The sequence below is a fragment of the Oncorhynchus gorbuscha genome, linkage group LG13 (assembly GCF_021184085.1).
Source record: "Oncorhynchus gorbuscha isolate QuinsamMale2020 ecotype Even-year linkage group LG13, OgorEven_v1.0, whole genome shotgun sequence".
Classification (NCBI taxonomy): domain Eukaryota; kingdom Metazoa; phylum Chordata; class Actinopteri; order Salmoniformes; family Salmonidae; genus Oncorhynchus; species Oncorhynchus gorbuscha.
The window spans coordinates 35,296,134-35,440,312 of NC_060185.1; the positions used below are offsets into that span (position 1 = coordinate 35,296,134).

Genomic DNA, 144,179 nt, shown 5'->3' on the forward strand with positions numbered 1-144,179 from the left:
TTTGTGCATAGGGTCGTTGTCCTGTTGGAAGGTGAACCTTCACCCTAGTCTGAGGTACTGAGCGCTCCGGAGCAGGTTTTCATCAATGATCTCTACTTTTCTCCATTTATCTTTCCCTCGATCCCCACAGCATGATGCTGCCATTACCATGTTTCACCGTAGGGATTGTCTCAGGTTTCCTCCAGATGTGACGCTTGGCATTAAGTTCAAAGAGTTCAATCTTGGTTTCATCAGACCAGAGAATCTTGAGAATCAGAATCAGAGTTCTTTAGGGGCCTTTTGGAAAACTTCAAGCGGGCTGTCATGTGCCTTTTTCTGGGGAGTGGCCTCCTTCTGGTCACTCTACCAAAAAGGCCTGATTGGTGGAGTGCTGCAGAGATGGTTGTCTTTCTGGAAGGTTCTACCATCTCCACAAAGGAAATTTGGCACTCTGTCAGAGTGATAATTCCTTCGACCTCATGGCTTGGTTTTTGCTCTAACATGCACTGTCAACTTTGGGACCTTATATAGACAGGTGTGCCATTCCAAATCATGTGCAATCAGTTGAATTTAGCACAGGTGGGGCCTCCCGAGTGGCGCAGTGGTTAAGGGTGCTATACTGCAGCGCCAGCTGTGCCATCAGAGACTCTGGGTTCGTGCCCAGGCTCTGTCTTAACCGGCCGCGACCGGGAGGTCCGTGGGGCGATGCACAATTGGCCTAGTGTCGTGTGGGTTAGGGAGGGCTTGGCAGGTAAGGATGTCCTTGTCTCATCGCGCACCAGCGACTCCTGTGGCGGGCCGGGCGCAGTGCGTGCTAACCAAGGTTGCCAGGTGCACGGTGTTTCCTCCAACACATTGGTGCAGCTGGCTTCCGGGTTGGATGCGCGCTGTGTAAAGAAGCAGTGCGGCTTGGTTGGGTTGTGTATCGGAGGACGCATGACTTTCAACCTTCGTCTCTCCCGAGCCCGTAGGGGAGTTGTAGCGATGAGACAAGATAGTAGCTACTAAAACAATTGGATACCACGAAATTGGGGAGAAAAAGGGGTAAAATTCAACAAAAAAAGACTCCAATCAAGTTGTAGAAACATTTAAAGGATGATCAATGGAAACAGGATGCACCTGAGCTAAATTTTGAGGCTCAAAGGGTCTTACGTAAAATAAGGTCTTTCATTTTTTCAAATACATTTTCAAAAAAATCTAAAAACCTGTTTTTGCTTTGTCATTAAACGGGTACTGTGTGTAGATTGATGAGGGATTATTTTTTATTTAAATACATTTAAACAAATCAAATATATATTTTATATTTGAGATTCTTCAAAGTAGCCACCCTTTGCCTTGATGACAGCTTTTCGCACTCTTGGAATTTTCACAACCAGCTTCATGAGGTAGTCACCTGGGATGCATTTCAATTAACAGGTGTGCCTTGTTAAAAAGTTAATTTGTGGAATTCTTTTCCTTCTTAATGCATTTCAGACAATCAGTTGTGTGGTGACAAGGTAGGGGTGGTATACAGAAGATAGCCCTATTTGGTAAAATACCAAGTCAATATTATGGCAAGAACACCTCAAATAAGCAGAGAGAAATGACAGTCCATCATTACTTTAAGACATGAAGGTCAGTCAATGCAGATCATTTCAAGAACCTTTCAAGTTTCTTCAAGTGCAGTCGCAAAAACAATCAAGCGCTATGATGAAACTGGCTCTCATGAGGACCGCCACAGGAAAGGAAGACCTCAGAGTTATCTCTACTGCAGAGAATAAGTTCATTAGAGTTACCAGCCTCAAAAATTGCAGCCCAAATTAATGCTTCAGAGTTCAAGTAACAGACACATCTCAACATCAACTGTTCAGAAGAGACTGTGTGAATCAGGCCTTCATGGTCGAATTGCTGCAAATAAACCACTACTAAAGGACACCAATAAGAAGAAGAGACCTGCTTGGGCCAAGAAACACGAGCAATGGACATTAGAGAGGTGGAAATTTATCCTTTGGTCTGATGAGTCCAAATTTGAGGTTTTTGGTTCCAACTGCCATGGCTTTATGAGATGCAGAGTAGGTGAATGGATGATCTCAGCATGTGTAGTTCCCACCGTGAAGCATGGAGGAGGACGTGTGATGGTGCTTTGCTGGTGACACTCATGATTTATTTAGAATTCAAGGCACACTTAACCAGCATGGCTACCACAGCATTCTGCCATCCCAACTCATTTGCACTTAGTGGGCCTATCATTTGTTTTTCAACAGGACAATGACCCAACACACCTCCAGGCTGTGTAAGGGCTATTTGACCAAAAAGGAGAGTGATTGAGAGCTGCATCAGATGACCTGGCCTCCACGATCACCCGACCCTCAACCCAATTGAGATGGTTTGGGATGAGTTGGACCGCAGAGTGAAGGAAAAGCAGCCAACAAGTGCTCAGCATGTCAGAACTCCTTCAAGACTGTTGGAAAAGCATTCCTCATGAAGCTGGTTGAGAGAATGCCAAGAGTGTGCAAAACTGTTATCTAGGCAAAGGGTGGATACTTTAAAGGATCTAAAATCTAAAATATATTTAGATTTGTTTAACTTTTTTTTTACTACATGATTCCATATGTGTTATATCATAGTTTTGATGTCTTCACTATTATTCTACAATGTAGAAAATAGTTTAAAAAAAATAAAAAACTTGAATGAGTAGGTGTGTCCAAACTTTTGACTATATATATATACACACACACACACGACCGATTGGGTGAGAACCCAAACTTTCTACGGTACAGTAGAGCACATTATCCTGCACACTCACACAGTACACATATATACACACACATTATTTCATAGATGTGTCACTTCTTTTTGGCTATCATTCAATGGACCTTGTGTGTGAATTGTAAACGCCTGTACCTCAAAACAGAAGAGATGGGGAAGTGTATTTGGTCAGATCTCTTGGGTAGAGTACAGGCATAAGGTACAAGGTCTGTTGGCCACAAAGTGTGTATTTATATGTGTGTGTGTTTGTATGTGACTGACATCCTCGCGCTCCCGGCTTCGCTACATGATGTCTTATGTATCTCCCTGTGTGTGTACATACATCCTGCTCACCCTCTCGAATACTCAAGGACATCTTATCCATCTCTGCCATTATACAATCTCTGCCATTATCTCTCTCCCTCCCTCCCTTCCTTCCTACGTCTCCTTCTTTCCCTCTCCTTGCCCTCTACTCTCTTTACAATCTGTGGGCGTGGGTGTACTACTCTTGAGGAAGTCAGACCTCAGCAGGCGGTAGAAGAGCACTATATTCATGGCGGTCATAATGGCTAGCCCTACACTCCCCGCTGTGTAGCTGAACAGGGGGATGTTGTCCCGGTTCAGGACCAGCCAGCGGGTCATCCAGGCCAGGGTGTTGATCCGGAACACCACATAGGTACCTGGAATAATATGTTGTTCGTTATTATCAGCACTAAGAACAGAGATCCTATTAAATGACACATGTATTTCTATATGTAATTCTATGGGGCTAACATTTGTATAATCTACTTACTACAGTGCTTTATGACAGTTGAAAGGTCATGTAACCAAACCACTTAATGGCAACACCTCATGATGTGAAGTTATAGATAATAAATGTCTAGCACAAGCTAGCTGTTCATAAAAAATATCCTTTCATCATTGAAACCTTATGAACGTGACAGTACCTAGGTTGACCATGCTGTTGATGCGGTAAAGGTTGCCCTCTGCTAGGTTGGCCATGCGTAAGATCTGCCGCAGGTGGAGGAACACAGAGTTGATCTCAACCAGGAGGGCCACCACAGCAAAGCCCACGTAGCGACCGGTCAGGACGGTGATGCCGAAACAGCTGATCACCTAGGAGGAAGAGAGACCGAGAGAGAGGGAGAATGAGAGAAACTTAGACACCGAGTGGCAGTGATTTAGTCAAATTCCTAAACCTAGAGTTTGATTTAAGTCCTAAGTCCCTAGCTTTCGAGTCCAGGTCTGAGTCAACTCACATGTCCTAACATAACAAACAAACAACCTACTCATCTACCCAGAAGTCACATGGTTAACCATCATCTCATGAGGTAGTGGTGGGATGACTGGGATCTCATGACTTTAGGTCATGTCCACCATATTAGCCACGGTGCAAAACGCACCACATCCTGTGACCACCTGACTCAAAGCACTACAGACTTTTTTTGTATTTATGATAAACATTGTATTATTTCCAGGAAAATGTCATGCAGTTAGATTATCATAACAAGCCTTTGTTTGTTTTTCCTTTATTTGCTTGTCAGATACATGCCTTTGAATGTGAAACACTGACTCTTTATTTAATTACATTGAGGAAGGTCATCATGCTTATGAAACATCTGCAAGGTCATGGTTATGAAATGAAAGTCTGAGGCTACAGCATATCAGACAGTCTTTGGTAACAGGGTGATGTAGTAGCGTACTAGAACCAATAGGTGGCACCCAATGCCAGTCTACAATAGAGTCACTATAGAATGTGTACATACTGCTCTGATATACAATAACTTCAGGGAAATCTTTTGAATAATCTTTTATTAGACTGCAGCAGCCTTTACAACATCTGTATTGTTTTGTGTGTCAGAGTTCGATCAGTAAATCTCACATCCATCTTAGTTACTGTAGCAGACTGGAGAGATTTATGTTTCCCCCAAAATATCCCATTGAGAACAGCAATGCCCGAGCAGTCCAATGACCCTGACCCTGTCCACACTGTTACTAACCCGAACCTTTCTCCTGTCTCAATTCAAACCACTGAATTACTCAGTCTGTCTCCCAAATGGCACCCTATTCCCAACATAGTGCACTGTGTGTGTGCACAAAAGTAGCAAACAACATAGGGAATAGGGTGCCATTTGAAACGCAGCTTTAATTCTGGGAGGCTGTAGACCATGTTACATAGCAGTTACTGGCACACCAATTTAGCGATGTAAAGCACAAAGTATCTTGTTAGGACACTCAAACGTCGTCAATGGCTCAGTTGTGCGACTGAGCTTAACAATTAGGCAGGACCCAATGGAAGGGCTTTCAGTGTGTGTATGTGTGTGGTGTGTGCGTGGCCCCAGGGGTGAGGCTGGAGTCAACAGACGAGGTGCCCTCCATAAACTGACAAATGGTCATGGGATAAACAGCAGCACACACACTGAGGTCTAGTCTAAAGGTCAGCACACACACTGGCGAGTGGCTACCCCCTAAAGAGGAATAAAAAGACAGAAAGAGACGCTCACATGTAGAAACTCAGGTCCAAGCATGTCTGAATAATAACACCTATTTAGCCAGACTACCAACAGGCCAGCACTGACGTGAGACACAGCATTATGTCCTATCTCCTGCTGCAGGCTGTGTGTATGTGTGTGTATATATAGAGGCCCTAATCCCATGCTGCTCTTAGCCAATAAGGTGTGTGTGACTCTTTCCCCAGGGAGAGAGAAGTCCCAGGTAAACACCCCGGTCTCTCATACATACACACTCACACTAAACTTCAACCGGTCTTATCGTTCTTCCAGGTCACACATTTCCTCCGGGATAGTCAAAACAGGAACTATGGAGATCAAATAAAAACGGTATAAAATGCTCTGATAAGAGACCTCATGGCCAGGATTCTGTTTACATGATTATCTATCACCTTGTAGCTCTCTCTGTGACGTCTTGTATGAGTGCTGTATGATCTCTCAACATTGATCCTTGGCACTCACTGTGTAGGCTGGTTCTCACTTCAGCTGAACATCAAGACAGACACGTATTAACTGTATGTATTAAGAATAACTGCTTGGTCAATTAGAACAAACATTTTTGAATCACCTATTTTAGAAATACTGTTTGATATTCCGACTCTATTTTGGTTAGTTATCTGTGATACTTCAAATAGTAGAATTTGACCATGGATTATTGGTTGAAATAAAAATCCTGCATACATAATGATTCCCGATGACCCTGGGACAATAGACTTAGCAGACTCGTTGGAGATCCTACTATGTGTGTTTATGTCTGCTTGTATGGTCATGGCTTCCTCTATGATGTTTGAGGAGCGTCATTTGTGAGAGGTATCTTCACTAGAGACACTGATTGTAGTTTCCTCCCTGTCCTTGTGAAGGGAGGGGGTAATCAGAGCCATGTATATAATGACTGATTGTAATCATTGATAGAAGTGGGTGAGGAGGCACTCACTTAATAACCCCTTACACAAGCTTTACACTACAAAACCTTGATTCCCTACTATGATCCAGCGAAGCAGTCAGGCCATAATCAGGAAATGATAACCTCAAATCGCCACTGAGAGAGACAGGGGGACATCACTTGGGCCAAGCTCAGGCACGTGGCTCTTTTTGTGGGGTATGATTAGGACCAGACGCCATAGCCTAGGTCCTGGCTGGGTCCTGTCAGTGAAACAAATTAAATCAAGCCATGAAAGGGGATGAACCCCAAAACCTTGCCCGACAGTGAGCCCCCCTGAATGGGATTGAAGCTACTGTAATCCTCTCTCCCCTGTATCAGACAGACAGATAAGACAGCCCTGGACCATTAGAATGATTCAGCATTAGCAAGCTATCCCCTGCTAAGCCAGGGTCAGGCTTGGCAGCGAGCTGCTGGTAGCCTATTAACAGTGCCACAGACAGAGACACATAGTGGATATACACAGGGCCAAGGGGATGAGACTGTTGGCAGGGGACCCAGTCTGTGACAGCATGGATGGGAAAGTGGGCACGGTGAGGTTAGCCTTGCTCTTACACTATGTGCTGCTGTGTCATGTTCAGTAAGGTACAACGTAGCAAAACGTTTTGAAATGGAAAGCAAGAATCAGCAGTAGAACCCTAGTTTCAAAGCATTTTCTCTCGTTTTGTGTATATTGAACTGGTTGGGGGTAAAGGAGAAAGGGTGAAAACAGATTGTGTTTGCGTGTGTTTCCTTAACCACAGTGAAGAATGGCAGGTAAGGGTAAGATAGATCAAAGATGGCCGATAGACCCAAGGTGGCACACAGCACTGGCAGAGCGACAATGGTGGAGGATAAAAACAAAAAGTGGCCAAGATACTCAATTTCTAGGAATAACAGATAATTGACTTGGGTGTTGATAAGCATTTAGATGCAACTTCATCCTACTAAGATTTGTAGAGTCATGGCCAAGGCAGCAGAAAAAACTAAAATGTCAGCCAGGTGGGAATGGAACGGAGTCAGTCCATCTGTAGAGCATTGACCTCTCTCTGAGCCCCGAGAGGTTAACGCACCTCAAACCAAACCTGTTTCCCTGGTTACAGATGATGACATGAAAAAGGCCTCCAGAGTGAATATTGGTAGCCTGAGCAGCCTGTTTTGCAGGTGATGAAATGAAGACAATACACACACACCACCTAGAAGGCGGAGACAGAACAGGGATTGTGAGACTGATAAACAGCTTCTATCGCCAAGCCATCAGACTGTTAATCAGTCATCACTAGCCGGCCTCCGCCCAGTACCCTGCCCTGAACTTTAGACACTGTTACTAGCCGGCTATGACCCGGTTACTCAACCCTGCACCTCTCACCACTGCTTTTAATCAGGGCAAGGTGTCTGGCAACATGACTGAATACAAACAGTGCAGCTATTCCCTCCGCAAGGCTATTAAACAAGCTAAGCGTCAGTACAGAGACAAAGTGGAATCTCAATTCAATGGCTCAGACACAAGAGGCATGTGGCAGGGTCTACAGTCAATCACGGACTACAAGATGAAATCCAGCCCAGTCACGGACCAGGATGTCTTGCTCCCAGGCAGACTAAATAACTTTTTTGCCCGCTTTGAGGACAATACAGTGCCACTGACACGGCCTGCAACGGAAACATGCGGTCTCTCCTTCACTGCAGCCGAGGTGAGTAAGACATTTAAACGTGTTAACCCTCGCAAGGCTGCAGGCCCAGACGGCATCCCCAGCCGCGCCCTCAGAGCATGTGCAGACCAGCTGGCCGGTGTGTTTACGGACATATTCAATCAATCCCTATACCAGTCTGCTGTTCCCACATGCTTCAAGAGGGCCACCATTGTTCCTGTTCCCAAGAAAGCTAAGGTAACTGAGCTCACTCACTTCCGTCATCATGAAGTGCTTTGAGAGACTAGTCAAGGACCATATCTCCTCCACCCTACCTGACACCCTAGACCCACTCCAATTTGCTTACCGCCCAAATAGGTCCACAGACGATGCAATCTCAACCACACTGCACACTGCCCTAACCCACCTGGACAAGAGGAATACCTATGTGAGAATGCTGTTCATCGACTACAGCTCGGCATTCAACACCATAGTACCCTCCAAGCTCGTCATCAAGCTCGAGACCCTGGGTCTCGACCCCGCCCTGTGCAACTGGGTACTGGACTTCCTGACGGGCCGCCCCCAGGTGGTGAGGGTAGGCAACAACATCTCCTCCCCGCTGATCCTCAACACGGGGGCCCCACAAGGGTGCGTTCTGAGCCCTCTCCTGTACTCCCTGTTCACCCACGACTGCGTGGCCACGCACGCCTCCAACTCAATCATCAAGTTTGCGGACGACACAACAGTGGTAGGCTTGATTACCAACAACGACGAGACGGCCTACAGGGAGGAGGTGAGGGCCCTCGGAGTGTGGTGTCAGGTAAATAACCTCACACTCAACGTCAACAAAACTAAGGAGATGATTGTGGACTTCAGGAAACAGCAGAGGGAACACCCCCCTATCCACATCGATGGAACAGTAGTGGAGAGGGTAGCTAGTTTTAAGTTCCTCGGCATACACATCACAGACAAACTGAATTGGTCCACTCACACTGACAGCGTCGTGAAGAAGGCGCAGCAGCGCCTATTCAACCTCAGGAGGCTGAAGAAATTCGGCTTGTCACCAAAAGCACTCACAAACTTCTACAGATGCACAATCGAGAGCATCCTGGCGGGCTGTATCACCGCCTGGTACGGCAACTGCTCCGCCCTCAACCGTAAGGCTCTCCAGAGGGTAGTGAGGACTGCACAACGCATCACCGGGGGCAAACTACCTGCCCTCCAGGACACCTACACCACCCGTTGTTACAGGAAGGCCATAAAGATCATCAAGGACATCAACCACCCGAACCACTGCCTGTTCACCCCGCTATCATCCAGAAGGCGAGGTCAGTACAGGTGCATCAAAGCTGGGACCGAGAGACTGAAAAACAGCTTCTATCTCAAGGCCATCAGACTGTTAAACAGCCACCACTAACATTGAGTGGCTGCTGCCAACACACTGTCATTGACACTGACCCAACTCCAGCCATTTTAATAATGGGAATTGATGGGAAATGATGTAAATATATCACTAGCCACTTTAAACAATGCTACCTTATATAATGTTACTTACCCTACATTATTCATCTCATATGCATATGTATATACTGTACTCTACATCATCGACTGCATCCTTATGTAACACATGTATCACTAGCCACTTTAACTATGCCACTTTGTTTACTTTGTCTACACACTCGTCTCATATGTATATACTGTACTCGATACCATCTACTGTATGCTGCTCTGTACCATCACTCATTCATATATCCTTATGTACATGTTCCTTATCCCCTTACACTGTGTATAAGACAGTAGTTTTGGAATTGTTAGTTAGATTACTTGTTGGTTATCACTGCATTGTCGGAACTAGAAGCACAAGCATTTCGCTACACTCGCATTAACATCTGCTAACCATGTGTATGTGACAAATACAATTTGATTTGATTTGATTGGATTTGATTTAGAGACTGCTGGCCTATGTACAGTTGAAGTCGGAAGTTTACATACACTTAGGTTGGAGCCATTAAAACTTGTTTTTCAACCACTCCACAAATTTCTTGTTAACAAACTATAGTTTTGGCAAGTCAGTTAGGACATCTACTTTGTGCATGCCACAAGTCATTTTTCCAATAATTGTTTACAGACAGATTATTTCACTTATAATTAACTGTATCACAATTCCAGTGGGTCAGAAGTTTACATACATGAGGTTCACTGTGCCTTTAAACAGCTTGGAAAAATCCAGAAAATGATGTCATGACTTTAGAAGCTTCTGATAGGCTGATTGACATCATTTGAGTCAATTGGAGGTGAACCTGTGGTTGTATTTCAAGGCCTACCTTCAAACTCAGTGCCTATTTGTTTGACATCATGGGAAAATCAAAAGAAATCAGCTAAGACCTCAGAAAAAAATGGTAGACCTCCACAAGTCTGGGTCATCCTTGGGAGCAATTTCCAAATGACTGAAGGTACCACGTTCATCTGTACAAACAATAGTACGCAAGTATAAACACCATGGGACCACGCAGCAGCCATACCACTCAGGAAGGAGACGCGTTCTGTCTCCTGGAGATGAATGTACTTTGGTGCGAAAAGTGCAAATCAATCCCAGAACAACAGCAAAGGACCTGATGAAGATGCTGGAGGAAAGAGGTACGAAAGTATCTATATCCACAGTAAAACTAGTCCGATATCGATATAATCTGAAAGGCCGCTCGGCAAGGAAGAAGCCACTGCTCCAAAATCTTCATAAAAAGCCAGACTACGGTTTGCAACTGTTGTCTGGTTTGCAACTACGGTTTGCAACTGTAGTAACCAAAAAAAGTGTTAAATCAAATATATATTTTATATTTGAGATTCTTCAAAGTAGCTGATGACAGCTTTGCACCCTCCTCTTTTTCTATTGTGTTATTGACTGTATGTTTGTTTATTCCATGTGTAACTCTTGTGTTGTTGTTTGTGTTGCTCTGCTTTACCTTATCTTGGCCAGGTTGCAGGTGTAATTGAGAACTTGTTCTCAACTGGCATACCTGGTTAAATAAAATAAAGAATATATACAGTGTGTGCAAACATCATAAGGAGGTAAGGCAATAAACAGGCTATAGTAGCAAAATAATTACAATTTAGCAAGTTAACACTGGAGTGATACATGTGCAGATGATGATGTGCAAGTAGAAATACTGGTGTGCAAAAAAAGTAAATAAAAACAATATGGGGATGAGGTAGGTAGTTGGATGGGCTATTTACAGATGGGCTGTGTACAGCTGCAGCAATCGGTAATCGGCTCAAATAGTTAGTGAGGGAGATGTCTCCAACTTCAGTGATTTTTGCAATTCATTCCAGTCATTGGCAGCAGAGAGCTGGAAGGAAAGGCAGCCAGAGCAGGTGTTGGCTTTGGGGATGACCAGTGAGATATACCTGCTGGAGCGCGTGCTATGGGTGTTGTTATGGTGACCAGTGAGCTGAGATAAGGCGGAGCTTTACCTAGCAAAGACTTATGTAGCGAGGGCCAGCCAACGAGAGCATACAGGTCGCAGTGGTGGGTGGTACAGTGGGGCAAAAAAGTATTTAGTCAGCCACCAATTGTGCAAGTTCTCCCACTTAAAAAGATGAGAGGCCTGTAATTTTCATCATAGGTACACTTCAACTATGACAGACAAAATTAGGAGAAAAAATCCAGAAAATCACATTGTAGGATTTTTTAAATGAATTTATTTGCAAATTATGGTGGAAAATAAATATTCGGTCACCTACAAACAAGCAAGATTTCTGGCTCTCGCAGACCGGTAACTTCTTCTTTAAGAGGCTCCTCTGTCCTCCACTCGTTACCTGTATCAATGGCACCTGTTTGAAATTGTTATCAGTATAAAAGACACCAGTCCACAACCTCAAACAGTCACACTCCAAATTCCACTATGGCCAAGACCAAAGAGCTGTCAAAGGACACCAGAAACAAAATTGTAGACCTGTACCAGGCTTGGAAGATGAAATCTGCAATAGGTAAGCAGCTTGGCTTGAAGAAATCAACTGTGGGAGCAATTATTAGGAAATGGAAGACATACAAGACCACTGATAATCTCCCTCGATCTGGGGCTCCACACAAGATCTCACCCCGTGGGGTCAAAATGATCACAAGAACGGTGAGCAAAAATCCCAGAACCACACGGGGGGACCTAGTGAATGACCTGCAGAGAGCTGGGACCAAAGTAACAAAGCCTACCATCAGTAACACACTACGCCGCCAGGGACTCAAATCCTGCAGTGCCAGACGTGTCCCCCTGCTTAAACCAGTACATGTCCAGGCCCGTCTGAAGTTTGCTAGAGAGCATTTGGATGATCCAGAAGAAGATTGGGAGAATGTCATATGGTCAGATGAAACCAAAATATAACTTTTTGGTAAAAACTCAACTCGTTGTGTTTGGAGGACAAAGAATGCTGAGTTGCATCCAAAGAACACCATACCTATTGTGAAGCATGGGGGTGGAAACATCATGCTTTGGGGCTGTTTTTCTGCAAAGGGACCAGGACGACTGATCCGTGTAAAGGAAAGAATGAATGGGGCCATGTATCGTGAGATTTTGAGTGAAATCCTCCTTCCATCAGCAAGGGCATTGAAGATGAAACGTGGCTGGGTCTATCAGCATGACAATGATCCCAAACACACCGCCTGGGCAACGGAGGAGTGGCTTCGTAAGAAGCATTTCAAGGTCCTGGAGTGGCCTAGCCAGTCTCCAGATCTCAACCCCATAGAAAATCTTTGGAGGGAGTTGAAAGTCCGTGTTGCCCAACAACAGCCCCAAAAGGAGATCTGCATGGAGGAATGGGCCAAAATACCAGCAACAGTGTGTGGAAACCTTGTGAAGACTTACAGAAAACGTTTGACCTCGGTCATTGCCAACAAAGGGTATATAACAAAGTATTGAGATAAACTTTTGTGATTGATCAAAACCTTATTTTCCACCATAATTTGAAAATAAATTCATTAAAAAATCCTACAATGCGATTTTCTGGATTTTGTTCTCTCATTTTGTCTGTCATAGTTGAAGTGTACCTATGATGAAAATTACAGGCCTCTCATCTTTTTAAGTGGGAGAACTTGCACAATTGGTGGCTGACTAAATACTTTTTTGCCCCACTGTATATGGGGCTTTGGTGACAAAACGGATGGCACTGTGATAGACTCCATCCAGTTTGCTGAGTAGAGTGTTGGAGGCTATTTTGTAAAATTGTCGAGGATCGGTAGGATGGTCAGTTTTACCAGGGTATGTCTGCCAGCATGAGTGAAGAATCCTTTGTTGCGAAATAGCAAGCCGATTCCAGATTTAATTTTGGATCGTAGATTTATAATATGATTCTGGAAGGAGACTTTACAGTATAGCCAGACACCCAGGTATTTGTAGTTGTCCACATATTCTAAGTCAGAACCGTCCAGAGTAGTGATGCTAGTCGGGCGGGTGGGTGCAGGCAGCGATCCGTTGAAAAGCATGCATTTAGTTTTACTAGTGTTTAAGAGCAGTTGGAGGCCACAGAAGGAGTGTTGTATGGCATTGAAGCTCGTTTGGAGGTTTGTTAACACAGTATCCAAAGAAGGGCCAGATGTATACAGAATGGTGTCTTCTGTGTAGAGGTGGATCAAGGAATCACCCGCAGCAAGAGTGACATCGTTGACATATACAGAGAAAAGAGTCGGACCAAGAATTGAACCCTGTGGTACCCCCAAAGAGACTGCCAGAGGCCCGGACCCTTGAATGAGTAGGTGTCCAAACTTTTGACTGGTACTGTATAACAGTCCAAAGTTTGTGTTGGGGTGTGTATATATGACAAATACCCTCCCACGCCAAATGTTGTGTGTCTCATCTCAGTGCAGGGTCAAAGGTGAAGGTAAACAGCATTTGTGATGGCCAGTCCTCAATGCAGCGCAGTATATGTAATGTAAACATGGGGCCAGGGACCAGGCACATTCCTCACAGGGCCTAAATATAACAGGAAGGCATAAACACCACTCAGACCCTGACTCCCTGTACAATATACTATCACGCCATGTACACACACTTCACACACTCAAGCATGCCAAACACAAGATGGAGTGTTAGGTGTTTGATGCTTTTGTGTACAAAGCTAATGATTCGTCTTCTGATTAGAGTGTTGGTTGCCTAGTATAGTGGCCTCTAACTGTGAAGAACATAGCAACAGCAGGAGTTCTATGTCATTCTAGTCATGATTCTAAGAATCAAAATGGTAACAGGCTTTTACTGTAAAGTTGGGTTGCACAACCAGTCTGGTAGGCACACACACATAGCCCAATAACCACCACTGCATTCAACACACATTACAACACTCAACAGCCCCCACCAAAAAAACAGGCCTGTTCTCCCTATCGGCTGGTCCCAGGGTGTAGTTTACTGACTAATAACACCACGTTCCATAGCGACCATCACACTCAAACAGAGTTACTCCGATAGCAACGGGTCAATACTGGACTGGAGTAGACAGATGGAGGTTTTCCGTTTTTTTCAGTGGGGGATATTGGAAGGGAAGGGAAAATGAGCTAGGGAAGTCTATGGTAAGGAAGTAAATGGGAAAGCCTATGGAAACCACTCTGTCTTGTGTAAAGCAGGGCCAGGGTGTGGTTCAGGAGAGGAAGTTTTATGTACAGTATGTAAGTGTAGGGTGGTCTACATGTAAAAAATATGTGTATGAACCATCATGTTCACACAAACCCCCCACCCCCACACACTTGCATGAACACAATCACACATCCACGTTACAGAAAACCACCCCACATCCGCAGTAATAGATACTGTGATGACCCTTCTAGTGCTGATCAGGGTTAATGCCACGGTCAATGAATGACCATAGATTAAAAAATAAAAAACATTGTGTATGCTGTGCATCCATGGTTAGTAATGGTAAACTACAAAAAAAGTTGTGTTTTCATCATGAAATGTGTTTCGAAAGGTCGCTGTGACATTCATACTCGTCACTAGTCCTCACTAGTGGTCGCCAGATGATAGGTGTGGAAGTGTTAATTGGTTTTGGTGACTCACCTCACCTAACTTTCTCCTAGATGTTGATTAGTATAGAAGCTACTTCAAAAATGATGTATCTACACTACTCAGTGACCACTTGGCTGTATATGTACACTACAGACTACTGTCAGTGTAACAATACATTTATCCTATGAATACTTATGCTTTACGTTTTGAGCAAATTCAAATGTTTCCATAACTACCCAGCATAAATTGTGTGTTTTCCGAACAACTGTAACTGAGCTAAATATAGGAATTTCCCTATACACATGTTGGAATCTGGGATTGTCTTTTGAGTACATCCCAAGACTACACACATCCATAGTTGCTGGAAAACCGTAGACATAAATGCTTTGGAATTCACAGCTATCCTTCTGGCTGGCAGCCAAGTCTCTCTCTCTCTCCCGCTCCCTCTAAATAAAATACAATTTAATTGGTCACATATACATGTTTAGCAGATGTTGTTATGGGTGTAGCAAAATGCTTGTGTTTCTAGCCCCGACTGTGTAGTAATATCTAACAAGAAATATCTAACAATTTCACAACATATACCCAATACACACAAATCTAAGTAAAGGAATGGAATTAAGAATATATAAATATATGGACGAGCAATGTCAGAGCGGCATAGACTAAGATACAGTAGAATAGTATAGAATTTAGTATATACATATGAGATGAGTAATGCAAGCTATGTAACATTATTAAAGTGACTAGTGTTCCATTTATTAAAGTGGCCAGTGATTTCAAGTCTATGTATATAGGCAGCAGCCTCTATGTGCTAGTGATGGCTATTTAACAGTCTGATGGCCTTGAGACTGAAAAACAGCTTCTCTCTCGGTCCCAGCTTTGATGCACCTGTACTGACCTCGCCTTCTGGATGATAGTGAACAGGCAGTGGCTCGGGTGGTTGTTGTCCTTGATGATCTTTTTGGCCTTCCTATGACATCGGGTGCTGTAGATGACCTGGAGGGCATGTAGTTTGTCCCCGATGATGCGTGGGCAGACCACACCCACCATCTGGAGTGCCCTGCTTCCTCCTATAGCGTCACCTTGACTACAGTATGAAGTCAGTAAAGGCCAACTCCCTCATTCTGTTCTCCCTGGGCCTGCCTCTCCAGTTTCTGAACGTAGCGGATTCCTTGAAGAACCACATTCCTGGTTGCCATGCCAACATCTCACAACAGTCACTCTGTTTAAGCACATCTGGATTTCCTGCCCAACCTCTTAGCAACATAATAATGTTTATGACAATGTGGGTTCTCCTGACAATGTGGACACTTCATAACAATGTAGAGACGTTATGACTTCGCAGAGATTCTTATTGTCAGGCCCTAGGCACAATAATTATGTTTCTGTCCAATACCAGTGTACAACAAAATGTTTAAAAGTTTACTGTTGAGGTATTTATTTATTTTTATTTTATTTAACTAGGCAAGTAATTCAAGAACAAATTCTTATTTTCAATGACAGCCTAGGAAAAGTGGGTTAACTGCCTTGTTCAGGGGCAGAACGACAGATTTTTACCTCGTCAGCTTGGGGATTTGATCTTGCAACCTTTCGGTTACTAGTCCAAAGCTCTAACCACAAGGCTACCTGCCAATAAGATTTACTAGCACTTTTGAGAATGGTTTCTAGTTAAGAGGCTGGTTCAATCTATGTGTGGATATTGGATGAGAGGGGCCTTAGACTGGTATCATTGGATGAGTAGTTTACTATATGGAACGACACTGAGGAATGGAAACAATAAACATTTTACAAAAGAAGGGAACACTGGACTTAGATGAAAACATGCACATGCATATAACTAACTACAGATCCCTATCGGTCTGTTGCAATGAGAAGGGGCAGAGGCTGTCTTGAGTGAGTGGATTTGGGGTTGATCGAGTGCTGTTTTGACTGTTTCGGTGTATGGGATATGGGGGCGGAGATCTGGGTTGAGCGTGTGTGAGAGGGGGTTCATGTGGAGACCAGATTTCTTCTGTCTGGAGGGGTTTCCCTCCTCCAAAGAGATGTGGCCGCAAAACACACCACAACTCTCCCGTCAAAAATCTATCGACACATTCTCTGCCTCACCCCACTTTCCCTTTCCTCTCCTTCACACTCAATCTCTCACTCAATCACAATATTCTGGTGTTCTCACTTTGGTAATTGTAAGTTCTAATAACATCCATGCAGTGATAGGGCTAAAACACATGAGGTTATAGCTCATAGCTCTAGGTTTAGGCGATATGTTGAAAGAACTGAAACTTGCGCAAAAATAAATAGCAAGCGATACTCCTTCTGCCTCCTCAACCCACAGAGAAGAACCCTGGCCAAAACAGGAATGTTTGTGGAGCACATGAAGATCTCTGGAATATTTCTTTGGCAAATACATTCAGCAGCCTGCTATACAAATGAAATTGCTCCTGCTGACATTGCTTCTTGGAGTCCAGGGACATTTTAGTGGTTTGTGAAAAGCAAACCACAATTTCACAAACCACATATTACAGAAAATTATGTTCATGAATTTACTTCCAAAGCAAATTCGAAATTATAACTCAACATGCTTTTATTTTGCTTTTAGAGTACACTTAAGAGAGAGTAGGGATGAGAATGTTCAATAACTTTGGAATGAAGAAGCAGAACGCATGGCATGTACTACAGCTTTGGCGGCTGCTGTACTAAGGCTATATTATGTGGTGAGTCAGTGGAATCTGACAGAACGAGGGGACATGGACAAAGACTGGTCTGTAGGAGCGGGAATATCAGGGTCTTTTGAGAAGAAGCCGGGGGGAGAGAAAGCGAGAGGACAGGAGATGAAAGGAGGAGAGGAGGAGAAGAGAAGATGGCAGGCAGTAGGTGTATACAGTGTATTTGGAAAGTATTCAGACCTCTTTCCTTTTTCCACTCTGTTACATTACAGCCTTATTCAAAAACGTATTAAATAAAACACATTCTCATTAATCTACACACAATACCCAGTAATGGCAAAGAGAAAAAACAGGTTTTTAGTCATTTTTGTAAATATATTAAACCTAAAACCCAGAAAAATCTGAATTACATAATTATTCAGAACCATTGCTATTAGACTCAAAATTGAGCTCAGGTGCATCCTGTTTCCATTGATCATCCTTGAGATGTTTCTCCAAATTGATTGGCTATGATTTGGAAAGACACACACCTGTCTACATAAAGTCCCACAGTTGACAGTGTACGTCAGAGCAAAAACCAAGCCATGAGGTTAAGGAGACGTTTATCTAAAGTTCCATGCATAACACTTGTATTTTCATCAACATTTATGATGAGTATGTCTGTAAATTGATGTGGCTCGCTGCAAAATCACCAGATGTTTTGGAAGCAAAACATTACTGAATGTAACGCGCCAATGTAAACTGAGATTTTGGGATATAAATATGAACTTTATCGAACAAAACATACATGTATTGTGTAACATGAAGTCCTATGAGTGTCATCTGATGAAGATCATCAAAGGTTAGTGATTCATTTTATCTCTATTTCTGCTTTTTGTGACTCCTTTCTTTGGCCGGAAAAATGACTGTGTTTTTCTGTGACTAGGTACTGACCTAACAATCATTTGGTGTGCTTTTGTCGTAAAGCCTTTTTGAAATCGGACACTGTGGGTGGGATTAACTTCTTGGATATAGGGGGCGCTCTTTTAATTTATGGATAAAAAAACGTTCCCGTTTTAAACAAAGTATTTTGTCACGAAAAGATAGTCGACTATGCATATAATTGACAGCTTTGGAAAGAAAACACTGACGTTTCCAAATCTGCAAAGATATTATCTGTGAGTGCCACAGAACTGATGCTACAGGCGAAACCAAGATGAAATTTCAAACAGGAAATGCCCCAGATTTTGAATGCGCTTTGTTCCAATGTCTCCTTATATGGCTGTGAATGCGCAAGGAATGAGCCTACACTTTCCGTCGTTTCCCCAAGGTGTTTGCAGCATTGTGACGTATTTGTAGGCACATCATTGGAAGATTGACCATAAGAGACTACATTTACCAGGTGAAGATTGATTCTAAACAACCGTTTGCCATGTTTCTGGTGATATTATGGAGTTAATTTGGAAAAACGTTTGGCGTTGTAATGACTGAATTTTCGGGGTTTTTTCTTAGCCGTGATGAACAAAACGGAGCGATTTCTCCTACACAAATAATATTTTTGGAAAAACTGAACATTTGCTATCTAACTGAGAGTCTCCTTATTGAAAACATCCAAAGTTCTTCAAAGGTCAATTATTTTATTTGAATGCTTTTCTTGTTTTTGTGAAAATGTTGCTTGCTGAATGCTATGCTTAATGCTATGCTAGCTATCAATACTCTTACACAAATTCTTGTGTAGCTATGGATGAAAAGCATATTTTGAAAATCTGAGATGACAGTGTTGTTAACAAAAGGCTAAGCTTGTGAGACAATATATTTATTTCATTTCATTTGCGATTTTCATGAATAGTTAACGTTGCGTTATGGTAATGAGCTTGAGGCTATAATTACGCTCCCGGATACGGGATTGCTCGACGCAACAGGTTAACAACAAGTAAAATGGTGTAAAACACTTGTATGTTTGAGGAATTTTAATGATGAGATTTCTGTTGATTGAATTTGGTGCCCTGCACTTTCACTGGCTGTTGTCATATTGATCCCGTTAGCGGGATCTAAGCCATAATATGTTTTAAATTAATTGTCGGAAGGGTACCTGGGGAAGGGTACCAAAGAATTTTTGCAGCAATGAAGGTCCCCATGAACACAGTGGCCTACATCATACTTAAATGGAAGAAGTTCGAAACCACCAAGACCCCTCCTAGAGCTGGCCGCCCGGCCAAACTGAGCAATCGGGAGAGAAGGGCCTTGGTCAAGGAGGTGACCAAGAACCTGATGCTCACTCTGACAGAGCTCCAGAGTTCCTCTGTGGAGATTGGAGAATCTTCCAGAAGGACAATCATCTCTGCAGCACTCCACCAATTAGGCCTTTATGGTAGAGTGGCCAGACGGAAGACATTCCTCAGTAAAAGGAACATTACAGCCCGCTTGGAGTTTGCCAAAAGGCTCCTAAAGGACTCTCAGACCATGGGAAAGAAGATTCTCTGGTCTGATGAAACCAATATTGAAGTCTTTGAACCGAATGCCAAGTGTCACATATGGAGGAAACTAGACACCATCCCTACGGTGAAGCATGGTGGTGGCAGCATCATGCTGTGGGGATATCTTTCAGCAGCAGGAACTGCGAGACTAGTCAGGATTGAGGGAAAGATGAACAGAGCAAAGTACAGAGAGATCCTTGATGAAAACCTACTCTAGAGCGCTCAGGACCTCAGATCTTAAGCACACAGCCAAGACAACACAGGAGTGGCTTCGGGACAAGTCTCTGTATGTCCTTGAGTGGCCCAGCCAGAGCCTGGACTTGATCGATCATCTCTGGAGAGACCTGAAAATAGCTGTGCAGCGACGCTCCCCCCTCCAATCTGACAGAGCATGAGAGGATCTGCAGAGAAGAATGGGAGAAACTCCCCAAATGCAGGTGCCAAGCTTGTAATGTCATACCCAAGAAGACTCGAGGCTGTAAACTTTGTCAAAGGTGCTGCAACAAAGTACTGAGTAAAGGGTCTGAAAACGTATGTAATATTTTATTTTTAATACATTTGCAAACATTTCGAAAAACCCGTTTTTGCTTTATCATTGTGGAGTATTGTAGATTTAATAAATTTTAGAATAAGGCTGTAACATTTTTTTTTTGGAAAAGGTCAAGGGGTCTAAATACTTTCCAAATGCCCTGTAGATACAGATGTATTATGTAGGGGAATCGATGATAGTGTATCTCAAAGATGGAACACAGCAGTCAAAATAACTGTTAGAGAGTAGCACACGACACTCGCTTCCCTACCAGCACTGAGCACTACTAATAAGCAAACTCAATAATACGTAACGAGACAGGGATGAAAGCAATTTGTGTTGGAGGGAAACAGCAAACACTGTTGAAACCTTCAAAAACATCTCAGTCAGAGAGCGGTTGAACGAAGAGCGCAGCTATAGCGACTGCAATTAGAAAAGCAACTAGAGTCAAATGACATCTCCCCTGCTGACCTAAACATCTTAGATGAACTGCATTAGGCTCAATTCCATTTTCTAAATGCTTTTTTCATTAACTTCTGAAGCAGTGCTCTAGTATCTACTCACCCTTGTTCATAGCAACCTCAATATTTCCAACTTTCATAGCCAACTGGCCTACATACAAGGAGGAGAGGGGAGCTTTTTACGGTAAATGTTTCCTTGTTTTTCCATGAACCCAGTCAAGGGCCCAAAATGTTTTGTTTTTTTCACCTTTATTTAACCAGGTAGGCCAGTTGAGAACAAGTTCTCATTTACAACTGCGACCTGGCCAAGATAAAGCAAAGCAGTGTGACACAAACAACAACACAGAGTTACACATGGAATAAACAAACATACAGTCAATAATACAATAGAGATAGTCTATATACAGTGTGTGCAAATGAGGTAGGATAAGTTGGGTGAGGCAATAAATAGGCCAAAGTGGTGAAATTATTAGAGTATGGCAAATTAAACACTGGGGTGATAGATGTGCAGAAGATGAGTGCAAGTAGAGGTACTGGGGTACAAAGGAGCAAAATAAATAACAATATGGTGATGAGGTAGTTGGATGGGCTATTTACAGATTGGCTATGTACAGGAGCAGTGATCTGTGAGCTGCTCTGACAGCTGGTGCTTAAAGATAGTGAGGGAAATATGAGTCTCCAGCTTCAGGGATTTTTGCAGTTCGTTCCAGTCATTGGCAGCAGAGAACTGGAAGGAAAGGCGGCCGAAGGAGGAATTGGCTATGGGGGGTACCAGTGAGATATACCTGCTGGAGCGCGTGCTGCGGGTGGGCGCTGCTATAGTGACTAGTGAGCTGAGATAAGGCAGGGCTTTACCTAGCAAAGACTTATAGATGACCTGGAGCCAGTGGGTTTGGCAATGGATATGAAGCGATGGCCAGCCAACGAGAGCATACAGGTCGCAGTGGTGGGTAGTATATGGGGCTTTGGTGATAAAACGGATGACACTGATGGACTGCATCCACTCCAATGAGTAGAGTGTTGGAGGCTATTTTGTAAATTACGTCGCAGAAGTCAAGGATCGGTAGGATAGTCAGTTTTACTAGCGTATGTTTGGCAGCATGAGTGAAGGAGGCTTTGTGTCACGGCCGTCGAATGGAGAGAACCAAGGTGTAGCGTGGTGAGCGTACATTTTCCTTTTTATGAAAAATGTCACCGACAAAACCAATAAACAATACAAAACGACCGTGAAGCTCACAGGGCTATGATGCCTCAAACAAAGTTAACTTCCCACAAAGAAAGGAGGAAAAGGGCTACCTGAGTTTGGTGCCCAATCAGAGACAACGATAGACAGCTGTCCCTGATTGAGAACCATACCCGGCCAAAACATAGAATGCCCACCCCACATCACACCCTGACCTAACCAAATATAGAAATAAAACAGCTCTCTAAGGTCAGGGCGTGACACTTTGTTGCGAAATAGGAAGCCGATTGTAGATTTAATTTTGGATTGGAGATGCTTAATGTGAGTCTGGAAGGAGACTTTATAGTCTAACCAGACACCTTAAGTATTTGTAGTTGTCCACATATTCTAAGTCAGAACCGTCCAGAGTAGTGATGCTGGACAGGCGGGCAGGTGCAGGCAGGGATCGGTTGAAGAGCATGCATTTAGTTTTACTGGCATTTAAGAGCAGTTGGAGGCCACGGAAGGAGAGTTGTATGGCATTGAAGCTCGTCTGGAGGTTAGTTAGCACAGTGTCCAAAGAAGACCTGGTGAACCAGGTGAGACAGTCATTAAATGACACATTTTGAGAAACCAAGGTTGTTGAGTCTGCCGATAAGAATGTGGTGATTGACAGAGTCGAAGGCCTTGGCCAGGTCGATGAATACAGCTGCACAGTATTGTCTCTTATCGATGGCGGTTATGATATCGTTTAGGACCTTGAGCGTGGCTGAGGTGCACCCATGACCAGCTCGGAAACCAGATTGCATAGCGGAGAAGGTACGGTGGGATTCGAAATGGTTGGTGATCTGTTTGTTAACTTGGCTTTCGAATACCTTAGAAAGGCTGGGTAGGATAGATATAGGTCTGTAGAAGTTTGGGTCTAGAGTGTCTCCCCCTTTGAAGAGGGGGATGACCGCGGCAGCTTTCCAATCTTTGGGGATCTCAGACGATACGAAGGAGAGGTTGAACAAGCTAGTAATAGGGGTTGCAACAATTTCGGCGGATAACTTTAGGAAGAGAGGGTCCAGATTGTCTAGCCCTGCTGACTTGTAGGGGTCCAGATTTTTCAGCTCTTTCAGAACATCAGCTATCTAGATTTGGGTGAAGGAGAAATGTGGGAAGATTGGGCAAGTTGCAGTGAGGGGTGCCGGGCGGTTGACCAGGGTAGCCAGGTGGAAAGCATGGCCAGCCGTAGAAAAATGCTTATTGAAATTCTCAATTATGTTACTGAAACTACAGCAGAAAACCCCTTGAAACAAAAAGCACCCCTGACAACTTCTGCAAATGCAAATATGTTGTTTGTCAGAATGTCTGTTTCCAGACCCTTATATCATCTGTTATGAATCTTCCATATGCTCTTTCATACATATGACAGTACCTCCTCAGTCAGATCTGAGTGAGGCAGTTTTGTGTTCATAAGGGCACCCTATTACTGGCACAGACGGCAGGACTTCCTGTTTCTCAAAGGAATGGAGGGGTCAGGGGTTGTTTGGGGGCTATACGAGGAGTCTCTGTGTTGCTCTGTGTCAAACTGCCAGTGGAGTACCCATATGTCATTGTAAGAAGACTCACACCTTTCTTACCCAGTGAGCTCCACTTAAGTAGAAAAAAGTACAACGTTTCTATGGAACATTTGACTGCTTATTCCCCCACAGTTACTAAGACTAGGCCATGTTCACTAGACATGAAATGGAAGAAAATGGCCTTCCAGCTGAACTTATCCAATAAGAAACCCTAGTTTATGTTTTACATTGCCCAACCATTCTGCTATGATGCTGTATGCCCTGATGAAAATGAGCCTGGTCGACGACTACTGGAACAACTACCAAAGCCTTGCCTTATGCTAACTCTTTAGCATCAGTCCTTAGCTTGAGTCTTCGGTGTTGTTAAGTCTGCATTTCAGAGAAACCTATCTACAGCATTACAAAGTGAATGACTAACCAAAATGACTTTCAGAGGATGAGGGGGTACGCCAAATAAAGGCTGTTTTCCCCCAGACCGTAGAAATTGTCAACAAGGCATTACCCAAGACCAATGAAATGCTCCATTGATATCTCAGACTCAGAAAAAGAGTTTCTCTCCCTTTACTTCTCACAAAAAACACATAACAATGTTCTTATTTATCATTACTGCCAGGCCCTGAACCCATCAGTAAACCACAGGGGGAGAGGAAGAGAGAGGAGAGATAGAATAAAGAAAGACTGATAGAGACACAGGAAGAGAGCAGGAGACAGAAAGGGACCACAACACAGACAAAAAGGATGATGTGAGAGAAGGAGAGGAAAAGTGGAAGACGTTCCTCCCAGGCCACAGTCATGGACTGTGTATCTGCCAACACTCATCCAGACCTCCTCCTTCTGTCCTGAATAGAGCTTCCAGGAAAGAAGGGAGCGAAGAACAATAACAACAAAACCTCAGAATGGGGGACTGACTGGCTGGCTGCTGGCCCTGGAAGAGGAGAGGATGAGAACCATAGGGTGACTTCAGGGGAGAATGAAGTCCATGGAGGGACTGAGCCAAAATACACTGGGCCACTATCCTTCCAGGGCCAGAGGCACGTGGAGCTACCTAACAAGCTGAGCTGAATCCAGTCAGCCAGTCATTTAGTTGAGATATGGAGCTGCCTGGCAGACTGAGTCCAGTCAGTCAGTCTGTCAGTCTAGATATGCAGGGCTTTCCCTGGACAGTGTTGATACATTGACGAGGAACAGCCAGCTGTGAGTCATACCAACACGAGAGGCTGAGTGTGAATACTGTACTACTCACCAGCATGTGTGCGAGCGATATAGAGAAACACACACTTAGAGGCTCACACATATAAATAGGCATGTGCCCACATATACTGGCTCAACTTCAGACGCCTATACACAAACATTAGTTATATAAGTATAATAAGTCTATTAGACAAGCAGACATGGACAGACTTGACAAAATTCTACAAATTCAAATCTACACAAGTCCTCTTCTAACCACACATCTAAAAATGTACATCAACATCACAAACCGGTCCTCAAAATAAAAAGGTCTTCAAAAGCTCAGTATTGCCATGAAAATGGGTCAGGCAGAAGTACTTTGGCGTATGCCAAGGTCAGTTTAGCATTTTAACCCCCAATGGTTAAAGTTAGGATGGGGGAGGGAAAACTGATCCTAGATCTGTTGCCAACAGGCAACTTCATACCCTGATGCACTGCCTCAAGCAGCATTCTACAAAGACGAGAAACCCATTCTCAAGGGAAAGAGAACAACACTATGAGGTCTTTCTCAAGAACATTGGTGAACAATGAACATTTTTCTCAAAAGGACAATGATGAACAATGACTTTACCAGGTGCTCTCATTTGAGGCCTATTACGTAGTACTGGAGCTGTCTAGTGAGTTGGTAGTTCCTAGCTAGTGTAACCGATGGGGTTAAAACTCAGACTTTTTAAGGGACAGTAGAGCACATTAGCCTGCTAAGCTTAAGTCTAGGCATTCACTTAGGTTGCCAATGCAACTAATCAGGTCTCTGGCAAATGTACTCATTGTAAAAGCGTTTTTACCCAAAGACCTCTGTTACACTACCATGCCTGGGGGTTAACTTCCTCAAGGGGGATGTTAGGCAGGTTAGGAGCCTGATGAGGAAGGCTGGCTGGAAAAGGTTAACAGTAAGGTCTTCATTTTCTTGTTCTTTATTTTTTTTTGGGGGGGGGGATTATGTGTGTATTGTTATTGTATTGCTAGATCTTACTGCATTGTTATAGCTAGAGACATCGCAGGTGCAGCAAAACTGTGCAAGCGACCAATAAAATAGGATTTGAGCTCTGCTCTATGCTAACAGGGGCCAACGACTGTGGGGGTTTTGTGTGTAAAATGTGTGTGCACTGTGTGATGCTTTCACTGCTTCAGTATTCTCTGGTGGGTGTTTTAGCTAGATAATGAGGTTGAGACAGAGATTCTAGGCTATGTTTCACCTAACCGCTGATACAGGGTCAGATATTAAGGTTATGGTGAGTGAGGTCAGGTAACCTGATCCTAGATCTGTTGTACATAACGGGTACCTCAAACCTTGTAGATGCTACAAGGGCCACTTACCACTGTGTGATGGAATAGGAGCTCCCATGACAGGATCATCTTCTGGTTGAGCACCATATCAAGGAAGTCATAGATGAAGTAGCCTGTTGAACAAAACATGGAAAAGGCATATTCTAGCTTAGAACCAAAACAAAGCAATGGAGATTGATAGAACAAAGGCTTTTTCAGTGGAGGAGCGTTTGGCATATCAAGTATATTTAGTGGGGACCCCTCTTGCCAGTCGCTTCCATGACGACACCAAGGATGGTAACCAAGATGTCAGTTAAAGAGTGCTATTTAGATCAGTCCCCCGCTATGGGCATAACCATGGAGACGGCTTTTCAGAATGGTGGAAAAATAATGAAGCGTTAAAGATAGTCGGGTGTGTGTGTGTGTGTCGCGGAGGGGTCCTCCTCTAGGGCAGACTATAATTAACCCTAGTCTGTGTTCCTACTACATATTCTATTTGACATTCAACACCAAACGGCTTCTGTAAATATTGTGATAAGACGTGTACCTTTAGAGCACTCTCAGCTGCTATATGACAAACACATGCTGAACAAACAACGGATGTTTACTTTACCAAATTGTCCAAATTGAATCCCAAAAATAATTCTTACTGTGCATTGGGAATTGATTTTGACTGAATAGGATCCATATTAGATTTTAAAAGTGTCATCCATTCATCTCTTATCATTCCTAGACAGGTATAAAGAAAAGCCATTTTACAACCAGCGAAGACCGTCAACCTAGGTCAAGCTCTCACGTTATTGAACCATGGTGGCATGTGACCAACTGTTCGCCCGTTGGCCTTCCAACAGGCTCTCTTATCATTATGACACTGACTGTGTTCCAAAAGGAATCATTGGTTCGGTCTCTCTCTGTCCCTCTCTCCCTCTCTGTGTGTCTCTCTGTCCCTCTCTCCCTCTCTGTGTGTCTCTCTGTCCCTCTCTCCCTCTCTGTGTGTCTCTCTGTCCCTCTCTGTGTGTCTCTCTGTCCCTCTCTCCCTCTCTGTGTTTCTCTCTGTCCCTCTCTCCCTCTCTGTGTGTCTCTCTGTCCCTCTCTCCCTCTCTGTGTGTCTCTCTGTCCCTCTCTCCCTCTCTGTGTGTCTCTCTGTCCCTCTCTCCCTCTCTGTGTGTCTCTCTGTCCCTCTCTCCCTCTCTGTGTGTCTCTCTGTCCCTCTCTCCCTCTCTGTGTGTCTCTCTGTCCCTCTCTCCCTCTGTGTGTCTCTCTGTCCCTCTCTCCCTCTCTGTGTGTCTCTCTGTCCCTCTCTCCCTCTCTGTGTGTCTCTCTGTCCCTCTCTCCCTCTCTGTGTGTCTCTCTGTCCCTCTCTGTGTGTCTCTCTGTCCCTCTCTCCCTCTGTGTGTCTCTCTGTCCCTCTCTCCCTCTCTGTGTGTCTCTCTGTCCCTCTCTCCCTCTGTGTGTCTCTCTGTCCCTCTCTCCCTCTCTGTGTGTCTCTCTGTCCCTCTCTCCCTCTCTGTGTGTCTCTCTGTCCCTCTCTCCCTCTCTGTGTGTCTCTCTGTCCCTCTCTCCTCTCTGTGTGTCTCTCTGTCCCTCTCTCCCTCTGTGTGTCTCTCTGTCCCTCTCTCCCTCTCTGTGTGTCTCTCTGTCCCTCTCTCCCTCTCTGTGTGTCTCTCTGTCCCCCTCCCTCTCTGTGTGTCTCTCTGTCCCTCTCTGTGTGTCTCTCTGTCCCTCTCTCCCTCTCTGTGTGTCTCTCTGTCCCTCTCTCCCTCTCTGTGTGTCTCTCTGTCCCTCTCTCCCTCTCTGTGTGTCTCTCTGTCCCTCTCTCCCTCTGTGTGTCTCTCTGTCCCTCTCTCCCTCTCTGTGTGTCTCTCTGTCCCTCTCTCCCTCTCTGTGTGTCTCTCTGTCCCTCTCTCCCTCCCTGTGTGTCTCTCTGTCCCTCTCTCCCTCTCTGTGTGTCTCTCTGTCCCCATCTCACCCCCTGCCCCTGTTCTTCTGTCCTACTTTCTCTCACACCTTTCTGTACCACCACACGTGGCTGAAAATGGAAACATTTTTTTGTAGTGTTTAAATTCAACAGCAGCATGTTATATCAAACGGCTGGTGACGAGCCAAGCTCTCCCGTTCTGTGGGTTTTGGGCAGTGACTGCCCAACGACATGGTGATCAAACACAACTTGTCTATACACTGGCTTACAGTCAAACACTGGATGTTTGGTTGAGATGAGTCTACATCAGAAAATCTTTGTGACAGATTACAGTTCCTCAAAACAAAAATATTCTTAAAACTGTGGCCAAGCTGCCATGTCAAAATTGCCTATAGTGAAAATACTTTGTCTTTCTAGCTTTGCATTGTGGCCCGATAGTGACGACCATACTATAGGCTCAGTGTCACTGTCACGCCACATTGTTGTAGGCAGGGCTCAGAGGAAGCACCATCCACCATCCCTCCTCACCCGGACTCCCTTCTCTGTTACTTCTCTGTTATAGATGGCATTTGACCCGGGCAGACTGCTGCAGCATATATCAACAGCCTTCTTCTCAGGCGCTACGGCCCATTCTAGGGTCACGCAACCTACAGGGGTAGGCCCGGAGCAGTGCCTGGGACGAAGCATCATAATGCTCCCCATTGATTCTAGAATTCCGGCAACACTAATAACACTGACAGGCAGCATTCAAGGGTGGGTGGATTCTCTGGGAGAACGCTAACAATCCTTGGAATTCGAAGAGAGCCCTTGTTAACCAGGCACAGATCCAATAAATGAACAGCTTATAGAGTGTAAATTAGCTCAATACACGAGTCAATTAGAGAACATTAAGTCAAAATAGAGACATTTTTATTTAAAGGGGCTGTACGGCTGGGGTTTACTTTAGAATGTATGCACACATGACTGTAAGTCGCTTTGGATAAAAGCGTCTGCTAAATGGCATATATTATATTATATTATATTAAGCTCAGTGTGGTGGCAGGTAGCCTGGTTGTTAGAGCGTTGGACTAGTAACCGAGAGGTTGCAAGATCGAATCCCTGAGCTGACAAGGTGAAAATCTGTCATTCTGCCCCTGAACAAGGCAGTTAACCCACTGTTCCTAGGCTGTCATTGAAAATAAGAATTTGTTCTTAACTGACTTGGCTAGTTAAATACAGATTTTGTCCATCTAGCAGAGACTCCTAACCAAGTGAAAGCTATGCTCTGCTGTTTGACTTGTGCTCCAGGCTTAATACTCCTTCTACAGGCCAATTTTAGCTGTCAGACACATGAAGAGTGTTGGGGAGAGGTCTTTGGAGGGGTATAGGCTGACACACATACACTATTGCTCTAAGTTATATGAGAGATAGACAAGGTCAGGTGGCATATCCTACCAACGGGACATTCAATTCTGTAATATCTTATGTTTCACCGAGTCGTGGATGTTCGACAACACGGCTAATATAGAGTTGGCGGGATTTTCCATGCACCGGCAGAACAGAGAAGCTACGTCTGGTAAGATGAGGGGTGGGGGTGTGTGTCTTTTTGTCAATAACAGCTGATGCGCGATATCTAATATTAAAGAAGTCTCAAGGTATTACTCGCCTGAGGTAGAGTACCTTATGATAAGCTGTAGACCACACTATCTACCAAGAGAATTCTCATCTATATTATTCGTAGCCATCTATTTACCGCCCCAGACTGATGCTGTCACTAAGACCGCACTCAACCAACTCTAGGCCATAAGCAAACAAGAAAATGCTCATCCAGAAGTGGTCAACAGGTCAACATTCACAAAGCCGTGGAGCCAGACGGATTACCAGGACGTGCACTCAGAGCATGTGCAGACCAACTGGCAAGTGTCTTCACTGACATTTGCAAGCAGACCACCATAGTCCATTCGCCCAAGGAAGCAAAGGTAACCTGCCTAAATGATTACTGCCCCGTAGCACTCACATTCGTAGCCATGAAGTGCTTTGAAAGGCTGGTCATGGCTCACATCAACAGCATCCTACCGGATACCCTAGACCCACGCCAATTTGAATACCTCCCCAACAGATCCACAGATGTCGCGATCTCAAACGCACTCCACACTGCCTTTTCCCACCTGGACAAAAGGTACACCTATGTGAGAATGCCTACAACACCATAGTGCTCACGAAGCTCATCACTAAGCTCAGGACCCTGGGACTAAACACCTCCCTCTGCAACTGGATCCTAGACTTCCTGACGGGCTGCCCCCAGGTGGTAAGGGTAGGCAACAACACATCTGCCACGCTGATCATCAACACTGGGGCCCCTCAGGAGTAGGTACTTAGTCCCCTCCTGTACTCCCTGTTCATCCACGACTGCGTGACCAAACACGACTCCAACATCATCATTAAGTTTGCTGATGACACAACAGTGGTAGGCCTGATCACCAACAACAATGAGACACTCTATAGGGAGAAGGTCAGAGAACTGTCAGTGTGGTGCCAGGACAACAACCTCTCCCTCAATGTGAGCAAGACAAAGGAGCTGATCGTGGACTACAGGAAAAAGCCATTAACACCCCAATTAAACATTGACAGAGCTGTAGTGGAGCGAGAGTTTCAAGTTCATTGGGCACGACAAAACCTTTTCCCCCCTCAGGAGACTGAAATTATTTGACTTGGGTCCCCAGATCCTCAAAAAGTTCTACAGCTGCACAATTAAGAGCATCATGACCGGTTGCATCACTGGTATGGCAACTGCTCAGCATCTGACCGTAAGTCGCTACAGATGGTAGTGCGTACGGCCCAGTACATCCCTGAGGCCAAGTTCCTGCCATCCAGGACCTACATAATAGGTGGTGTCAGAGGAAAGCCCATAAAATTGCCAGAGACTCCAGTCACCCAAGGCATAGACTGTTCTCTCTTCTACCACACGGCAAGCAGTATCGGTGCGCCAAGTCTAGGACCAAAAGGCTCCTTAACAGCTTCTACCCCCAAGCCATAAGACTGCTGAATGAACAATTAATCAAATGGCTACCGGACTATTTACATTGACCCCCCATTTGTTTTGTACACTGCTGGTACTTGCTGTTTATTATCTATACATTTTCACTTCACCCCTACCAGCATGTACTAATTACCACAACTATTCTGTACCCCGCACACTGACTCGGTACCGGTACCCCCCTGTATATAGCCTTGTTATTGTTATTTTATTGTGTTACTTTTTATTATTTTTTACTTTAGCTTATTTGGTAAATATTTTCTTAACTCTCCTTGAACTGCACTGTTGGTTAAGGGCTTGTAAGTAAGCATTTCATGGTAAGGACTACACTTGTTGTATTCGGCGCATGTGAACATAAGATTCAACAACTGAGACATAAACTGAACAATTTCCACAGACATGTGACTAACAGAAATTGAATAATGTGTCCCTGAAAAAAGGGGGGGTCAAAAACAAAAGTAAGTTAGTATCTGGTGTGGCCATCAGCTGAATTAAGTACTGCAGTACATCTCCTCATGGACTGCACCAGATTTGCCAGTTCTTGCTGTGAGATGTTACCCCACTCTTCCACCAAGGCACCTGCAAGTTCCCGGACATTTCTGGGGGGAATGGCCCAAGCCCTCACCCTCCGATCCAACAGGTCCCAGATGTGCTCAATGAGATTGAGATCCAAGCTCTTCGCTGGCCATGGCAGAACACTGACATTCCTCTCTTGCAGGAAATCACACACAGAACGAGCAGTATGGCTGGTGGCATTGTCATGCTGGTGGGTCATGTCAGGATGAGCCTGCAGGAGGGGTACCACATGTGGGAGGAAGTCGTCTTCCCTGTAACGCACATGGTTGAGATTGCCTGCAATGACAACAAGTTCAGTCCGATGATGCTATGACACACCGCCCTAGACCATGATGGACCCTCCACCTCCAAATCAATCCCACTCCAGACTACAGGCCTCGGTGTAACGCTCATTCCTTTGACGATAAACGCGAATCCGACCATCACCCCTGGTGAGACAAAACCGCAACTCATCAGTGAATAGCACTTTTTGCTAGTCCTGTCTGGTCCAGTGACGATGGTTTTGTGCCCATAGGCGACGTTGTTGCCAGTGATGTCTGGTGAGGTCCTGCCTTACAAAAGGCCTACAAGCCCTCAGTCCATCCTCTCTCAGCCTATTGCGGACAGTCAGAACACTGATGGAGGGATTGTGCATTCCTGGTATAACTCGGGCAGTTAATGATGCCATCGTGTACCTGTCCCGCAGGTGTGATGTTCGAATGTACCGATCATGTGTAGGTGTTGTTACACATAGTCTGCCACTGCGAGGATGATCAGCTGCCTGTCCTGTCTCCCTGTAGCACTATCTTAGGCGTCTCACCGTACGGACATTGCAATTTATTGCCCTGGCCACATCTGCAGTCCTCATGCCTCCTTTGCAGCATGCCTAAGGAAAGTTCACGCAGATGAGCACCATGGGCATCTTTCTTTTGGTGTTTTTCAGTAGAGTCAGTAGAAAGGCTTCTTTAATGTCCTAAGTTTTCATAACTGTGACCTTAATTGCCTACCGTCTGTAAGCTGTTACTGTCTCAACAACTGTTCCACAGGCGCATGTTCATAAATTTTTTATGTTTCATTGAACAAGCATGGGAAACAGTGTTTAAACCCTTTACAATGAAGATCTGTGAAGTTTTTGGGATTTTTACGAATGGTCTTTGAAAGACAGGGTCCCGAAAAAGGGACATTTCTTTTTTTGCTGAGTTTACATATGAGATGAGTAATGTAGGATATGTAAATATTATTAAAGTGGCGTTATTTAAAGTGATTAGTGATACCTTTATAAAGTCAATTTCTTAAAGTGTCCAGAGATTTGTTGGCAGCAGCCACTCTATGTTAGTGATGGCGGTTTAACAGTCTGATGGCCTTGAGACTGAAAAACGGATTCTATCTCTCTGTACTAGCTTTGATGCACCTGTACGGACCTCGCCTTCTGGATGATAGTGGGGTGAACAGGCAGTGGCTCGGGTGGTTGTTGTCCTTGATAATCTTTTTTTGCCTTCCTGTGACATCGGGTGCTGCCGGTGTCCTGGACCGCAGGTATTTTGTCCCCGGTGATGTGTTGTGTAGACCGCACTACCCTCTGGAGAGCTTTGCGGTTGAGGGTGGTGCAGTTGCTGTACCAGGCGGTGACAGGATGCTCTCAAATTGTGCATCTGTAAAAGTTTGAGAGTGTTTTAGGTGACAAGCCAACTTTCTTCAGCCTCCCGAGGTTGAAGAGGCATGGTTGCTCCTTCCTCACCACACTGTCTGTGTGGGTTGACCATTTCAGTGTGTCCGTGATGTGTATGCCGAGGAACTTAAAAAACGTTCTACCTTCTCCACTACTGTCCCGTCGATGTGGATGGGGAGGTGCTCCCTTTGCTGTTTCCTGAAGTCCACGATCATTTCCTTTGTTTTGTTAACGTTGAGTGAGAGGTTGTTTTCCTGACACCACACTCCGAGGGCCCTCACCTTCTCCCTGTAGGCCTTCTTGTCATTGTTGGTAATCAAGTCTACCACTGTAGCATTGTCTGCAAACTTGATAATTGAGGTGGAAGCATGCATGGCCACGCAGTCATGGGTGAACAGGGAGTACAGCAGACTGGAATAGGTACGACGATCCCCGCACCAGAGTCGCCGCCAAAGTTATCGGATTCGCCAGCGAAGCTGGGTCTACGTCCCGCACCTGAGCCGCCACCAAGGCTAGATGCCCACCCGGATCCTCCCCTATAGAGTCAGGTTTTGCGGCCGGAGTCCGCACCTTTGGGGGGGGGGGGTACTGTCACGCCCTGACTTTAGAGATCCTTTATTCTCTATTTTGGTTAGGTCGGGGTGTGACTAGGGTGGGCATTCTAGTTTCTTTATTTCTAGGTTGGCTTGGTATGGTTCCCAATCAGAGGCAGCTGTCTATCGTTGTCTCTGATTGGGGAACATATTTAGGCAGCCTTTTCCCGCCTGTTTGTTGTGGGATCTTGTCTATGTATGCCTGCGAGCACTACATTAGCTTCACATTTCGTTTTGCACTTTATTGTTTTCTGTGTGTTTCACTTCTAATAAAAGATGATGGAACCATACCCGCTGCCTAATTTTCCTAATGGAAACCCTGAGATATATTCACACACACACACACACACACACACACACACACACACACACACACACACACACACACACACACACACACACACACACACACACACACACACACACACACACACACACACACACACACACACACACACACACACACACCAATTTAACATTTTACTGAGTTACAATTCATATAAAGGAAATTGGTCAATTGACATTTTTAATTAGGCCCTAATCTATAGATTTCCCATGACAACGGAGGCAGTTTATGATAGAAATTAACATTAAATTCTCTGGCAACAGCTCTGGTCAACATTCCTGCAGTCAGCATGCCAATTGTATGCTCCCTCAAAACTTGAGACATCTGTGGCATTGTGTTGTGTGACAAAACTACACATTTTTATGTGACCTTATAATTGTCCCCAGCACAAGGTGCACCTGTGTAATGATCATGCTGTTTAATCAGCATTTTGATATGCCACCCGTCAGGTGGATGGATTATATTGGCAAAGGAGAAATGCTCACTAATAGGGATGTTAACAAACTTGTGCACAAAATTTGAGAAAGAAGCTTTTTGGGCATATGGAAAAAAATAATTCAGCTAATTAAACATAGGACCAACACTTTACATGTTACGTTTATATTTTTATCAGTAACACTGACTCAATGATGAAGATAGGCTACTCACCGGTGATGGCCGATGTGCTCATGCCAATATCTCAAATTAATACATTTTGAAAAGCAGTGCTGTTCGCTCAGAATCGCTCAAAAGCTGAGAAACAAATGTGTTAGCATCGACAGACAGATTAGTCTTCTCTTATCAGCAGTAGGCATTTTCTTTCCAAACGGTAGACCTTACGTTTTTCTCGTGTTTGTATTTTGAAATTTGCAAAAGGCAAAATGACAGCCACAGCCAACCACAGAAATATAATCCATAGATGGCAGTTCCCATTCAAGTCTGGAATGGCAGCCATTGCTAGGGTACCCATGAGTCAAAGTGCCAGAGTTAGAGGTTCCAAAATCCTTCTATGGGTTATATCTATTTATTATGATTCCCCATTAGCTGCTGCCTTACTCTTCCTGGGGTCCAGACACATCACACAACTAAACAAAAAAATAGAATAAAAGTACATCATATAACATCATTACATCACAAAATGTATAATACCACCATATAACAATATTGAAATGTGCGTGTTTATAAAGTGTGTGTGCTAGCGTGTGTATGCGTGCGTGTCTCTTCACAGACCGCATTGGCCACAACGGAACAAACTATATTTGGCGAGTGTATTGGCCAAATTGCAACCTTCCCAAATGTAAGTGCTTGAGATAAAACTTAATCCACTGCTATTTTTTTTAGAAGGCATTGATCTTCCGTAGCTAAATTATGCTCTCTGGCGTAGTATTTGGAATAATTGTACTTATGTCTGTTTAGACTGGTGTTATTTTGGGGTAAATTATTTTTCTATCCTGATTTCTGCTAAATTATTTTGATTGATCAGGGGTGCTGCAGTACTTCCAGCACCGTTACTTCCTGCTGCTATGTGTGGACAGCTCACACACCGCTTCCCTTTCCCTCTGCCCATCCACACACTCACTCACCAATTGATACAGAAACCAACGTGTGCGAGAACACAGAATGGGTTCCTATCAAATCTTCGGCCATCTGTGGGTGTACGAAAAAGCTGCAGGGGAAAAACAGACACATTAATTTGAGAGAATAACCAGAAAGCAATTCAAATGTATATATTATTCAAAGCAATGAAATCGTTTTTTGTATTATTGGGAGAGAAAGTTGGAGAGAATGAGCATAGTGAAAAGGTGTAGGCTAGATAAAATTGATTCTGAAGCATTCTATATGACCATAGGTTAATTGATTTAACACTTCACAATTCAGTCCAGAATAAAACATAGTCCACATTATGTTATCTTACCCTACAAAAATCAAAATGTTTACCTTTAAATTGTAAAAATGTATTATAAACCCTATTATCAGTTACTACCCTGTAATGTATAAGCTAATTGAAAACAATTGATCTTTGCACATCAAGGCAGTGGAAAACGACTCACCACAGTACAGCCCATATCCCAGTTATCAGACTGTGGGTGAAAGATGTGCAGATATTTCTCCATTTCCAGGCGTTTCTGTAAGCAGTCTCGGGAATAGGGAGTTTACTGACACCACAGTTGACAAGTTTAAAAAATCCAATAGAGCCACCCGCAGTCAAAAGCACTGAATTCAACTCCATGGCGACGACAAACTCCTTTCTGTGTCCTACTCCACTTGAAGATTTCAACGTTAGAAAATTCGCGCTCTGTAGTTGTTCAAGATTGACGCGCTCACTCTCTCTGCTCTCGATTGATATTTACACTGTCAAAGCAAACATACTGACTTTACTTTGGAGTTCCGTGTTATTCAGCCTAAAGCGATAAATGTTCTTGCGACTCCTGATGTCAGTCGACTCAAATGTAGGCAATTTGATCGTTCTGTCTCATAAATGGAAGGTGAGGCGTGGACGTCAATGATGATCTATTCTATTCTATGATTTCAGGTTGACCATTTTTATTGTAGTACCAGCCAAAGGAGAAGACAGAATTGCTTTCTCGGACGCATGTGCTGAGCGTGCGAATTGGTGTACAAGTTGTGAAATGCTCCTATTATAAAATTATCCTTGCTTGTGTAACTTGTGCTATGGAGTTACCAAACACAGACAAACCCCGCCCTACTATAAGGGGGCGCAGCTAGAATAATTAAAACTATACGTCATGAATGTATCACCCCGCTTCCGTTCATTCATAAAGGGTTATGGGAATAGTAGTTTCATGAAATTTACCAGATAACATAGACGCTCGTAGTTTTTTTCTGTGGGCCAGGACACGACCAGTTTATTTGACACGCCAAATAGTGTTATTTGACACGTCAAATAGTGTTATTTAACTTGTGTCTTTTATGACACACAAAGACCCAAACGGCGTTCCATACGATGCAGATAAAGTTGTCTCGCGCACCTACAGGGCTGGTCATAAAATAAATCTAGCTAGCTCATGGACGCAAACAATGTTCTTCCACAAAAACACAGCAAAATGACATAATCTGTTTCAGTAGCTATAGCTAGGTGTAATCATCTAAAATAACCCTAATTTATAAAACAGTTCTTATTTGATTAATGGTGGTCGGACCATCTATGTGAAGCTTGGACATTGTGGTTAACCTTCAAAATAAAGTCTGTAATTGACAGTGAAGCAAATTAATACAAATATAATTATGCCATAATTGAATAGATCACGCTAAACGAGGTTGAAATGTTGTTATATAAAATCAACAAAAGACAATAATTTGTTTATTTGACAAAAATCTGTTGAAATTACACTGGATGTATTAGACTTTAGAATTGCATTGGGGGCATACTTATTTAAAAAATATATATTTGATTTATTTCACCTTTATTTAACCAGGTAGGCTAGTTGAGAACAAGTTCTTATTTACAACTGCGACCTGGCCAAGATAAAGCAAAGCAGTACAACACATTCAACAACACAGAGTTACACATGGAAAAAACAAACATACAGTCAATAATACAGTAGAAAAAGTATATATACAGTTTGTGCAAATGAGGTAGGATAAGGGAGGTAAGGCAATAAATAGGCCATGGTGGAGAAGTAATTACAATATAGCAATTAAACACTGGAATGGTTGATGTGCAGAAGATGAATGTGCAAGTAGAGATACTGGGATGAAAAGGAGCAAGATAAATAAATAAATACAGTATGGGGATGAGGTAGTTGGATGGGCTATTTACAGATGGGCTATGTAATCTGTGAGGTGGTGCTTAAAGATAGTGAGGGAGATATGAGTCTGCAGCTTCAGTGATTTTTGCAGTTTGTTTCAGTCATTGGCAGCAGAGAACTGGAAGGAAAGGCAGCCAAATGAAGAATTGGCTTTGGGAACGACCAGTGAGATATACCTGCTGGAGCAGGTGATAGACTGCATCCAATTTGTTGAGTAGAGTGTTGGAGGATATTTTGTAAATGACATTGCCAAAGTCGAGGATCGGTAAGATGGGCAGTTTTACAAGAGTATGTTTGGCAGCAATGATAGAAGGATGCTTTGTTTCAAAATAGGAAGCCAATTCTAGATTCATTTTGGATTGGAGATGTCAGACACCTAGGTATTTGTAGTTGTCCACATATTCTAAGAGTAGTGATGATGGATGGGCGGGCAGGTGCAGGCAGCGATCGGTTGAATAGCATGCATTTAGTTTTACTTGCATTTAAGAGCAGTTGGAGGCCACGGAAGGAGAGTTGTATAGCACTGAAGCTCATCTGGAGGTTAGTTTTAACACAGTGTCCAAAGAAGGGCCAGAAGTATACAGAATGGTGTCATCTGCATAGAGGTGTATCAGAGAATCACCAGCAGCAAGAGCGACATCATCGATGTATACAGAGAAGAGAGTCGGCCCGAGAATTGAACCCTGTGGCACCCCCATAGAGACTGCCAGAGGTCCGGAAAACAGGCCCTCCGATTTGACACACTGAACTCTATCAGAGAAGTAGTTGGTGAACCAGGCAAGGCAATCATTTGAGAAACCAAGGCTGTTGAGTCTGCCGATAAGAATGTGATGATTGACAGAGTTGAAAGCCTTGGCCAGGTCGATGAATACAGCTGCACAGTAATGTCTCATATCAATGGCGGTTATGATATTGTTTAGGACCTTGAGCGTGGCCGAGGTGCACCCATGACCAGCTCTGAAACCAGATTGCATAGCAGAGAAGGTACGGTGGAATTCGAAATGGTCGGTAATCTGTTTGTTAACATGGCTTTCAAAGACCTTAGAAAGGCAGGGTAGGATAGATATAGGTCTATAGCAGTTTGGATCTAGAATGTCTCCCCCTTTGAATAGGGGGATGACCGCGGCAGCTTTCCAATCTTTGGGGATCTCAGACGATACGAAAGAGGTTGAACAGGCTAGTAATAGGGGTTGCAACCATTTTGGCAGATCATTTTAGAAAGAGAGGGTCCAGATTGTCTAGCTGATTTGTAGGGGTCCAGATTTTGCAGCTCTTTGAGAACATTAGCTATCTGTATTTGGGTGAAGGAGAAATGGGGAGGCTTGGGCAAGTTGCTGTGGTGGTGCAGTGCTGTTGATCGGGGTAGGGGTAGCCAGGTGGAAAGCATGGCCAGCCGTAGAAATATTCTTCTTGAAATTCTCAATTATCACGGATTTATCGGTGGTGACAGTGTTTCCTAGCCTCAGTGCAGTGGGCAGCTGGGAGGAGGTGCTCTTATTCTCCATGGACTTTACATGAGTTTGTGATACAGGATGCAAATTTCTGTTTGAAAAGCTAGCCTTTGCTTTCCTAACTGCCTGTGTATATTGGTTCCTAACTTCCCTGAAAAGTTGCATATCACAGGGGCTATTTGATGCTAATGCAGAACACCACAGGAAGTTTTTGTGCTGGTCAAGAGCAGTCAGATCTGGAGAAAACCAAGGGCTATATCTGTTCCTGGTTGATTTTTTTTTTGAATGGGGCACGCATATTTAAGATGGTGAGTAAGGCACTTTTAATGAATAACCAGGCATCCTCTACTGACGGGATGACGTCAATATCCTTCCAGGATACCCGGGCCAGGTCGATAAGAAAGGCCTACTCGCTGAAGTGTTTTAGGGAGCATTTGACAGTGATGAGGGGTGGTCGTTTGACCGCAGACCCATTACGGATGCAGGCAATGAGGCAGTGATCGCTGAGATCTTGGTTGAAAACAGCAGAGGTGTATTTGGAGGGCAAGTTGTTTAGGATGATATCTGTGAGGGTGCCCGTGTTTACGGATTTGGAGTTGTACCTGGTGGGTTCATTGATAATTTGTGTGAGATTGACGGCATCAAGCTTAGATTGTAGGATGGCCTAGGGTGTTAAGTATGTCCCAGTTTAGGTCACCTAGCAGCACAAGCTCTGAAGATAGATGGGGCAATCAATTCACATATGGTATCCAGGGCACAGCTGGGGACAGAGGGTGGTCTATAGCAAGCTGCAACGGTGAGAGACTTGTTTCTGGAAAGGTGGATTTTTAAAAGTAGAAGCTCAAATTGTATGGGTATAGACCTGGATAGTAAGACAGAACTCTGCAGCCTATCTCTGCAGTAGATTGCAACACTGCCCCCTTTGGCAGTTCTATCTTGTCGGAAGATGTAGTTAGGGTTGTAAATTTCAGGGTTTTTGGTGGTCTTCCTAAGCCAGGATTCAGACACAGTGTCAGGTGTGTGCGTACTGGTAACGAAGTCAGGTGCAGGAGAGCAGAGATTTGTGAACAGGCACACACTTTATTGAGGCAAAAGTGCAAAACGCGCAAAACAGTCACAAGAATAATGTTTAACAATAAACATCTTTGTGAAATATCACGGATAAAACAAACCAGTCTGGCGCGTCAACAACAAACACGTAACAAAAACAATCTTACACAAAGACATGATGGGGAACAAAGGAATAAATACATGTAGATTGATTGGGGAATGAAAACCAGGTGTGCAGGGAACAAGACAAAACAAAAGGATACATGAAAAATAGAGCGGCGATGGCTAGAAAGCCAGTGACGTCGACCGCCGAACACTGCCCGAACAAGGAGAGGAGCCTACTTCGATGGCTAGAAAGCCAGTGACGTCGACCGCCGAACACTGCCCGAACAAGGAGAGGAGCTGACTACGGTGGCTAGAAAGCCAGTGACGTCGACCGCCGAACACTGCCCGAACAAGGAGAGGAGCCTACTTCGATGGCTAGAAAGCCAGTGACGTCGACCGCCGAACACTGCCCGAACAAGGAGAGGAGCCTACTTCGATGGCTAGAAAGCCAGTGACGTCGACCGCCGAACACTGCCCGAACAAGGAGAGGAGCCTACTTCGATGGCTAGAAAGCCAGTGACGTCGACCGCCGAACACTGCCCGAACAAGGAGAGGAGCTGACTACGGTGGCTAGAAAGCCAGTGACGTCGACCGCCGAACACTGCCCGAACAAGGAGAGGAGCCTACTTCGATGGCTAGAAAGCCAGTGACGTCGACCGCCGAACACTGCCCGAACAAGGAGAGGAGCCTACTTCGATGGCTAGAAAGCCAGTGACGTCGACCGCCGAACACTGCCCGAACAAGGAGAGGAAGCTGACTACGGTGGCTAGAAAGCCAGTGACGTCGACCGCCGAACACTGCCCGAACAAGGAGAGGAGCCTACCGATGGCTAGAAGCCAGTGACGTCGACCGCCGAACACTGCCCGAACAAGGAGAGGAGCCTACTTCGATGGCTAGAAAGCCAGTGACGTCGACCGCCGAACACTGCCCGAACAAGGAGAGGAGCCTACTTCGATGGCTAGAAAGCCAGTGACGTCGACCGCCGAACACTGCCCGAACAAGGAGAGGAGCTGATTACGGTGGCTAGAAAGCCAGTGACGTCGACCGCCGAACACTGCCCGAACAAGGAGAGGAGCTGACTACGGTGGCTAGAAAGCCAGTGATGTCGACCGCCGAACACTGCCCGAACAAGGAGAGGAGCTGACTACGGTGGCTAGAAAGCCAGTGACGTCGACCGCCGAACACTGCCCGAACAAGGAGAGGAGCTGACTACGGTGGCTAGAAAGCCAGTGATGTCGACCGCCGAACACTGCCCGAACAAGGAGAGGAGCCTGACTACGATGGCTAGAAAGCCAGTGACGTCGACCGCCGAACACTGCCCGAACAAGGAGAGGAGCTGACTACGGTGGCTAGAAAGCCAGTGACGTCGACCGCCGAACACTGCCCGAACAAGGAGAGGAGCCTAATTCGATGGCTAGAAAGCCAGTGACGTCGACCGCCGAACACTGCCCGAACAAGGAGAGGAGCTGACTACGGTGGCTAGAAAGCCAGTGACGTCGACCGCCGAACACTGCCCGAACAAGGAGAGGAGCCTACTTCGATGGCTAGAAAGCCAGTGACGTCGACCGCCGAACACTGCCCGAACAAGGAGAGGAGCTGACTACGGTGGCTAGAAAGCCAGTGACGTCGACCGCCGAACACTGCCCGAACAAGGAGAGGAGCTGACTACGGTGGCTAGAAAGCCAGTGACGTCGACCGCCGAACACTGCCCGAACAAGGAGAGGAGCTGACTACGGTGGCTAGAAAGCCAGTGACGTCGACCGCCGAACACTGCCCGAACAAGGAGAGGAGCTGACTACGGTGGCTAGAAAGCCAGTGACGTCGACCGCCGAACACTGCCCGAACAAGGAGAGGAGCTGACTACGGTGGCTAGAAAGCCAGTGACGTTGACCGCCGAACACTGCCCGAACAAGGAGAGGAGCCTACTTCGATGGCTAGAAAGCCAGTGACGTCGACCGCCGAACACTGCCCGAACAAGGAGAGGAGCCTACTTCGATGGCTAGAAAGCCAGTGACGTCGACCGCCGAACACTGCCCGAACAAGGAGAGGAGCCGACTACGGTGGAAGTCGTGACACACGGCTAGGACATCCAGGTTGGCAGAGTGTGCTAAAGCAGTGAATAAAACAAACTTAGGGAGGAGGATTCTAATGTTAACATGCATGAAACCATATTGAGCATATTGAGCAGTGCTAGAGGCTCGCCAGTGAAATTAGACAATAATCACGAACCAGGACAGTAATGGACAAGGCATATTGATATTAGGGAGAGGCATGCGTAGCCGAGTTACAGTGGGGCAAAAAAAGTATTTAGTCAGCCACCAATTGTGCAAGTTCTCCCACTTAAAAAGATGAGGCCTGTAAATTTTCATCATAGGTACACTTCAACTATGACAGACAAAATGAGAAAAAAATCCAGAAAATCACATTGTAGGATTTTTTATTCATTTATTTGCAAATTATGGTGGAAAATAAGTATTTGGTCACCTACAAACAAGCAAGATTTCTGGCTCTCACAGACCTGTAACTTCTTCTTTAAGAGGCTCCTCTGTCCTCCACTCGTTACCTGTATCAATGGCACCTGTTTGAACTTGTTATCAGTATAAAAGACACCAGTCCACAACCTCAAACAGTCACACTCTAAACTCCACTATGGCCAAAACCAAAGAGCTGTCAAAGGACACCAGAAACAAAATTGTAGACCTGCACCAGAATGGGAAGACTGAATCTGCAATAGGTAAGCAGCTTGGTTTGAAGAAATCAACTGTGGGAGCAATTATTAGGAAATGGAAGACATACAAGACCACTGATAATCTCCCTCGATCTGGGGCTCCACGCAAGATCTCACCCTGTGGGGTCAAAATGATCACCTAGTGAATGACCTGCAGAGAGCTGGGACCAAAGTAACAAAGCCTACCATCAGTAACACACTGCGCCGCCAGGGACTCAAATCCTGCAGTGCCAGACGTGTCCCCCTGCTTAAGCCAGTACATGTTCAGGCCCGTCTGAAGTTTGCTAGAGAGCATTTGGATGATCCAGAAGAAGATTGGGAGAATGTCATATGGTCAGATGAAACCAAAATATAACTTTTTGGTAAAAACTCAACTCATCGTGTTTGGAGGACAAAGAATGCTGAGTTACATCCAAAGAACACCATACCCCTACTGTGAAGCATGGGGGTGGAAACATCATGCTTTGGGCTGTTTTTCTGCAAAGGGACCAGGAAGACTGATCCGTGTAAAGGAAAGAATGAATGGGGCCATGTATCGTTAGATTTTGAGTGAAAACCCCTTCCATCAGCAAGGGCGTTGAAGATGAAACGTGGCTGGGTCTTTCAGCATGACAATGATCCCAAACACACCGCCCGGGAAACGAAGGAGTGGCTTCGTAAGAAGCATTTCAAGGTCCTGGAGTGGCCTAGCCAGTCTCCACATCTCAACCCCATAGAAAATCTTTGGAGGGAGTTGAAAGTCTGTGTTGCCCAGCAACAGCCCCAAAACATCACTGCTCTAGAAGAGATCTGCATGGAGGAATGGGCCAAAATACCAGCAACAGTGTGTGAAAACCTTGTGAAGACTTACAGAAAACGTTTGACCTCTGTCATTGCCAACAAAGGGTATATAACAAAGTATTGAGATAAACTTTTGTTATTGACCAAATACTTATTTTCCACCATAATTTGCAAATAAATTCATTAAAAATCCTACAATGTGATTTTCTGGAATTTTCTTCCTCATTTTGTCTGTCATAGTTTGTCTGTCAAAGTGTACCTATGATGGAAATTACAGGCCTCTCATCTTTTTAAGTGGGAGAACTTGCACAATTGGTGGCTGACTAAATACTTTTTTGCCCCACTGTATCATGGGGGTCCAGTGAGTGGTTGGGCTGGTTGGAGACACGATGATTCAGACAGCTAGCAAGCTAGCAGAAGGACGTCGCAATGGAGGAAAGTTTGTTTTTGCCTCCACGTGCGGTGACGTCAATAGACCAGTCATGATGGATTAGTAGGTTTTCCGAGTAGCAGAGGGGTCCAAGTCCAATTGGCAAAATAGGTATAGGGGTCCAAGTATTTGGCCGATGGTTCTATTCAGCTAACAGTCCAATATGCTCTAGACAGCCAGCGGGCCGCATCTAGCAGCTAGCGGGCCGCGGCTAGCAGGCTAGCAGATGGGCATTCAGGAGAAGTCACGGCATAGGGGCCAGTTGAGTACCCCCTCGAGCTGGTTACGTCTGTGAGTTGCCTCTGCCTTGAGTCTCCGAACGTAGGGGAGACAAATACACCTACAACGTGTGAGGTTCTGCACTGCGGCAGTCTCTGAACGTAGGGGAGACAAACACACCTACAATGTGTGAGGTCCTGCACCGCAGCAGCGTAGCCTAGTGGTTAGCGCATTGGACTAGTACCTGAAAGGTTGCAAGTTCAAATCCCCGAGCTGACAAGGCACAAATCTGTCGTTCTGAACAAGGCAGTTGGCCTAGGCTGTCTTTGAAAATAAGAATTTGTTCTTAACTGACTTGCCTAGTTAAATAAAGGTAAAATAATAATCAGAGAAATAGTTGGTTTCACTGTACAGCCTTACCTATGGATTGTGATTCAATGACACAAGGTATCAGTCTACTGAGTGACACCCAGAGAAACATTAGTGTCATAGCTCTTATTGCGGGACTCTGAAACAACTGAATTGAGTCACATTTATTGTCAACCCATGTGTATTGAATACCATTCAGAGGAAAAACAATACTGCGTGGATGTTTTGGAGTCTGATAACTGAGGAGGACATTGGGAAAAATATCTTGGATATTGAGTAGACTGATACCCCATTTAATTGATCCCCAATCCTTAGGTAAAGCTGTACAGTGCAATATAAACGTCAATACACATAGTCACAGTCCCGCGATAAGAGCTACAACACTAATATTTCGTAAACTCTTCACAGTTGTGTTCTGTGGGTGTCATCAAGTAGACTGATAACCCATTTCATTGCTTCACATTCCAACCTTGTTTAACATTATCTAGTCTAAACATGGCATAATTCCACCAATTGTAACCTTCTGCATCACTTTCAAAGAGGTACTTTTATTTTGAAGGCAAACTGCAAATTCCACTATTGTGCCTAATCCTTATTGTGGCTAGCTTCACAACACACAACCTGGTCCGGTCAAGGCGTCCTAGCCAGATGAAGCTAGCTGGCTGCTTATAATGTTATCTTTGGGCATTAGGCCTTGCTCGCAGTCGGCGTTCCAATTAAGTGTTTGATGGCGTTGAGGTCAGGGCTCTGTGCAGGCCAGTCAAGTTCTTCCACACCGATCTCGACAAACCATTTCTTTATGGACCTCTCTTTGTACACGGGGGCATTGTCATGCTGAAACAGGAAAGGTCCTTCCCCAAACTGTTGCCACAAAGTAGGAAGCACCGAACCATCTAGAATGTCATTCAATGCTGAAGCATAAGATTTCCCTTCACTGGAAATAGCACAAGCATTTCGCTACACTCACATTAACATCTGCTAACCATGTGTATGTGACAAATAAATTTGATTTGATTTTGAAATAAGAGGCCTTGCCTGAACCATGGAAAACAGCCCCAGACCATTATTCCTCCAAACTTTAAAGTAGGCACTATGCATTAGGGCAGGTAGCGCTCTCTTGGCATCAGCCAAACCCAGATTCGTCCACTGGACTGCCAGATGGTGAAGCATGATTCATCACTCCAGAGAACGCATTTCCACTGCTCCAGAGTCCAATGGTGGCAAGCTTTACACCACTCCAGCTGACACTTGGCATTGTGCATGGTGATCTTAAGGTTTGCGTGTGGATGGAAACCCATTTCATGAAGCACCCAACGAACAGTTATTGTGATGATGTTGCTTTCAGAGGCAATTTGGAACTCAGTATTGATGACTATTGCAACCGAGGACTGACAAGTTTTCGGGCTGAGCCTTTGTTGTCCCTAGATGTTTCCACTTCACAATAACAACATTTACAGATTACGGGGCCAGCTCTAGCAGGGCAGAAATTTGACTGAAAAATTCCAACAACTGACTTGTTGGAAAAGTGGTATCCTATGATGGTGCAGCGTTGAAAGTCACTGAGCTCTGCCAATGTATGTCTATAAATATTGCATGGCTGGGTGCTCGATGTTATATACCAGTCGGTAACCGGTGTGTCTGAAATAGCCGAATCCATTAATTTGAAGGGGTGTCCACATACACTATATAAACAAAAGTATCTGTGTCTGTAAACATTGAGGGGATTTTATTCATGTTTCCGATTAACCGGTTTAGCATTGATTGCATTTGTTTTGGAACAGGGCTGCCTCCCGGGCATGAACCGGTTGCCCCGTTTTAAAGTCGGTTCAAAACAAAAGTGATGTAGGTTAAGCACTTGGAGTAATGAGTAGGATTATTGTTTGTGCACATATGCAAAAGCGATTGCTTTTGAGAAACACGCTTTATCTGCCTTCCCAATGGAAACTAGTTTAAACATTCGAACATATGTTATTTGGAAAATAGTTGTTGTAAGCTATGTTTAGGAATTATGCATTACGCTGCCTTGAGGCGCAGGCAGCGTAACCAAGCGGGCAGAATAGGCTCCCTCACTCTCTTTGCCCGTACGTACCACGGGCCATGTCCCAGTGCACCTAATCGAACTCCCTTACCGTGGGTATGGAAATTGAAGAGTTCCCTAGTTCCGCCACTATCACATTTCTGCTTCGTCACTCTCACTGAGTGTTTTGTTTGCCCAAGTGATGATTGTATGGGTTATTTCAGTTATTTATTTGGTCGCAAACAGATAAGATAAGATAAGACGAGTTCAGCTTGGTTTGGTTCTTTTGCTGCTGCTGTCGGTAGAAAAGGTCGCGGAAGTCCTGGGTCCAATCTGCACAGTGACAGACTGCAGCATCATCGTGATACCGCGTGACAGTGGCTTGGGATACACGCGCGAACGACTCTTTGGTTGAAAAATAAGGCGACCGGCGGTTTTGTACAGAGATACGGTTCAAGGTTGCTTTTCTCGGGGACCAGTGCATTTTCTGGCAGGAAAACAGGTGAGCAAAGTTGGTTATTTAGCAAATTAATGGGCTGTTCTAGGAAACTATGGTCATAATTTTGACAGCAACCATATAGCCATCGGTTGGAAAACACAGAAACCATCGGAGAGAATAGTTCCCCATTTGACAGCATTTGCTTAAAAACCTCTTAAGGATCGGAGGATCACCTAAAATGACATACACAAATCTAACTGCCTGTAGCTCAGGACCTAAAGCAAGGATATGCATATTCTTGGTACCATTTGAAAGGAAAACTTTGACGTTTGTGGAAATGTGAAATTAATATAGGAGAATATAACACATTAGATCTGGTAAGAGATAATACAAAGAATAAAACATGCGTTTTCTATTTTTGAAATGTAAGGGAAAGGCCATTATATGATTTAGGAGTCAAGGCGCAATTTAGATTTTGGCCACTAGATGGCAGCATGGCATGCGCTCAGTTTTAGACTGATCCAATGAACCATTGCATTACTGTTCAAAATGTTGTATCAAGTCTGCCCAAATGTGCCTTATTGGTTTATTGAAACAGTTAAGTACATAACTGTGCACTCTCCTCAAACAATAGCACGGTATTCTTTCACTGTAATAGGTACCGTAAATAGGACAGTGCAGAAAGCTTGAATTTTTGCTAATCTTTCTGCCCATATCAGATATGTTTATGTCCTGGGAAATGTTCTTGTTACTTACAACGTCATGCTAATCACATTAGCGCATGTTAGCTTGGAAACCGATCCTATAGAGGTAAAACACCATCCCCTTTGCATTATCTTCTTTTTGGGAAAAAACTACAGAGATAAACTTCCTTTTACATTTTCCCTGCGCAATATGATTTTCTTCCTTGCAGATATGAGTCAAGGCCAGGGTCAAGCTCCTACAGGGCAGGACCAAGATCAGGTCACTGGGATGGTGTGTCTGGAGTCTGAGCTGCAAGATGGACAGTGAGATCTTATCACACACTCATCACACAATCAGATAGCTTATTTATATTATAGTATTTCTGCTGCAAATGTAAGATACTAAGTATATTATTCCATAGTAGGCCTAAAGGTAGAGTATTACACACTGACATGCAAGTATTCAAATAACAGTATTACATTCATGTAATTACCCATAATTGGATGTTAGAGGCAATATGTAAAATACAGTAACACAACTTTATTTGATCCTTTCCATATTCTTCTTATATTTGTCAGCTATCTAAATGTGACTATCTGTTCTTGTCTATAGGATGAAGGAGGTGGAGGTGGATGAGCAGAAGATTCTATTGGTCCGTACCCAGGGCTTGTACAGTGCTGTAGGGAGCAAATGTTCCCACTATGGCGCTCCTCTAATCAAAGGTATTATCTACACACACATGCATGCACAGAACACCCGTCCACATGCACGCACACTCACCGGAGGGTAAGCAAGTCATTGCATGTTCCTGGCTGGGCCATGAGTTAACAGTTATTATTTATTCTAAACCATTGTGTTGAAAATTGGGTCAACCCATACAGGCTTGTTTGTTTTGGTAGTCTATTCATTCATGTAGAGTGTATTTACATAGAGAACACTGTATTCAAAACTCTGTCATGAAAATGTCAGGCTTGTTGACAGTTCTATTGATGCAAGTGCACAATAATGGCATTTGTCACGGTGTGTCATTCACCATGCTCTCTGGATGCTGGCTATGCCCTTTTCATACGTCTCACATTACAATCTGATTGGGTGCAAAAAACGGCAGTGCCGCAATCATTAGTCATAATCAGGGGTCAAAGTAGGTCGGTACGGTCCGGTGTCCTGGTAAGTATATTGTGGGGGTAATAAACACAGTTATTAGTCACATTGGAGAGTGGAGAGAATATTGTGACTACTGTAGTGTTTTGAACAATGAAAATGTCATGCTCTCTCACGTCACAGGAGCCTTAGTCGGTGACAGAGTGAGATGTCCCTTTCATGGTGCATGCTTCAACATCAAGACTGGAGATATTGAGGAGTATCCTGGCCTGGACTGTTTGCCTAGTTATAAGGTATTAACTTGCTTCATATTAATAATGCAGTTCAATTACTGGGGAACAATAACTGTGAATCAATGGATACTTTGTCTTGAATGTGTTGACTCTGTCACCTACACTAACTCATCTTTATTTTCTAAGGTCAAAGTTGAAGATGGTAAAGTCTATGTGTCAGTAAACAAAAAGGTCAGCAAGAATGCATGGTTTTCTCAACATAGTCTCTCTTTCCTAAATGTACATGTAGCTTACTGAGTACATTTGGTGCGTAGATGGACCTTAGGACTAAAGTATCCATGATCTCCTCAGTCTCTGAAGGTGTACAAGCGGGTGAAGGATATGAGCTGCAGAGTGTCAGGGGTCAGGCACACCATCCTGCTGATAGGAGGAGGTGAGGATTGGGCCTGACATGTCAGGAAAAAGGGGGAGGCTTCTTCAGGGAGTGGAGAACTCAAAACTAAATGATGTGTGTGTGTGCAGGACCTGCCTCTTTGCTGTGTGCCGAGACTCTGCGACAGAACCGCTACGAAGGTCGAATCGTCATGGTGACCAGGGACACCCTGCCACCCATCGACAAGCCCAAGCTCAGTAAGGTAAGGGTGAATGGTCATGGTGACCAGGGACACCCTGCCACCCATTGACAAGCCCAAGCTCAGTAAGGTAAGGGTGAATGGTCATGGTGACCAGGGACACCCTGCCACCCATTGACAAGCCCAAGCTCAGTAAGGTAAGGGTGAATGGTCATGGTGACCAGGGACACCCTGCCACCCATTGACAAGCCCAAGCTCAGTAAGGTAAGGGTGAATGGTCATGGTGACCAGGGACACCCTGCCACCCATTGACAAGCCCAAGCTCAGTAAGGTAAGGGTGAATGGTCATGGTGACCAGGGACACCCTGCCACCCATTGACAAGCCCAAGCTCAGTAAGGTAAGGGTGAATGGTCATGGTGACCAGGGACACCCTGCCACCCATTGACAAGCCCAAGCTCAGTAAGGTAAGGGTGAATGGTCATGGTGACCAGGGACACCCTGCCACCCATTGACAAGCCCAAGCTCAGTAAGGTAAGGGTGAATGGTCATGGTGACCAGGGACACCCTGCCACCCATTGACAAGCCCAAGCTCAGTAAGGTAAGGGTGAATGGTCATGGTGACCAGGGACACCCTGCCACCCATTGACAAGCCCAAGCTCAGTAAGGTAAGGGTGAATGGTCATGGGTCAATTGAAAGCTGGCATGACCACCGCTGTTCTAGAACACTTCCGAAAAGAGCATCTTTTGAGCCCACAAGGTGTGTGAAGTTATTTTAGTATCCACAAAGTTTGTAATGCCCCTTCTCATCCTCTCTCGCTACTCCTCCACAGGCAATGCATTTGGAGAGTGCTAGCCTCCTCCTTCGGCCAACTGACTTCTTCCAGCAGTATGACATAGAGCTGTGGACGCAAAAGGAGGTGAGACCATGGGGAGGAATAATGTGGCAATAATTAACCTGTTGACATAGCCTACTGGAGTATCTTTTTATGAGTTGTTAGCTCACACAATGTATTGAAGCCAGATAGATAATGTAGCATACTGTCTTTGGTCAGTAGCACCATGTGATCTAGCTTGTGATCAAAGCCCTGGCGTAATCTAAATGTGTGTGTGTGTGTGTGTGTGTGTGTGTGTGTGTGTGTGTGTGTGTGTGTGTGTGTGTGTGTGTGTGTGTGTGTGTGTGTGTGTGTGTGTGTGTGTGTGTGTGTGTGTGTGTGTGTGTGTGTGTGTGTGTGTGTGTGTGTGTGTGTATTTGCATTTGCCTGGGTTGTTTGTAGGCAGTATCTGTGAACCCAGTGGAGAAGACAGTGAAGCTGAATGATGGCTCCTTGCATTACTATGACCAGCTGCTCATATCAACAGGCTGCAGGTCCGTGGCCTGTTACTGTTACCCCTCCCTTATCGAACACCGTTTGGGTCCTTGTGTGTCAAAAAGATCCATGTTAAATTATACTATTTGATGTGTCGATTAACAAAATTCTATTATAGAATATTGTATGCGCTGACTTTGCTTGTGTAGGCCAAGCACCACCACTACAGTCAGTAGCACTGTCAAAGCTGTAAAAAAAGGTCTACAAATAAGCACACAAACCTGCCCCTATTGATGTGTTTACAATACCGCATTGGTAATAAGCCATAATTTGTTTGACTGAATGGGAAAGCAGTGTGAACACTGCTTCTATACTCCGCTTCCATTATTTTGATCACACGGAATGGGATATGTTCAGAGTAGCTTCAGAAAGTAATATTGACACATATACCGATGCGGTGAATGAGTTGATCTTTTTTTTTGACGCTAGGCCAATTGTGCGTCGCCCCACGGACCTCCCGGTCGCGGCCGGTTATGACAGAGCCTGGGCGCAAACCCAGGGACTCTGATGGCACAGCTGGCGCTGCAGTACAGCGCCCTTAACCACTGCGCCACACGGGAGGCCGTGAATGAGTTTATCAGGAAGTGCATAGGAGATGTTGTACCCACTGTGACTATTAAAACCTACCCCAACCAGAAACCGTGGATAGATGGGAGCATTCGTCAAAACTGAAAGCGCGAACCCTCGCATTTAACCAGGGCAAGAAAACTGGGAATATGGAAGAATACAAACCGTGTAGTTATTCCCTCCGCAAAGCAATCAAGCAGGCTAAACGTCAGTATAGTGACAAAGTTGAGTCCCAGTTCAACGGCTCAGACATGAGACTTACAGTGCCGTGCGAAAGTATTCACCCCCCTTGGCATTTTTCCTATTTTGTTGCCTTACAACCGAGAATTCAAATAGATTTTGGGGGATTTGTATCATTTGATTAACCTAACATGCATACCACTTTGAAGATGCAAAATAGTGAAATTTTGAGAGAAAACCTCCTTCTATCCGCAAGGGCATTGAAGATGAAACGTGGCTGGGTCTTTCAGCATGACAATGATCCCAAACCCGGGCAACGAAGGAGTGGCTTCGTAAGAAGCATTTCAAGGTCCTGGAGTGGCCTAGCCAGTCTCCAGATCTCAATCCCATAGAAAATCTTTGGAGGGAGTTGAAAGTCCGTGTTGCCCAGCAACAGCCCCAAAACATCACTGCTCTAAAGGAGATCTGCATGGAGGAATGGGCCAAAATACCAGCCAACAGTGTGTGAAAACCTTGTGAAGACTTACAGAAAACGTTTGACCTCTGTCATTGCCAACAAAGGGTATATAACAAAGTATTGAGATAAACTTTTGTTATTGACCAAATACTTATTTTCCACCATCATTTGCAAATAAATTAATAAAAAATCCTACAATGTGATTTTTCTGGGGTTTTTTTCTTCTCATTTGGTCTGTCATAGTTGAAGTGTACCTATGATGAAAATTACAGGCCTCTCTCATCTTTTTAAGTGGGAGAACTTGCACAATTGGTGGCTTACTAAATACTTTTTTGCCCCACTAATCCATTCCTTACTTAGATTTACCTGTATTTTGGGTATATGTTGTGAAACTGTTAGATATTACTTGTTAGATATTACTGCACTGTCGGAGCTAGAGGCACAAGCATTTCTCTACACCAGCAATAACATCTGCTAAACACGTGTATGTGACCAATAAAATTTGATTTGATTTATCGTCCCTAGAGTGAATAGAGTACTTGTCAGCACTAAGCAAGAGGAGGATATTTTTAGGTCCTTTTGTTGACTACAGTAATCAAATAAGGGCACATTTTAAAGAATCAGTCACACTGGTCCCCTACCTGTCTTGGTATATGCTACCTAGACAATGTCAGAGCCATAGCTATAGGCCTACAGCGTTTGTCACCACATTCTCCATGACAATCACATTCTCATTTGAATTGGTGACCATTTGAATACTAGATGTCAAACTCTACTGAATCTGTATGCCTATTTAATGATCTGTCCAATGCTAGCATACTAGCATGTTAGCTGTCGTTTTACCCACGTCTCCCTCTCTTTCTGCCTCCTTGTAGGGCGAGGCCTCTGAGCTGTCCTGGCTCTGAGTTGGAGGGAGTGAGGATACTGCAGAGCTACGAGGACGCCAAGGAGATCCACCAATCCTGTGTGGGAAAGAAGGCTGTGGTCGTTGGAGCCTCCTTCATAGGTTAACCATAAAGAGATCACTTCATACTGTTCACTGAGGAGAAGTCCTCAAATTTTTTAATTTAATTTATAAATTAAATGTATAAGTAGTTTATTAACTATAGGTTTGTGACTTGGTTGCTTACAGTAAGTTGAGGTTGTTGTATTTGATTTGTGTGCCTCAACCAAGTTTTCCCTCCTCCATTTTTACATCATAGGTATGGAGGTGGCATCCTACTTGGCAGACAAAGCTGCCAGTGTGGCGATGGTTGGCAACGGCTCATATCCCTTTGAGAGGTCCCTGGGCCCAGAGATTGGGAAGATGACAATGCAGGTCTGAGACAATGGTTATCATATGTAATGTACTCTACCTGATACAATACTCACCACTAGGCTGCAAACGTTTATGAATATGTAACTCCCAAGTTTTGGTAGTATAACTCAAACACGAGTGTGTGTTTCTCCTCTGTCGAAGATGTTGCAGGAGAGCAAAGTCAAGTTCTACATGAACGACGGAGTGGTGGAGATCAGAGGGGAGAATGGCAAGGTATAATAAATCAATATTCACCCAGCAGCAAACATCACCACAACTTACATCACTGTAATACACGTTATGGACATTCTCTCAAGACCGATAGAGATGATTAAGATTGAACATTGTTGTTCGTATAGGTGAAAGAGGTTGTTCTGAGAAGCGGTGCGGTCGTGGAAACGGATGTGGTGATAGCAGGGATCGGTAGGTAATCTGATACTTCTGCATATCCTTAAAGATCTATAAAGGATCCATTAGAGTTTCCATCAGCTCACACTTTCCCTGTTAAATCTCTCTACATGTTCTCTGTGGAACTTTCCCATCCTATTTCCACAATTGGTTTGAATTAACCAGACCTAGGTTCAAATAGTATTCGGTGTCCGGCAAGCTCAATCAAGCAGAGCTGAAATATTTTAATGAAAATAAATACTATTTGTGTCACGCCTTGGTCTTAGTATTTTGTGTTTTCTTTAATTATTTGTTCAGGCCAGGGTGTGACATGGGGTTATTGTATTGTCTTATTGGGGTTTTTGTAGGCATTGGGATTGTGGTTGATTAGTGGTGTGTCTAGTATAGGCTTGGCTGCCTGAGGCGGTTCTCAATCAGAGTCAGGTGATTCTTGTTGTCTCTGATGGGGAACCGTATTTAGGTAGCCTGGGTTTCACTTTGTATTTCGTGGGTGATTGTTCCTGTCTCTGTGTAGTGTTCACCAGATAGGCTGTAATTAGATTTCACGTTCCGTTTTGTTGTTTTGTATTTGTATCAGTTATTTCATGTACCGCGATTCATTCATTAAAGTCATGAGTAACCACCACGCTGCATTTCGGTCTGACTCTCTTTCTACAAATGAAGAACACCGTTACAATTTGAACCCAGGTCTGATAGATGGGGTTTCACAATGTTGGAGGTATTGATGTAACCATCATGTTTTCTCCTTAGGTGTCATCCCTAACTCTGACTTCCTGAAGGAAAGCCAGGTGGAGGTGGATTCTAGAAAGGCTGTCATCATTGATAAGGTAACCATGATGATGGTTATCATTAACAAGCTATAGTTATGTTGAGGTAATAACTATGGTACTAATGGTTTACACTCCCCAACACATTGCTGCTTCCCTACAGTTCATGAGGACCAACATTCCAAATGTTTTTGGAGCAGGAGACGTGACGTCCTTCCCTCTCACCATACGGAAAGACCAGAGGGTCAACATTGGACATTGGCAGTTGGCATCAGCTCACGGTAAAATCTCATTTTATTTGTCACATGTCTCGTAGAAAAAGGTGTAGACTAACAGTGAAATTCTTACTTACGGATCCTTTTCCAACAATGCAGAGTTAAAAATATATATGGCTATATATAGGGAGTAGAAAATAACATGGCTATATATAGGGAGTAGAAAGTATCATGGCTATATATAGGGAGTAGAAAATATCATGGCTATATAAAGGGAGAAGAATATAATATGTTTTTGGACCATAATAGATCTTTAGTGATGTGGACACAGAGTAACTTGAAGCTCTCGACACACTCCACTACAGCCCCGTCAATGTGAATGGGAGCGTGGTCAGCCCTCCATTTCCTGTAGTCCACAATCAGCTCCTTTGTCTTACTGACATTGAGGGAGAGGTTGTTGTCCTGGCACCACACTGCTAGGTCTGACCTCCTCCCTATAGGTTTTCTCATCGTCAACGGTGATCAGGCCTACCACTGTCGTGTCGTCAGCAAACTTAATATGGTGTACAGGAGGGGACTAAGCATGCAGAAGGAGACTAAGCACGCACCTATGAGGGGCCCCCGTATTGAGGGTTAGCGTGGCAGAAGTGTTGTTGCCGACCCTCACCACCAGGATCCAGTTGCAGAGGGAGATGTTCAGTCCCAGGGACCTTAGCTTAGTGATGAGTTTTGAGGGCACTATGGTGCTGAACTCTGAGCTGTAGTCAATGAACAGCACTCTCATGTAGGTGTTCTTTTTGTCCAAGTGTGGAGTGCAATAGAGATTGCGTCATCTGTGGATCTGGGGAGGTATGCGAATTGCAGTGGGTCCAGGGTGTCTGGGATGATGGTGATGATGTGAGCCATGACCAGCCTTTCAAAGCATTTCATGGCTACAAATGTGAATGTTATGGCGCTATAGTCATTTAGACAGGTTACCTTTGTGTTCTTGGGCACCGGAACTATGGTGGTCTGCTTGAAACATGTAGGTATTACAGACTGGGTCAGGGAGAGGTTGTGGCCTTGTGAATGTTAACCTGTTTAAAGGACTTACTCACATCAGCTACGGAGAGCATGATCACACAGTCATCCGGAACAGAAGGTGCTCTCACGCATGATTCAGTGTTGCTTGTCTCGAAGCGAGCAAACAAGGCATTTATCTCTTCTGGTAGGCTCGTGTCACTGGGCAGCTTGTGGCTGGGTTTCCCTTTGTAATCCATGACTGTTTACAAGCCCTGCTACATCCAATGAGCGTCAGAGCTGGTGTAGTAGGATTCGGTAGCAGGATTTCTTATATGCATCCGGGTTAATGTTCGGCACCTTGAAAGAGGCAGCTCTAGCCATTTACCTCAGGGCAGATGTTGCCTGTAATCCATGGCTTCTGGTTAGGATATGTACGTACGGTCACTGTGGGGACAATGTCATTGATGCACTTATTTATGAAGCCGGTGTGAAAAAAAAGACTGCTATGCCTGTATTCTTCATTCATGATCCTGAAACTTTTGTCCCTGCCTATCACGAACACACCTGATTCAGCACAAAAAAACAGAAGTCAACCACTATGGATATGGCAATGAGAGAATGTCAATTGGTTGGATGTTAGAAATAGAATTAACATTTTAACGTGTTTGCTTTTTCCTCAGGAAGGGTTGCAGCACTGAATATGTTACAGAAGCAGATTAAGATCGATTCTGTTCCTTTCTTCTGGACAGTGCTGCTAGGGAAGAGTGTCCGCTACACAGGTGATAATCCGAGATGAGATAGTGATGCCTCTAAACTCTTGGAAAAAGGGTTCCAAACGAGTTCCATGTAAAACCCTCAGGAAAATGTTCCACATGGAACCCAAAAGGATTCTACCTGGAACCAAAAATGGTTCTTCAAAGGGTTCTCCAATGGGGACAGCCGAAGAACCCTTTCAGGTTGTAGATAGCACCTTTGTTTCTCTTTCATTCTACACTCTTAGAAACCGTCACTGTTCAATTAACTAATAGTGCATTCGGGAAGTTTTCAGACCACTTGACTTTTTCCAAATTTTGTTACGTTACAGCCTTATTCTAAAATGGATTACATAATTTTTTGCCTCCTCAATATACACACAATACCTCATAATGATGAAGCAAAAACAGGTTTTTATAAATGTTTGCACATTTATAAAAAATAAAAATCATATTTGCACAAGTATTTGCCGGGCGCAGTGCGCGCTAACCAAGGTTGCCAGGTGCACGGTGTAGTCTCCGACACATTGGTGCGGCTGGCTTCCGGGTTGGATGCGTGTTGTGTTAAGAAGCAGTACGGCTGGCTGGGTTGTGTATCGGAGGACGCATGACTTTCAACCTTCGTCTCTCCCGAGCCCGTACGGGAGTTGTAACGATGAGACAAGATAGTAGCTACTACAACAATTGGATACCACGAAATTGGAGAGAAAAAAGGGGTAAAATAAAAAAGGATCTCTCTGTGCTGTGCTCTGTTCATCTTTCCCTTGATCCTGACATGTCTCCAATCTCTGCCGTTGAAAAACATCCCCACAGTATAATTCTCCTAACATGCATCACCATAGGGATGGTGTCAGGTTTCCTCCAGACGTTGGCCTGTATAACAAGTGTCACGAGTTCAATCTTGGTTTCATTAGACCAGAGAATCTTGTTCTCATGGTCTGAGAGACCTTGTGCCTTTTGGCAAACTCCAAGCGGGCTGTCATGTGCCTTTTACTGAGGAGTGGCTTCTGTCCGGCCACTCTACCATAAAGGCCTGATTGGTGGAGTGCTGCAGAGATGGTTGTACATCTGGAAGGTTCTCCCGTTTCCATAGAGGAACTCTGGATCTCTGTCAGAGTGACCATTGGGCTCTTGGTCACCTCCCAAACTTCTTCCATTTAAGAATGATGGAGGCCACTGTGTTCTTTGGGACCTTCATTGCTGCATTTTTTGGTACCCTTTCCCAGATCTGTGCCTTGACACAATCCTGTCTCGCAGCTCTACAGACAATTTATTCTACCTCATGGCTTGGTTTTAGCTCTGACATGCACTGTCAGCTGTGGGACCTTTTATTGACAAGTGTGTGCCTTTCCAAATAATTTCCAATCAATTGATTTTACTACAGGTGGACTCCAATCAAGTTGTAGAAACATCTAAAGTAAGAGCAATGGAAACAGGATGACCCTGAGCTTAATTTTGAGTCTCATAGCAAAGAGTCTGAATACTTATGTAAATAAGGTATCTGTTTTTTATTTTTAAGAAATTTGCAAAAAATGTATGACAATTTTCACATTGTCATTATGGGGTATTGTTTGTAGATTGATGAGGATTTTTTTATATAATACATTTTAGAATAAGGCTGTATCTTAACCAAATGTGGAAGAAGTCAAGGGGTCTGAATACTTTCCGAATGCACTGTATGTGTCTTATTTGTCTCTCATACCTATCGTTTCCAAGGCTATGGTGAAGGATACACAGAGATCATATTCAAGGGCAAAGTTGAGGAGAGGAAGTTCCTAGCTTTCTATATCAAGTAAGTGACAATGCATTGCTTTACCTTCCCTTTCTGTTTTGGTTGGTAGTTTTGTAAATGTCATATCTGTGCCTAAGATGCATCGTGTGTAGTTGGGCACAACATAGGAAAATGTTTTGCAGCGGAAATTAAAATGAACGTTCTTATTGGACAGGACAAGTTCTGTTTTAATATGTTTCCTGGGGACCCTCCTAGTGGCGCAGCGATCTAAAGCATTGCATCGCAGTGCAAGAGTTGTTACTACAGACCCTGGTTCATTCCCAGGCTATGCCACTTGGCCGGGAGTCCCATAGGATGGCGCACAATTGGCCCAGCGTCATCTGGGTTTGGCCGGGGGGCTTTACTTGACTCATCGCGCCCTAGCGACTCCTTTTTGCGGTTCAGGTGCCTGCAGGCTGACCCCGGTTGCCAGTTGAAAGGCGTTTCCTCCAACACATTGTTGCGGCTGGCTTCCGGGTTAAGCTGACGGGTGTTAAGGAATGCGGTTAGTCGAGTTATGTTTTGGAGGACACATGACTCCACCTTCGCATCTCCCGAGCCTGTTGGGGAGTTGCAGCGATGAGACAAGATTGAAAAAGGGGGGTTAAAATTGAAAAAGACCATTTAAATAAATAGAATTTTCTGTGAACACAACTCTGAAAGCATACATATGTGATAACCAGGGATGATCAGGTGGTGGCAGCAGCCAGTCTGATGTTTGACCCTGCTGTCGCTCGACTGGCAGAGATGATGTCAAACGGATTAGTCATAACCAAGGCACAGGCACGGTGAGTTACCATTTTATATGTACACAAGCAAGATAAATATATGAGAGAAAGAGGCAGTGTGTTCATGCCTTAGAATGGTGTTAATTAATCAAAATGTTGTATTTTCCACATAATCTTAGTTTACGTCTCTTTTGTAGATCTGATGACCTCAGTTGGTTGCAAATGTAAAACTCCTCTTCCTGCAACACTCCATGGTCAACGCCCGGTCCGACGGTACCTCCTTTAACCCTCAAATCAATGGATATTTAAAAAATGAACATTTTCTTACTCTTCTCTCTAATAAAAAGCCAAATGGTCTCAGGATTATGTTTGCTGATCGAAAACTACTGGGTGTTCTGTGTGATCTGTAGTGTTTTAAAAATCTTTTTAGGAATAAAAGGACTATTCTATGACATGTCTTTATTGCCTTTGAATGTCTTTACAGTTACAGTATTTGGAATAATGGTAGTCTATCACACCTTTTCTCAATAATACCATATGCTGTGGTTCAGGTGGTGAGAAATAAGAGTAGTAGCCTCCAGTATCCCAGAAGCCCCGGCCCGCCCTAATATTGAATGTGATGCGTTGCCTGTCAGGAATGGAGTGGGGGGAAGATAGAAAGGTGTTGAAAAAGCACTGGATTATGGAAGTGTAACAGCATATGAAACAGCAGCTCAGACATCTTTTAAAAAGATAGGTGTAATCCAGGCCCAGTTGTAAGTGAACATTTAAGAACACAATACTATGCCTTCTTGAATATATTCACAGATGGATCTAAGGACCCTAAAACAGGGAGGACAAGTGCAGCTTTTAGTGTTCCTGAGTTGGCAGTGACTAAAGAGCAACACATCATTTATCTGTTTACACAATGGAGTTGATGGCCACACTCTTGGCTGCAGAGTGGCTGGAGGAGAGTGTAGTCATCTGCTTTGACTCTGGTGTAGCACGGATTACCTTAAATGAATTTGTGTCTCAGAGCAGACAGGATGTATTATATGAGATTTTGTAAAGGGTGGCTAAAAACAGTGGTTAGAAGCAAAGGGAGGTCCTCAGGCCGATAGAGAAGGGAGGAAAATTGCATCACAAGGCTGAGACTGGTGGGGAAACATCCAACTGGGAGGTGTGATCATTGTCAGGGGGAGATGAATACAGTGGAACACTTTCTATTTCAGTGCCAGAAATATTGGAGGGAAAGGGAGCGATTGTTATTAGGTTTGAGGAGTAATGAGGTTGAAGACAAGATTAAGTGCAATGCTGGGGAAATCTTCAGGGGGATGTAGTATTTAATTATGTATTTCGTTTCCTTAAGGAGATGAAAATATTGGGCAGGATTTAGGCCTTCTCTGTCTCTGTTTCACACTCCAGTCCAGTTGGTGGCGGTAATCCACCTTAAAGTTGGTTGCCAACCGCCATCTAAAATCCCCAGAAGAAGGAGGCGAAGGCTCTGCTTTCTGCGGTAGCTAGCTAGTTGTTCATGATGATGGAGGAGGAAGAATTGGAATTTGCGGAAGATTTGGAAGCGATTTTGCACCTTACTCCTGAGGTGCAGTTGGCCATCGAGCAGGTAATCGTGTGCTAAGTGGGATAGTTTCTTATCTGCAATGAAAATAGTAATTTGTTTACAGGCATGAGCTAGATAGCTTACCTAATGTTAGCTGTGTTGTTATCCTAGTTAGCCTGCTAGCTACATTAGGCTTGTTAGCTGTTTTAGGGACCTTTGCGTACAGCTAGATAAGTTATTTTCAATACATGTAAACAGTCATATTGTCTCTGAAGTTTATTTCTAGCTAGGTAACGTTAACTGACTAGCTAGCTTTGTCTAACAGCATCCTCCCCGTTGGTAAAAAAAAACAGACAGGTTGCCACCCCGGCCTTACTGGTGGTACCTGTCATTGAAACTGACACTAGCACGGAACCCAAACCGGGTGCGCCATCGTGCATACATATATTTTGTACCCCCCACATCACGATACCCAGGTTAAAATATCAAAACAAACTCTGAACCAATTACATGTATTTGAGGACATGTCGAAAGCATTAAACATGTATGGCAATTTAGCTAGTTAGCTTGCACTTGCTAGCTCATTTGTCCTATTTAGCTAGCTTTCTGTTGCTAGCTAATTTGTCCTGTGATATAAACATTGAGTTGTTATTTTACCTGAAATGCACAAGGTCCTCTACTCCGCCAATTAATCAACACAAAACGGTCAACCGAATCGTTTCTAGTCATCTCTCCTCCTAGGCTTTTTCTTTGCTTGACTTTATATTGCCCTGAGGCACTGTGCAGTCACCCATAAGTGATGGTTGCGCTTTGGGTGCAGGTGGTGGGACTTCAACCACCGTTGAAGAGGCCGGATATGGAGCAGGCCCTGGGGAATCAACAAGGCAGGTTAGGGCAGATACCACCCATCCCAGTCGAAAGTGGTCGAGGCAAGATCGCCTGAATGCTGCTGGTGGGCAGGCGTGCTCTCATGAGAACTGAGTCCAGTTCCATGCCAATGAAGGCGATCCTCTGGGTGGTTGTCAGATGACTACTTGTTGTTTACAATAATGCCCAGCCCACTAATGTGGGTCAGGAGCATGCCTCTATCTGACAGGACCTGGGTCCTGGTCTGGGCACAAATCAGCCAATCATCCAGGCAATTGAGGATCAACAGTCTTCGGGATGTGAGAGGTGCCAGGTCAGCGTCCATGAACTTTGTGAAAGTGTGGGATGCCAAAGAGAGGCCGAAGGGAAGAACCATGAATTTGTAAGCCCTCCCTTCGATAGTGGATTGGAGGTACTGCCAATGAACTGGGTGAACAGGAACATTGATGTACGCATCCATCAGGTCAAGCGTCACAAGCCACTGGTCCCTGGACACGGCCTGCAACACGCGGCTGGGAACAGCATGTGGAACCTTTAATATTTTCAAGTACCCATTGAGGTTGCGGAGGTCTGTTGAAACCCTCCGTCTCTTTTTGGGACCACAAAACAAGTGGAGTAGAACCCACCTAGCTGTTCTGATGTCTCAATCATGCGGATGACACCCTTGTCCAGGAGTGAGAATCTCCAGCCGCATGGTTTTCTTCAGGGGGTCGGCCACTGTGATGACACGAAGGCCCCTGAAGGACGGATGCCGGAATTGGAGTCGGTTCCCCTCGAGCATTGAAGACAACACCCATGGGGACTCCACACACTCCTCCCACTTCGACTTTTGAGACTGGGAGAAGCGGCCAAGGGAGGATATGTCAAGGGACCTGCCGGGACCCACCTCTCCTCTGGCGCCCCGAGCACATCGGTCCCCCAGGCACGTCCCTATGGTGGTGACGGTTGACACCATCACACCTGTCACAAACGGAAGCCATATGCGCAGCCAAGCCAATAAGGAAGCTTGGAGGAATAGGAACCTGGTGAGGGACAGATGGCGAGTCATCACTCTCCACCAGTTGATGTCCAGTGCAGTGGCTACATGAGTGAGTAGGCTCCTCAGTGCCAGCATCATCCCCCAGGAACAGCCTATCACGGGCCAACAGGGAACAGCTGTTGTTGCCATCTAAGCTATCAACCTCCTGATGCAGGGCATGCGCCCTCCTTTCAAGGTGGTCCCAGCGATCTGACTCTGGGCCCAGTAGAGGGACTAACAGCTCGTTGCCGCACCACTCATGAGGGAGGGAGCTCATCCCCAGCCAGAGCCCCAGCCTGGCTGACCCATTTGCGCATGGCCTCCAATTGTGCCAGGTCCAGGCGTTCTAAGAACACCACACAAAACAGGCATCCAGTATGGCTCAAACCCAGGCAGTGCATACACAAGGTATGTGGATGCCAGCATCACAGCTGTCACAACGGGAAGCCATAAGCTCAGCCAAGCCAACAAGGCCACGGAGCAGGGGTCCGACTCCCTGTGAAAGATATGTCGTGACCCGGATGGAGGTATAGGAACCCAGGGAGGGATAAATTACCCGGTACCTCTGCAAATACGGGAAGACCCCTTTTAGGAAAAACAGGCAAACAGCAACCAGGTAATGGATTTGATTTATGTGTTTTACACCAACTGCAATATTACCTAGCCGGTTTAATATCCAAGCAGTAAACAAAAAACAGCACCATATGATGGTGTAACTCCACCAAGGAACTCCAAAGTAAGTGTCTCAATGTAGTGGCAGCCCACCACCATACCCTTGCAGTCTGCAGGAGAAAGAACAACAAAACGCTGTAGGGGAATTAGCAGAGAACCAGACAGCATGTTAAAGCAATTCACAACACACACAAAACAAACCAGTCTGCAAGTTGTGTAAGGTTAATACAGTTTGTGGCAGCAAGAGCCACCAATATATTAATGGATGCACACAGAGTCGTAGTGTAATGCTAAAGGAACACAAGCACGACAAACCACAGGCGGAAGATGCAGATCAACCGCGTGCAGCGAGTGGAGCACTCTAGAGGAGGGGCTGGCCATGTGGCCAGCTGCTCCAGGCTGCAAACTGCCAGTGAGTATATTTCCACGCAAGATATTACACTTACCAGTGATTTACCAAGTGAATTTCAAAAAGTTTGTACCTCAAACCATACGGACGTCCGGCGAGAAAATGAAAGAACGTGTCGCGGCAGTGGGGTCTATATATAGGGGCGGACCCCAGCCGTGACACAGGTGTACACGTGAGTTAATCTGTAAATCCTTACCTCGGATGTATCCCTCCACCGTGGAGTGATCCTATATAGTGAAACATAAGCAACAACATGTATCCCAGAGCGCTAAGAACCTTGGCGTGATCCTGGACAACAAACTGTCGTTCTCAACTAACATCAAGGCGGTGGCCCGTTCCTGTAGGTTCATGCTCTACAACATCCGCAGAGTACGACCCTGCCTCACACAGGAAGCGGCGCAGGTCCTAATCCAGGCACTTGTCATCTCCCGTCTGGATTACTGCAACTCGCTGTTGGCTGGGCTCCCTGCCTGTGCCATTAAACCCCTACAACTCATCCAGAACGCCGCAGCCCGTCTAGTGTTCAACCTTCCCAAGTTCTCTCACGTCACCCCGCTCCTCCGCTCTCTCCACTGGCTTCCAGTTGAAGCTCGCATCCGCTACAAGACCATGGTGCTTGCCTACGGAGCTGTGAGGGGAACGGCACCTCAGTACCTCCAGGCTCTGATCAGGCCCTACACCCAAATAAGGGCACTGCGTTCATCCACCTCTGGCCTGCTCGCCTCCCTACCACTGAGGAAGTACAGTTCCCGCTCAGCTCAGTCAAAACTGTTCGCTGCTCTGGCTCCCCAATGGTGGAACAAACTCCCTCACGACGCCAGGACAGCGGAGTCAATCACCACCTTCCGGAGACACCTGAAACCCCACCTCTTTAAGGAACACCTAGGATAGGATAAAGTAATCCTTCTCACCCCCCTTAAAATATTTAGATGCACTATTGTAAAGTGGTTGTTCCACTGGATGTCATAAGGTGAATGCACCAATTTGTAAGTCGCTCTGGATAAGAGCGTCTGCTAAATGACTTAAATGTAAAAAAAAAAATGTATTTAATGAGCCATATTTATATGCCTTAGGTTTTCCCCAGTCAAGACCCATTGGACAGAGCAGATTTTAATGCTGTGGAATACATCAATACATTGTTTCCTACTGAGCAGGTAAGACTGGAGTCCTTCACAGAAACTAAAGTCCCTTTATATTACACCAAGGCTCTAGTCTTGTAAATGTTAAAAAAATATATTATTTATTTTTATTTCACCTTTATTTAACCAGGTAGGCTAGTTGAACAAGTTCTCATTTGCAAATGCGACCTGGCCAGGATAAAGCAAAGCGGTTCAACACATACAATAACACAGAGTTACATATGGAATAAACAAACATACAATCAATAATACAGTAGAACAATCTATTTACAGCATGTGCAAATGAGGTAGGATAAGAGAAGGAAGGCAGTAAATAGGCCATGGTGGCAAAGTAATTTCAATATCGCAATTAAACCCTGGAATGGTAGGATGTGCAGAAGATGAATGTGCAAGTTGAGATACTGGGGTGCAAAGGAGCAAGATAAATTAATACAGTAAGCTATATAATTTCATACATATGTTCTTGTTACATGATGATACAAAGTTATAGTCTAGCAGCTGGCTGACACCACACTCAAATTCTTCCTGACTTCAGTCTGGAAAGGGACTCTGACACGGCTACTACCGAAAGTTACTTTTTCACAAACCCTAAACTTTTTCCTAACATGAACTTAATTCTCCTAATCTGCTGTGTTCATTCTGCTAACCTGCTGCCTAAATTATCCTAACCTGCTGCCTAAGTTATCCTAACCTGCTGCCTAAGTTATCCTAACCTGCTGCCTAAGTTATCCTAACCTGCTACAAAAAAGTAACTTACGGTCATAGTTGTATTGAAGTGGCGTGTTTACAGGGAATCTGGTCTGGAAAAGCTCCGTGATGTTGTAGGCATGATGCGTTGAATTACCGATTGAGGGGATTCATTTAACCTGCCCTCTGTTGAACCGGTCTATGGCCCCCGAGCACCCGACCCCTTCCAAACAACTCTTTTTTTATTTTATTGTCACATACACGGGACAGGTGCAGTTAAATGTGTTTTCAACCCCCCCAGGAGAAATCTCCCTGGGGAAAAAACGTTTGGGAGAACAAATCAAAGCTCAAATCAATTTTTGTGTGAATATGGAACTGACAAACTGACTCCTGTGAACAGACAAGTGTCAGAGTTCTCCCTCGCTGTTTTCCACGTTAGTCTCGTCAGCCAGGCTAAAAAAGGCCATACAAATGTAACAATCTGAACCTGCACGATCATAGTAAAAATGATGTCCTCAAGCTTCCAGTAAAGCGAGACACAACTTCCTCTTGAATTATGGTTGAACATAATTCTCTTTTAGCCTCCGGAAGATGCTAAAATCTCTTGAGTAGGTCGCTAGGTGTTGAAATAAAGATGCTTTAGTATTTTTAAGTCTATACTTTTTTTTTGCTTGCTCTCCTCACTTTTCAAAAAATGTATTTAAACGTTAAAAAAATGTGTATGGCCTAGCAAAAACAAAGGTCTTATTGACCTAGTAGAAGGTAATAGTCATGATGAAATGCCCACTAGATGGTGCTGACTGTGTACCTTTAACATTAGAAAAGGATCCATCATCCAAATCAGTCCATACAACTTGGTTTTGTGTGAAGAATGGATTTTAGTTAATACATTATCATGATACCCCTGTGTTTCCTCAGTCACTGGCTAATATAGATGATGTGGTCAACAAGATCCGTCTGAAGATTCGGTGAGTGACCTCACTTTATTATTATTATTATTATTATATTTTTCATGAGTTTAACCGAATGTTATTTATTTTGTGTGTTCAGGTGTCTGGATGACAACATCAGGACGGTGGTGAGAGGCCAGACCAATGTGGGCCAGGATGGCAGACAGGTGAGTGAGGGGAACGTCTGGGATTACTCTTCAGTGTGTTGGCTACCTGTTGTTCTTGGATCATTTTCCTGCAAAATACCCCTGACTCTGTGTAAATACTTAGGTTGTTGGTTGTTATTTATGAGTTAATTTAAGGATTACGGTGTGTGCATGTGTCAGCACGTGTGCATGTTTGGAAGGGTGCTCTATATATGTGTGTGTGTGTGTGTGTGTGTGTGTGTGTGTGTGTGTGTGTGTGTGTGTGTGTGTGTGTGTGTGTGTGTGTGTGTGTTTTGGTATGCTTGGTATGTAGCACTGGGCTCAGCAACAGAGTGCTTTGATAGATGAACAGCAGTAGCAGCCTACTGTGAGACCCAGTAGGGCCTTTTGGTGCAGAGAGAGACAGCCAGTCAGTCTACACTGGTGAGCCCCCACAGAGGGTTGACTTTGTGGCTACAAGACAGTAGCATGTTGCTGCTGCCTCAGTCTCACACTCTCTGTACACACCTGCTGTGTCTCACACACACACACTTCATCCATCCAACAGACTGGTGAACTGAGATGTTTTGCAGCCTTTTCCCCAGTGTTATTACTCCTAACCCAGACAAATGTGTTGGTGCTCCTCTTTCTGTTTCTCTGTCCTCACTAATGCCATGGAGAAGGACAGGATGAGTCAGAACCATCCCGTTCCCTACTGCTGTCCTACAGGGAATGATTCCCCTCCTTTATTCAGGCGTTAAATTTGGACCTGTGATTTGGTGTCTCGCCGTTTCTCATCTGAGAACATCAGAAAAAGCATTGATGTACTGTAATGCAGATCCTCGCTCTGTCAGGGAACTGTGATTTTGAGGGGAAAGTGACACCTGATGCGGGAGCTGTTTCAGTGTGTGTTGCGTGTTACCGCTGTGTCCTGCTCTGTTACAGCTGGATTATTGGAAATGTTCTGGACAGAATCCACTAACCCATGGGGTTGGTAAGCGCGAAAGCATGGCACTGTACTGTACCGTTGGGTTTCTGGTCTGGTGGTCTCGTAGCCGAGGGCCTCTGAACCATCCGCATCTCCCACAGAGCTGAGGGAAGATCCTTTCTGCAGATGGAAAGATGGAGAGGTGTTCATTGCAGCCAGAGATGGAGAGGGCGAGAACAGGAGAGGAGAAAATGACAGTTGTTGGGTTGGGTGCACACTTGCCTGGCACGCTAGTTTGGCAGTGTGTGTCCCAAGGTGCCAAATCCACCTACTTAATTGAGCGCTCCTAATGACAAAGGGCAAGCCAGTGAACAGAAAGTTGACAAAAGATGGATGTAAGAACGGAGGTGGAGAAGGGCTGGAAAGATTCCCCTTATATTTAGTCTGTAGCAGCGGCAGACTGGCAGTGATCATCAGAGCAGGGTGCGGATGGAGATTTAGATCTCCAGGGGAGGGGTAGATGAAATCAGAATGCCAGGGATATGCCAGGGATATTTGGAGCAGATGGGGGAATTTGGGTGCATATGAGAGTCTTAGGACAAGGAGGGGGCTCTTTGATGTTGTTGATTATGATGGCATGAATTACACACACACTGGAAAATCATTCCATTCAGTCTTCTTGAAGCAGTTCGGACTATTTTGTTGTCATTTGCCTGCTCTTTTACTAAGCAGCTGTCAAAAGCAGCTACAAGTGGTCTGGCCAGCCCATCGTCATGGTAACATGGACCAGAAGGCCAAACATGTCTCACTGGTTCACTGCAGTTTAAACTGTCTGAATCCCATTTAAGTCAACTCTAGTTGCTTCCATTACACCCCATTATTTTTAGACTTTACAATCGCACAGTAAACAATTTCTCAGACATACTATTGTTCTCCTGATTATGAAACTTTGCAGACAAAATAAAAAAGGAAACTGTTTCTTCCCTGAGGAAATGGATTCATTGTTCTCAACAAGCTTATTGTGGCTGCATTGAGTATGGAACAGTGAGTGGCAAAGGCTCGGTGTTGGAGGGAGGGTGGGGCGTTATAGGAGTGGGAGATAGGCTCATTAACAAACCAAACATTTGTTATCAATGACATGTAGCCCAGCCATCATGCCAGAAAATGTTAACTGCATTGAGCTTGCATAGCTCAGTCACCATAACCATTATCCATCTATACACTGTACATTTCCCATGTGCAGCTAGATGTCCCCACATGGTCAGGTCAGCTGTGGGGCTTTATGGTCGTCAATGAGGCAGCGGATGGGGATCCGGCCGGCGGGCATGTGGATGGGTTATGGTTATTGTGTGTGCATGCGGATGTCTTACGTGTGTTGCAGATGTCTTACTGTAGCTCCTGGCATCTGGGATGTACTTATTAGGAACACTGAGACGGAACCTCCTTGAGAAGCAAACATAACATTAAATATTTCATCTAGGGGAAGTTTACTGAAAGGGAAGTTTAATGCTTCAAGTTGGGTTCTCTGCTCTTTCATCTGCTTTGTCTCTGTTTTTCACACCATGTACTTTATTGTCCATTTACATGGGATTTCATTTTGTGACCTCAGGATACAAATACACAAACACAACACACTTCAACAATATATTACATGGAGTACAGAACTCTCGGTCACTCTCTTCCTCTGTCATTCATCTCTCTCTCTTTCCGTCTCTCATTCTCTGATGTCTCTGTTGATGTGTTGCTGTTTCTTTTCCCCCTAAACAATAGAAACGTATCCTTTAACACTGGGTTAATGTGAAGGTTACCATGTACTTTGGAGACGCTAGTAGTGGCCCACCCAACCACAGATATAGAATGACTAGAGTGGACATGCCCATACAAATCTATGCTCATTCTATTTCTATGGACCAAGCATCCAGCTCTTTATACTGGATTCTCAATGCCTTTGCCCTCTCCTGTAATATACCAGAACATATTTCTGTCCCTGTTATTATAGAGTAATTTGTGCAGAGAATAAGCTACTTATTGTGGCCTCGCCTGTTTGCTTTATGAACAAATGTGTATGTTCAGTATGATAAGAGCTTGGTACATATGAAGAATGCCTTGTATACTGTTTATTGAATGTTGAAAAAGGTCTTAATTTACTATGCACGACCTAGGCCTACCCAATAAACTACAGGGTCTATGGATAGGAGGAATGCGTGACTTGTCATTGTGGGGGACATCCACATCTCTTCATATCTGTCAGTGAAGAAACAACCCCTCTAACCGCCCCCTGCCTTCCCCTCCTCCATAAATCTCCAAATAGAGTCCACATGTGTGGCAGACAGTGCTCTATTTCTGCAGGGTTGAAATGTGGCCTCTCCCCCATCTGGGACTGGGTTGGAACAGAGGATGGATGGGGGCGTAGTAGAGATAGCGATCTCAGCCAGGCAGTCTAGTGCTGGACTGTGGTCTCCGGACACCCTTCCCAATGCTCAGACACTTGGGCGATTAGGCTAAACATAGGAAATTAATGTTAGGAGGAGAGAGGCTAGGCAAGCTGGCTTCTCAGGGTCTTTATCAAGGTCTTCAGACTATGGGCTCTACTCAGCGTGTGTGTCTGTTATGTGTGTGTGTTTTTGGTATTGGTTGTTTGGCCTCTATAGTATTGCCAGCCTAATCCTGGGAGTTGATAGGCTTGAAGTCATAAACAGCGCTGTGCTTCAAGCATTGTGAAGAGCTGCTAGCAAACGCAGGAAAGTGCTGTTTGAATGAATGCTTATGAACCTGCTGCTGCCTTCCACCACTCAGTCAGACTGCTCTATCAAATCAAAGACTTAATTCTAATTTAATAAACTCACAGAAAAATGAGCCTTAGTTTCCGGATTTGACCATATTAATGACCTATCATTTTGAAAACAAACCGTTTATTCTTTCAGTGAAATTCGGAACCATTGCTGTTAAATTTCACAACCTTCAATGTTATGTCATATGTAAAATTCTGGCAAATGAATTACCGTCTTCGTTAGGAAGAAATGGTCTTCACACAGTTCGCAACGAGCTACATAATCCAAACTGCTGCATATACCCTGACTCTGCTTGCACAGAACGCAAGAGAAGTGACACAATTTCCCTACTTAATATTGCCTTCTAACATGAATTTCTTTTCACCAAATATGCAGGTTTAAAAAAATGTATACTTGTGTATTGATTTTAAGAAGGGCATTGATGTTTATGGTTAGGTACACTGGTGCAACGACAGTGCTTTTTTTCGCGAATGCGCTTGTTAAATCACCACCCATTTGGCGAAGTAGGCTGTGCTTCGATGATAAATTAACAGGCACGCATTGATTATTTGCAACGTAGGACAAGCTAGTTAAACTAGTAATATCATCAACCATGTGTAGTTAACTAGTGATTATGTTAAGATTATTATTATTATTATATATTATAAGATTGATTGTTTTGTATAAGATACGTTTAATGCTAGGTAGCAACTTACCTTGGCTCCTTGCTGCACTCGCGTAACAGGTAGTCAGCCTGCCATGCAGTCTCCTCGTGGAGTGCAATGTAATCGGCCATAATCGGCGTCCAAAAATGCCGATTATGAAAACTTGAAATCGGCCCTGATTAATCGGTCGACCTCCAATGACATCCTCCCTCCCTCTGAGGTAATCAGATGTGAGAGGGTTGGATTGGTGAAAGCAGTTACTGTAGAGACCTTGCTTTCACTTAATCAATTGGGTATAGATCATTCAATGGTAAACTCATGGAAGTGAGGCAGAAAGGAGTCATTTTGTATTATTGTAATTATGTTGATGGTCCTGGCCAGTGACAACCCTCAACAGGTCATGACCAACCAAGCTTCTCAGCTTCCTGCCCCTGACTTTCCTAGCTTTTTCCTGGTAACAGACTACATGGTAATTATTTATCAGAGCCTGCCCTGCATGCCCGCTGGTTTAACTGAGGGGTCTACCAGTGTGTGTGTGTGTGTGTGTGTGTGTGTGTGTGTGTGTGTGTGTGTGTGTGTGTGTGTGTGTGTGTGTGTCCACATACAGAGTCTGCCTGTGACCTTGAGTCTGGCTCTGTGACCCTGTCATCATGCTAAGCCTCTAAGTAGAATAGATGCTGCTTCCTGCAGATACAAAAATGAATCCATTGCTGTCAACAAGCAGATTGTGTGTGAGGAAGAGAGAGCGTATGTGTGTGTGTTTTCCCTGTCCGTCCACTTTTGAAGAGCCTTGTAAAAGTGGTACATTCCTTAGGCAGCTGGTGCCAGCTGTTAGGATTGCATTTTTGTGAGAAGGAGAGGAGAGCCCCTCCCACCCACACACAGACAGACACACCCCACATTGGGCCAGTGTTAGGCCAGTTACCCCCAATTACTCTGGCATCAGATAGCAGTGCCAAAGCCCAGCTCAGACCATCAAAGCCCGGCTGCGTGGCGTAAAATAGATATATTAGATAGCAATTAGTTTACTTCTCTGTGAAAGAAGCTCCACTCTGTTCTCCACCCCAGTTGTTCCAAGAATTTGTGGTCAAACACTAGTCACTAGGACTACATTTTTAGAGGATTGCAAAAGACTGTACATCTTTTGACCAGAGTTGCACTTTATTTGACATTTAGCTTGTCACCCTTCTCTGAGCGATGTGATAACACATGTCATGAGCAGGTCTTCTGTCTAGCCAGTCAGTCAGTCTACAACATGGGTTTTTGGGGTTCAAATACATGGATATGGGGTTGTGAATGGGTAGTAGGATATCTCTCTGTGCAGCTGCTGGCAGGAGAGGGAGAACGCTCTTCTTACCGACTGGAATGTGAGCGCAAACTGTGGGAGAAGTTTCTCATCCCCACGCCGTTCCTTCTGGTTTCTCATCACGCTATTTTGCTTGGTTTTCCATTCCCCTGCTCGGGTGCCTATAAATACAACCTGACAGGGAAGAGAGGAGAATAGCATGACTCCAGAATTTCCCTGGTTCTTCCTACTAAACAAAGATGGGGTTGATTAGCCCATAATCTTGAAACCTAGAGCCAAATTCTTACGTGAACACTAGCCTCTGACCTGCTGTAAGGAGAGACTAAATAGCCTGGTCCCAGGTCTATTGTGCTGATTTGCCAACTCCTATGGCCATTGTCACGCCAAACAAATGTGGTACCAGGCTAAGGGACGATAGAGAAGTTGAAAATAATCCTTCTTTGCCTTAGTTGCTAGATGTCAGCTACATCCCACTGTGTCTGAAGAGATGTCTGCCAGAAAGTAAACTTGTTTAGAGAGTCCTGGTACCTAAATGACCTCTTTCAACCCTGTCTCTCTCTCCTTTGTCTCCCTCCCAGGCACTGGAGGAGGCTCAGGTAGCCATCGGCCAGCTCTTTGGTAAAATCAAAGACATTAAGGACAAGGCTGAGAAATCTGAGCAAATGGTGAGTAAACAAACAGAACACAGCCAGACTCTCCCACAGGAGCCATCTTGTTTACCTTGTCTAAAGCGTCAGGGTGTGTGTGTGTGTGTGTGTGTGTGTGTGTGTGTGTGTGTGTGTGTGTGTGTGTGTGTGTGTGTGTGTGTGTGTGTGTGTGTGTGTGTGTGTGTGTGTGTGTGTGTGTGTGTGATTGACTGAGGGTGCCCCCTGGGGACTCTGACATACAATGTAGTGTTATTATAAGTGGAGGTAAACCTCCTGCTGTGTGGGTTGGTTCTTCCTCTCCTTGTGGGGACCTAATTTAAAAAATATATATATTTTACCTTTATTTAACCAGGCAAGTTAGTTAAGAACAAATTCTTATTTTCAATGATGCCCTAGGAACAGTGGGTTTAACTGCCTGTTCAGGGGCAGAACGACAGATTTGTACCTTGTCAGCTCGGGGGTTTGAACTTGCAACCTTCTGGTTACAAGTCCAATGCGCTAACCACTAGGCTACCCTGCTGCACCAAATTCCCCACAAGGATAGTAAAACAAGGAAAATTATCCTCCATGGAGACATTTCACACATCCCCAGGAGGACAAAGGCTATTTTAAGCATAGGGGATAGGTTTACAATTGGGGTTAGAATTATGGTTAGGTTCTGGGTTAGGGAAAATGTGATTTTGAATGGAAATTAATTTTAGGCCCCACGAGGATAGAAGAACAAAGTGTGTGTGTGTGTATGGGGGGGGGGGGGTCACAGGAAGGCTGCTGGGCTGGGTGGGTAAAGAGGGAGAGGGAACAATGGAGAGGAACCCCTCCCTCAATGGGTATGTTGTAGCAATTATGTCTCAACTCAAACAGATGTCTCTGCTCCTTGCCCCCTCTCTCTCTGCTCCTCTACTTCTATCCCCTCCTCTTCCTCCCTCTCTCTCTGCTCCTTGCCCCCTCTCTCTGCTCCTCTACTTCTATCCCCTCCTCTTCCTCCCTCTCTCTCTGCTCCTCGCCCCCTCTCTCTCTGCTCCTCTACTTCTATCCCCTCCTCTTCCTCCCTCTCTCTCTGCTCCTCGCCCCCTCTCTCTCTGCTCCTCTACTTCTATCCCCTCCTCTTCCTCCCTCTCTCTCTGCTCCTTTACTTCTATCCCCTCATCTTCCTCCCTCTCTCCCCTCATCTTCCTCCCTCTCTCCCCTCATCTTCCTCCCCCTCTCTCTGCTCCCCACCCCCTCTTTCTGCTCCTTTACTTATATCCCCTCCTCTTCCTCCCTCTCTCTCTGCTCCTCGCCCCCTCTCTGCTCCTTTACTTCTATCCCCTCTTCCTTCCTCTCGCTGCTCCTCGCCCCCTCTCTCCATGCTCCTCGCCCCCTCTCTCCATGCTCCTCGCCCCCCCTCTCTCACTGCTCCTCGCCCCCCTCTCTCACTGCTCCTCGCCCCCTCTCTCGCTGCTCCTCGCCCCCTCTCTCGCTGCCCCTCGCCCCCCTCTCTCGCTGCCCCTCGCCCCCCTCTCTCGCTGCTCCTCGCACCCCCTCACGCTGCTCCTCGCACCCCCTCTCTCGCTGCTCCTCGCACCCCCTCTCTCGCTGCTCCTCGCACCCCTCTCTCGCTGCTCCTCGCCCCCTCTCTCGCTGCTCCTCGCCCCCCCTCTCTCGCTGCTCCTCGCCCCCTCTCTCTCGCTGCTCCTCGCCCCCTCTCTCTCGCTGCTCCTCGCCCCCTCTCTCTCGCTGTTCCTCGCCCCCCCTCTCTCGCTGCTCCTCGCTGCTCCTCGCCCCCCCCCCTCTCTCGCTGCTCCTCGCCCCCCCCCCTCTCTCGCTGCTCCTCGCCCCCCTCTCTCGCTGCTCCTCGCCCCCCTCTCTCTCGCTGCTCGCTGCCTCGCCCCCCTCTCTCGCTGCTCCTCGCCCCCCCTCTCTCGCTGCTCCTCTGCCCCTCCCCTCTCTCGCTGCTCCTCTGCCCCTCCCCTCTCTCGCTGCTCCTCTGCCCCTCCCCTCTCTCGCTGCTCCTCTGCCCCCCCCTCTCTCGCTGCTCCTCTGCCCCCTCTCTCTCGCTGCTCCTCTGCCCCCTGCCCCTCTCTCGCTGCTCCTCTGCCCCCTCTCTCTCGCTGCTCCTCGCCCCTCTCTCTCTCGCTGCTCCTCTGCCCCCCCTCTCTCGCTGCTCCTCGCCCCCTCTCTCGCTGCTCCTCGCCCCCTCCTCTCTCGCTGCTCCTCTGCCCCCCCCCTCTCTCGCTGCTCCTCTGCCCCCCCTCTCTCGCTGCTCCTCTGCCCCCCTCTCTCGCTGCTCCTCTGCCCCCCCCCCTCTCTCGCTGCTCCTCTGCCCCCCTCTCTCGCTGCTCCTCTGCCCCCCTCTCTCGCTGCTCCTCTGCCCCCCTCTCTCGCTGCTCCTCTGCCCCCCTCTCTCGCTGCTCCTCTGCCCCCCTCTCTCCTCTCTCGCTGCTCCTCTGCCCCCCCTCTCTCGCTGCTCCTCTGCCCCCCTCTCTCGCTGCTCCTCTGCCCCCCCTCTCTCGCTGCTCCTCTGCCCCCTCTCTCGCTGCTCCTCTGCCCCCCCCTCTCTCGCTGCTCCTCGCCCCCTCTCTCGCTGCTCCTCGCCCCCTCTCTCGCTGCTCCTCGCCCCCTCTCTCGCTGCTCCTCGCCCCTCCACTCTTCGCTCCTCACTCTCTTCTACTGCTTTCCCCTCCTCTCCCCTACCCACCCCTCCCTCTCTCGATCTCTTAGGTCAAGGAGATAACGCGGGACATCAAACAGCTGGACCATGCTAAGCGTCACCTGACCACCTCCATCACCACCCTCAACCACCTGCACATGCTGGCCGGGGGCGTGGACTCTCTAGAGTGGGTACTCACAGTGCCACCTATGGACGTGGAGGGGAGGGCCAACGGTGGGCTGCGACCCATAGTGAAAAGCACCGATCTAGAAATTACACAGGGATGAATCCTAAGTTAAATACGTGTGGGCGACTCAGACTTTTTCTTGTAATACATGCATTGATGTCAATGGAAGATTTGTGAAAATGTAGCTCTATGTGCATCTCAAGTTAGGAGTTGGCACATAAAAAGGAATACTAAAGATCATTGGAAACCATTGTGCACTGTTACTGCCTCAAGGCAAGGTGCTGGGTCTGTCTTAGTTTGGCACATATACCATTGACTACACGTTGAAGTGGCTGCTCGTATGTGCATCCACTAGCAAGAACTCCAAGCTAGAACTGTCAGTGATCTGTGTGTGTCCCAGGGCAATGACGAGGAAGAGGCAGTATGGAGAGGTGGCTAACCTGCTACAGGGTGTAGTCAACGTCCTGGAGCACTTCCACAAATACATGGGAATCCCTCAAATCAGACAGCTCTCAGAGAGGTAACCATACACGCACACGCATGTACGCACACACCCCTGCACATGCACACACACGGGCAACACATTCCCTTTCTGAACTGACAGCCAGCCCAGGCCAGGCCTGTTGAGCCCAGAGGAATTCTGTTGTGCTCATCAGAATCAGACCCTGTTTTATATTTACTGAGGAGAGGAGGCTGCAGGCTGCTGAAATACACAGGAAGGAGATGCACTGAATAGGAACTCCTTTATGCAGACATTTTCCACTGAGGGCTTGGGCTGTGCTTTCCACTGGATGGGTGTGTTTGAGAGAGTGTCCTTGTGTGTGCGTGCCAGAGAGGAAAAGTGTGATTGAGAGAGCGAGAGTGTTTCTTTGTGTATCTGCTCTTGTGTGTGTGATTGAAAGAGTAGGCCTTTGTCCTCTCTCTTCTTTCCCCTGTTCCCCGTAGGAACAGTTCTGGGGTGTGTTAAGCACTAGTCCAGACCCCATACCATCACTACAGAGTACGGTCTGTGTTCAGCCTTCAACCCAGCTAGTCCCTATGTCCCTCTCGCTGGGGGAGCTAGCTATGCTATCTGCTCTGTTTGCCTTGGAGTGGATGATAAAAACATGAATTTAGGAGAGTAAGGAAGTGTGTGTGTGTGTGTGTGTGTGTGTGTGTGTGTGTGTGTGTGTGTGTGTGTGTGTGTGTGTGTGTGTGTGTGTGTGTGTGTGTGTGTGTGAGAGGTGTCGTTGAATGTTTTTTTTTCTTCCACAAACTCATGTTTATCCAGAGTTGTGTGTCCAGTGTCCATCAAAGCCACCCACACTCTTACCACCACTGTTTTGTTATCTGGAAAAGGTTAAATGGAAAATACTGAGTCTTCAGAAGAAATTGACAAACATTTGGTGGGAAGACCAGACAGAGGGACAGCTGGAGCATTGGTCTGACTGATTGTCAGGGGCATCTGCAGGGCACTGCCCACCCTGTGGCATGGCATCCATCTTGTTTACTCTGGAAGGTTCTTCTTGTTGCTCTAAGATTGGACTCTGAATGCCCCACCAGATTCACTCTTCACATTAGGCCAGATGTTCTGGTTCCCACCATGGAACTATGTGCTGTACTGTGTAACCCAATAAACTCTTCTGGAATTTGTCTGTCCCATTGAGTAAACAAACCACTGGCCTGAAACCAGTCAGTCACAACTTACCAGTGGGTCACACCCAACCTAGCTACCATTTTGGAAACTGTTTCATGATGAAAATATCTATAGTTATGCTACACCAGCTCTAAACACCGCTCCAGCTTTCATGATGGCAGTGTTTTCTCAATGTTTCTCCACTGTTTGTGTCATCCACAGGGTAAAAGTGGCCCAAAGCGAGCTGGGGACTCAGATCCTGGCAGACTTTGAAGAGGCCTTCCCTGCTCAGGGGTCAAAGGTGAATTCCTTGTATGCTATATGTGCGTCATTAAAAAATTGTATGTGTGACTATACATTAAATAGATAATGTATGTGTTTACCCAAGGTATTTTGTGTACTCTATATCCCCAGAGAGCAGGGGGACCCAGTAATGTTCTGAGGGATGCCTGTCTTGTGGCCAACGTCTTGGACCCCCGCATCAAACAGGAGATCATCAAGAAGTTCATCAGACAGCACCTCTCTGAGTACATGGTGCTCTTCCAGGAGAACCAGGATGTAAGTTTCAGTTTAGTGTACTGCTAAGCATTAAAGTGGAACTGACACCATTTTAGCAAAATTAAATATTATTCAAGTCTGTTCATATACACTCCCAGGAATATGATATGATTCTGACAAGTAAGAATTTGAATATGATTGTTTACATAAATTCATAGAATTTTTGGGAGTTATGTATAGTAAGGCATTTGTGAAATTTCTATATCAGTATAGAGTGGCAAAGCGGCTGTGCGTTTGGACAATTAATAGACACTGCAGTAAATAAAATCTAATAAAAACATCGGCCCCTGTCCAGGACCGGAGTCTATGCAGACCGGTGCGCCATAGCCAATCAGAGCTACAGTAGGCCTATATGCAAATAAGCTATTTGCCACATGGGCCTGCCATCATATACATCGAACTGGACTGTGTGTTTACAGGCAGTAGCAACAGCGTGGCTTTAGATCATTAGAACGCCTTCGCCACTAAATACACTTGAATGGATTTCTACGAATGTGTAAATTACCACTTGGGAGTCCTCTTACATCTGGCAACTTCACAGTATTATTCATCAAACAACCACGAAAAGATAGCCTATCTCTACCTCAGTTGCCTATGCACATCAACAACAACAAGACCCAAAAACGAATACTAGACAGAGCAAGATGAGCTAAACAAGGGAACATTAGGTAAACCCTCTCAAACATTGTAGCTTGTTGGCCATCTGCTGTGCTTTGCAGATATGCATAATATGGTGCGACCCTAATCAAAAAGTATTTAATATTTAAAAATGTTTTGCACTGCATGGATCACCGCTGCTGTTGAATGCAGCATTGCTATATGGTGCACTCACAATGTATTGTACTGTAGTTGAGTAGCCAGCCGAGGCTACTCCTCAAATGTTGCTGAATTCACTGATGCCAGGCTGTAATTTCATAAAGTAGATGACTCAACTGTTATACTCGCTTGTGTGTCCTATTCGTTCCGTGGGCCTTGTATTTGACACGTGCGTTAGCCTTTTAGCCACGATATGACTGACTTGTGATAATTTCCCTGGCTAGTTTGATTATATTGACATTCCCAGCCTTAGTTCAGTTGTCCGTTTATGTTCTAAACATTTAGTTATTAAAACTGAAACGGTACGTCCCAAATGGGTAGAGGCAGCAAACAATGCACCAGGCCAGCTGTGATTTACAATCTGATAGCAATATTTTCTGGAGTACCAAGAAATGTATTGGTGAATTATATTGAACTGCATCCATTGATTCTGCCAACAATGTCTTAATGTACGTCATGGAATTAAAGTAAAATATAACCTATTTTTAAAACCTCTTATGAAGTTGGTTTTGAAGCATAAACTGGGTATTTTATATTTTTTTACTGATATGATGGTCTGTTTCACATCTGCGAAGTAGTTAAAACGCTGTCAGTTCGACTTTAAACTAAGGCGGCCATTTTGGGTCCATTACACGAGGGATCTTCGGTAGGTACAAATGGGGATAATGGACACAAAATATATATTTTAGTTTGTGGTCCAAACACAAACTAGTATTTCTTCCTTTGTAGATCATGTGAATCATAATTGAGATGTACATTGACTGATCTTAAATAATGCTAGTGTTGTGACAGTGCGTCTGTGGATCCTCCACCTGAAAGTGTGTTTGTCCACTGACCTGACTCAGGTAGCTTGGCTGGATAAGATTGACCGGCGCTACGCCTGGATTAAGCGTCAGCTGGTGGACTATGAGGAGAAGTACGGACGCATGTTCCCTGAAGAGTGGTGTATGACTGAACGCATCGCTGTGGAGTTCTGCCACATCACCAGGTACACACACACACACACCCTGTACTGGAAACTGTTGACAACTAGAGCCTCACTGTGATCACATTCTATCAACTGTTGTAATAGTTGTTCTCCTCTATCATCCAAACGCTATTCAGTATACATTTGATTTACCGTAATTGCTGGACTATAAGCCGCTACTTTATTCCCACTCTTTGAACCTTGCGGTTTATACAATGTTGCGGCTAATTTATGGATTTTTCCCGCTTTCACAAGATTCACGCCGCCAAAAAACTGAGCACCGTCACATAATCGGGCGCGCTCAAACTTCCCATCATTCTGATTACGGTAGTAATTTTGTCACCCTCATCATGGCAAAGACACGGAGAAATGCATATGATGCAGCTTTCAAGTTGAAGGCGATCGATCTGGCTATTGGAAAAGGAAAGAGAGCTGCTGCATGGGAGCTTGGCCTTAATGAGTCGATTATAAGACTTTGTAAACAGCAGCGTGAGGAACTGACTCCGTGCAAAAAGACAACAAACCTTTCAGAGGGAAGAAAAGCAGATGGCCCAAAGTATTTTCAGCCACTCGACATCAGTGTAAATCATGCATTTAAGGTGGCGCTCCGTGTTCAGTGGGAGGCTTGGATGACAAGTGGGGAGAAATCCTTCACTAAAACGAGCCGCAGGCGAAGAGCATCTTATGGTCAAGTCTGCCAGTGGGTCCTGACAGCGTGGAGCATTGTCAAAAAATCCACTATCATCAACGGGTTTCGAAAGGCTGGACTGCTGCGTGTTGAAGGGGCAGCATGAGCTCAGCGGGGTATTTGCCTCCGGATGAAAGTGACGAGAGCGACAATGAAAACAATCCAACATCGGATGAAGCAATTCTGAGGCTATTCAACTCCAACACCGAAGGAGATGACTTCAGTGGTTTCAGTGCACAGGAGGCGGAAGATAGTGAAACAAATGAACTTGGTCAATGTACCGGCAGGCACCTGCGGCTTATAGACATGTGCGGCGTATTTATGTACAAAATACATGTTTTTTAATAATTCAGTGGGTGCGGTTTATATTCAGGTGCGCTTAATAGTCCAGCAATTACGGTAGTCTTTGTTAGCCTACATGAGCACAGACCTGCTATCACAATCATTCATGCTGCTTTGAGATGTGTTGACAACCCTATGTGTCTGTGTGTCATCCAGGACAGAGCTGGCCAAAGTGATGCGGACACGGGCCAAAGAGATCGAGGTCAAGCTGCTTCTGTTTGCCATTCAGAGGACCACCAACTTCGAGGGGCTGCTCGCCAAGCGCTTCTCTGGGTGCACCCTCACCGACGGGCCCGGGGTTAGATACACACACTCACACTCACTCAATCAATCAATCATCATCATCTTCGGGCCATCATTGCTGACACTAGTGTTGTTTTCAGGTGAAGAAGCCGGAGACACCACTGGAGTCCACCAACCCTTTCCTGGAGGACGAGATTGGAGAGGATGGTTCAGAGATGGAGGAGGATCTGGATAGGGTAAGACATGTTTGAGATGACCCTGTCTGAACATCCACCTTGATAGGTATAGGCTGACCTACTGAGGTTATTTTCTGTGTCATGGTGACTCATTATGGGAATATCTCTAGAAGGATCTCGATAGGACCTTTTACGGGATGACTTTGGAAAGAAAATACTCATCCCCAAGAGAGAAATCATGAGTAGTAATTACATCCTACATTGTTGACCATTTTCCGCTCCCCAGCCCAAGAAGCACAAGGCTCCTGACAACCCCTTCCATGGCATTATTTCCAAGTGCTTCGAGTCTCACCTCTATGTCTACATCGAGTCTCAGGACAAGTGAGTTGTGTGTGATGTAGTGTGTGAGTGATGTAGAGATCTGGCGCATATTTGTGTGCCCAGAACTGTTCCTTTCTCCCTCATTAGCCCTGTCGTTCCCTCTTGTTTCTGTTTCTTCCGGTTTCTCTCTGCTGGGGCTGAAATGGTTCCTATGAGCTGCATGACCACAGACGCTGAGAAAGAGGGATTGAAAAGTGATGCTGCAGCAGATCGTTCTTCTCTTCCTCCCTCTCTCTACTCCTTTTTTTTCTCTCTCACTCTCTATTTCTCTCTCACTCTCTTTCCTCTACCTCACCTCCTTCCACCCTCCCCCTCAGAAATGTGGTCTCCCCAGAAACGAGGCACTTATCTGAGGCTTGTTCGTCTCGCGGCAAACCCTAGTATTGGATCTCTGGAGCATTTAGTGTTTGTCAGTCTGACTGGGACTTACATTATCTGGCTATGGCTTCCTTTCACAACAGACATGGCCAGACGATTCTACATTAGGCGTTTCCAAAGCAGCTTGTCTCAATGGAATACAACAGGAGAGAGAATAGTGACTTGATTGTTCATACAAAGTAGATTTTGTTTTTTGTCCGTGGCTTCATTTTACAGTAACAGTGGGGTAAAGTAATAGATCATAACAGCCGTTTAGACATTGATATCAAAGTACAGTGAAGACAGCCGCAATAGAGGGAGAATCTCCTACCCTGTCTGTCTCTTCCATTTTATCATCACTGAACTTTGTGTGGCAGGTTGGCGTTTGTCATGAGTCTTGCTCTGGGGGCAGCTCTGCAGAGTGGTCACTTGCTGGCACAGCCACAAAGCCATAAAATCTGATTTTAAACCTATCCCTAACTACACTGCTAACCCTAATGCTAAACCTTACATTTAGAACAAAAAGCTAATTTGAGTTTTTATAAATATTTATGATGAAGCCAATTTTGAATTTTCAGCTGGCCCAGCTAGTGTAAATCGCTCAGTTCTGCCTCCAGGGCAAGATTCATGGCAGTAAATGTCAACCTGCGTGTGTGTGCTGGTATCTGGGGCTCATCACTGAACTGTGTGTGTTATTGTAATTGTTGTCAGGAACCTGGGGGAGATGATTGACCGTTTTGTGTCAGACTTCCGGGCGCAGGGCCCCCCCAAGGCGGGCACGGAGGACGGTGGAGCGGTGCTGCCCAGCTGTGCTGACCTGTTTGTCTACTATAAGAAGTGCATGGTGCAGTGCTCTCAGCTCAGCACAGGGGAACCTATGATCGCCTTCACCACCATCTTCCAGAAGTACCTCAGAGAGTATGCCTGGAAGATACTGTCTGGAAACCTGCCCAAGTAATTTACTACAGCCTAGCCTAATGATGATCAGATTTATTTGTGTGATGTAGGTCTAGTAATGATTTTTTAAGTGCATTTTAATCAGGCTGCTCACATACTGTATTGGGCCCTAGAACCAGGATGGCAGGTTGCAGTACTTCCCAGTACGGGTTCTGGAAGACCACCGTGTACTCTGGTTTTCATTCAAACCATTTTTTGAATGATTTCTGGCTTTGCTAGGGAAAATATTCTAACACAAGTTGAACTATGACAACCAGTATAAACTGTGGCCTGCTAGGAGCTAGACTGGGACAAATGCTTCTGTCAAAGCAAGATTACAATTCTGAAAGATGATATACGCTATCATTTGCTTCAATTCCCTTTTGATGAAGGAATCTGACAAAGTTTGTTCATTCAGAAGAGTGATCCGTCATTCTCCGGGGTTTGTTTGATAGTTCATGTGTTTAGTCGTCACTGTGTTTGATCGTCTGGGTTTGCATGTCATGTGGTGCTGGAGATGTTTACATCGCGGTGAGGACTAATACCTCATGAGCGAAAACATCTTTGGCTCGCTGGCCACATTATAAGACCTATTATTTACTGTGGTTGATAGACATGCACACACACAGACCTCTTGTGTGGTGTGTGTGTGTATTGGTTTGTGGAGTTTTAAAGGGGGCCCTTTGGGGGTTGGAGCTGTGTTGGTTTTCCCAGAAATCTCGGCTGTGGCGTTTATTAATGAGAGGGAGGCGGTTTAGCCATGTTGCCATGGTAACCGTGCCCCTCTGTCTGTGTGTATGTCTCTGGCTGTCTCAATTATACAAAACTTTCTTTGAATTATAACCTGTAACTAGAGACAGGAGTTTCTGCTTGTCAGTTCACACTAGGTCCCAGAGTTTTCCCTTTAGAGCTCATGTGAGCAGACTTCTGTCCCTAATTCACAAGAGAACTATTGACTATTTTTCTCAATCTCTCTCTCACACTCTCTCTGTCTCTCAGGACTAGCAGTAACAGTGGAGGCCTGACCATCAAGAGTCTACTGCAGGAGAAGGAGGGTTCGGAGGCTGCTAAGTTCACTCTAGAGGAGCTGTGCCTCATCTGTAGCATTCTCAGTACTGCAGAGTACTGTCTGGCCACAACACAGCAGGTTAGAACACACACACACAAACACACTCAAACGGGCCTAGACTTAATGTTAAACTATTCTGTGTCTGTGTCAGTTGGAGGAGAAGCTGAAGGAGAAGGTGGATAAGAACCTGGTGGAGAGAATCAACCTGACTGGAGAGATGGACACATTCAGCAAGTACGTACCAAATCCTAGGAGCAATTTCTGCCAACTAAAACTGAACAATAGTTTGAGATAAAGTGGAATAATTGGATGTGAAGTCCCATGACGGTCAACTCTGTCTCTTTCTGTGTCTGTCAGTGTGATCTCCAACAGTATCCAGTTGCTTGTTCAGGACCTGGACGCTGCCTGTGACCCTGCTCTCACTGCAATGAGCAAGGTGGGACACCCACTGCATTCCTCTCCTCCTTACACTGTCATATTTTATTTTCACTTTCAACCATTCCCTCACTGTCCCTCTTGGTCTCCTTCCCTCTAGATGCCATGGCAGAGCGTAGAGCATGTAGGTGACCAGAGTCCCTATGTGACGTCAGTCATCATGCACATCAAACAGAACGTCCCCATCATCAGAGATAACCTGGCCTCCACACGAAAATACTTCACCCAGTTCTGCATCAAGTTCACCAAGTGAGTTACTTCCCTCTTCACTGTTCATCAATGTGTGTGAGGAAGACTTGGTACTCCCATTGACAAGATTCTATCTTGTCTTTTTTTTCAGCTCTTTCATTCCTAAATTCATCAATCACTTGTTCAGGTGTAAGACTATCAGCATGGTGGGGGCTGAACAGGTAAACATACTTACCCTTTTATGTCATTAGCCTTTACCTAAGTAGAATTATGCTTATGGTCTCCATAATGATAACTTTTTGACAATTGTTTGTTTGCTACCTGTAGCTGATAATTCAGCTAGTTTTATTGGTAACGTTGTTTCTTCTTCTGCTTTGTTCTTCAGCTCCTCCTGGACACCCACTCCCTGAAGACAGTGTTGTTGGATCTGCCCTCTATAGGCTCTCAGGTGGTCCGCAAGGCCCCAGCCAGCTACACCAAGATAGTCGTGAAGGGGATGACCCGCGCTGAGATGATCCTCAAGGTGAGCCCTGTGACACTAAAGCATAATTCATAGTCTACAGACGCCGAGACGCGTTAGTCCGACGTCCCATTGTGACAGATTCGCGGCTCTAAGACCACCAGCCGCGGGAGACATTTACATTTAAGTCATTTAGCAGACGCTCTTATCCAGAGTGACTTACAAATTAGACGCACAGCTCGAACGCGCACCTTCCCCAAAATTCCCAACCAACGCAGCTCCTCTATTTGAATGTGTTGACCGTTGGAGAAGTTGCATAAGCCGCACTGAGAATTGGAAAAGTATGAAAGCCAGTGGTCAAATGTTCTAGAACACTGCTGCGTGTATATGTACAATTTTCAGACACTGATAGGTGCATAACATGACCACGCAACAATGTTTCTCTTCAACCATGCTACAACGTTTCTGTGCAACCACGCAACAACGTTTCATTATAGCCACTTCTATCTAAGCCTAACCTTAACCCACGCTTCAAGGTTAATCCTAACCATGAACCTCTACCCTTTAAATACACTGGCTTGGTTAAACATGACTATAGCCACTTCATTCCTGTGTTCTGGCATTAAATAATAAGACTAAATACAGGCTATTGTCTAAGTTTTGTGCAGTTTGACCACTGAGCCAAGTATGAACATTGTCTGACTTTTATTTTATTTTTATTTTACCTGTATTTTACTAGACAAGTCAGTTAAGAACAAATTCTTATTTTCAGTGACTGCCTAGGAACAGTGGGTTAACTGCCTGTTCAGGGGCAGAACGACAGATTTTGTCGACCAGATTATCGATTTAAGTTATATTTTCATTGAATAACTGCATGTTTACAGGCTAATTCTTTCTTTTTAACCTGACTAAGGAAAGAGTTTTATGCCGACGGTCCCAGTAGAAGGCCACCTCACATTAGGTAGCTGAGGAATAGGAACTGAGCTGTACCCCTGGGTTTTAATGAGAGAGACAGGAGAGGAAGGTAGGCTTTAAAACACATATGCGGACGTGCACGCACACACACAGCGTGTCGATCAGCTGAAGCCAAGAGAGGTGTGAATGGTTAGGGAATGCAGGCATCCGCGTATACTCACACAAGCAAACACACACACACACACACACTTTTTGGGAATGCTCACACGCATCAGACACATGTATCCATGGCTTGTCTCTTCTACAGAGTAAATACAGTCTAATTGGTTGACCTTGCCCCAGGGTTAGCCAATAGAATGCAGAAAGACAATGGCACACACCGGTCTTCTCAGACAAACCCCACCCTGCCCTAGAGCCTATCCCCTCACCCTGCCCTAGTCCAGTTACATCTGCCCCCAAGGCTTGTGACCCGATCCCAGAGGAAATTTCGCTCACCCCCTTGTCACACACACACACACACGCTTAACTGCCTGCCTTAAAGGTATGCAGCCTCGATGTCTGTCTAATGGGTTGTTTTAATGGTCAGCCTTGGACCTGCTCTAATGGTCAGGCTGATCTGTTTTATTGGTCAGCCTGGGACCTGCTCTAATCATGCTACATCAGCCACCAGAGCCTAATCTATTCTATTCTGAGCACAACCAATAGGACTACTGAAGTTACAAGCAACGCCTCTTCTCCCTTTCTGTGTTTCTTGTCAAGATTATATATCAGATTATTTTATACAAATCAACTTCTAGTTACCAGATATTCAGTATGTGGCCCTTCTTTTCTGCTTGTACGATAAACATGCCAATCCACAAAGCAATAATTTGCCCTGAATTACACATCTTGCTTCACACATTGCATCTATCAGCCGTTACAGACAACGCTTCAAAATGTCCACCCGCTCGCCCATAGTGCTTTGCAACAACCTGAGACATTCACAACTGGTAAGTGGCCTCTCCTCAGTGTCGTCACCCGGGATGTGTATGGATGATTCCACGTGTGAAACGCACAAGGCTGTTAGTCCATAGAGGAATGCCTTGAATATGTTTACATACAGTAATGGGCGGCAGACGAAGGGGAATGTGTGGAAGGCCTTGAACAGTCATACAAGGTTTGTAGAGTTGTTCTCTTCAACCTTTTTCTTATTTCACCTTTATTTAACCAGGGAGGCCAGTTGAGAACAAGTTCTCATTTACAATTGCAAAGCAGTGTGACAAAAACAACACAGTTACACATAAACAAACATACAATCAATAACAAAATAGAAAAGAAAAATAGAAAAATCTATGTACAGTGTGTGCAAATGTAGAAGAGTAGGGAGGTAAGGCAATAAATAGGCCATAGAGGCAAAATAATATATCATCCACACTGGAGTGATAGATGTGCAGATGATGATGTGCAAGTAGAGATACTGGGGTGCAAAAGAGCAACAACAACAACAAATAACAATATGGGGATGAGGTCGTTGGGTGGGCTATTTACAGATGGACTATGTACAGCTGCAGCGATAGGTTAGCTGCTCAGTTGATATTTAAAGTTGGTGAGGGAAATAGTCTTCAACTTCAGTGATTTTTGCAATTCGTTCCAGTCACTGGCAGCAGAGAACTGGAAGGAAAGGTGGCCAAATGAGGTGTTGGCTTTGGGGGTGATCAGTGAGATATACCTGCTGGAACGTGTGCTACGGGTGGGTGTTGTTATCGTGACCAGTGAACTGATATAAGGCGGAGCTTTACCTAGCATAGACTTATAGATTACCTGGAGCCAGTGGGTCTGGCGACGAATATGTGGCAAGGGCCAGCCGACTAGAGCACACAGGTCGCAGTGGTGGGTGGTATAAGGTTCACATTCAGCATCTCCAATCCAAAATTAAATCTAGAATTGTCTTCCTATTTTGCAGCAAAGCCTCCTTCACTCATGCTGCCAAACATACCCTAGTAAAACTGACTATCCTCCCGATCCTTAACTTTGGTGACATCATTTACAAAATAGCCTCCAACACTCTACTCAGCAAATTGGATGTAGTCCATCACAGTGTCATCCGTTTTGGCACCAAAGCACCATATACTACCCACCACTGCAACCTGTATGCTCTTGTTGGCTGGCCCTCGCTACATATTTGTTGCCAAACCCAATGGCTCCTTATCTCAGCTCATTGGTCAGGTCGCAGTTGTAAATGAGAACTTGTTCTCAACTAGCCTACCTGGTTAAATAAAGATGCAATAAAAATGTAAAGAAATAAGAGTCATCACTGTGGGCCCATCACCTGAACATGTTGTAATACGGTATCGTCACGCCTAGAATGAAAACCTCCAGGCTTCTAACTGAAAATGTAATTTTTTCAAGTAAAAACAATTACAGGGGGCAGTTTGGAAAAAACGAATTCCGTCAGAATAGTTCTCTGTAATAACGGACATTCTGGAGTAATAATTACATAACCAACGTTCTCTACTAATACTAGTCCAGTGTGAATGGGGCTTTGGTCACGTGCATGCGATGTGTCACGTAAAGAGAGCAAGGGTGGAGGGAATAGGGAATGTTTTTCCTAAGGATTTCGGTAAAATAACTTTTCAGTCAGAAATGGCTGTAATTATGTTGCAGCTTCAGCAACACGGGCAGCGTGATGAACACTGTTGATGTTGTGTGGTGGTTACTGCAGCAGAGAGAAGAGTGAGACAATGGGTGCTTGTTTTAGTCACTCGCTATCTTTAAAACATAATAATACACAGCGCAGCAAGTCTGAGCCCAGCCCGGCACAGTCAAATCAGTTGCTGGTCGGACTCCCTCTAGTCATTTGTGTGTCTTTATTAATTTAATCAAAGAGTGTGCTTAAAGCATCAGTCAAGCTCAGTGAATATAGTTGATTTGATTAAAACACATAGGATGTGTCATTATATGGAAAAATAATACACATCTTAATATGTCTACCAATCGGTCCAAAGAGCAGATGACTCTTAGTCAATCGAGGTTTTTTGTTGTTGTCTGGGATAACCCCAGAACAAAGTAAAAGTTATGGTGATGATGACTATGTAGTAAAGTAGGTTAGGCTGTCTTGAGTATAATGTGTAGACCTGTTCTGGTTAGTCTGTCTGTAGGTTGTTTCTGTCTCTAGCTCAGTTAGCCCTCGTTGGCCTGTGAGATGTGTTTTTTTCCATGCTCTCCAGCCCTCTATCCACCCACCCCAGCCCTCTTCCCCACCACCAGAGCTTTCTTCTGGGGAGGGAGTGGAAACACCCCTCCACCCACCTCCTTTTAGCGTGGATGTTTTTTTCCTCTCACTCTCCCCTTCTCCCTCCCTTTCTTTCTCTAGTTTTTACGAGCTAACTACAACACAGTCCCTCCAGGCTTTCCCTGGGCCTCCCTCCAGGACAGTTGCTTAATAAATCACTGACCAGAGGGGAAGGAACCTCAAAAATTCCAGACAATCCAGTGTCCTGTCTCTCCTCTCTGTATCTCTCTCTCTCTCTCACTCCTTAGGCACAGAGAGAGGGCGGGAGGGCATGGATATTGGTGTGTGGGTGAGGGGGAGATGTTTTGGGTGGAGAAAATTAGCTTTTGAAGGGTTACGATTTGTTACATTTTTTTATTCAGTGGGACCTGTTAACCATGTTTTCTGCCCACTCTGTAGCAAGCAACTTCAATCAGTCTCAATGCTAAGCCCATAGGGCTCTTGTCAAAAGTAGTGCACTATGTGGGGAATATAATGCAATTTTCGATGCAGTGAGTGTAATGTTGGGGCTTTGTTTGAAGCTTTAACTACTTGCACACTGTCTGGTCTGATAGTGGACTAACTCTGGGGCCTGTTTGTTCTTACAGGCCACACACACACACTTATCACGCACATGCATACACACAGAGTTTATGAATCAGTTTGAGTCTGCTGGTAGTTGGTCGTCCCATCAAGGCTCTTGTGAAAGGGGGATCTAAAAAAAAACACGCTGCACTTCAGTATTGAGATGTGAATGTATGAGCAACACTGATGTCTCTACCCCTCCCCCCTCTACAGGTGGTCATGGCCCCCCATGAACCCTCTGTGGTGTTTGTGGATAACTACATCAAGCTCCTTGCTGACGGGAACCCAGAGACTTTCCAGAAAACTCTGGATATGAAGGTAAGGGCCACTTCGATTGGGTCCACTTGTTTTGTCTCAATGTCGTCACCTGTTTTCAACGGTTATCTCCTACTTCCTCTGTTGTCTTGTTTCCTCTTGCAATAACTGATGTTCTCGTGTGTGTGTGTGTGTGTGTGTGTGTGTGTGTGTGTGTGTGTGTGTGTGTGTGTGTGTGTGTGTGTGTGTGTGTGTGTGTGTGTGTGTGTGTGTGTGTGTGTGTGTGTGTGTGTGTGTGTGTGTGTGTGTGTGTGTGTGTGTGTGTGTGTGTGTGTGTGTGTAGGGGTTGAAGCGCAGTGAGCAGAGCAGCATGTTGGAGCTCTTCAGACAGAGGTTACCCACTCCACCCTCGGGGACCGATGGAGGCCCCTCTCTCTCCTTCAGCACCCCCACCCCCGAGCAGGAGAACTCACGCATACGCAAACTGGAGAAGCTCATCAAGAAGAGACTCTGAGTGGACACACACACCTGCACTCACACACATTACCATACCACACACAAATTATTCCAGTAATTCATCTTGAATACTTGTTCCTGCTCTGTTTAATCATAACAGAGAATTGCAGGCAGAGTAAAGACATGATTGTTTCATTTTTGTTAGGAGCATTAATATGAACCTCGTGATTTCAAAGTAAACTGTCGGATTATGAAGACATGTCCTCAGCTGCAGAGCTGTTCGCACTTATGACTCATTTACTTCTGTATTTCTTTTCTGCTTCTCTTTTTATGACACTAAATATCCAAACAAAATGTCGTTAAATGTAGACTATATCATACACACTATGCATTTTAGCAAAATGTGTTTGCACTTAAAACAGAATCAAGAGCTACTAATTAAAAATGGCTTTAGGAGCAATTTGTTGCCGCTTTGGCACCTATCCTCCCAGTCCCAGACTGAGAATAAGGAACTTCAATGTGTTTGAAGCTAACATTTTCAGAATGTTCTCCTAGTGTTTTCAGAATGTCATTGTTCTCCACCTCTCCAGTCTGTTGTATTTTATTGTGTTTCTCTTAGTTCCCTGTTCAAGTGGAGGATGCAGTTAGTTAGGAGTTTGTGTATGTTTCTAGTTTCCAACAGTCTCTGGGAGGATGGACCACATCTCACCATGCATTGCTGTCTCCAGGTTCTTAAGGCCCCAGGTCTGGGACAGAGAGGATCTCTGTGTCATGTCTCCTCAATGGTTACATCAAGACACCGTGGAGCTGGCACAAGATATGGGTTGGAAAACGTACCTCAATGCAGGGATGGGATATGCCACTGTACACCTCAGCCATTTTGGAATGGCAGTACCAGCCAATTAGCTCCTTTGTTGTTCAAGTGACTGCACTGGCTACTGTTATCTAGCATGAGGACAAAAATGGACTTTTCTGGGAAAACTATTTGCATTTCAATCTTTTCAATGGATCAGTGCAACTAAAGGTACAATTAGGAGTACAGTGGCATATCCCATCCCTGCATTGAGGTATGTTTTCCGACCCGTATCTTGACCCGGCTCCACGGTGTCTTAATGAAACCATGATTGGGTTCCGACCTCAGTGCAGCTCAGTGTAAACCCACATCTCTCTCTAGCTTAGTCCAGAGGTGTATTCATTAGTCCAAACAAAAACAATTGTTTATTTTGGACAAATTCAGGTAGATACCTCACCGTTTCGTTCAGTTTGCTCCCGTTTAAGAAACATTTTGCAACGGAATCGGCCTAATGAATAGGCCCAGTTGAGGTTAAACTTTTACAGGGGTATTTTTTCCAGGGGGAGGCGAGGGGGAGTTCCCATGTTTAGTTTTGTTGCCTTTCATGTTTCCTCTCCAATCAGCTGTGAGGGGGTGTTTCCTTTCCTCTATTTCACTGCAAAACAATGAAAACCTTTGAAGGTAGCGAAATTTGAAGACAGGCTGGCGGGACAATCCTCAATCCCTTCTATGCTCTTTTTAGGGTTGGTATCTTCTGGCAAATTTGAATTATGATTGACAGGTAATCTAGGCCTGTCAAACACAGGGTCCTGGAATAACAGAAAATAAAAAGGTTTAGACAATATATCATAAATAGAAAACTATATAATTGTGTGTAATATATCCTTGTTCAACAGTGAACATATGAGTTCCTCTGTTAGACAGGAAATTACACTGAGAAGTTAGCACAGTGATGCTAGTGGAGAACAATAATATAAGGAACACAGTTCCTTTTAAATACTGTCATTGATCTAATTATTTCTACTGTTACCTGCTTCAGATGAAGTAGTTATTGCATGTAATAGCAAACACTCTGGATCAGTGGTCTTTTGGATCGGTTCATATATACAGGAAAATGTATAATTTGGTGGTGTAGCACGAGAATAAGGATGAGGTTTGAATAATATGTGTATGGTCAAGTATCTATTGTAAATCATTGAAGCTGGGACATGAACGATTGGTTTTGGATTTCATCCTTGGAAAGCTTTATTATCCCCACCCAATAGTCCTGCAAATTGATAAATGTATGTATAATCTATTCATGCTATTATGCTTTTGATGTACACATTCCTGCCTTCAGTTCATAAGAACAAAAACATGTTATTTTGTATTGTCAGAGTAATAGGCTACTGTAATGGTAACTGTACTGTAATGGTAACTGGTGAAAAGCACTAATACGAGGGCTCCCGGGGGGTGTAACAAAAATACATCTGAGAACTAGAGGAGTCACTACAGAAAGCCTGGTTCGAAACCAAGCTGTATCACAACCAGCTGTGATTGGGAGGCCCATGGGGTGGCGCACAATTGGCCCAGCGTCATTCGTGTTTAGCCGGTGTAGGAGGTCATGATAAATACGATTTTTTTTTCTTAACTGACTTGCCTAGTTATATATAAATAGTTTGCTATCATGTTTTTCTTGTTTAAAAAAAAAGTATCATACGCCTATCTCTCCTAGTCCAGGGGTGTAATCATTTGTCCAAAGAAAAACAAGAGTTTCTATTGAACAAATTCATGTCGATCACGTTAAAAGAAACGCAACAGAATCAGCCTAATGAATTGGCCCAGTTAAACTTCGACAAGGGTATTTTTTTCAAGGGGGGAGGCCAGAACGAGAGTTCCCATGTTTTGTTGCCTTTCATGTTTCCTCGCCAATCAGCCGTGAGCGGGCGTTTTAAAAGGCGTTTCCATTCCTCTAGTTCACTGCAAAAACAATGAAACCCTTTGAAGGGAGAGAAATTTTAACACCCATATAGACATTTGAAGACAGATAGACAGGACAATGCGCTGTGCCTTCTCCTGTGTTCTTTTTTTTTACGTCAGTGCCTGTGACACGTAGTTTGAGTTCACTATTTTGTCAACTTTCAAAGCCACAACGATTTATGTTGAGTCTCTTATTTCGAAGGGCAAAACAGAATTAATTTTATAAATGTTCGTTGACTTATGAAGGATTTAAATAGCATGCTGTAAAATAGTAAGATATTTTGTGTAGGCGCGCGACAGTCGTAAACCGTAGCCTATTGCCAAGCAATAGAGGTTGATTCAAGCCAATTGCCGTCGGCAGAGTTGATTGGTCATTGGGAAGTTACCCGACGTGGAGGATCGATTACGTTCAAGGAAGGACACCTCTATGAGTTGGAAATAAAGTTTATCTACAGTTCTGCAAACTCATCGCGCAGTAGTCTAAAATCTTGTTTGGGAGCGGCTCGTTTATCTTGTTTTTAAGGACTTTTTTTGTAAAGCAATGGTGGGCAGACTAAACTTGTTGAATGTATGTGACAACGACCCATTGGACATGAGCTGCAAAGCCGAGCGGGGACTTGACAGCCCGGACTCCGGACTACCCCCCAGCCCCAGTCCGAGCCACTGGCTGTTGCCTGACTGCAGGGATAAAGGTGCCATAAGCCCGGTGTCTGAAGACGAGAGCAGAGGGTCATCCTTGGTACGTAGGCTGTCGCACGTGTTACATTAACTGCGAACATCCTGTTATGAAATTGTAAGGCTAAGTTAAAGCATTGGTTCCGAAGTATATAGCCTCTGAATGCGTTTCCCTGCATGGCCCATAGTGAATCTGAGTCATGTCAATAGTCCAAGCCAATCATGTTCACGACGTCTACCAATTATTTGCTCCTTATGTTCGTGCTGACTATTCTTGCAGGTACCCATTTTATCGATAGGATCTGTTCCTCAGCTGCACACCGTGTCCTACGGGGAGGGCATAGAACTTGATCCACTACTGACCAAGGAAATACGGTATGCTGTTTTGAATTACTGCATGTAGGCTATGAGTGTGATTTTTGAAATGGTCTTAGCACTCCACTGTGTGCTGTGCACTATTTGTGTAAATACCATTAAACAAATGTGGTGGACCACAGATCAAACGTTGCAATTTCTAAAACTATCTAGCTGAACATGCAGTGAATTGACACTTGCCCAAATGTTGTCATTCCTAGATACACATCGTCTGTCCACTATGACTCAGAGCGTCACTTTATCCATGACATGGCCATGCAGCCCAGAGGCCTGGGTCTGGAGAACTGCAGCCAGATGGTCCTGGCTGTCCCTCACAGCACCTGGAGACACTACAAGACCCAGCTGGACTTCCAGCCTCGCCAACGGGCCCAGCGCTTCCAGAGCACCACCATCGTCTACCCCAAGCGCGCTCGCACCATCTACACAACCGAGCTGAGCTACGACAGTCGCCGGCTTGCCAGGAGATTCATGACGCGGGTGGAGCTGGAGGCTGCTGACTGGAGTAGGCTACCCCAGTAGGTTAGGGGAAGACTGGGCACGGCCTGGGGGAAAATTCCCCAGGCCCTAAAGGGCCAACCATCCACCAGGCTGACATCACCAATGGACCCAGGTTACAGACAGTCATCTATTAGTTTAGATTGAAAAGCATTGTAGTCCACGTTTGAGTACAAGTCTCAAGTGGAGGGAGGAATCTGATCTGGAGTATCAAACAAATAGCAGGGACATCTGTGTGAGGCTGCCATCTACCAAAGGGTTTATCCATTAGTAGCTAGTAAATATATTTCTCTGGTATGTCAAAGTTGGATTCATTTTAATGCAGAGTGTTGAACTGTGGACTGAGACCGGTGATGTATGTATACTATCACCGTGGAGGAACTTGTGAACCAGATTTGGAAGTGAAGGATTGTTAGGGAAGTGTAGTCCGGACCATCACTGTGAAAACATTGTGTTTAGGCCTAACCATTGCAGTGGGGCTCAATGAACAATGACCCTACATTATACGATTCTCAGGCAATAGTGGAGTTTCCATTTGGCTTTTGTAAGTATTCACATTTGTAGACACACAGGGAGTTGTCAAATTACTGTCTATTACTGGGCTTTAAAATGTCTCTTCAAATCACAGGGTATTATGGGGTATTGGTTGCACAGCATTACTTACCACAAGCAGAATATACTAGACTATATACTGTAACACCAAACCCCATCTTAGTCTTGCCTAAACATACACATTGTCATTTACTGTAAGTATGGTCATGGAGGAGAAAACCAGTTCTTTCAAATTGTGTAAGTGGTTTTTTTTCTCCCCACAGAGATCATTGCAAATTGATTAAGTTGATATTAGTTGGTAATGAGTAGCAAGAGATTATCCAATGTATCATTATTGTTCTGTTATACATTTTTAGCATTTTCCTAATAGTGAAATATTGTTTTTACTAACATCTTGTGAACTGTCCCTCAACAGTTCATTATCTTTGCCTATCACCTTCTGGTTGCTTCCATAGGTTTTGTTTTATGTATTTATTTGATGCTCATCAACTCCTTCTGGTAGCCTAATAGCAATACACGGCTATCTTCCCTCAAGGTCCTACAAGGATGCACATCTAGAGAACTTGAACTGTCTTGAGATAAGTGCCTTATTGAAGTCAAATGGTATTGCTTTTAAGCTCTGTTTTATAGCAGATTTGAGAAGTTAAAAAATTTTTATGTACTCAATGCGATACATCAATTCAAAATATAATCTTGTTAGTATCAGGTTTTTGTTATCAATTAGGGATGTTCCTAGATGAGTAGAGCTACAATTCTAGTGCAATTACACCAACTCATAGACAGCTACGCCATCTGCAGGATAGAGAAAGTGCTGCACAGAACCAGAATTATTCGTTTGATAACAGCTGCTTAAATTATAAGTTAACGTAATTTCCGTTTGACAAAACAATGCATAGTGTTGAGAATTGTTGTACCGTCTAAACTGCTGTGAAATACAATATATATGTAAAAGTATGTGGACTCCTTCAAATGAGTGGATTTGGCTATTTCAGCCACACCCGTTGCAGACGGGTGTATAAAATCGAACACACAGCCATGCAATCTCCATATTGGCAGTAGAATGGCCTTACTGAAGAGCTCAGTGACTTTCAATGTGGCACCGTCATAGGATTCTACCTTGCCAACAAGTCAGTTTGTCTCATTTCTGCCCTGCTAGTGTGGCCCCTTTAAACTGTAAGTGCTGTTATTGTGAAGTGGAAACATCTAGGAGCAACAATGGCTCAGCCGCGAAGTGGTAGGCCACATGTTCACAGAACTGGACCACTGAGTGCTGAAGCGATGAGAAATTTATTGTCCTCGGTTGCAACACTCACTACCGTGTTCCAAATGCCAAACGTCAGCTTTAGGGGTGTAAAGCCACATTGGACTCTAGAGCAGTGGAAATTAGTTCTTTGGAATGATGAATTATTCTTCAGCATCTGGTAGTCCGACAGACTCATCTGGGTTTGGTGGATGCCAGGAGAGCGATACCTGCCCCAATGTATAGTGCTGACTTTAAAGTTTGGTGGAGGAAAAATAATGGTCTGGGGCTGTTTTTCATGGTTCAGGCTAGGCCTCTTATTTCCAGTGAAGGGAAATCTTATGCTACAGCTTACAATGACATTCTAGATGATTCTGTGCTTCCAACTTTGTGGCAACAGTTTGGGGAAGGCCCTTTACTGGCCCTTTACTGTTTCAGCATGACAAGGTCCCTGTGCACAAAGGGATGTACATACAGAAATGGTTTGTTGAGATCGGTGTAGAAGAACTTGACTGGCCTGCACAGAGCCCTGACCTCAACCCCATCGAACACCTTGGATGAATTGGAAAGCCGACTGTGGAGCCAGGCCTAATCGCCCAACCTCACTAATGCACTTTTGGCTGAATGGAAACAAGTCCCTGCAGCAATGTTCCAACATCTAGTGGAAAGCCTTCCCAGGAGAGTGGAGGCTGTTATAGCAGCAAAGGGGGGGACCAACTCTATATTAATGCACATTATTTTGTAGTGAGATGTTCGACGAGCAGGTGTCCACATACTTTTTGTCATGTAGTGTGTCTTTTCAATAACCAAAAATATTGTATATTCAACTGTTTGAAGCTTCTGTTCAAAACCAAAAGTTAAAGATGCAAAAACAAATGGGAATGGGAAACATCAAAATAGCCAGTGGTGACCCGTAATGTTTTGAACACCCTACCTGTTTTGCATGTTATTTTGGAATTAATACGTGACACATATCAGTTTGCAAACACTGTAAAAAAAAAATTCTCCAAGAAATCAAGTTAATAAAGCTGCAAACAAACATGGTCTCTTTTTTGCTTTCTTGAGTATAGCAGCTCCAAAATGCAGGTGTTTCAGCCTAGCTCAGTGCTTTCTGTGGTGGTGGGGCAGCCAGCAGAAACCTTAGGGGTTCGTAGTGTTCTCCAGTTGCGCCGTGATTGGCTGTGTTCTTTTTTGTTGAATTTTACCTCCTTTTTCTCCCAATTTTAATTATGGTCTTGGCTCATCGTATAACTCCCCAACGGGATTGTGAAAGGCGAAGGTCGAGACATGCGCCCTCCGAAACATGACCCACCAAACTGCACTCCTTAACACCCACCCGCTTAACCCGGAACTAGCTGCACCAATGTGTCAGAGGAAACACCATTCAACTGACGAATGAAGTCAACCTGCAGGCGCCCGGCCCACCACAAGGAGTAGCTAGAGCACGATGAGTAAAGTAAAGGACGCTCTCCTAAGCGGGACGATGCTGGGCCAATTGTGCGCTGCCCTATTGGACACCTCACTCATGGGGACACAACGTCACCACAAAATCTACGGGGAGAGCTCAACAATTCAAGCCCCCCTGGGTACTGCCATAGTGTTACATTAGAAGTGCCCATCCAAGAAGGCTCAAGGTCATTGCCCACAGATAAAAGGACGTCAAAATACATTATATGTACAGTAGCTTTGATTAGACTGATCATGTCAACATCATACTTTCAAAATCTTAGCTAGAAGTCATCATTATGAATCAAGTCAACAATCTACTGCCAAATCCTTGTCATATGAAGAGAAATTATAGATAAAATGGATCGGCACTCATCGGCCATTGGACATAAACATTGCAAGTTGGAAATCACATATTCAATAATGAGTCGTTTGGAAGTATTCAGGGGTAAACTGCAATCACTGACTCCGGAGGAGGTGTCTGCCGTTTTACAGTCCCCTAAACAATTGTGTTTTCACGTTATTTATAACTTATTTTGTACATGTTTCTGCCACCATCTCTTATGACCAAAAAAAGCTTCTAGATATCAGAACAGCGATTACTCACCCCGTACTGGAAGAATATTTTTTTCTTTAATGAGTCGGACACGAAGGAGTTACTTCTGACGCACAATAAGGCCCTCACCCTCATCATGCGCAGGAGAAAGAGACGGAGATATCCAAGGACGTAGGTCTGGATGCCTTGTAAGTATCCAATGGCGAGTGGGTAATCTGTCTTTACCTTCGGTCCTATTAGCCAACGTACAATCATTGGATAATTAAATAGATGAACTACGAACACGTACAGTGGGGCAAAAAAGTATTTAGTCAGTCGCCAATTGTGCAAGTTCTCCCACTTAAAAGATGAGAGGCCTGTAATTTTCATCATAGGTACACTTCAACTATGACAGACAATGAGAAAAAAAATCCAGAAAATCACATTGTAGGATTTTTAATGAATTTATTTGCAAATTATGGTGGAAAATAAGTATTTGGTCACCTACAAACAAGCAAGATTTCTGGCTATGAAAATTACAGGCCTCTCTCATCTTTTTAAGTGGGAGAACTTGCACAATTGGTGGCTGACTAAATACTTTTTTGGCCCACTGTATATCCTACCAACGGGACATTAACTGTAATATGTTATGTTTCACTGAATCGTGGCTGAACGACGACATAACATAGCTGGCGGGTTTTATGCTGTTTCGGCAGGATAGAACAGCCAGCTCTGGTAAGACAATGGGTGGCGGTCTATGTATATTTGTAAACAACAGCTGGTGCACGGAATCTAAGGAAGTCTCAAGGTTTTGCTCGCCTAATGAGCTGTAGACTAAACTATTTACCAAGAGCTTTTTCATCTATATTCTTCGTAGCTGTCTATTTACCACCACAAACCGATGCTGGCATTAAGACCGCACTCAATGAGCTGTATACGACCATAAGCAAACAGGAAAACGCTCATCCAGATGCGGCGCTACTAGTGGCCAGGGATTTTAATACAGTGAAACTTTAAATTTGTTTTACCTCATTTCTATCAGCATGGTAAATGTGCAACCTAGAGGGGAAAAAAAAACTCTAGACCACCTTTACTCCACACACTCAGACGTGTACAAATCTCTCCCTCGCCCTCCATTTGGCAAATCTGACAATTCTATCCTCCTGAATCCTGCTTACAAGCGAAAACTAAAGCAGGAAGCAACAGTGACTCGGTCAATAAAAAAGTGATCAGATGAAGCAGCTGCTAAGCTACAGGACTGTTTTGCTAGCACAGATTGGAATATGTTCTGGGATTCTTCCGATGGCATTGAAGAGTACACCACATCAGTCACTGGCTGATGACATCTCCACACTCTAACCAGGAAGCCTATAAGAAATCCCGATATGCCCTCCGTTGAACCACCACAGGCAAAGCATCAATACAGGACTAAGTTTGAATCGTGAGGCAGGGCTTGCAAACTATTAGACTACAAAGGGAAGCACAGCTGTGAGCTGCTCGGTGACACAAGCCTACCAGACGAGCTAAATTACTTCCATGCTCGTTTCGAGGCAAGTAACACTGAAACAGGCATGAGCGCATCAGCTGTTCCGGATGACTGTGTGAACACACACTCTGTAGCTGATGTGAGTTAAACCTTTAAACCGGTCAAGGCCATAGGCAGAGTTGCAAAGAAAAGCCATATGTCAGACTGGCCAGAGACACTCGACAGAGGAACTCTGCCGAGAAGGCCAGCATCCCGGACTTGCTTCTTCACTGTTCACGTTGAGACAGGTGTTTTGCAGGTACAATTTAAATTTAAAAAAACATTTGACCCCCTTTTTTCGCCCCAATTTCGTAGTATCCAATTGTTTTTAGTAGTTACTATCTTGTCTCATCGCTACAACTCCCATACGGGCTCGGGAGAGGCGAAGGGCGAGAGTCATGCATCCTCCGAAACACAACCCAACCAAGCCGCACTGTTTCTTAACACAGCGCACATCCAACCCAGAAGCCAGCTGCACCAATGTGTCGGAGGAAACACTGTGCCCCTAGCGACCTGGTCAGCGCGCTCTGCGCCCGGCCCGCCACAGGAGTTGCTAGTGCGCAATGAGACAAGGATATCCCTACCGGCCAAACCCTCCCTAACTCAGACAACGCTAGGCCAATTGTGCGTCGCCCATGGACCTCCCGGTTGCGGCTGGCTGCGACAGAGCCTTGGCTCGAACCCAGAGTCTCTGGTGGCAGTGCCTTAAACCACTGCGCCACCCGGGAGGCTGTGGGTACTGTTTAATAAAGCTGCCAATTCAGCACTTGTGAGGCGTCTGTTTCTCAAACTAGACACTTTAATGTACTTGTGCTCTTGCTCAGTTTTGTACTGGGGCCTCCCACTCCACTTCTATTCTGGTTAGGGCCAGTTTGCGCTGTTCTGTGAAGGGAGAAGTACACAGCATTGTACGAGATCTTCAGTTTCTTGGCAATTTCTCTCATGGAATAGCCTCTCATGGAACAGCCTTCCCAGAACAAGAATATACTGACTAGTTTCAGAAGAAAGCTCTTTGTTTCTGGACATTTTGAGCCTGTAATCAAACCCACAAATGCTGATGCTCCCGATACTCAACTAATCTAAAGAAGGCCAGTTGTATTGCTTCTTTAATCAGCACAACAGTTTTCAGCTGTGCTAACAATTGCAAAAGGGTTTTCTAATGATCAATTAGCCTTTTTTAATGTTAAACTTGGATTGGCTAACAAAACTTGTAGTTCGAGCACAGGAGTGATGGTTGCTGATAAAGGGCCTCTATGCCTATGTAGATATTCCATTAAAAAATCTGCTGTTTCCAGCTACAATAGTCATTTACAACATTAACAATGTCTACGCTGTATTTCTGATCAATTTTATGTTATTTTAATGGAAAAATGTTTTATTTTCTTTCAAAAACAAGGACATTTCCAAGTGACCCAACTTTTGAACGGTAGTGTACATATTATCTCTACTAACCGGTGCCCCTGCACATTGACTCTGTATCGGTACCCCCTGCATATAGCCTTGCTATTGTTATTTTACTGCCTCCCTTTAAATATATGTTACTTTTATTTTTTACTAAACGTATTTTTCTTAACTGCATTGTTGGTTAAGGACTTGTAAGTAAGCATTTCACTTCACCTGTTGTATTTGGCACATGTGACAAATAACATTTGATTTGACTAGCCTGATCTTCATTGGAGTGGATTTGTGGTCCAAGTCTGGTTATAAGGGTCTCTTTTCCAAGCCTAAAAGGATAAACGTTCAACATTGGCCATCAATCTAGCATGATTTCTGCAGCTTTCACAACAACTGCAAACTCGGAACTGGGAAATCTCAGACTTCAGTGAGTTGAGGACAACTGGGAACTCCGAAAAAAACAAGCCTGTGGATGCATTTCAAGGCCTACCTTAAAACTCAGTGCCTCTGCTTGACGTCATGGGAAAATCAAAAGAAATCAGACAGACCTCAGAAAAAAATTGTAGACCTCCACAAGTCTGGTTCATCCTTGGGAACAATTTCCAAATGCCTGAAGGTACCACGTTCATCTGTACAAACAATAGTAAGCAAGTATAAACACCATAGGACCACGCAGCCGTCATACCGCTCAGGAAGGAGTTGTGTTCTGTCTCCTAGAGCTGAACTTGTTTTGGTGCGAAAATTGCAAATCAATCCCAGAACGACAGCAAAGGACATTGTGAAGATGCTGGAGGAAACTGGTACAAAAGTATCTAAATCCACAGTAAATGAGTACTATATCGAAATAACCTGAAAGAGGGACTGGTGCACTTCACAAAATAGATGGCATCATGAGATGTAAAATTATGTGGATATATTGAAGCGACATTTCAAGACATCAGTCAGGAAGTTAAAGCTTGTTTGCAAATGGGTCTTCCAAATGGACAATGACCCCGGGCATACTTCCAAAGTTGTGGCAAAATGGCTTAAAACCTCTTGGGGCTAGGGGGCAGAATTTTTGACAGTTTGAATCATGTCTGTAAGTATTACAGAACGTATGTAGCATGCAAAACCCAGAGGACTAACTGTTCAGAATGTTTTTTTCCTCTCTCTGTTCCCTGACCTGTCATTGCCAAGGGATATTTCTTAGGAACCTGTTTTCCTACCGCTTCCACTGGATGTCACCAGTCTTTGGAATTTGGTTGAGATTATTCCTTTGCAATGAAGAAGTAGGCCAACTAGGAAGTGGGTACACCTTTGTGATTTGCGCAAGACGCGAAAAGTGGGGCTGTTTTGTTGTCATTCCTATATTGAACACAGATTGCCCCGTCTACAATTGTGATCGATTATTAACGTTTAAAAATACCTAAAGATGTATTGCAAAAGTAGTTTGAAATATTTTGGCAAAGTTTATAGGCAACTTTTGAAATATTTTGTAGTGACCTTGCGTTTTTTGTAAGCAGTTTTTTCTGGATCAAACGTGCTTTATGAATGGACATTTTGGATATATATGGACGGAATTAGTCAAACAAAAGGACCAATTGTGATGTTTATCGGACATATTGGAGTGCCAACAAAAGAAGCTCATCAAAGGTAATGCATGTTTTATATTTTATTTCAGCGTTTTGTGTAGCGCCTGCAGGGTTGAAATATGCTAACCCCTTTGTTTACTGCTTGTGCAGATGGTGCAGGCTATCAGATAATAGCTTCTTATGCTTTTGCCGAAAAGCATTTTAAAAATCTGACATGTTGGCTGGATTCACAATGAGTGTAGCTTTAATTGAGTATCTTACATGTGTGATTTAATGAAAGTTTGAATTTTATAGTATTTTATTTGAATCTGGCGATCTGCATTTTTCCTGGCAATTGGCAACATTTGCGTCCTGCCTATCCCTAACTTAAGGACAACAAAGTCAAGATACTGGAGTGGCCATCACAAAGCACTGACCTCAACCCTATAGAAAATGTGTAGGTAGAACTGAAAAAGCGTGTATGAGAAAGGAGGCCTACAAACCTGACTCAGTTACACCAGCTCTGTCAGGAGGAATGGGCCAAAATTCACCCAATTTATTGTGGGAAGCTTGTGGAAGGCTACCCAAAACATGTATCCCAAGTTAAACAATTTAAAGGCAATGTTACCATACACTCAATTAGTATGTAAACTTCTGACCCACTGGGAATGTGATGAAAGAAATAAAAGCTGAAATAAATTATTCTCTCTACTATTATTCTGACATTTCCCATTCTTAAAATAAAGTGGTGATCCTAACTGACCTAAAACAGGGAATTTTTACTTGGATTAAATGTCAGAAATTGTGAAACTGAGTTCAATGTATTTGGTTAAGGTGTATGTAAACTTCCGACTTCAAATGAATGTGTACTGTAGCTAAGAAAGTAATTCTAAGTGTATGTTGTGTGGTAAGCTGTTAGTAGCCCATGTGCCTCACCCTAATAATTTGTTCCCTTTAATAATAATAATTTTTCCCCTTTAGAGGGAAAAATTGTAGCCATCAAATTGTAGCCATCAAAAAGAGCTTCCATTGTCTGCTTATATGCCCCCTTTATTTATCCTACGGTTCTGACTTTGTGTACAGGGAGAATACTGCAAGAACAGCCCATGTTCTGAATTCTATTGCTGTACATTTCAAAAGTGCTGAACAAATTGTTATATTGACTACGTTCATCCCAGCTCGCTCATTAATGTCTTAATCAAAATTAAGGATTGCCTCTTATCCACTCGTTGTCCCCTTATGTCATAGTTTGTAAACTCAAGAAAAAAAGGAATGTCCCTTTTTCAGGTCCCTGTCTTTCAAAGATAATTTGTAAAAATCCAAATAACTTCACAGATCTTCATTGTAAAGGGTTTAAACACTGTTTTCCATGAACCATAAACAATTAATGAACATGCACCTGTGGAACAGTCGTTAAGACACTAACAACTTACAGACGGGTAGGCAATTAAGGTCACGGTTATGAAAACTTAGGACACTAAAGAGGCCTTTCTACTGACTCTGAAAAACACCAAAAGAAAGATGCCCAGAATCCCTGCTCATCTGCGTGAATGTGCCTTAGTAATGCTGCAAGGAGGCATGAGGACTGCAGATGTGGCCAGGGCAATAAATTGCAATGTTCGTACTGTGAGACGCCTAAGAGAGGGAGACAGGATAGACAGCTGATCGTCCTCGCAGTGGCAGACCACGTGTAACAACACCTGCACAGGATCGGTATATCCGAACATCACACCTGCGGGACAGGTACATGATGGCAACAACAACTTCCCGAGTTACACCAAGAACGCACAATCCCTCCATCAGTGCTCAGACCGCAATAGGCTGAGAGAGGCTGGACTGGGGGCTTGTAGGCCTTTTGTAAGGCAGGACCTCACCAGACATCACTGGCAACAACGTCACCTTTGGGCACAAACCCACCGTCGCTGGACCAGACAGGACTGGCAAAAAGTACTACGACATCCTCCTCCCTCATGTGGTACCCTTCCTGCAGGCTCATCCTGACATGACCCTCCAGCACGACAATGCCACCAGCCATACTGCTCGTTCTGTGTGTGATTTCCTGCAAGACAGGAATGTCAGTGTTCTGCCATGGCCAGCGAAGAGCTTGGATCTCCATCCCATTGAGCACGTCTGGGACCTGTTGGATCAGAGGGTGAGGGCTAGGGCCATTCCCTCCAGAATTGTCCGGGAACTTGCAGGTGCCTTGGTGGAAGAGTGGGGTAACATCTCACAGCAATAACTGGCAAATCGGGTGCAGTCAATGAGGAGGAGATGAACTGCAGTACTTAATGCAGCTGGTGGCCATACCAGATACTGACTGTTACTTTTGATTTTGACCCCCCCTTTGTTCAGGGACACATTATTCCATTTCTGTTAGTTACATGTCTGTGGAACTTGTTCAGTTTATGTCTCAGTTGTTGAATCTTGTTATGCTCATGCAAATATTTACACGTTAAGTTTGCTGAAAATAAACGCAGTTGACAGTAAGATGACATTTCTTTTTTTGCTGAGTTTACATATCAATTGTCAGTAGAAACCACATTTGTTTAAGCAAGTCAGACATATCAGTTATCTGTTTTTAAAATGCATTAAATGAGACTGAATTAACTGTTTTGCTGCCAGACAAGGCTCTTCTGACAGCCATGTGTAGCCGTGGTTAGGTGTTGGGACTTTGCTGTTGGGACTCTTCTGTTGAGACAGCTTTACATTGCCTTGCAAAAGTATACACCCCCTTGGTGTTTTTCATATTTTGTTGCATTACAACCTTTAATTTAAATGGATTTGTATTTGTATTTCATGTTATGGACATACACAAAATAGTCCAAATTGGTGAAGTGAAATTAAAATAATTACTTGTTTCAAAGAATAAAAAATAAATAAAAAAACTGAAAAGTGGTACGTGCATATCTATTCACCCCCTTTGCAATGATGCCCCTAAATTAGATCTGATGCAACCAATTACCTTCAGAAGTCACATAATGAATTAAAGTCCACCTGTGTGCAATCTAAGTGTCACATGATCTCAGTATATATACACTTGTTCTGAAAAGCCCCAGTGTCTGAACAGCACTAAGCATCACCAAGTGACACCATGAAGACCAATGAGCTTGCCAAACAGGTGAGGGACAAAGTTGTGGAGAAGTACAGATCAGGGTTGGGTTATAAAAAGATATCAGAAACTTTGAACATCTCATGGAGCACCATTAAATCATTAAAAAAAAGAATATGGCACCACAACACACCTGCTCAGAGAGGGCTGCCCACCAAAACTAAAAAAATCCCAGTGACTAGGTGTGCCAAGCTTATAGAGACATACCCCAAGAGACTTGCAGCTGTAATTGCTGCAAAAGGTGGCTCTGCAAAGTATTGCCTTTTGGGGGTGAATAGTTATGCACGCTCAAGTTCTGTTTTTTTTTTGGTCTTATTTCTTGTCACAATCCCAAAAATATTTTGCATCTTCAAAGTGGTAGGCATGTTGTGTAAATCAAATGATACAAACCCCCCCCAAAAAATCTATTTTAATTCTAGGTTGTAAGACAACAAAATAGGAAAAATGCCAAGGGGGGTGAATACTTTTGCAAGGCCCTAACAGTTTGTGCACACCGTTTGTCAATGTTGTAGTCCAATTAATGTATTATTTAGTGTTGGTTAGTGGCTTTGCTGGGTTTACCCCACTGAGATGTACATGTCACTGGAAATTGTGCACAAAGAACGGATAGATATACAGGTTTTTAGACTTGCTTTCAATGAGTGACAGATCTATAACTGCATTTCTATATTAATTTGGTCAGATCGCCTAAAGTTACATATTGCAACTTTAACAAAAATCTATGACAAACATTAAACAGATCCGTTTTGGGGTTACAATGATAACGTTATGGTAAAACAGTTGTGGGTAGGCCTATAGGCTTACGCTGGGCATTTAAAACTAGATTTTGTGAGCATCAAACCAACCTGGTTCATCGCCAGAGTTTAAAGGCGAGCTCTGACCATTTCTCGTAGTTCCACGCTTCTTTTTATATTTTGTTTTGTCCTTTCTCTTCTTTCTCTTGCTGTCCTTTTATTTGAAAGAAACAATGGTTTACTTGACCCTGGTCAGTCGACTGCTCTTCTCTCCGCTAAAGTCTGGCAGACTCAACAGTTAACCCGTCAACTTCTAGTGAGTCTTTGTTTTCATTTGAACAATTTACTATCTGTGATGGTAAAAAAAAACATCCACTGAGGCTATGCTTGATCCATTTCTGCTGCAGCTCTCTGCTCCCTTGATTGCTAAATCATTAACCCATATTTTTAACCTGGTGATTATGTCTGGTACTATCCCCAAGGTTTGGAAGGTGGCCCTTGTGACCTAAAAATATCATCCTATTTCTAAACTTTCTTGCCTAGCTAAAATATTAAAATCCTTGATTAATTCTCAGCTAAGATCTTTCTTATCTTTGAAATGTATTTTAAATGTACAGACCAGATCATAGCACACATAGCAGATCATATCTCTGCTGCATCCCTAGTTATAAATGATGTGGCTTACTGTATGGCTAAAAGGCAACATTGTGCTGCCCTCTGCATTGACCTGTCAGACTTTTGATAATGTTGATCATTCGCTGCTAATTCAGAGGCCTTCCTCAATTGGCCTAGACAGGCTGCATGTAACTGGTGTACTGATGGTGTTAAATCAGGTTTCTGGATATTGGCCCTTTTTCATGTCATGAAAACATGGCCATGTATCAACCTACATTTATAAAGCCCTTTTACAAAATGTCCCACTGTACTGAACATCTTTACTAAACTTTAAACCGGAGTTACCACACTCAGTCTCAGGGATAGTTAACTCTGGAAACTCCTTTGGTCTCTACTGTGTTAGGTAAATCAGCTTTTACTTTTCTTGCACCTTTTATTTGTGGGATAATCTTCAAAATGTTCTTAAATGTGGTGTTTTGGTGCCTTTGGGGCAATTCAGAAGGCTGATTGAGGACCTTGTTACTGATGAATTGATGAATATTGTAATTACTTCGCCACCATGGCCTATTTATTTCCTTACCTCATTTGCACTCACTGTATTTTATTCTACTGTATTATTGACCGTGTGTTTTGTTTATTCCATGTGTAACTCTGTATGTGTCGAATTGCTACGCTTTATCTTGGCCAGGTCGCAGTTGCAAATGAGAACTTGTTCTCAACTAGCCTACCTGGTTAAATAAAGGTAAAATGAATGCGTTTTTTTATGACCATGTTCTTTCTCCTTGAATTTTGTATTTATATTGATGTGTGTATTTTCTGTAATTCAGGGCTCATCTGTAAATTTAAAAAAACAACCCTGGTCTCAGTATGAATCCTTTAACCTTATTTTTATTTTTTTTTAACAATTCTACCATCGCTCGCGTTGGTTGACGTCAACGCTTCCTGATTCCATACCACCGTATCAACGTTTATGCTGTGTTTCATTCTCTACGGACTCTTGGGCTAAGTCGATACAACATCAAACTATTGATAGTTAAATAGTTAATTTTATTTTGATACATTGTTTGTCAACTGCTTTATATCGAAGCATACATAGCACTACATGTTATACAACGTATAAAACAAGACACCATATTTTGTTCCAATAACCAATCGCTGCAACACTAGTTACTCGCATGTGATCCCCCACAGAAACGAACCAATGAGACACGATCTAAACAATACTGACGTCAATGAGAGGTGACTTCACTAACAAGTCTGGGCAAAACAACTGCGTAATACAATTGTCTATTGTCAGGTCCAATAATGAACATTATTTGACTACGCGTAATTGAGTTAAAGAATCAGTCTTAGTCTAGTAATGCACTTTCACTTTTTACAATGAATTCAAAAACAACTCCAAGGGACGATCCATTAGATGACGGGTGTGATATAAGCAATGCACAACTCATCAGGATACTTTCGGAGCATCTCGGTGAGTATGAATGCTTATTGAAATGTTTGCTAACAGCATTCCTAGACGAGATGCATGCCCAATGGGATTATTGAATACTATGAACTGTTTTCATGAACCGCATTCTCTGCTCTTCTGTATCCAATGCCTGAATGTATATTACAGCAATACAGTGCCATAGTTTATATCCTACATTTTAAAAAGTTGTCCATAGGTCAATCTATACAGTTAATAAAATACAGTAACTATTACTTCTCTGAAGTTTCCTTACTACAGTATCTTTCTTATATTCCATCTACTCTAGCCCCTTCTGACCAACCCAGATTGACTCCCCCTGCTGGTACCAGTCTGACTCCTGGTGGTACCAGTACCAGTTTGAGCGCTGGTGCTGATCAACACAGTCCGACACTGGGTGTGTGTGTGGTCAATGATGGCCAGTCCCTTGCCAAGGAGGAGAGAATCGAAGGTCAAATTAAGAAACGGTAAACCCATTCATGTATATTATGCAAAGTTTAACCTTTAACAGTTCTCAACACTGCCGTGCCATACAGAGAGATTTGACTCTGCTTCCCTTTATATGATGTGTGATGACCTAGAAAAAGCTCAAACTAAGTTTATTGAATTACTGGGTCATACAGCTGCAAAGACGAAGCATGATTACACAAGCACATATATTTATAACCTACTAATAGGCGGGGTCAACTCCTTACACATCTAGACAGCCTGCATCTCTGTAGCTTGGCAGGAACTTAATTGGTTCCTCTCACTGGTGAAGTCATGGCTCGGCCTGATGCTTGAACCTGTGTGGAAGTGTATGTGTGTGTGAGATAGGACTGTTGTGGTGGGCCCCTCTAGTCCCCCTCCCAGAGGTAGCTTCTCACTTCATATGTTGATTGAAGTCCTCGCTCCTCCCTAGTTCTGCAGCTGGCCTGCCTTCGTCTCTAACTATTAACCCTGCCTCCCTCTTTAGAAACATGGGACAGAATATTAACTTTCTGAACTTCCCCTTGTCTCCCACCCTCCATACACCTAATTCCTATCCACCCTTCATTGACCACATATACATTCCTTATACATGTAATCAATAAGTTATATTAATGGTAACAGGAATAACAATATTTCAAGCTAGAATCCAACAGATGCTTTTGTGCAACTTAGAGGGGGGCAACAGAGGGGATCAGCAACTTCTGTTCTGTGTGTGAGAGGGATGATTAACAGCTCCCGTCTGTGTGTGAGGGATGATTAACAGCTCCTGTCTGTGTGTGCATGTACATGGCCAGGGACATCACAATGATATTATCACGATACTTAGGTGCCGATACGATATGTATTGCAATTCTCACGATTCTGTATGTATTGTTTGTTCACTATACAGTATGTCTGCTGCAGAGAGACAAGAGAGCCATGATAAAAATTAGTTTTCATCAGTCATGGAAATAAAAGTGCTGAAAACATGTTGGCTCACTATTTAAAAAAATTGGAGAACAAGCTACTGTATAGGATGAAAAATACCCTCTTTTTGACACAGGTACAGCTATCTAGTGCTAGCTAACGCTACTTAGTTTAAAATAATTGTTTTACAAATCTATACTTGGTGTTAAAGTATCAATATCATCCAAAATAATATTGAGATATGTAACTATCAATGTATTTTTTTAATTCCCCCCCCATTACCAATGTGTCCGTCCATCAGGGGTCACATGGTCGTGGCCCCGTTCGAGAGGCTGAGCAACAATAGGAGCACTTTTACCCTGTCAGTCCCAGACCAGAGTCCAATGGAGAGGTTCAGTAAGCATCACCTGAATGTTACTCAGCTGTGTGAGCAGTCATGGTGTGAAATTAAAGTGGTCTATGGGTTCCTCAAGCCTCATATGAAGAGGAGAGAGATGAGAAGGACTGCAGTGACGACAGGGGCCAGTATTCATCTTGCTAGAGGTAAGCAGCAGGTTGTGCCCTAGAAAGTAATTATACATTTCCATAACCATAATGAACTACTTCATGAGCCAATCCTGAATGGAAGGTCATTGGCCCATAGACTGTTCATGTAACAAGTAATTTTATAACTTCAACTTTCCCCATAACATAAATCCCTGTGTTTTCATGTGTAGGCTTTATCTCTTTATGGATGATGTGGAGGTAGTTAGTGATAACCTATTTCCTGTCCTTATATATGTGTCTAGAACTGGAGGCAAACCCAGATGCTGTGACTGTGGTTGTTCATACCAGAGAGGACAGGGAAGCCTTGAAACTCATCAACCTGATACAGATGGTCCCAGCTCTGGAGGCAGGTATGGTGGTAGTGATCAGGTTTGATAGAGTACACTAAATATGATCATACTGTAATGATGACAAAAGATGATAAACTGTTGCAAATAGCCATCTCAGAATCTGTTTGTGTGTGTCCCAGGCCAGCTTGTACGAGAGTTTCCAGTGTTAGGTGTGTTGGATGGGGTGTTTTTCCTGGGTGTGGTTGATGAGCTGTCTTGTAGTAAGTCTGGGGATCTGGTCCTGAGTGAACTGAAGACCCGCAGTCACAACTCCCTGCCGCATCCTGCCCAGGCCAAGGGACACTCTTTACAGGTAGGCACCACAAAGTGCCGGTCCAGCCAATAAATGGCATAAGATGCCGCTAGCGGGACTGTCATACCAAATAATGTCCCCTGACCAAAAAGTGTCCCCCTCTGCATCACAATGGGATTCGATCAACTATTAGTGTCCATTGCTATATCAACGGTGTGATGTAATGTAAATCTCTTAATGATTCGAATTTTGGAGATCATTACATCCTAAATGTTATTTTTATCATCGCTATGCAAACACCCGGCTAGAATTTCTCTGAATGTTGTGCCTCTTGTCGATCAGTGGTGCCTTCATAGTATTTCGCCTGGTTGGAAAGATAAAAGATAGATAAAAGATAAAAGATAAAAGAAAATCTTCTTGAGGGATGCCATTGAAGTGCAAGCTACATACTCAAACTGGACAGAAAGCTACAATAACAGGTACTATAATAGCTAGCTAAATATAACTGGTTAGCTAGCCCGCTATTGTAGCAGGCTAGCTGACTTTTTATTTATTTAACCTTTTATTTAACTAGGCAAGTCAGTTAAGAACAAATTCTTATTTACAATGACTGCCTACCAAAAGACCTCCTGCAGGGACTGGGGCTGGGATTAAAAATCAAACAATTATAATATATATATATATATATGACAAAAGACACCACGACAAGAGACAACACAACTACATAGAGACCAAAGACAACATAGCAAGAAAAACATGACAACACAGCATGGTAGCAACACAACATGACAACAATATGGTAGCAACACAACATGGTAGTAGCACAAAACATGGTACAAACATTATTGGGCACAGACGACAGCACAAAGGGCAAGAAGGTAGAAGCAAAGCAGCCACAATTCTCAGTAAGAGTGTCCATGATTGAGTCTCTGAATGAAGAGATGGAGATACAACTGTCCAGTTTGAGTGTTTGTTACAGCTCGTTCCAGTCACTTGCTGCAGTGAACTGAAAAGAGGAGCGACACAGGGATGTGTGTGCTTTGGGGACCTTTAACAGAATGTGACTGGCAGAATGGGTGTTATGTGGAGGATGAAGGCTGCTGTAGATATCTCAGATAGGGGTGAGTGAGGCCTAAGAGGGTTTTATAAATAAGCATCAACAAGTAGGTATTGTGACTATACACAGATGACCAATTTACAGAGTAGTGCACACATGACTGTAAGTCGCTTTGGATAAAAGCGTCTGCTAAATGGCATATATTATATTATTATATTAGTATAGAGTGCAGTGATGTGTCCTATAAGGAGCATTGGTGGCAAATCTGATGGCCAAATGGTAAAGAACATCTAATTGCTCGAGAGCACCCTTAATTTATGGGTTGGCAGTTAAGTCTCTGTAATCTAGCATGGGATGGATGGTAATCTGAAACAGGGTTAGTTTGGCAGCTGGGGTGAAAGTGGAGCGATTATGATAGAGGAAACCAAGTCTAGATTTAACTTTAGCCTGCAGCTTTGATATTTGCTGAGAGAAGGACAATGTACCGTCAATCCATACTCCCAAGTACTTGTATGAGGTGACTACCTCAAGCTCTAAACCCTCAGAGGTAGTAATCACACATGTGGGGAGAGGGGCATTCCTCTTACCAAACCACATGACTTGTTTTTTTTAGGTGTTCAGCACAAGGTTAAGGGTAGAGCAAGCTTGTTAGACACTAAGAAAGGTTTGTTATAGAGCATTTAACACACAATCTGATGGAGGGGCCAGCTGAGTATAAGACTATCTGCATATAAATGGATGAGCGAGCTTCCTACCTGAGCTATGTTGATGTAAATTGAGAAGATTGTGGGGCCTAGGATCGAGCCTTGGGGTATTTCTCTTGATGATAGGCAGTGGCTGAGACAGCCTATTTTCTGAATTCATGCACTCTTTGAGAGATGTAGTTAGCAATCCAGGCCAAAGACCCCTCAGACACCAATACTCCTTAGTCAATACCCAGAATGCAATGGTCTACTGTATCAAAAGCTTTGGCCAAGTGAATATAAATAGCAGTACAACATTGCTTAGAATCAAGGGCAATGGTGACATCATTGAGGACCTATAAGGTTGCAGTGATGCGTCCATAACCTGAGCGGAAACCACATTGCATACCCGAGAGAATACTATAGATATCAAGAAAGCTGGTCAGTTGATTATTGACAAGTTTTTCCAACACTTTTGATAAACAGGCAAAATAGAAATAGGCCTGTAACAGTTCGGACCAGCTTGATCTCACCCTTTAAATAAAGAAAAAATTGGCTGCCTTCCAAGCAATTGGAACCTCACCAGAAAGATGAGACAGGCTTGGTGATGATAGGGGCAGCAACCTTAATGAAGGGTCTAAACATCTGACCCAGATGTTTTTTTGGGGTCAGGTTTAAGGAGCTCCTTTAGCACCTCTGACTCAGTGACTGCCTGTAGGGAGAAGCTTTGTAGCGGGGCAGGGGAAAAGAGGGAGATTAGGAAATGTTGGACGAGCAAGGAAGCATGGCTGAGTCAAATATGAATCCTGACTTAATGAAGTGGTGATTAAAGAGTTCAGCCATGTGCTTCTTGTCAGTGACAACCACATCATCAACATTAAGGGACATGGGCAGCTGTGAGGAGGAGGGTTTATTCTACAGGTCTTTAACCATTTTCCAGAACCTCTTGGGGTTAGACCCAGAGAGGGAGAACTGCTCCTTAAAGTAACTAACTTTGGCCTTCCAGATAGCCTGAGTGCACATACTTCTCATTTGCTTGAATAGGAGCCAGTCAGCCTGCGATCGCGTGTGCCGAGCCTTTCGCCAAATGCAATTCTTGAGGTGGAGTGTAACTGCAAGATCACGGTTGAACCAGGGGCTGAACTTGTTTTTAATTCTAGATGTCTTTATGGGGGCATGTTTGTTAACAATTCCACTGAAAATATGAAAAGAGAAGGTTCAAGCATCTTCGACAGAGGGTATCAAGCTTTTTTTTTTTTTTTTTAAATACAATTTTAGAGGCCAGTTCATGAAGGTTTGCTCATTAAAGTTTTTAGCAAGCCTTTGTGGCAAATCAGGACACGTCGTTTCACTGGGCAGCCATTACGAACACAGGCTGTAAAACCGTGATCACTAAGGTATCATTCTGGTGTTTTCTGTAATGACCGATCAGGATTATTTGTGAGGATAACATTGAAGAGTAGCATTTTCTGGGGTTTTGGAGTCAAAAAGATTTAGGGAGTACCATTGCTTTAGGACTTGGTCAGGTGGTTTAAGCATGTCCCAGTTTAGCAGCCCTAAACTGGGACATGCTTAAACCACCTGACCAAGTCCTAAGGTACAGGCCGGTGCTGATGGAGGACATTAGCACCTAGCAACAGTCAACAATAAGCTATTTGAAAGTTTAATGCTTAAAACCAGCAAATCAAATTGTTTGGGGACAGACTTTGTGGATACAACCGAACACTGAAGGTGATCTTTGGTAAAGATTGCCACTCCCCCAACTTAGGAAGATCTGTCTTGCTTGAAAAAGGTTAACCCTTCTGGTTATAACATCGGTATTCAAAACACTTTTCCTTGACCACATCTCAGTAATGACCAACACATCTGGATTGGAGCTGTGAACCCACACTTTCAATTGATCCATTTTAGGTAATAAGCTTCTAGTGTTAAAGTGCAGAAAACTCAGTGAATGGTCTTTGAACAGCAGGAGGGGGCTTCAAAGACTCCTGCCACTTGTTGGTCCCAAAGACAATACCTTTTACTTCACACCTCAGTGCTAATTGAACTAATTGAAGTTGTATCTGGCATTCATTCCCCATAAACTCTGTTCCAGGTTGGATGGTGTCCTCAGGCCTCTGCTGTTTGTTTGCTAGAACACCCCCTGTATAGCTTGGAAAAAGGGAACCTTGGTAGAGGTAATTGCTCCGGTTAATTTTGGTCAAAATTAGGTTGTAGGTTTTGATCTGGAGCGAAGGCCATTCTGTGGAGGGTAGCATCCTGCATATGTCCCTGTCGAAAAATTCAAGTTTATCTAACTCTAAATCTATCATTTTGTAAAAAAATGTTGAATTATGTGAGAGCTCACATGCAGCTGTGTCTCTCTGAGGGAGGTGGGTGACTAGGCAGGCTGAGGTAAATTAGGACAGTAGCTAGCAACGTCAATCTAAAAACAGGTTACAATTTTTCTTCCAATTAACAAAGTGTGTTCTCTTTCCAGTCTTTTCAGTCCTCTGAAGCAGAAGGTAGTCAGCAGGTGTCACCGTCAAAAATACCGTCCTTGGAGAGCAATTCTGAGGTATTAATTTTGCGTGGACTGAGTGAGCGCTTATGAGGTGAACTAGAACTACCCGCATCCTCCTTCATTCGCAACCTCTACGAGGTAAAATAGAGCCAAGCAACCAGCATAGCAATGGACGCTTTGGTTCATTACATAATCAGGTCAGAATTTCGCAAGTTCATGCAACAGCCCTTGCAACAGAAGCTAGAACTCATTGAATCCCATTGTGTGGGGGGAGGGTTCTTTTTGGCAGGGGGACACTATTTGGCATGACAGGCCCCCAACCATCTACACTGTAAACAAAAATCAAGTTGTTTCAACTAAATATTATTAAGTAACTGGTTCCACAAACTTTTTTAATTTACTCAACTACATACATATATATATTAGGGACCATTATCTGCTACCTGGACTTTATTCATAATTAGTTGAAACAAGTTTTCTTTAGTGTAGCTTAGGGCCCCCAAAAGGCCCTATGCTACACTACCACACCACACACTATGTCGCTCTGATGTTTAGCTGACCTCTTTGGTGTCGCTCTCTCTGACCTTTCTCTCTCTGATCTCTCTGTCAGGTGGGTGTGTATAAGCTGCTGTTTGACTCCATGGTTCAGGGTTCTGTGAAGAGGGATCAGCTCCTCCACTTCCTCAAGCTCCGGCCCCACCAGGCCTTTGGGTCAGAGCTCCAGAGGTATGCCCAGAAATTGGGCCTCCTGGCAGTCACCTTCGGAGAGCTTGTGGACCACCTGTTGGTTGTGCTACATTTCTCTAACCTCCAGCCCATTGACAAGCTATGCCTGGAATACAGACATCAGAGCTCCGGAGTCCTCATAGGAAACAGGGAGGTAGAGTTTGAGGAGACCCAGCTAAGGGCTGAGCTCAGGGACTACCTGGCCTTCTGGAGGGGGGAGAGGGAGCCCCATGGAGTGGATATTGAGGATATAGAAGAGGCTTGGAAGTGTAGGATGTGCCCCTATGAGGAGAGCTGTGAATGGAGGAGGAATAGGTTGCAAGAGGTGATGGTTGATGGCAGTAAGAAAGCCAAATTGGATGGTTCTAAATCCGAGACTCCCAATTCGAGTCGGACAGTCCCAAATTGAAGTTTGTCAGGTCTGAGAATCCAAAATGGGAGAGTCCAAGGTTGGACAGTCCAACAGTGGATAGCCTGACATCTGCATGACTTCCGTCATGATTTTATGGGTTTACAATAGGGTTGAATAGCGGGGAGGGGCCTCCCATTCTGGGTTCGAGTCCAGGCTCTTTCGCAGCCGGCCGTGACCAGGAGACCCATGGGGCGGTGCACAATTGGCCCAGCGTCGGCCGGGTTAGGGGAGGGTTTGGTTGGCAGGGATATCCTTGTCCCATCGTGCACTAGCGACTCCTGTGGCGGGGTGGGCGCAGTGCACGCTGAACCGGGTTACCGAGATCTACTGAGATTTCCCGCCCAAACCCACTCCCTTTTTAATTATACAGTTTAAGTCGGAAGTTTACGTACACTTAGGTAGGAGTTGTTAAAACTCATTTTTTTCAACCACTCCACAAATTTCTTGTGGACAAACTATAGTTTTGGCAAGTCTGTTAGGACATCTACAGTGTGCATGACACAAGTAATTTTCCAGCATTTTTTTACAGACCGATTATTTCACTTGTAATTCACAGTATCACAATTCCAGTGGGTCAGAAGTAGGGGTCGACCGATTATTCGGAATGGCCGATTAATTAGGGACGATTTCAAGTTTTCATAACAATCGGAAATCGGTATTTTTGGACACCGATTTGGCCAATTTTAAAAATATATTTTTTTTACACCTTTTATTAAACTAGGCAAGTAAGTTAAGAACATGTTCTTATTTTCAATGACTGCCTTGGAACGGTGGGTTAACTGCCTTGTTTAGGAGCAGAATGACATTTTTACCTTGTCAGCTTGGGGATTCAATCTTGCAACCTTATGGTTAACTAGTCCAACGCGTTAACCACCTGCCTCTCATTGCACTCCACGAGGAGCCTACCTGTTATGCGAATGCAGTAAGAAGCCAAGGTAAGTTGCTCGCTAGCATTAAACTTATCTTATAAAAACAATCAATCATAATCACTAGTTAACTACACATGGTTGATGATATTACTAGTTTATCTAGCGTGTCCTGCGTTGCATATAAGCGGTGCGGTGTGCATTTGTGGAAAAAGGACTGTCGTTGTGTAACGGATGTGAAATGGCTAGCTTAGTTAGCGGTGTGCGCTAAATAGCGTTTCAATCGGTTACGTCACTTGCTCTGAGACCTTGAAGTAGTAGTTCCCCTTGCTCTGCAAGGGCCGCGGCTTTTGTGGAGCGATGGGTAACGATGCTTCGAGGGTGACTGTTGTCGACGTGTGCAGAAGGTCCCTGGTTCGCGCCCGGGTATGGGCGAGGGGACGGACGTAAAGTTGTTCTGTTACAGTTGCTCCAACGTGTACCTAACCATAAACCTCAATGCCTTTCTTAAAGTCAATACACATAAGTATATATTTTTAAACCTGCATATTTAGTTAGCTAAAAGAAATCCAGGTTAGCAGGCAATAACCAGGTGATATTGTGTCACTTCTCTTGCGTTCATTGCACACAGAGTCAGGGTATATGCGATAATAATTAATGTTTTGTTTTCGAAATGATAGTTTCCGGATTCGACCATATTAATGACCAAAGGCTCGTATTTCTGTGTTATGCTTTGATATTTGATAGTGCAGTCTGACTGAGCGGTGGTAGGCAGCAGCAGGCTCGTAAGCATTCATTCAAACAGCACTTTCGTGCGGTTTGCCAGCAGCTCTTTGCTGTGCTTCAAGCATTGAGCTGTTTATGACTTAAAGTCTATCAACTCCCAAGATTAGGCTGGTGTAACCGACGTGAAATGGCTAGCTAGTTAGCGGGGTGCTAGGACTAGTTGTTCCCCTTGCTCTGCATGGGTAACACTGCATCGAGCTCAGTTAGGGGCGAGGAGAGGGACGGAAGCTATACTGTTACACTGGCAATACTAAAGTGTCTATAAGAACATCCAATAGTCAAAGGTATATGGAATACAAATGGTATAGAGAGAAATAGTCCTATAAATACTATAACTACAACCTAGAACTTCTTACCTGGGAATATTGAAGACTCTGTTAAAAGGAACCACCAGCTTTCATATGTTCTCATGTTCTGAGCAAGGAGCTTAAACGTTCTCCAACACTTTGTTTTTGCATTATTTAAACCAAATTGAACATGTTTCATTATTTATGAGGTTAAATGGATTTTTATTGATGTGTTAAAATAAGTGTTCATTCAGTATTGTTGTAATTGTCATTATTACAAATTCATTTTAAAAATTGTCCAATTTTAATCGGTATCGGCTTATTTTGGTCCTCCAATAATCGGTATTGGCGTTAAAATCATAATCAGTCGACCTCGAGTCAGAAGTTCACACACAAAGTTGACTGTGCCTTTTAAACAGCCTGGAAAATTCCAGGAAATAATGTCATGGCTTTGGAAGCTTCTGATTTACATAATTTGAGTCAATTGGAGGTGTACCTGTGGATGTATTTCATGGCCTACCTTCAAACTCAGTGCTTCTTTGCTTGACATCATGGGAAAATCAAAAGAAATCAGCCAAGACTTCAGAAAAAAAATTAATTCTTGGGAGCAATTTCCAAATGCCTGAAGGTACCACATTCATCTGTACAAACAATAGTAAGCAAGTATAAACACAATTGGACCACGCAGCCATCATACCGCTCAGAAAGGAGACGCGTTCTGTCTGAGGTAGTCACCTGGAATGGATTTCAAAATAACAGGAGTGCCTTGTTAAAAGTATATTTGTGGAATTTCTTTCCTTAATGGTGGTACTGTATACCAGTTATTTATTCAGAACCATTACCATTCAATCTTCGTGAAGAGAAATGATAGGACTAGAATAAGATGCAGATGGCTATGATATTCAAGCATGACATTACAATGATGGTATGGACAATACAACTTATTTCATTCAGGGGTGCAACTTTCAAAGCAAATTGTTGCATTCCATGTCTGAAATGTGCTGTATAAAGATTGATTTGACCGGCATAGTTCAGTGTGTATGTGTTGCCCTCTTTCACGGAGTTGTAAAAGCAAGCCGAGCAGAAACTTGCATTATGAGGTGGCTATTTGTACTATCTGACAGCGGTTGTTTTTATGGAAATGTTTTGTAGCCTTTTTTTTGTCCGGTTTCAACAGAAGTAAATGAACTTGGCTAGCTTTTGAGAGTTTTATCAGAGGGAATGGGCTTACCCCTTCCGCCCTTGCAGTTTTTCATACCGCACCCACTAGCTTTCTGTCCGACTCCCACCCGCTACCGCAAGAACTGGTCCCAAACCCAACCACAGTCCTGACATGTTATTTTAGGCGAATGTGACGCAACCCATTGCCAACCATAATCCCAACAATGTTGTGCCCTATAGGTAATATCAAATGCACAAAAATAACTTGGAATAGGTTAAATTACCAGACATTCTCACATGGCCCTTATATTAGGCCATGTGTATCTGTATTACTGGGCTATATCAGTGACCTTTTATCCACCTGTGTACTTAATCAGCTTCTTGATATGCCACACCTGTGAGGTGTATGGATTATCTTGGCAGAGGAGAAACGCTCACTAACAGGGATGTAAACACATTTGTGCACAACATTTGAAAGAAATACGTTTTTTGTGTGTTTGGACAATTTCTGAGATGTTTTATTTCCGCTTATGAAACATGGGATGAACACTTGGGTTTATATTTTTATTCAGTATATTTTATAGTGTAAACTCACCCCATTCCGTACAAAAGTGCGCAACCGCAACATACAAACGAGGCGACAAAGAACTAATGGGACTGTAGCGACTGTGTTGAAGTCAAAATCGGGGGTGTGAACCAGGTTTCTATTCAAGCTTTGATCGACATGGTAATGGTTCTATAGTATTGGAGAAAAGTTGAAAAAAACTGACCCTCCGTTACATCTTGACGTGTCATGTCGCAATTTACAGCATGCATAAAGCAACTATTTCGGTCTTACAATCTCTCTCCACCAGGTGTAGCACTTCTATCATTATTTAAAAACAAGAAATGGACAGTGACTGGGGTAAGGGGGGGACACCTGGTCATTTTTTTTCTGTCATCATTCTCAAAGCCGCTGTTTACTTATAAGATCACTTTAGCACCGCCCTAAAAACCCGATTCAAATTCGACACAAACCTTCAAATAGGAATGACACATTATGTAAACTCTTTATAGTGTTTTATTTACATTTTAGAGGCGATACGTTGGACGGATCGAGTGGAAAAAAAGCAATTTTCCCACACAAGATCTCGCCTTCTCACTATCACGCATTAGTTTCGCTTCCCCACCCGCCATTTTTAAAAAGACCCGATGGGGCTCATTGCCTGCTTGAGTTATGCAGAAACGGGCAGCGTTTAGGTCATGTAATTGATTCTGGTGGAAAGGGGAGAAATTGCTTTACAATGGTATTGACATAAAGGACAATTGTACGGACCAAGGCGATGTACGAGTTTACGTTACCTTGAAAGAGTGGGAAGATTTTCAGATGGAGAAATATGGGTGATCAACATTTATTTTTAGGCTATTCTAATTAGGAAATACATTTCCTTGGAAAGATAACTGCCCCGTGCTTCTCCGCCCATTCATAGGCTATACAGCCTACTCTATTTAATTGAGACCAAACACGCACCTCATCTCGCAGGTATGGCTACTGAATTTGAAGCAGCATGAATGATGACAGCGCGACACTTGCTATGTTTTGCTTAGACCTAGAAAATATCCAGTGCTGGATCCTGCGGGAACAGGATCCAGCACCTCTCAGATTTGACTTAGTTTGTTCTGGCACATATTTCACTGTTTGCACTGTAAACATTCTAATAAAAGCAATCAGCTAAATCAATTGTACCCCCTCATTATTTCCCCCGCCCCACAGAATAACCATCACGTAAAAGCGCAGGGGTCCGTCTGTGTAATCAACCTATCCTGCAACACTGATCACAGATCTGCTCTTTTATTTGTAGACATAGAGGTTATGGGGAGGGCCGGTGTGGAAAGTAACTGATCTTGGCACAGGTCTTGTCTTAGGAGTGGTGGTCTGCTAGTGAAGGTCCCTACGTAAATTACGGAATGTAGCTAGGCTAGTCGTCTCACTACTGAATTTGAAACGTGGGAAAGCCAAATAAAAAATGGATGAGAGAAAGCAATCGAGTTTGATTACTTTTTTTTTCATGTCCACAAATCCAGAGAAAGATGGTGATTCGAAACCTAAATGACCCAGAAAACTGCCAGTGGAGGAGTGAGGGGAAATCCGCACCTGATGGTGATGCTTTAGCAAGCAGCTAATCCCGCCAGTTCAGCAGTTCTACCGGCACCTACACTAGCTAGTAGAGAGTCATACTCAGCGGGAGGCAGGGTCAGTTTAAGAACAAGCAAATTTATAACCCTGGCTTTTCGTGTAAAATTCAAAACTGGGCTGTACAATAACAGGCCCGCTAATGGCTTTGAGCAATACTTTTACTTTCAAGAGTTAAATTAACTTGACATGAGGAGAGTCATTGTGGGAGGTATTGAAAACTAATGTAGGAACATATTTTTCCTTCCAAAACTTATTCTGTACTGTGAAGTTAATAGTTAACAAAATGGCGCCGGAAGAAATGGCAGCAGTTTTACGGTCGCCCAACCAATTGTGCTATTATGTGTTTTTGTTCATGTTATTTGTAACTTATTTTGTACATAATGTTTCTGCAACTGTATCTTAAGACAAAAGAGAGCTGGATATCAGGATAGCGATCACTCACCTCAGATTAGATGAAGATTATTTTTTCAACAAGCAAGACTCACAGGACATTCATCAAACACCCGACAGGGCCAACATCCCCGTTATTTTCAAGAAGAAGCGACACGGATACAGAGGACAAAGCCGGATGCCTGGTCAGGACCCAAAAAAGGCGAGTGGGAAAGCTGCCATTACTGTCAATACTATTCGCCAACCTGCAATCATTGGACAATAAACTAGACGAGGTACGATCACAAATACCCTACCAATGGGACATCAACTGTAATATCCTATGTTTCACGGTATCGTGGCTGAATGACGACATGGATATTCATCTAGCGGGATATACGCAGCACCGGCAAGATAGAACAGCACACTCCAAGACGAGGGGGGCGGTCTGTGCATATTTGTAAACAACAGCTGGTGCACGAAATCTAAGGAAGTCTCTAGATTTTGCTCACCTGAAGTAGAGTATACTGTGATAAATTGCATGCCACACTACTTGCCTAGAGTTTTCAGCTATACTTTTCGTGGCTGTTTATTTACCACCACAGACAGATGCTGGCACTAAGACTGAGCTGTATAAGGAAATAAGCAAACAGGAAACCACTCACCCAGAGGCGGCGCTCCTAGTGGCCGGAAACTTTAATGTAGGGAAACTTAAATCAGTTCTACCAAATTTCCATCAACATGTTAAATATGCAACCAGAGGGAAAAAAATCTAGATCACCTGTACTCCTCACACAGAAACGTGTACAAAGCTCTCCCTCCATTTGGTAAATCCGACCACAACTCTATCCTCCTGATTCCTGCTTACAAGCAAAAATTTAAGCAGGAAACACCAGTGACTCGGTCTATAAAAAAAGTGGTCAGATGAAGCCGATGCTAAAGTACAGGACTGGTTTGCTATCACAGACTGGAATATGTTCAGGGATTCTTCTGATGGCATTGAGGAGTACAACACATCAGTCACTGGCTTTATCAATAAGTGCATCGAGGATGTCGTCCCCACAGTGACTATGTACATACCCCAACCAGAAGCCATGGATTACAGGCAACATTTGCACTGAGCTAAAGGGTAGAGCTGCCGCTTTCAAGGTGCGGTAATCTAACCCGGAAGCTTACAAGAAATCCTGCTTTGTGACGAACCATCAAACAGGGAAAGTGTCAATACAGGGCTAAGATTGAATCATACTACACCGGCTCTGACGCTCATCTTATGTTGCAGGGCTTGCAAACTATTAGACTACAAAGGGAAGCACAGCAACTACCAGACAAGCTAAATCACTTCTATGCTCGCCTTGAGGCAAGCAACACTGAGGCATGAATGAGAGCATCAGCTATTCCGGACGACTGTGTGATCACGCTCTCTGTAGCTGACGTGAGTAAGACCTTTAAACAGGTCAACATACACAAGGCTGCTGGGCCAGACAGATTACCAGAACGTGTGCTCCGGGCATGTGCTGACCTACTGGCAGGTGTCTTCACTGACATTTTCAACATGTCCCTGATTGAGTCTGTAATACCAACATGTTGCAAGCAGACCACCATAGTCCCTGTGCCCAAGAACACAAAGGCAACCTGCCTAAATGACTACAGACCCGTAGCACTCACATCCTAGACCCACTCCAATTTGCATACCACCCAAACAGATCCACAGATGATGCAATCTCTATTGCACTTCACACTGCCCTTTCCCACCTGGTCAAAAGGAACACCTATGTGAGAATGCTATTCATTGACTACAACTCAGCGTTCAACACCATAGTACCCTCAAAGCTCATCACTAAGCTAAGGATCCTGGGACTAAACACCTCCCTCTGCAACTGTTTCCTGGACTTCCTGATGCCTGATGGGCCACCCCCAGGTGGTGAGGGTAGGTAGCAACACATCTGCCACTCTGATCCTCAACACTGGAGCTCCCCAGGGGTGCGTGCTCAGTCCCCTTCTGTACTCCCTGTTCACCCACGACTGCATGGCCAGGCACGACTCCAACACCATCATTAAGTTTGCAAACGACACAACAGTGGTAGGCCTGATCACCGACAACGACAAGACAGCCTATAGGGAGGAGGTCAGAGACCTGGCCGGGTGGTGCCAGAATAACAACCTATCCCTCAACGTAACCAAGACTAAGGAGATGATTGTGGACTACAAGAAAAGGAGCACCGAGCACGCCCCCATTCTCATCGACAGGGCTGTGGTGGAGCAGGTTGAGAGCTTCAAGTTCCTTGGTGTCCACATCAACAACAAACTAAAATGGTCCAAACACACCAAGACAATCGTGAAGAGGGCACAACAAAGCCTATTACCCCTCAGGAAACTAAAAATATTTGGCATGGTTCCTGAGATCCTCAAAAGGTTCTACAGCTGCACCATCAAGAGCATCCTGACCGGTTGCCAATGCATAGTGCCAACTGTAAAGTTTGGTGGAGGAGGAATAATGGTCTGGGACTTTTATGGTTTGGGCTAGGCCACTTCGTTCAAGTGAAGGGAAATCTTAATGCTGCAGAATACAATGACATTTTAGACGATTCTGTGCTTCCAACTTTGTAGCAACAGTTTGGGGAAGATCCTTTCCTGTTTCAGCATGACAATGCCACCGTGCACAAAGCGAGGTGGCATTGTTTGGTATACTCAGTGTATGTCTGTGAAGTGTATGTGAAGTATATGTGAAGTGTATCATATCAGGTCATGGAGAGAAAGAACTCCTGGTCTGGCACCTACAATCACTAATGTCCACACAGCCTAATTTAGTCAGATGCTTACGTGGTCTGTCCACGAGAGATTATCTGTTTGCTAACGTTCACAATTTATCTATTTAAAAAAAAACTGATTACTTCCTAAAGTGTGAAAAATATCAAACTGAGAAAATGACATTTTATATTGTGAAAATATAATTATGAATACAAAACCTACATGCAATGTTATTTTTTATTTTTTTATATATACAGCACCTTGTAGGCTCGACCCTAATTGATGTGCTCTCTGACACCTGGAGTGGCATGGCAAAGGGTCCAGGAACATAAAGGAAGCACAAAGGACAATGCCAAAGGATTAGTCAGCCCTTCCCCCCTCAGAGGGTCCAAATTGTATCTGTCTGTTACAGTATCCAGAGGACTGACCATTGACTGTGATACAGTAGATACCAGACATGAATACCATAGTGTTATTCTATCTGAAAGTTGTCCCCTAAAGAGGACTCTGAAGCTATCTATGCATATGTTACACGCATTTGGAAAGTATTCATCAATATGCACACAATACCCCATAATAACAAAGTGAAAACAGTTTTTATAAATGTTTGCAAATTTATAAAAACAATAATACCTTATTTACATAAGTATTAAGACCCTTTGCTATGAGACTTGAAATTAAGCTCAGGTGCATCCTGTTTCCATTGATCGTCCTTGAGATGTTTCCACAACTTGATTGTGGTAAATTCAATTGATTGGAAATGATTTGGAAAGGCACACACCTGTCTATATAAGGTCCCACAGTTGACAGTGCATGTCAGAGCAAAAACCAAACCTTAAGGTCAAAGGAATTGTCCTTAGAGCTCTGAGACAGGATTGTGTTGAGGCACAGATCTGGGGAAGGGTACCAAAACATGTCTGCAGCATTGAAGGTCCCCAAGAACACAGTGGTCTCCGTCATTCTTAAATGCAAGAAGTTTGGAACCAGCAAAGACTCTTCCTCGTCCGGCCAAACTGAGCAATTAGGGGAGAAGGGCCTTGGTCAGGGAGGTGACCAAGAACCCAATGGACACTCTGACAGAGCTCCATCTCTGTGGAGATGGGAGAACCTTCCAGGACAACCATCTCTGCAGCAATCCACCAATCAGGCCTTTATAGTAGAGTGGCCAGACGGAAGTCACTCTTCAATTTAAAGGCACAAGTCAGCCCGCTTGAAGTTTGTCAAAAGGCACCTGGCACCTAACGGACACTCAGACCATGAGAAACAAGATTCTCTGGTCTGATGAAACCAAGATTGAACTCTTTGGCCTAAATGCCAAGCGTCACGTCTGGAGGAAACCTGGCACCATCCCTACAGTGAAGCATGGTGGTGGCAGCATGCTGTGGGGATGTTTTCAGTGGCAGAGACTGGGAGACCAGGATCAAGGGAAAGATGAATGGAGCAAAGTACAGAGGGATCCTTGATGAAAACCTGATCCAGAGTGCTCAGGACATCAGACTGGGGCCAAGGTTCACCTTCCAACAGGACAACGACCATAAACACAGAGCCAAGACAATGCAGAAGTGGCTTCGGGACAAGTCTCTGAATTTCCTTGAGTGGCCCAACCAGAGCCCGGACTTGAACCCGATCAAACATCTCTGGAGAGACCTGAAAAGAGCTGTGCAGCGATGCTCCCCATCCAACCTGACAGAGCTTGAGAGGATCTGCAGAGAAGAATGGGAGAAATTCCCCAAATACAGGTGTGCCAAGCTTGTAGCGTCATACCCAAGAAGACTTGAGGCTGTAGTCGCTACTAAAGGTGCTTGAACAATTTACTGAGTAAAGGTTCTGAATATGTATTTAAATGTGATATTTCAGGTTTTTTTATATATACATTTGCATACATTTCTAAATACCTATTTTTGCTTTGTCATTATGGGTAATTGTGTGTACATTGATGAGGGGGAAAAATATTTCATCCATTTTAGAATAAGGCTGTAACATAACAAAATGTGGAAAAATGTAGGATCTCTGTGGTAACTTGTGAACTCTAAATGACTCTATAGAAAGGGGTTTTATGGTTCATTTCTGGGATATTTTATTTCAGCTCATGAAACATGGGACCAACACTTTGTGTTGCATTTATATTTTTGTTTCGTGTATCTTTATGGAGTGAGAAACATTTTAGTAGGTTAATTGCTTAGTCTTATTATGAGCCCCATGTGAGGTACAGTGTATACACTGCTCAAAAAATAAAGGGAACACTTAAACAACACAATGTAACTCCAAGTCAATCACACTTCTGTGAAATCAAACTGTCCACTTAGGAAGCAACACTGATTGACAATAAATTTCACATGCAAATGGAATAGATAACAGGTGGAAATTATAGGCAATTAGCAAGACACCCCCAATAAAGGAGTGGTTCTGCAGGTGGTGACCACAGACCACTTCTCAGTTCCTATGCTTCCTGGCTGATGTTTTGGTCACTTATGAATGCTGGCGGTGCTTTCACTCTAGTGGTAGCATGAGACGGAGTCTACAATCCACACAAGTGGCTCAGGTAATGCAGCTCATCCAGGATGGAACATCAATGTGAGCTGTGGCAAGAAGGTTTGCTGTGTCTGTCAGCGTAGTGTCCAGAGCATGGAGGCGTTACCAGGAGACAGGCCAATACATCAGGAGACGTGGAGGAGGCCGTAGAAGGGCAACAACCCAGCAGCAGGACCGCTACCTCCACCTTTGTGCAAGGAGGAGCAGGAGAAGCACTGCCAGATCCCTGCAAAATGACCTCCAGCAGGCCACAAATGTGCATGTGTCTGCTCAAACGGTCAGAAACAGACTCCATGAGGGTGGCATGAGGGCCCGACGTCCACAGGTGGGGGTTGTGCTTACAGCCCAACACCGTGCAGGATGTTTGGCATTTGCCAGAGAACACCAAGATTGGCAAATTCGCCACTTGCGCCCTGTGCTCTTCACAGATGAAAGCAGGTTCACACTGAGCACATGTGACAGACGTGACAGAGTAGAGACGCCGTGGAGAACGTTTTGCTGCCTGCAACATCCTCCAGCATGACCGGTTTGGTGGTAGGTCAGTCATGGTGTGGGGTGGCATTTCTTTGGGGGGCCGCACAGCCTCCATGTGCTCGCCAGAGGTAGCCTGACTGACTGTGAGAACATATGCTGGTGCGGTTGGCCCTGGGTTCCTCCTAATGCAAGACCATGCTAATCCTCATGTGGCTGGAGTGTGTCAGCAGTTCCTGCAAGAGGAAGGCATTGATGCTATGGACTGGCCTGCCCGTTCCCCGGACCTGAATCCAGTTGAGCACATCTGGCATCATGTCTCGCTCCATCCACCAACTCCATGTTGCACCACAGACTGTCCAGGAGTTGGCGGATGCTTTAGTCCAGGTCTGGGAGGAGATCCCTCAGGAGACCATCCGCCACCTCATCAGCAGCATGCCCAGGCGTTGTAGGGAGGTCATACACACTACTGAGCCTCATCTTGTTTTAAGGACATTACATCAAAGTTGGATCAGCCTGTAGTGTGGTTTTCCACTTTAATTTTGAGTGTGACTCCAAATCCAGACCTCCATGGGTTGATAAATTTGATTTCCATTGATAATTGTTGTGATTTTGTTGTCAGCACATTCAACTATGTAAAGAAAAAAGTATTTAATAAGAATATTTCATCCATTCAGATCTAGGATGTGTTATTTTAGTGTTCCCTTTATGTATTTGGAAAATGTTCAAAAATTATCCTTTAAATTTGATCTTTAAAAAAAAAATTAATGTAATTTTAATTTTAAGTCAGCAAAATGTGAAGACTAAGCAAACTAACTTCTCTATTATGTTAGAGGTAGGAAAGCACAGAATAAGGTCTTTTGCATGTGAAGTATCAACAAAACCCCTGTTATTTCTCCCACCAGGTGGTGCTAGTGTATAAGACCCTGTGTGTTTTTTTACTGATGCTTATGATTGTGAATTATTCTTTTATCTTTATTTAACTAGGCAAGTCAGTTAAGAACAAATTCTTATTTACAATGATGGCCTACCCTGGCCAAATCCGGACGATGCAAGGCCAATTGTGCGCCGCCCTCTGGGACTCCCAATCATGGCCGGATGTGATTCAGCCTGGATTCAGACCAGGGACTGTAGGGTCACCTCTTGCACTGAGATGCATTGCCTTAGACCGCTGCGCCACTCGGGAGCCCAAATGTTCCCAATCATTAATTTTGTATGCCAGTTTTCATTATTCATAATCAATCAATCAAATGTATTTATAAAGCCCTTTTTACATCAGCTGATGTCACAATGTGCTATACAGACATCCTGTCTAAAACTCCAAACAGTAAGCAATGTAGATGTAGAAGCACAGTGGCTAGGAAAAACTCCCTAGAAATGCAGGACCCTAGAGAGGAACCAGGCTCTGAGGGGTGGCCAGTCCTCTTCTGGCTGTGCCGGATTGAGATCATAACTGTACATGGCCAAGATGTTCAAACGTTCATAGGAGGCACCTAGGATTTGATTGCCATATTACCTGGCTCTGTACTATGCAATTCGATTCTCTTTAGTATCCTGAAAGTGAGTTTCCTAAAATGAATCTTAATTAGAATATACATTTTTAATTATTAAATGAATAAGGCCTGTTTCTCTCTCTTTTATTGGCAGTCAGAACACAGCATATTATGCAGAGTTCATTCCAGGTTAATTTTAGCCTGGTCCCAGATCTGTTTTGTACATGATGGTGACCATTGGAGTTCACAGATCTGTGACCAGGCTAGATTAGTGTATCAGTGTATTGTTATTGAGTCAAGATTGGGCAGTGGGGTTGGTTGATTTTATATTTGGCTGTCAGAGACACGGAATGCGACTCAAATGGAACCCTATGCACTATGTTGTGCACTACTTTTGACCAGGGCCTATGGTAGTACACCATATAGTCAATAGGGAGCCAGTTGGGACACAGACAAGGGCACCTGGTGTCTGGACTGCATCCTCGTTATCGGCTATGACACATTAGCGGTCTAACGCTTCACACGTCTGGCATCATAATCAGCCACAATAGAGACTTCTCATCTCCTCTGAGACACAAAAACATCTACACAAGTGCTCAAACAAAACATGTTGCAAAATGTGTTTAGGAAATGTCCCTGGTATTGAGTACTATGTGATCAAATGGTACTAGAGCCTTGGTTTTACTATGACTTGTATAAACTACTAATATCCCCCCAGGGATGAATAAAGTTATTATATTATGTAAAAGAACTCTCCTCTCTTGCTGCTGGATATGCTTGTTGTTGCAAGCTTTTTTTGTGGGCTTGAATCTGTGACCAGATGGCTTGTTAAAAATATATATTTCTCTGTATTGTTACTCAAAAATGAGTGATTTTTAAAGACACGGCTGGTTTAGGTCCAGGCTTTCAGTGAAATGTACGGTCAGTAGTGATGCAATACAAATAGAGTACGTAGGCCTACTGTATGCTTATGTTATTTCTCCCACCAGGTGTTTTTTTCTTTTTCTGTCCATTCTGATTATCTATTAGATGAGAAATGGTAAGCTCTGGTATGAAGGCTGCCTGTCTGCCATTTGTTAGATATTGTATTTTTACCAAAGCAATCACTGCAGGATTTTAGTATCGCATCGTAACACTGCCATACAAAGTAGAGTACTCTTTATGTACATGTTTTTACCTCCAGATAATTACTTTTCCTGGCAATCAAAAGACCCTCTTAAATCAGATTAAATCTGTCTGCCATCTGTAAATTCTTCTTACCAAACCAATTGCTGCCCGTGGAAAATCAATTTTATCTGACGGACTCCATCAGAATACATGGCCTCTAGTTTCTCTGATGGACCATCAGAATACATGGCCTCTAGTTTATCTGACGGACTCCATCAGAATACATGGCCTCTAGTTTCTCTGATGAACCATCAGAATACATGGCCTCTAGTTTATCTGATTGACTCCATCAGAATACATGACCTCTAGTTTCTCTGATGAACCATCAGAATACATGGCCTCTAGTTTATCTGACGGACTCCATCAGAATACATGGCCTCTAGTTTCTCTGATGGACCATCAGAATACATGGCCTCTACTTTATCTGACGGACTCCATCAGAATACATGGCCTCTAGTTTCTCTGATGGACCATCAGAATACATGACCTCTAGTTTGTCTGATTGACTCCATCAGAATACATGGCCTCTAGTTTCTCTGATGGACCATCAGAATACATGACCTCTAGTTTGTCTGATTGACTCCATCAGAATACATGGCCTCTAGTTTCTCTGATGGACCATCAGAATACATGGCCTCTAGTTTATCTGATGGACCATCAGAATACATGGCCTCTAGTTTCTCTGATGGACCATCAGAATACATGACCTCTAGTTTATCTGATGGACCATCAGAATACATGACCTCTAGTTTATCTGATTGACTCCATCAGAATACATGGCCTCTAGTTTATCTGACGGACTCCATCAGAATACATGGCCTCTAGTTTCTCTGATGGACCATCAGAATACATGACCTCTAGTTTCTCTGATGGGCCATCAGAATACATGGCCTCTAGTTTATCTGACGGACTCCATCAGAATACATGGCCTCTAGTTTCTCTGATGGACCATCAGAATACATGACCTCTAGTTTGTCTGATTGACTCCATCAGAATACATGGCCTCTAGTTTCTCTGATGAACCATCAGAATACATGACCTCTAGTTTATCTGATTGACTCCATCAGAATACATGGCCTCTAGTTTATCTGACGGACTCCATCAGAATACATGGCCTCTAGTTTCTCTGATGAACCATCAGAATTCAGAATACATGACCTCTAGTTTATCTGATTGACTCCATCAGAATACATGGCCTCTAGTTTATCTGACGGACTCCATCAGAATACATGGCCTCTAGTTTCTCTGATGAACCATCAGAATTCAGAATACATGACCTCTAGTTTATCTGATTGACTTCATCAGAATACATGGCCTCTAGTTTCTCTGATTGACTCCACTTCAGCCCTCTGTCTGTAGATCAATGGAGACATCCTTTACATCCATATTGACTGTTTGGAGCTGAAGAGTCAACAGTTTAATGTGTCTGACTAGCGCCGATCCTTTACTATGCCGACAATGAGGCCACAGTATGTGTCTGACACACACACACACACACACACACACACACACACACACACACACACACACACACACACACACACACACACACACACACACACACACACACACACACACACACACACACACACACACACACACACACACACACACACACACACACACACACACACACACACACACACACACACACACACACCCCAAATGGAATGGGTAATGCATCCATCCAGCTGTAATTCAGAAAGGCAGTAGTCAAGTGAAGGTCTGCTCTACTCTATGTTCCTATATAACCACCAGAGCAGGGCAGTGGCTAATGGCCATCTCTCTGAAGTGTTCGCTCTTCTCTGATGTAAATAGGGTGGTTTTACCTCCCCCTCTCTTCCCCCAAATTCCTTTCTCTCTGCCCTCTGCCCTCTCCCCCACTCCCCACCTGCCACTGGTCTGCTCAGCAGTTAACGGGTGGTTTAAAAAAGATATACAGTACCAGTCAAAAGTTTGGACACACGTACTAATTCCAGGGTTTTTCTTTATTTTTTATTTTTTCCACATTGTAGAATAATATTCAAGATTTCTACTATGAAATAACACATATGGAATAATGTAGTAACCAAAAAAGTGTTAAACAAATCTAAATATATTTTATATTTGAGATTCTAGCCACCTTTTGCCTTGATGACAGCTTTGCACACACTTGGCATTCTCTCAACCAGCTTCATGAGAAAGACACCTGGAATGTATTTCAATTTAAAAGGTGTGCTTTATTAAAAGTACATCTGTGGAATTTATTTCCTTCTTAATGTGTTTGAGCCAATCAGTTGTGTTGTGACAAGGTAGGGGTGATATACAGATGATAGCCATATTTGGTAAAATACCAAGTCCAAATTATGGCAAGAACAGCACAAATAAGCAAAGAGAAATGACAGTCCATCATTACTTTAAGACATGAAGTTCAGTCAATCCCGAAAATTTCAAGAACTTTGAAAGTTTCTTCAAGTGCAGTCGCAAACACCATCAAGCGCAATGATGAAACTGGCTCTCACGAGGACCGCCACAGAAAAGGAAGACCCAGAGTTAAATATGCTGAAGAGGATAAGTTAATTAGAATTAACTGCACCTCAGATTGCAGCCAAAATAAATGCTTCACATTTAGTCCAAATTTTAGATTTTTGGTTCCAAAGTAGGTGATGATATCCGCATGTGTGGTTCCCACTGTGAAGCTTGGAGGAGGTGGTGTAATGATGTGAAGGTGCTGGTGATACTGGCTGTGATTTATTTAGAATTCAAGGTACATTTGACCGGCATGGCCCTTTTTCTCCCCAATTTCGTGGTATCCAATTGCTTTTTTTAGGAGCTACTATCTTGTCTCATCGCTACAACTCCCGTACGGGCTCGGGAGAGACGAAGGTTGAAAGTCATACACATCCCAACCAAGCCACACTGCTTCTTAACACAGCGCGCATCCAACCCGAAAGCCAAACGCACCAATGTGTCGGAGGAAACACCGTGCACCTGGCAACCTTGGTTAGCGTGCACTGCGCCCGACCCGCCACAGGAGTCGCTGGTGCGCAATGTGACAAGGACATCCCTACCAACCAAGCCCTCCCTAACTCGGACGACTCTAAGCCAATTGTGCGTCGCCCCACAAACCTCCCGGTCGCGGCCGGTTACGACAGAGGCTGGGCGCGAACCCAGAGTCTCTGATGGCACAGCTGGCGCTGCAGTACAACGCCCTTAACCACTGCGCCACCCGGGAGGCCCCGCTACCACAACATTCTGCAGCGATACGCCATCCCATCTGGTTTGCACTTAGTGGGACTATAATTTGTTTTTCAACAGGACAATGACCCAAAACACACCTCCAGGCTGTGTAAGGGCTATTTGACCAAGAAGGAGAGTAATGTGCTGCATCAGATGACCTGGCCTCCACAATCACCAGAGCTCAACCCAATTGAGATGGTTTGGGTTGAGTTGGACCACGAAGTGAAGGAAAGGCACCCAACAATTGCTCAGCATATGTGGGAAGTCCTTCAAGACTGTTGGAAAGGCATTCCACAGTAAGCTGGTTGAGAAAATGCAAAGAGTGTGCAAAGCTGTCATCAAGGCAAAGGGTGGCTACTTTGAAGAAGCTTTTTTGGTTACTACATGATTCCATGTGTTATTTCATAGTTTTGATGTCTTCACTATTATTCTACAGGTTAGAAAATAGTAAAAATAAAGAAAAACCCTTGAACTTTTAACGGGTACTGTACATATATATATATGTCTTATTGTAATATATACTGGATAGGTGCAGTGAAATGTTTATTTTACCTCACCCTCTCCCCCCACCAGAGGTAGGGGGCACTAATGAAGTTACTCCGGCCCTAACCACTCTCGAGGGGACACTAATGAAGTTACTCCAACCCTAACGACACTCCAGGGGCCTCTAATGAAGTTACTCCAACCCTAACAGTGCTCATTGAGGCCCTTAAAAGCCCTGCCACAGCCTGAGATGATGGTGCTAGCCACTGCAAAGTGCTCCCTGCCGCTCGCACTTCGCCCTCATTCACCTCAGCAAACACCCCTTCACCTGGAATTAGACTGCACTCACCACTAATGTGCCAATTCTGGCTTGGGCTTCTGGTCTTTCTCGTTTTCTCTCTATTTTTTCTCTAGTGATCTTTTAAAGTTTGTCTGTCTCACTATCTCGCCCAGTCTGTCTCTCTATACTGTTTTCTCTCTCCCTCTTTCTCTCTCTCTTTGTCCATCTGTCTCAGCAGATAGCACAGCTCAGTCCCTGTTCAGTCTGATTATAAACCTGTTGAAGAGACATGAGACACTTGCTTACACAGCAAGTGACAAACAAGCCCATTAACAGAGAGATAAAATATGTCTTGAACACATTCTCTTTGAAATATGTCTAAAAGAGATAAGAGAGAGATAAAAGAACAAGGTTTGTGTTCACTATGGATCTATGGAGAGTGGAGTAAAGAGTCAATATTTCTGCTAGCTTCCTTTTTGAAAGCCAGAGTGTTTCATTCTGAGGGTATCCCAAAATAATTTCGACTAAGGGTACATATTATACCCACTCGACATTTAGGGGCCATAGCGTGCCTGTGTGCGTCCTGTACACCATCCACCCCCATCCCACCGTACCCTGAAACGGATCCCTGTACTGTAAATACAGTAAGCTTTTACACACTTCCCTTCTCATCTGTGTCCCTTTGATAAATAACTACATTTAACAAGGATAAACTGCTTGACTGGCAACCGAGGAGTAATACAGTATAACTAAACTAACAACGTAAGCTCTGTGTTGCTAGTGGGGACCGTTGAAACTGGAGTAGCAGCACAGCCAGGTGAACTGGGGACAGCAAGGAATCATCATTCCATGTAGTCCTGAGGCATGTTCCTAGGGCTCTGGTCCCCCGAGAGAGAGAGAGAAAGAAAGAAAGAATTAGAGAGAGTATACTTAAATTCACACAGGACACTTGAGAAATACTCCAGATATAACAGATTGACCCTAGCCCCCGACACATAAACTACTGCATCATAAATACTAGAGGCTGAGACAGGAGGGGTCAGGAGACACTGTGGCCCCATCCGATGATACCCCCGGACAGGGCCAAACAGGCAGGATATAACTCCACCCACTTTGCCAAAGCACAGCCCCCACACCCCTAGAGGGATATCTTCAACCACCAACTTACCATCCTGAGACAAAGCCGAGTATAGTCCACAAAGATCTCCGCCATGGCACAACCCAAGGGTGGGGCGCCAACCCAGACAGGAAGACCACGTTAGTGACTCAACCCACTCAAGTGACGCACCCCTCATAGGGACGGCATGGAAGAGCACCAGTAAGCCAGTGACTCGGCCCCTGTAATAGGGTTAGAGGCAGAGAATCCCAGTGCAGAGAGGGGAACCGGCTAGGCAGAGACCGCAAGGGCGGTTCGTTGCTCCAGTGCCTTTCTGTTCACCTTCACACTCCTGGGCCAGACTACACTCAATCATAGGACCTACTGAAGAGATGAGTATTCAATAAAGACTTAAAGGTTGAGACCGAGTCTGAATCTCTCACATGGGTAGGCAGACCATTCCATAAAAATGGAGCTCTATAGGAGAAAGCCCTGCCTCCAGCTGTTTGCTTAGAAATTCTAGGGACAATTAGGAGGCCTGCGTCTTGTGACTGTAGCGTACGTGTAGGCATGTACGGCAGGACCAAATCGGAAAGATAGGTAGGAGCAAGCCCATGTAATGCTTTGTAGGTTAGCAATAAAACCTTCAAATCAGCCCTTGCCTTAACAGGAAGCTAGTGTAGGGAGTCTAGCACTGGAGTAATATGATCAGATTTTTTGGTTCTAATCAGGATTCTAGCAGCTGTATTTAACACTAATTGAAGTTTATTTAGTGCTTTATCCGGGTAGCCGGAAAGTAGAGAATTGCAGTAGTCTAAACCTAGAAGTAACAAAAGTATGGATTACTTTTTCTGCATCAACTTTGGAGAGAAAATGTCTGATCTTTGCAATGTTCCGCAGATGGAAAAAGCTGTACTTGAAACAATGGGAATATAAAAGGAAAGTCTATGGGAATATAAAAGGAATACCTCCCAGATTGCAGTTCCTAGGGCTTCCAGCAGATGACAAAAGTCTTTAGAGTTTCAGGCTTGTTTTTTGAAAAATTAGTTTGAATTTGTAGTTTTTGTAAGTGGCTCCCATTTTGGCTGTAGTGTTGTGGTGTGCATCGGTGAGGGTGCACACTTCGTTATTTATCTCCGGTAATGAACATGCTATTATCCGTCTTAAATTTGATTGTTTATTTACATATTAGGGTACCTGAGGATTGATTAGAAACGTTGTTTGACTTGTTTGGACAAAGTTTATTGGTAACTTACGGGATTCATTTGAATGCATTTTAAACGAGGGAAACCGGTGGATTACTGAGTCAAGTGTGCCAACTAAACGTACTTTTTTGGGATATAAAGAAGGACTTTATCGAACAAAAGGACCATTTGTGATGTAACTGGGACCCTTTGGATTTATTTTATTGCTATTTCTGACTTTCGTGATGCCTCTACTTGGTTGGAAAATGTTTGTAATGCGTTTGTATGCGGGGCGCTGTCCTCAGATTATCACATGGTGTGCTTTCGCCGTAAAGACTTTTTAAACAAGAAGTTAAGCTTTTAAACTATGTAAGACACTTGTATTTATATTAATGTTTAATATTACGAATTTTGTATTTTGAATTTCGCGCTCTGCAATTTCACCGGATGTTGTCGCGGTGTGCCGCTAGTGGCACGCCTTTCCCAAAGAGGATAGATAACCAAGGAAAGCGCCATAAAAAAATCAGCAAACAGGAGCTTGAAGTGATAGTGGAGGAAATAGCAGCCAGTAAAAGGTTGCTGTTGGGTGACTTGATAACTGCGGGGTCACTGCAGACAAAAAAGAGAAGATGGGCCGAGTCTGGGCCGAGTCTGTCTCTGCCGTCGGGGTTATGGCAAAGGACAGTGAGAAGTGGTTCGATATGGTTCGATATCAAGGCGGCTGCTAAGAAGAATGGAGCTGACAGACCATTAATGTGGACCAGCTGGAGGAGAAGGTGTTGGAGAGATGTTGGTAGAGGGACTGTGCAACCGGTAAGTTAGATAGCTACCTTAGCTAGCCAACGCGTCCCGACATTATAGCCAACTACATAGCTAACGACGTTAACATTAGCTAAGTTAGCCAAGTTCTTCTTTGCAAATTGCTGACATAACGCTAGCCATTTAACACTTCTAGAATGTTGTAATATATTGTTGATTACTAGCTAGCCAGATAATGCACATTTAATTTGTTATCTTGCTGTAGTTAAATATCCGGTAGCCTGTGGTGTCTGTGGTGCAAGAAAACATTCATGTTTACAAAAGTATCCATTCGTCTCAACACAAGGGTTTAGCTGTCCTAAAGTTAAGTACATTTCTAGAAGAAATCCTAAAGCCATTATTTTCAAGAATCCCATTTCTTCTTAACTTTTTTCTTAGGAAGAAACTTAGGAAAAACCTTAAGAACATTTTCTATAACTTTATTGAGGAATAGCAACTTTGCTTAACTTTCTTCTTAAGTCTATAGTGCAGGAAAAAATGGCAGTTAAGAAGAAATTTCTTCTTAAGAAGGTTTTGTGAATCCAGCCCCAGGTTTTTTCTGCCCTGAGTTTATTAAAACGGTTTAGCAATCTTAGAATTAAGAACATTTCCAATAACTTTATTTTCAAGAATCTAATTTCTTCTTAACTTTTTGCATAAGGAGAAACATAAGAAAAAGCGCAAGAACATTTCCAATAACCTTTTTGAAGAATAGAAACTTTGCTTAACTTTCTTCTGAAATCTATAGTTAAGGAAAAAAATGTCAGTTAAGAAAAAATGTCTTCGTAAAAAGGTTTTGTGTATCTGGGGCCTGCCATTTTTCCTTAACTATAGACTTAAGAAGTATTATATTATTATTATAAAGTGAAGCAACGTTGCTATTCCTCAATAAAGTTATTGGAAATGTTCTTAAGCTTTACACAAATGCTTTGTTTGTAAATTATGTCTGAGTGTTGGAGTGTGCCCCTGGCTATCCATACATTTAAAAAACAAAACACTCGTGCCTTCTGGTTTGCTTAATTTAAGGAATTTGAATTTAAGGAATGTCAAAATACTTTTGACGCTTAAGTATATTTTAGCAATTACATTTACTTTTGATACTTAAGTATATTTAAAACGTGATAAAAGTGATATTTTACTGGGTGACTTTCACTTTTACTTGAGTCATTTTCTATTAAGGTATCTTTACTTTTACTCAAGTAGGACAGTTAGGTACTTTTCCCACCACTATCCATAGCCTTAAACTGTATGACGACAGCATCTGCAGTATACCAACCCGTAACGTGCAGTAGTTATTTGCAAGCTGACAAGGCACACCTCTCCACCAAGATCTTGTAAGTATAAATCTTCTACAGTATATGTAATGCAATGCCCAGCCCATTAAGAGCGTCTGCTAAATGACTTAAATGTAATGTAATGTAAATTTAATTTGCAGGGGTACCCAGAACTAAAAAACGCAGGTACACCCTCAGCCCAATCCTCCTCTTTCTCCTTCTTTATTATTCAATTTCCATAGGTTACCTAGTGCTGAGCTGAGTGTGAGTGAATAAACTTAATGCATTTCTTTTTAGGTATTTATATGTGAAGTGGTGAGAGAGAATAGATAGTTCCTCAGTTCAGAATCTGACACTGCCAGCCAGCCATTCCAGAACCCAAGAACCACAGTATGGGACTGAGTGTGCCAGTGGAGTCAGCTAGATAGTAAAAACATATTTACCCTGCTGCTTGCCTCGGGCTTCTGTCCCTCCCCATTCCCTCCCTGGCCTCAGCAATCCCTAAAAGCTGGGACCCAATTTTGGGAACAAATGTGAAACTGTTTGTACCAACTAGGAATCCTGGGAAGTCCCAGGTCGTCCAATCTCATCCTTTCTTGTCAAAAAAAGTCATCCCCTTTAGAGCCCTGGATGAAATGAAATGCAATGGCCTATCTCTAAGCCTCATGCTTAGTTTGCACTCACAGTCAGCCTAAGAAGAGAACCTCCGTAGACTACCTATTTATCTTGCTAATGCGGATGCACTTATGGTGTATTTCTCGGAACATAGTCAGGATGTCTGGGCCATTGCCTCTGGCTAATAGGCCTTTTACAGTAGTCCATTTGCTAGACACCACAATCAGTTACAGTCCATTTAGTCACTTTTGCTACAGGCATCTTTTCAGTGCTCATTCACTCATCCATGTGCTGTGGTTGTAGATCTAACAAGAAGAGTTGGAGAGAGTATTACACAATTATGTTTAGGACAATGATCAGTGGTGTAAAGTACTTTAGTAAAAATACTTTAAGGTACTACTTAAGTAGTTTGAAGTTATGTACTTTACTATTTATATTTTTGACAATTTTAACTTCACTACATTCTTGAAGAAAATGTACTTATTACAACAAATTTTCCCCGAAACCCAAAAGTTCTCATTACATTTTGAATGCTTAGCAGGACAGGAAAATTGTCAAATTCACTCACGTATCAAGAGAACATCCCTGGTCTTCCCTAATGCCTCTGATCTGGCTGACTCACAAAACACAAATGCTTTGTTTGTAAATGATGGAGTGTTTGAGTATTGGAATGTGCCCCTGGGTAGCAATCTGGTTTGCTTAATATATGGAATTTGAAATTATTTACACTTTTACTTTTGATACTTATTTATATTTAAAAACAAACATTTAGACTTTTAGTAGTATTTTAATGGGTGTATGACATGATGAGGTTGGACCCAGGTGCTGAGAAGAGACCAGACGAGGAATCAGCGGGTAAGAATAAACGTAATACTTTACTGTGATACTTCCGATACCTTTTCTCAGTAACAAGCTTCAGGAAAGGACAACAGAAAACATACCTCTTTTAACAGGGAAATCATAATGAGTATATAGGACACACCTACGTGTCGTCAATGTCTCTAGGACGGTCTCTGCCACCCTCTGGTGACAGGTGGAACCATGACAGTAGGAGCGGCTCCAGCCAAGGGGGGCAGGGTGACCACCACGTAGTTGGTTGAAGTGCCAAATGAGTCTCGGATCCAGGATGTCCCGGGCTGGCATCCACACACACTCCTCGGGGCCGTAGCCCTCCAGGTACTGCAGGGGGCTTTGGACCCGACGAGCCGAAACAGACTCGACGAACAGACACTGTACAGTGCAGGCTGGGCAACCATCGACAAGTCGAGGGGGCGGGGGGGCAGGTGTGGGGGAGAGAAGGGACTGGTCCTTGCCAACGTGAGACAGGAGACAGAAGGATGGACAAACCCTCATAAACCTGGGAAGCTGGAGACAATAGGTGACCAGGTTGCTGGCCTGGGTGGAGACGAAACAGCATAGGCACTTCTCCAGCTCATGGTTGGCCTGCTCCGTTTGCCCATTCGACTGTGGGTGGAACCCCGAGTAGAGACTCACCGACGCCCCCAACAGGGAGCAGAAGGGATTCCAATACCGTGTGACAAACTGTGGGCCACGATCCGAGACAATGTCCTGGCAAAGTCTGTGTAGTCGAAAGACATGGGTAATCATGAGATCAGCGGTCTCCTTTGACTGAGGGCAACTTGGGTAAGGCAATTAAATGGGCTGCCTTGGAGAACCGATCAACGACCTCCAAGATAATGGTAAGCCCTTGGGATGTAGGTAGGTAACCCTGTTCCACCTGGACACAGGTGGAACAAGCCGCAACAAAGGATTTCACATCCTCAATCATGTTGGGCCACCAGAATTTCTGCCTCAGGAACTCCAATGTCCGATTAACTCCCGGATGCCCAGTTAATTTAGAGGAGTGTCCCGATTGTAGCAGTCGAGAACGGGCGGATCGCGGAACCTAAAGTCTGTTAGTAGGACCCCTGCCGGGGTCAGGTTCTCGGGTCTGGGCTTGTCATACCATGGTCTCTATACTCCATAACACGAGGACCACAATGTGGGAGCTGGGGATAATGAGTCCCTCTCCTCGTTAGAGACATCATGTTGGTCGGGACAGGGCATCTGCTATCTGATTATTGTATCCCGGGTGATTGGCTAGAGTGAAGTAGAACCTGTTGAAAAAAACAGAACACATCTAGCCTGGCGAACGTTCAACCTCCTGGCTTCTTGAATGGAGACCAAGTTCTTATGGTCGGCCCAGATAATGAAAGGATGAGGTGCCCCCTCTAACCAGTGTCTCCACTCCTCAAGGGCCCACTTGACTGCCAAGAGCTCCCGATTGCCTGCATCGTAGTTGCGAACCGCTGGCGAAAATAGCTTGGAAAGAAAGGCACTTGTGCATTCTCTTTACCCCCTCGTTCCACTGCGCCAGTGTCCGAGGCGTTCCCACCTCTACCACGATGGACGAGTAGGATCAGGATGAATGAGAATGGGTCCGGAGCTGAAATGTCCCTTGAGCTCCATGAATGCCCTGCTTCAGGAGTCCAGCCAAAACAGGCCTGGGACTTTCAGGTTAGGGCCTTGAGAGGCACTGCCACCTCACAAAAGATCCGTATAAAACGCCTGTAAAAATTGGTAAACCCGAGGAACCGCTGGACTTGTTTGAGTGTAACGGGACGGGTCCAGTCAGTGACCACCCTAACCTTATCAGGGTCCATTTGGATGCCGGCAGTAGAGATAACGTGGCCCAGGAAAGAGACTTGGGATACAACTCTACGTCAATCTTGACGTAGAGTTGACTTTGCAGGAGGCATCTCAGGACTTGGCGGTCGTGCAGGATGTGTTCCAGAAGGGTCTTGGAGAAGATCAGGATGCCATTGAGATAAATAAAGATGAACCGATTCAACATATCACTAAGAGTGTCATTGACCAATGCTTGGAAGACTGCCAGTGAGTTCGATAATCCGAATGGCATGACTAAATACACTAGGGGTGTTAAAGGCAGTTTTCCATTCATCTCCCTCCCTGATTCTCACCAGATTGTAAGCGTTGCGGAGTTCCAGTTTGGTGAAGAATTGTGCCCCCTGGGCCAGCTCCAAGGCGGTGGACATCCAATCAAATGTATTTATATAGCCCTTCTTACATCAACTGATATCTCAAAGTGCTGTACAGAAACCCAGCCTAAAATCCCAAACAGCAAGCAATGCAGGTGTAGAAGCACGGTGGCTCGGAAAACCTCCCTAGAAAGGCCAAAACCGAGGAAGAAACCGAAAGAGTAACCAGGCTATGAGGGGTGGCCAGTCCTCTCCTGGCTGTGCCGGGTGGAGATTATAACAGAACATGGCCAAGATGTTCAAATGTTCATAAATGACCAGCATGGTTAAATAATAATAATCACAGTAGTGGTCGAGGGTACAGCAAGTCAGCACCTTAGTAGTAAATGTCAGTTGTCTTTTCATAGCCGATCATTAAGAGTAGCTCTACCGTTCCTGCTGTCCCTAAAGAGTTGAAAACAGCAGGTCTGAGACAGGTAGCACATCCGGTGAACAGGTCAGGGTTCCATAGCCGCAAGCAGAACAGTTGAAACTGGAGCAGCAGCAGGGCCAGGTGGACTGGGGACAGCAAGGAGTCATCATGCCAGGTAGTCCTGAGGCATGGTCCTAGGGCTCAGGTCCTCAGAGAGAAAGAGAGAATTAGAGAGACCATACTTAAATTCACACAGGACACCGGATAAGACAGGAGAAGTACTCCAGATATAACAGACTGACCCTAGCCCCCCGACACAAACTACTGCATCATAAATACTGGAGGCTGAGACAGGAGGGGTCAGGAGACATTGTGGCCCCATCCGATGATACCCCCAGACAGGGCCAAACAGGCAGGATATAACCCCACCCAGTTTCCAATGTACAGCCCCCACACCACTAGAGAGATATCTTAAACCACCAACTTACCATCCTGAGACAAAGCCGAGTATAGCCCACAAAGATCTCCGCCACGGCACAACCCAAGGGGAACCTTTAGGCTTTA

General features: G+C 44.2%; 5 protein-coding genes across 5 annotated transcripts; 4 read left to right on the forward strand and 1 right to left on the reverse strand.

Annotated features, from left to right (window-relative positions):
* Window positions 1–2,579: 2,579 nt before the first annotated feature.
* LOC123992796 (TLC domain-containing protein 2-like) lies at window positions 2,580–36,805 on the reverse strand. The gene is made up of 5 exons (XM_046294319.1): window positions 36,206–36,805; window positions 35,738–35,820; window positions 26,130–26,212; window positions 3,654–3,822; window positions 2,580–3,386 (listed from the first exon to the last, which is right to left on the reverse strand). Exons 1-5 carry the CDS (start codon window positions 36,382–36,384, stop codon window positions 3,145–3,147), a joined length of 756 nt encoding a protein of 251 aa, XP_046150275.1. The 5' UTR covers window positions 36,385–36,805; the 3' UTR covers window positions 2,580–3,144.
* Window positions 36,806–47,197: 10,392 nt separating this feature from the next.
* Window positions 47,198–60,066, forward strand: aifm4 (apoptosis inducing factor mitochondria associated 4). Its single transcript, XM_046294314.1, has 19 exons — window positions 47,198–47,575; window positions 48,426–48,519; window positions 48,809–48,918; window positions 49,481–49,590; window positions 49,717–49,761; window positions 49,882–49,963; window positions 50,053–50,165; window positions 50,934–51,020; window positions 51,378–51,469; window positions 53,550–53,680; window positions 53,877–53,992; window positions 54,134–54,205; window positions 54,331–54,394; window positions 55,130–55,206; window positions 55,310–55,427; window positions 57,044–57,142; window positions 58,832–58,907; window positions 59,570–59,674; window positions 59,812–60,066. The coding sequence occupies exons 2-19, from the start codon at window positions 48,428–48,430 to the stop codon at window positions 59,840–59,842; spliced, it is 1,620 nt and encodes a 539-aa protein (XP_046150270.1). The 5' UTR covers window positions 47,198–47,575; window positions 48,426–48,427; the 3' UTR covers window positions 59,843–60,066.
* Window positions 60,067–61,079: 1,013 nt separating this feature from the next.
* LOC123992787 (vacuolar protein sorting-associated protein 53 homolog) lies at window positions 61,080–93,346 on the forward strand. Its single transcript, XM_046294312.1, has 22 exons — window positions 61,080–61,217; window positions 65,194–65,274; window positions 66,865–66,914; window positions 66,997–67,063; window positions 73,270–73,356; window positions 76,039–76,154; window positions 76,555–76,674; window positions 77,992–78,070; window positions 78,184–78,327; window positions 79,989–80,131; window positions 81,297–81,438; window positions 81,524–81,619; window positions 81,846–81,940; window positions 83,009–83,251; window positions 84,233–84,380; window positions 84,454–84,536; window positions 84,660–84,738; window positions 84,838–84,986; window positions 85,078–85,147; window positions 85,312–85,449; window positions 90,350–90,454; window positions 90,735–93,346. Exons 1-22 carry the CDS (start codon window positions 61,128–61,130, stop codon window positions 90,903–90,905), a joined length of 2,496 nt encoding a protein of 831 aa, XP_046150268.1. The 5' UTR covers window positions 61,080–61,127; the 3' UTR covers window positions 90,906–93,346.
* A 151-nt stretch (window positions 93,347–93,497) lies between these two features.
* On the forward strand, window positions 93,498–96,738 carry LOC123992797 (refilin-B-like). The gene is made up of 3 exons (XM_046294320.1): window positions 93,498–94,338; window positions 94,555–94,649; window positions 94,850–96,738. The coding sequence occupies exons 1-3, from the start codon at window positions 94,141–94,143 to the stop codon at window positions 95,166–95,168; spliced, it is 612 nt and encodes a 203-aa protein (XP_046150276.1). The 5' UTR covers window positions 93,498–94,140; the 3' UTR covers window positions 95,169–96,738.
* A 12,351-nt stretch (window positions 96,739–109,089) lies between these two features.
* LOC123992792 (exonuclease V-like) lies at window positions 109,090–117,690 on the forward strand. Its single transcript, XM_046294316.1, has 6 exons — window positions 109,090–109,319; window positions 109,603–109,780; window positions 110,992–111,233; window positions 111,479–111,586; window positions 111,706–111,878; window positions 116,672–117,690. Exons 1-6 carry the CDS (start codon window positions 109,226–109,228, stop codon window positions 117,194–117,196), a joined length of 1,320 nt encoding a protein of 439 aa, XP_046150272.1. The 5' UTR covers window positions 109,090–109,225; the 3' UTR covers window positions 117,197–117,690.
* Window positions 117,691–144,179: the final 26,489 nt, after the last annotated feature.

Bases quoted from the DNA above. Each gene is read 5' to 3' on its own strand.
- LOC123992796 (XM_046294319.1), bottom strand. From the start codon at position 36,384: ATGGAGTTGAATTCAGTGCTTTTGACTGCGGGTGGCTCTATTGGATTT. The intron at 26,213-35,737 runs GTGAGTGAGTGT...TTTGTTCAACAG, and splicing joins GTTGGTTTCTGTATCAATTG to GCTACTTCATCTATGACTTC. The intron at 3,387-3,653 runs GTACTGTCACGT...ATATTATTCCAG, and splicing joins CAACAGCATGGTCAACCTAG to GTACCTATGTGGTGTTCCGG.
- LOC123992787 (XM_046294312.1), top strand. From the start codon at position 61,128: ATGATGATGGAGGAGGAAGAATTGGAATTTGCGGAAGATTTGGAAGCG. The intron at 78,071-78,183 runs GTGAATTCCTTG...CTATATCCCCAG, and splicing joins TCCCTGCTCAGGGGTCAAAG to AGAGCAGGGGGACCCAGTAA. The intron at 84,381-84,453 runs GTTAGAACACAC...TGTCTGTGTCAG, and splicing joins GTCTGGCCACAACACAGCAG to TTGGAGGAGAAGCTGAAGGA.
- LOC123992792 (XM_046294316.1), top strand. From the start codon at position 109,226: ATGAATTCAAAAACAACTCCAAGGGACGATCCATTAGATGACGGGTGT. The intron at 109,320-109,602 runs GTGAGTATGAAT...CATCTACTCTAG, and splicing joins GATACTTTCGGAGCATCTCG to CCCCTTCTGACCAACCCAGA. The intron at 111,234-111,478 runs GTAAGCAGCAGG...ATATGTGTCTAG, and splicing joins CAGTATTCATCTTGCTAGAG to AACTGGAGGCAAACCCAGAT.
- LOC123992797 (XM_046294320.1), top strand. From the start codon at position 94,141: ATGGTGGGCAGACTAAACTTGTTGAATGTATGTGACAACGACCCATTG. The intron at 94,339-94,554 runs GTACGTAGGCTG...CTATTCTTGCAG, and splicing joins AGAGCAGAGGGTCATCCTTG to GTACCCATTTTATCGATAGG. The intron at 94,650-94,849 runs GTATGCTGTTTT...TGTCATTCCTAG, and splicing joins CTACTGACCAAGGAAATACG to ATACACATCGTCTGTCCACT.
- aifm4 (XM_046294314.1), top strand. From the start codon at position 48,428: ATGAGTCAAGGCCAGGGTCAAGCTCCTACAGGGCAGGACCAAGATCAG. The intron at 53,993-54,133 runs GTCTGAGACAAT...CCTCTGTCGAAG, and splicing joins TTGGGAAGATGACAATGCAG to ATGTTGCAGGAGAGCAAAGT. The intron at 55,207-55,309 runs GTAACCATGATG...GCTTCCCTACAG, and splicing joins AGGCTGTCATCATTGATAAG to TTCATGAGGACCAACATTCC.